The sequence below is a fragment of the Salmo salar genome, chromosome ssa17 (genome assembly GCF_905237065.1).
Source record: "Salmo salar chromosome ssa17, Ssal_v3.1, whole genome shotgun sequence".
In the NCBI taxonomy this organism is placed as follows: domain Eukaryota; kingdom Metazoa; phylum Chordata; class Actinopteri; order Salmoniformes; family Salmonidae; genus Salmo; species Salmo salar.
This window is the reverse complement of record NC_059458.1, coordinates 5,933,574-6,077,752: the sequence shown is the minus strand read 5'-3', so window position 1 is coordinate 6,077,752 and position 144,179 is coordinate 5,933,574. Positions and strand designations below refer to the sequence as shown.

Below are 144,179 nucleotides of genomic sequence, written 5' to 3'. Positions count from 1 at the left end.
GACTACAAGCACCAGATTTCCCACTTCCTGGTTTGATTTTTCTCAGGTTTTTGCCTGCCATATGAGTTCTGTTATACTCACAGACATCATTCAAACAGTTTTAGAAACGTCAGAGGGTTTTCTATAATATGCATATTCTAGTTCCTGGGCCCGAGTAGTAGGCCGTTTAATTTGGGTACGTTTTTCATCTGGCCGTGAAAATACTGCCCCCTACCCTAGAGAAGTTAAGATGTTCCTACAACTTGGAGTCCACCTTTGGTAAATTCAGTCTATTGGACGTGATTTGGAAAGGCACACACCTGTCTATATAAGGTCCCACAGTTGACAGTGCATGTCAGAGCAGAAACCAAATCATGAGGTCGAAGGAATTGTCTGTAGAGCGCCGAGACAGGATTGTGTTGAGGCACAGAGCTGGCGAAAGGTACCGACAAATTTCTACAGTATTGAAGGTCCCCAAGAACACAGTGGCCTCCATTCTTAAATGGAAGAAATTTGCAACCACCAGGACAGCCCAGCCAAGCTAAGCAATTGGTCAGGGAGGTGACCATGAACCTGATGTTCACTCTGACAGAGCTCCAGAGTTCCTCTGTGGAGATGGTTGGCCTTCTGGAAGGTTCTCCCATCTCTGTAGCGCTCCACCAATCAGACCTTTATGGTAGTATGGCCAGATGGAAGCCACTCCTCAGTAAAAGGAATATGAAAGCCTACTTGGAGTTTGCCAAAAGGCCCCTAAATGACTCTGACCATGAGAAACAAGATTATCTTGTCTGATGAAACCAATATTGAACTCTTTGGCCTGAATGCAAAGCGTCACTTCTGAAAGATAAACAGAGCAAAGTACAGAGATCCTTTTTGAAAACCTGCTGCAGAGCACTCAGGACCTCATTATGGTGTATTGTGTGTAGATTGATGAGGGAAAAAAAACTTGAATTCGTTTTATAATAAGGCTGTAACGTAACAAAATATGTAAAGGTGTAGGCTTCTGAATACTTTCTGAATTCACTGTATTTGCAGTATATATATATATTTTTTTACACACATTTAACCCCTTTTTTTTAAATAGGCACAAAACGACCTTCATACTTCCATTAGAGTCCTGTGACACTCTGGGGGTCGAAGAGCAAAATGGAGAACACCATTGTGTTCGTGAGATTCTCCCTTTTCCATAGATTGGTCATAATGTACTGAACAAAAATATAAACGCCACATGCAATTTCAAAGATTTTACTGAGTTTCATTAGGCCCTCACATGGCCGGGCAAGAGTGCAGTCATGGGTGGGCCTTGGAGGGCATAGGCCCACCCACTTGGCAGCCAGGCCCACCTACTTGGCAGCCAGGCCCAGCCAATCAGAATTCGTTTTTTTTTCCACAATAGGGCTTTATTACAGACAGAAATACTCCAACCACCCTGGGTCCTGGGCTGGCATGGTTACACGTGATTTGTGGTTGTGAGACCGGTTGGACGTACTGCTAAATTCTCTAAAACAATGTTTGTGGCAGCTTATGAATATAAAATTGTCTGGCAACGGCTCTACTGGACATTCCTGCAGTCAGCATGCCAATTGCACGCTCCCTCAGAACTTGAGACATCTGTGTCATTGTGTTGTGTGACAAAACTGCACTTTTTAAACTGGGCTTTTATTGTCCCCAGCACAAGGTGCACCTGGGTAATGAGCATGCTGTTTAATCAGCTTCTTCATATGCCACACCTGTCAGGTAGATAGATTATCTTGTCTAAGGAGAAATGCAAATTTGTGCACAACATCTGGGAGAAATAAGCTCTGTTGTGTGAGTGGAACATTTCTGGGAGTTTTTATTTCAGCTCATTAAACATGGGGCCAAGAAGCGGAAGTGTGACACTGGCGGATGCGGTGAATTGAGACTCATCCGATGCAAAAAAAAAATGTATATCCCTATTTTTCCCGTTATTAAAAAAAATTAAAATATTTAACCTTTATTTCACTAGGCAAGTCAGTTAAGAACAAATTCTTATTTGGCCTACCCCGGCCAAACCCGGACGAAGCTGGGCCAATTGTGCGCCGCCCTATGGGACTCCCAATCAAGGCCGGATGTGATATGTAACTTAGATTGACGTGTCAATCTACTTTAGGGGGTTAAACACATGTTGTAGGAGAGACTGTAATATGATGCTAGCTGAAATGGAGAATGGTTTTGATTTGAAATTCAAGGTATTTTGATTGATGTGATGAAACTGTTGTCTGTCTCTCTCGCTCTCTCCAGGCCTACACTAGTGTGTCAAAAGCCTCTCTGGGCATCGCTGATCACCGTGAACTGGGCAAGATGATGAACACCATCATATTCCACACCAAGATGGTGGACTCCCTGGTGGAGATGTTGGTGGAAACCTCAGACATCTCCATCTTCTGGTAATAAATAACCCGACAGACAGAAAATATATACATATTTCATTTTGTTCATACAGGGTAGGTCAGCATTGATACCAGGGTCTCATATAGAAGGGAGCTGTGTAAGCATGTACATACACAATAAAATGTAATATAATGACAATATCTGTACAACAAGATTAATCAAAACAAACACAAGTCTCACATATCACCGTCCTTAAACTTGATCTAATATGTCCAATGCAGACCAGCAATGGCCTCAAGGCTATTCCATGAGCTGGGGGTATAAAAACTGGGACCTCCAGAACCAGCCAGTCCAAGAGCGGGTCTGAAAATTAGCTGGATCTCCAATTATTGCGTGAGGTGGGGGAGTCTCTGAAAAAACGCTTCATATTAAAAAGCATCCAATGCTGGAAACTTCTGGTAGTCAGAGACTCCCAGCCAACAAAACTATACAAAATGCAGTCATGTGTACAGAAATTGTCCCCAGTAATAAAACGCAGTGCTGAATTTAAAGATTTTAAAACAGAGACTGCCGCGTGAATGTAGATTATATCACCATAATCAAGTACTGGGAGAAGAGATGCTTGAACAACCTTCCTCCTACTTTTAAAATTGAGGCAGGATGTATTTCTATAAAAGAAACCAATCTTAATGATCTGCTTTTCAATGTGTGTTTTAAAAAAATAGCTCATTGTCAGTCCAAGTACCTATAATGGGGAACTTGCTCAATTTGGGTTCCCTTCAATGTGCAAATACGCAGGTCCTCAGGGTCAATATTACGAGACCCAGAGAACAACATAAACCTGGTTTTATTAGGATTAAGCACTAGTTTAAGATCAGTAAGCAATTTTTATTGAGTCAATATAAGGTTGAAAGTCATGAATGGCCTGCTGTACTGAGGGGGCAAAGGTGTAAATAACTATCTGCTTATAGAGATGATTTTTACAGGTTTTAAGATATAAATAATATTTGTCTATAAATAGTGAAAAGAACGGATCCCAAAATTGACCCCCGCGGCACTCCTTTCTTAATATTGAGGAAACTACATTTGATAAGCACACATTTTGTCCTGTTATAGATATAAGATTGTATAAAACTGTACCTCAAGCGAGGACATGGAATAAAATAAGTGTTAGTGAAGGTTCTTGCTCGAGTAAGCCTAACAGCTCTTAGTACTGAGCAAATGTTGGTGATAGCAGTCTGGATCCATTTTCATTCGGTGGAAATAGATCTACAATGGTTTCTTAACCAAACATGTAGAGACCACTTACGGCTGAATTTCTCGCAGTTCCAATGCGCAGAAGGAATAGGACCGGAGATTATGGGTTGTTTACCCGGATCCTGTATGGTCTCGATAAGCTGTTTTGAAAATGGATTTGAGCTTTTCTGCTTTCACTCACTTGACATTAATTTTGATGGTTGGGAACAGTTCTTGTAAATCCATCATGCGCACCCCCAGGTAATAAAGAGTACTTGCATCTGGGACGGCAACATGACAAACCATGAAGGTTTCAGCAATGATGCAAGATCAGGGGTCTCCAATCCTGTTCCTGGAGAGCTTACCCTCCTGTAGGTTTTTGCTCCAACCCCAGAGTGAAAACCTATAGGACGGTAGCTCTCCAGGAACAGGTTTGCAGAGCCCTGTGCTTCATGGAGGACGATTCCTTCCAGCTGGAGCAGATGAAGCTCCTCCTGCTGCTCACCCATTTCAAAAATCGCTGGAGTTTGGGGCCGAGGGTGGGGGGCCTTGGACTCACATTGGGTGTTCTCAAAGCCCTCAGCAGACTGGGAGACGTGGACCACTCATTACTTACACTGGGGACTCCGGACTTCCTTTTTGCGAATCCTACTGTGGGAGTGGAATTTCCAGGCTGAAATTGATTGGCCAGGAACAGCCCAGATTGTGCTTGTGGTCAGTGGCTCGTTCTTCTACCTTTCCTTCAGCTTTTACCTTTACCAGTGAATGTCACTGAGTGCTGGGACTGGCTAGATGGCATTGGTGTAGAGCTGGTCGGAACGCCGTTGTGTAGCCGTATGTTTGGGAAGTCGACCTCCATAGTTTTTGTCCCGGTCTATCTCAATGGCAGATCCACCCCAAGGGAGAGTATATTCGTTGCCGCATTCACTCTAGAAGCCTCTTGGTGATAATTCAGTCTACTCTTCAGTCTCCTCTTGAAGTGTGATCATCCTATCCTCCAGCTCATTATTTTGATTGCACTTTAAACAGATGTAGACCTGGGTAAATTCTTCCTCCTTCACACCAGAACTGCCAGGCCTTTTAGCCTATAAGTATCCGCTAGAGAATGTTGTCAGGGGCTCCATTAGCATACGCATACCCTCCAGGCAATGACGGGTTAGCATTCTAACAGTCTAATAAATACAAATCATATATGCAATCGGAAGAATAATTATTTGGTTGTGTTTATGAAGGTGTTAAGGTAACATTAGAATATAATAGCATTTATTAGTTTGTTAATGTAGGCTATAAGTAAAAACGAAAAACCACTAGTTCAAGAACAAAATCCATAAAACAGAAATCATTATAATTTTGTTTTGGCAGGTCTAAAGAAATTGAAAATAATGTATTTAAAAAAACAATTTGACTTTTATATATATACTGCTCAAAAAAATCAAGGGAACACTAAAATAACACATCCTAGATCTGAATGAATGAAATAATCTTTTTCTTTACATAGTTGAATGTGCTGAAAACAAAATCACACAAAAATAATCAATGGAAATCCAATTTATCAACCCATGGAGGTCTGGATTTGGAGTCACACTCAAAATTAAAGTGGAAAGCCACACTACAGGCTGATCCAACTTTGATGTAATGTCCTTAAAACAAGTCAAAATGAGGCTCAGTAGTGTGTGTGGCCTCCACGTGCCTGTATGACCTCCCTACAACGCCTGGGCATGCTCCTGATGAGGTGGCGGATGGTCTCCTGAGGGATCTCCTCCCAGACCTGGACTAAAGCATCCGCCAACTCCTGGACAGTCTGTGGTGCAACGTGGCGTTGGTAGATGGCGCGAGACATGATGTGCTCAATTGGATTCAGGTCTGGGGAACGGGCGGGCCAGTCCATAGCATCAATGCCTTCCTCTTGTAGGAACTGCTGACACACTCCAGCCACATGAGGTCTAGCATTGTCTTGCATTAGGAGGAACCCAGGGCCAACCGCACCAGCATATGGTCTCACAAGGGGTCTGAGGATCTCATCAAGGTACCTAATGGCAGTCAGGCTACCTCTGGCGAGCACATGGAGGGCTGTGCGGCCCCCCAAAGAAATGCCACCCCACACCATGACTGACCCACCGCCAAACCGGTCATGCTGGAGGATGTTGCAGGCAGCAGAACGTTCTCCACGGCGTCTCCAGACTGTCACGTCTGTCACATGTGCTCAGTGTGAACCTGCTTTCATCTGTGAAGAGCACAGGGCGCCAGTGGCGAATTTGTCAATCTTGGTGTTCTCTGGCAAATTCCAAACGTCCTGCACGGTGTTGGGCTGTAAGCACAACCCCCACCTGTGGACGTCGGGCCCTCATACCACCCTCATGGAGTCTGTTTCTGACCGTTTGAGCAGAGACATGCACATTTGTGGCCTGCTGAAGGTCATTTTACAGGGCTCTGGCAGTGCTCCTCCTGCTCCTCCTTGCACAAAGGCGGAGGTAGCGGTCCTGCTGCTGGGTTGTTGCCCTCCTACGGCCTCCTCCACGTCTCCTGATGTACTGGCCTGTCTCCTGGTAGCGCCTCCATGCTCTGGACACTACGCTGACAGACACAGCAAACCTTCTTGCCACAGCTCGCATTGATGTGCCATCCTGGATGAGCTGCACTACCTGAGCTACTTGTGTGGGTTGTAGACTCTGTCTCATGCTACTACTAGAGTGAAAGCACCGCCAGCATTCAAAAGTGACCAAAACATCAGCCAGGAAGCATAGGAACTGAGAAGTGGTCTGTGGTTACCACCTGCAGAACCACTCCTTTATTCGGGGTGTCTTGCTAATTGCCTATAATTTCCACCTGTTGTCTATTCCATTTGCACAACAGCATGTGAAATTTATTGTCAATCAGTGTTGCTTCCTAAGTGGACAGTTTGATTTCACAGAAGTGTGATTGACTTGGAGTTACATTGTGTTGTTTAAGTGTTCCCTTTATTTTTTTGAGCAGTGTGTATATATATATATATATTAGTCTTTTCCTAGTAGCCTGAGCAATGCTGCTGCACGAGTGCTCATCAAATTAAATGTTATTTGTCACATGCGCCGAATACAACAGGTGTAGGTAGACCTTACTGTGAAATGCTTACCTACAAGCCCTTAAAACCTCTTAAGGATCAGACCTTTTTTTCAATTTTCACCTAAAATGGCATACCCAACTCTAACTGCCTGTAGCTCAGGACCTGAAGAAAGGATATGCATATTCTTGATACCATTTGAAAGGAAAAACTGAGGTTTGTGGAAATGTGAAATGAATGTAGGAGAATTTAACCCATTAGATCTGGTAAAAAATAATTAAGAAGAAATATTTTCCATATTTGAAATGCAAGAGAAGCCATTATTAAAAAATGATATGGTAATACAAAATGTAAGTTTACACACTCCCAGGAATGTCATAAATTATGGATAATTAGCTTCCCTACAGAAAAGACACTAACCTTCACACATCTAGATGGCGGTGCAGCAAACACAGCAGGGGTTCCAACTGTAGAACCCAGTTCCTACATTTGAATATAAAAATTGATTTTATCATACAAAACTGTTACAATTTATCTCTGGGACCCTCAGGATGACAAATCAGAGCAAGATCACTGACTGTCAGTACATTATTTTACCTTACATTTACATTTAAGTAATTTAGCAGACGCTCTTATCCAGAGCGACTTACAAATTGGTGCATTCACCTTATGATATCCAGTGGAACAACCACTTTACAATAGTGCATCTAAATCTTTTAAGGGGGGGGGGGGGTTAGAAGGATTACTTTATCCTATCCTAGGTATTCCTTAACCTCTTACATCTAGACGTTCCGCTAGCGGAACACCTGCTCCATTATCCAATGATGGGCGTGGCGCGAAATACAAACTCCTCTAAAATACAAAAACTTCCATTTTTCAAACATATGACTATTTCACAGCATTTTAAAGATAAGACTCTCCTTTATCTAACCACACTGTCCGATTTCAAAAAGGCTTTACAACGAAAGCAAAACATTAGATTATGTCAGCAGAGTACCCAGCCAGAAATAATCAGACACCCATTTTTCAAGCTAGCATATAATGTCACAAAAACCTAGAAGACAGCTAAATGCAACACTAACCTTTGATGATCTTCATCAGATGACAACCCTAGGACATTATGTTATACAATACATGCATGTTTTGTTCAATCAAGTTCATATTTATATCAAAAAACAGCTTTTTACATTAGCATGTGACGTTCAGAACTAGCATACCCCCCGCAAACTTCCGGGGAATTCGCTAACATTTTACTAAATTACTCACAATAAACGTTCACAAAAAGCATAATAATTATTTTAAGAATTATAGATACAGACCTCCTCTATGCACTCGATATGTCCGATTTTAAAATAGCTTTTTGGTGAAAGCACATTTTGCAATATTCTAAGTACATAGCCCAGGCATCACGGGCTAGCTATTTAGACACCCGGCAAGTTTATCACTCACCAATATCAGCTTTACTATTATAAAAGTTTCATTACCTTTTGTTGTCTTCGTCAGAATGCACTCCCAGGACTGCTACTTCAATAACAAATGTTGGTTTGGTCCAAAATAATCCATCGTTATATCCGAATAGCGGCGTTTTGTTCGTGCGTCCCAGACACTATCTGAAATGGTAAATCAGGGTCGCGCGCGTGGCACAATTCGTGACAAAAAAAATCGAAATATTCCATTACCGTACTTCGAAGCATGTCAACCGCTGTTTAAAATCCATTTTTATGCCATTTTTCTCGTCAAAAAGCGATAGTATTCCGACCGGGAATCTCCTTTTAGCTAAACAGAGGAAAGAAAACAAAGCATTCGGTCGACGCGGGCACACGCCTGAGTCTCACAGTACTGTAACCAGCCACTACCCAAACACGCTACTTTGTTTCAGCCAGAGCCTGCAAAGCCACGATTCAGCTTTTTACCGCCTTCTGAGACCCTATGGCAGCCGTAGGAAGTGTCACGGGACAGCTAAGATCCTCACTCTTCAATAAACAGAGACAAGAAGAACGACACCTTGTCAGACAGGCCACTTCCTGCCTGAAACCTTGTCAGGTTTTTGCCTGCCAAATGAGTTCTGTTATACTCACAGACACTATTCAAACAGTTTTAGAAACTTTAGGGTGTTTTCTATCCATATGTAATAAGTATATGCATATTCTAGTTACTGGGTAGGAGTGGTAACCAGATTAAATCGGGCACGTTTTTTATCCAGCCGTGAAAATACTGCCCCCTAGCCATAACAGGTTAAAGAGGTGGGGTTTCAGGTGTCTCCGGAAGGTGGTGATTGACTCCGCTGTCCTGGCGTCGTGAGGGAGCTTGTTCCACCATTGGGGTGCCAGAGCAGCAAACAGTTTTGACTGGGCTGAGCGGGAACTGTGCTTCCGCAGAGGTAGGGGGGCCAGCAGGCCAGAGGTGGATGAACGCAGTGCCCTTGTTTGGGTGTATGGCCTGATCAGAGCCTGAAGGTATGGAGGTGCCGTTCCCTTCACAGCTCCGTAGGCAATCACCATGGTCTTGTAGCGGATGCGTGCTTCAACTGGAAGCCAGTGGAGAGAGCGGAGGAGCGGGGTGACGTGAGAGAACTTGGGAAGGTTGAACACCAGACGGGCTGCGGCGTTCTGGATGAGTTGTAGGGGTTTAATGGCACAGGCAGGGAGCCCAGCCAACAGCGAGTTGCAGTAATCCAGACGGGAGATGACAAGTGCCTGGATTAGGACCTGCGCCGCTTCCTGTGTGAGGCAGGGTCGTACTCTGCGAATGTTGTAGAGCATGAACCTACAGGATCGGGTCACCTCCTTGATGTTAGTGGAGAACGACAGGGTGTTGTCCAGGATCACGCCAAGGTTCTTAGCACTCTGGGAGGAGGGGACAAGGGAGTTGTCAACCGTGATGGCGAGATCATGGAACGGGCAGTCCTTCCCCGGGAGGAAGAGCAGCTCCGTCTTGCCGAGGTTCAGCTTGAGTTGGTGATCCGTCATCCACACTGATATGTCTGACAGACATGCAGAGATGCGACTCGCCGCCTGGTTATCAGAAGGGGGAAAGGAGAAGATTAATTGTGTGTCGTCTGCATAGCAATGATAGGAGAGACCATGTGAGGATATGACAGAGCCAAGTGACTTGGTGTATAGCGAGAATAGGAGAGGGCCTAGAACAGAGCCCTGGGGGACACCAGTGGTGAGAGCGCATGGTGCGGAGACAGATTCTCGCCACGCCACCTGGTAGGAGCGACCTGTCAGGTAGGACGCAATCCAAGCGTGGGCCGCGCCGGAGATGCCCAACTCGGAGAGGGTGGAGAGGAGGATCTGATGGTTCACAGTATCAAAGGCAGCAGATAGGTCTAGAAGGATGAGAGCAGAGGAGAGAGAGTTAGCTTTAGCAGTGCGGAGAGCCTCCGTGCCACAGAGAAGAGCAGTCTCAGTTGAATGCCCAGTCTTGAAACCTGACTGATTAGGATCAAGAAGGTCATTCTGAGAGAGATAGCAGGAGAGCTGGCCAAGGACGGCACGTTCAAGAGTTTTGGAGAGAAAAGAAAGAAGGGATACTGGTCTGTAGTTGTTGACATCGGAGGGATCGAGTGTAGGTTTTTTCAGAAGGGGTGCAACTCTCGCTCTCTTGAAGACGGAAGGGACGTAGCCAGCGGTCAAGGATGAGTTGATGAGCGAGGTGAGGAAGGGGAGAAGGTCTCCGGAAATGGTCTGGAGAAGAGAGGAGGGGATAGGGTCAAGTGGGCAGGTTGTTGGGCGGCCGGCCGTCACAAGACGCGAGATTTCATCTGGAGAGAGAGGGGAGAAAGAGGTCAAAGCACAGGGTAGGGCAGTGTGAGCAGGACCAGCGGTGTCGTTTGACTTAGCAAACGAGGATCGGATATCGTCAACCTTCTTTTCAAAATGGTTGACGAAGTCATCCGCAGAGAGGGAGGAGGGGGGGAGGGGGAGGAGGATTCAGGAAGGAGGAGAATGTAGCAAAGACCTTCAGAGGTGAATGTCACCAAACCAGTTACCGTGAAAAGTTTTGTTGTTGTGCACTCTCCTCAAACAGCATGGTATTTTTTTTGCTGTAATAGCTACTGTAAATTGGACAGTGCAGTTAGATTAACCTCTATGGGCTAGGTGGGACGCAGGCGTCCCCCCCGTGGTGCACTCCATCAACAGCAGGTGCATTTCAAGAGCGGCAAATTTGAATCCAAATAAATGTCAAAATTCAAATTTTTCAAACATACAACTATTTTACACCCTTTGAAAGATAAACATCTCCTTAATCTAACCACGTTTTACGATTTCAAAAAGGTTTTACGGCGAAAGCATAAATTTAGAGTATGTTAGGACAGTACATTTACAAGAGTTGTGTGTAATGTTTTGTCAATTCAAAGACAGGGTCACCAAAACCATAAAACCAGCTAAAATGATGCACTAACCTTTTACAATCTCCATCAGATGACACTCCTAGGACATTATGTTAGACAATGCATGCATTTTTAGTTCTATCAAGTTCATATTTATATACAAAAACAGCGTTTTACTATGGCATTGATGTTGAGGAAATCGTTTCCCTCCAATAACCGGCAGTCAAGTCAGCACCACAAATTAAATAATTAAAATTAGAAAACATTGGTAAAATATTATATTGTCATTTAAAGAATTATAGATTTACATCTCTTGAACGCAATCAACTTGCCAGATTTAAAAATAACCTTACTGGGAAATCACACTTTGCAATAATCTGAGCACTGCGCCCAGAAAAATACGCGTTGCGATACAGACTAGTCGTCATGTTGGGGAGATCTAAAATCGAAAATACTATGTAAATAATCCATTACCTTTGATTCTCTTCATCAGATGTCACTTCCAGGTATCACAGGTCCATAACGAATGTAGTTTTGTTCAAAAAAAAGCTCATCATTTATGTCCAAAAATCTCCGTCTTGTTAGCACATGATCTAAGCCCGCCGGACTTCACTTCATGAACGAGGGGAAAAAATATATTTACGTTCGTTCAAACATGTCAAACGTTGTATAGCATAAATCATTAGGGCCTTTTTAACCAGAACATGAATAATATTCAAGGTGGACGAATGCATACTCTTTTATAACGTATTGGAACGAGGGTACCCAACATGAACTCGCGCGCCAGGTGTCTAATGGGCCATCATCGTTCCATGGCTCTTGTTCGGTCAGATCTCCCTCCAGAAGACTCAAAACACTTTGTAAAGGCTGGTGACATCTAGTGGAAGCAATAGGAAGTGCCAAAATATTCCTCAGCCCCTGTGTTTTTCAATGGCATAGGTTTAAAGGTAATACAACACATCAGGTATCCACTTCCTGTCAGAAAATGTCTCAGGGTTTTGCCTGCCAAATGAGTTCTGTTATACTCACAGACACCATTCAAACAGTTTTAGAAACTTTAGAGTGTTTTCTATCCATATATAATAAGTATATGCATATTCTAGTTACTGGGTAGGATTAGTAACCAGATTAAATCGGGTACATTTTTTTTATCCAGCCGTGCAAATACTGCCCCCTAGCCCTAACAGGTTAATAAGAATTTAAGCTTTCTCCCCATATAAGACATGTCTATGCCCTGGGAAATGTCCTTGTTACTTACAAGTCATGCTAAACACATTAGCGCGTCCGTCCCCTGGATGACCGATCCCGTATAACCAACAATGCATTTTTTAAGAAGAATTATTAAAGAACAAATAATTAAAGAGCAGTGGTAAGAGCAGCAGTAAAATAACAACAGCGAGCAGCAACATTATGTATAAAATAAGTTACAAACAATGCGAAAAAACTAAGAAAATAGCACGGTTGGTTAAGGGTCCATAAAACGGCAGCCATCCCCTCCGGTGCGATTATCATGTGCTGAACGCACGGCACAGCACTGTTATTTTAAAAAGTGATATCTGGAGAGCTATTTGACAAAGCTAAGCATCTTAGAAACTGCAGAATATGCTCATTCTAATAAATCAAAATGTTTTGCCTGCATGTGGCTCAGTTGGTAGAGCATGGTGTTTGCAGCGCCAGCATGGTGTGTGTGTGTGTGTAACGCCAGGGTTGTGGGTTCGATTCCCACGGGGGGCCAGTACAAAAAAAATAAAAAATGAATGAAATGTATGCATTAACTACTGTAAGTCGCTCTGGATAAGAGTGTCTGCTAAATGTCTAAAATGTAAATGTAAAATGTAAGGAGGATTTGATAAAGTGGTGATCCTTTCCCTGCCTCGTTCAATTAATTCCAAGCTGCGCCCATCTCTTCATGTACAATTTTACAACTGATAATATTGTCAGACATCAGATTATTGTCAATTTAATCTTGTCTTTAGGCTAATTTATGTGTGAAATTAGTTTCGGTATAGTTTAGGTGGAGTTCGCTTCCTCTCACTCATCACCTCGGATAGTCAAGGATATGTTTTGCATTATTCTAAAGGCCTACTGCAACACATCGCATGTTTTAATTTACCTTACAATAAATGCAATTAGTAATTGAGTAATAGTAAATGATACAGTCCAGTAAGAGCTTATTTAAAAAAACAAAAAAAACAACAAGTAATGACATCAAGGCCCACGGTCAAATGATTTCCCATAAACATGAGCGCTAACGATAATAAATAGGCATAACACAAATGTAAAGAATAATTGCATAAATAAATATTTGTGAAAATATATGTTAATGACAAGATATGAAAACAAGATTAATTAATTTATTGTTTTGGATATGATTGCTCTAGATGGATTTTGAGTTTGACTTTCTTGGTGTCCTCGTCTCATTGGTGGTGATAGCTTCTACAGCCGAGCATTTGAGAAGATGTTTCAGCAGTGTTTGGAACTGCCCTCACAGTCGCGCCACTCTATCTCATTCCCCCTGCTGTGCACACACTTCATGAGCTGCACCCATGAGCTCTGTCCCGAAGAGGTAAGGCCCCGCAACCAATGGTTGAAAGAAACCCTTATGAAGCATAACATCACATTCATATCTAGAATTCGTTTTGTAAGGCTAAGTCTGCAAAATTCAGGAAGCATTCTTAAAGTTCCTGGGTTTTTCAGAAATCCTGGTTGCAGGATTCCCAGTTGGAGTGTTCCCTCACTGCATGTTCCCTTCTGACTCTGGGAATCCGCCAACTGGGATTTTTTTTTTTACCTGGGAACTTTGGGAAAGTTTCTGGAATTTTGCAACCCAACTTGAGATTCTCATAAAACACTAAGGGCACCATTTTTTGTGGTGCAAAAGAATTGTGCAAAGTGCAAAAATAAATCTCATTATAAACATCTGTGTGATATAATTTCAAACTTTTCTTCAACAATGTGTAAATGTGCATAACAAAATGATTGCATTGATCAGTTTACTAAACTCAAGTAAAAAAAAAGAAGCCTGATTTATAAAGCACATTGTTCAAGAAACATTTCAAGTTAAATCACTGCGAGATTGAGGTTTATTGTCAGTTTTGCACTTTGAATAATTATTTTGCACTACGGAAGTGTTGCCTAAAGATTCCCATCTCACACTGTTCCTGAGTGGTTAACTACCTGTCCCTTCCCTGCGTTCTCCCAGCGGCATCACATTGGCGACCGCAGTCTGTCGCTCTGCAACATGTTCCTGGACGAGATGGCCAAGCAGGCGCGCAACCTCATCACCGACATCTGCACAGAGCAGTGCACGCTCAGTGACCAGGTGAGGGGTCATCGGCATGGAGACCCATGTCCTTGTGGAATAGGGTATATAATGATGCGTTTGTCACTTTAGCGGTCTCTTTTTTCCATAGTGACTTCAGTACAGTGAAAGCATATTTTTAGTATGTGTATGATCCAGAGTAGGACTGCTGATTCTATGATCAGTTTTTCCTTTTATAATGACTGGACAGGGGCCATATTGATGTAAGACTTATTGACAATATATGACAGTTTCATGGAATCCTATTTTATCTTCTTATCAAAGTATAGATAAAATTATTGCACATGGATTTTCATTCAGATTAGATTTTATCTCTTTGCAGCTGCTCCCTAAACACTGTGCGAAAACCATCAGTCAGGCAGTGAACAAGAAGTCCAAAAAGCTGACTGGGAAGAAAGGCGAGCCAGAGCGAGAGAAGCCGGGTGTTGAAAGCATGAGGAAGAACAGGCTCCTGGTCACCAAGTGAGTTGCACGTGTCTGTGTCTCGGTGCATATGTATGTGTGGCTGTTTGTGGGTGCCTGCGTGTGTGTGTGTATGTTAGTAGTTGCTGATGTTAATTTCTATCTTGTTGTGTCTTCCAGCCTGGACAAGCTGCACACGGCGCTGTCGGAGCTGTGCTTCTCCATTAACTACGTGCCCAACATGGTGGTGTGGGAACACACCTTTACCCCCCGCGAATACCTCACCTCACACCTGGAGATCCGCTTCACCAAGTGAGTCCACCCACCTACACATAGAATGCCTCCCAAATGATGCACTTTTCCCTATTTAGTGCTCTACTTTTGACCAGGGCCCTAAGTGCCAACTTAGGTTGGAGTCATTAAAACTCGTTTTTCAACCACTCCACAAATTTCTTGTTAACTTGTTGGGGATAGGGGGCAGTATTTTCACGGCCGGATAAAAAACGTACCCGATTTAAACTGGTTACTACTCTTACCCAGAAACGAGAATATGCATATAATTAGTAGATTTGAATAGAAAACACTCTGAAGTTTCTAAAACTGTTTGAATGGTGTCTGTGAGTATAACAGAACTCATATGGCAGTCAAAACCCTGAGACAAATCCTAACAGGAAGTGGAAATCTGATTTGTGGAATCACTTTCAACACCTTGCCTATGAAACACACCGTGAGTTAGGATTCATTTAGCACTTCCTAAGGCTTCCACTAGATGTCAACAGTCTTTACAAAGTGGTTTGAGTCTTCTCCGGAAAAAACTGACCGAACGAGAGGCCTGGAAATTTTGTCATAGAGGGAGGGCCATTACTACTATGATGCGCGTGCCCGTGGGTACTCTTTCGTTCCGAAACGTTTAGTAAGACAATGCAATCGTCCGCCTTGAATATTATTGAAGTTCTGGTTGAAAAAGGCCCTAAAGATTTATGTTATACAACGTTTGACATGTTTGAACGAACGTAAATACATTTTTTTTGCACATTCGTGAGGACAAGTCCCGCGCGCTTCGTACATTATGAGTAGCCTTCGGAACGCGCTAACAAGAAGGAGCTATTGGGACATAAATTATTAACTTTTTCGAACAAAACTACATTTGTTGTGGACCTGGGATCCCTGGAAGTGCCTTCTGATGAAGATAATCAAAGGTAAGGGAATATTTACAATAGTATATTTGATTTTAGATGAGTCCAAGATGGCGCTAACCTGTATCGCCTAGGCTATTTTTCTGAGCATAGCAACTTGTTTATTGCAAAGTGTGATTTCCCAGTAAAGTTATTTTTAAATCTGGCAATGCGGTTGCATTCACGAGCTGTTATTCTATAATTCTTTGAATGACATTATTATATTTTACCAATGTTTTCGAATAGTAATTTTGTAAATTGTAGCGCTGATTCACAGGAAGCATTTGAAGGAAAATATTGTCTGAACGTCACGCGCCAATGTAAAATGCTGTTTTTATATATAAATATGAACTTTATCGAACAAAAAAATGCATGTATTGTGTAACATGATGTCCTAGGAGTGTCATCTGATGAAGATTGTCAAAGGTTAGTGCTGCATTTAGCTGTGTTTTGGGTATTTGTGATGCATGTTAGTTGCTTTGAAAATGGCAGTGTGGTTATTTTTGGCAGGGTACTCTCCTAACATAATCTAATGTTTTGCTTTTGCTGTAAAGCGTTTTTGAAATCGGACAACATGGTTCGATTCAGGAGAGGTGTATCTATAAAATGGTGTAAAATAGTCATATGTTTGAGAAATTGAAGTTATAGCATTTATGAGGTATTTGTATTTTGCGCGACGCGATTCCACTGGCTGTTGACTACGGTTCCCAGACAGGTTAACAAGCTATAGTTTTGGCAAGTCGGTTAGGAGATCTACTTTGTGCATGACACAAGTAATTTTTCCAACAATTGTTTACAGACAGATCATTTCACTTATAATTTACTGTATCACAATTCTAGTGGGTTAGAAGTTTACTTACACTAAGTTGACTGTGCCTTTTAAACAGCTTGGAAAATTCCTGAAAATTATGTATTGGCTTTAGAAGCTTCTGATAGGCTAATTGACATCATGTGAGTCAATTGGAGGTGTACCTGTGGATGTATTTCAAGGCCTACCTTCAAAGTCAGTGCCTCTTTGCTTGACATCATGGGAAAATCAAAAGAAATCAGCCAAGATCTCAGAAAAACAATTGTAGACCTCCACAAGTCTGGTTCATCCTTGGGAGCAATTTCTAAATGCCTGAAGGTACCACATTCATCTGTACAAACAATCGTACGCAAGTATAAACACCATGGAACCACGCAGCCGTCATACCGCTCAGGAAGGAGACGCGTTCTGTCTCCTAGAGATGAACGTACTTTGGTGCGAAAAGTGCAAATCAATTACAGAACAACAGCAAAGGGCCTTGTGAAGATGGAGGAAACAGGTACAATAGTATCTATTTCCACAGTAAAACGAGTCCTATATCGACATAACATGAAAGGCCTCTCAGCAAGGAAGAAGCCACTGCTTCAAAACCGCCATAAAAAAACAGACTATGGTTTGCAACTGCACATGGGGACAAGATCGTACTTTTTGGAGAAATGTCCTCTGGTCTGATGAAACAAAAATAAAACTGTTTTGCCATAATGACAATCGTGATGTTTGGAGTAAAAAGGGAGACTTGCAAGCCGAAGAAAACCATCCCAACCGTGAAGCACGGGGGTGGCAGCATCATGTTGTGGGGGTGCTTTGCTGCAGGAGGGACTGGTGCACTTCACAAAATAGATGGCATCACGAGGTAGGAAAATTACGTGCATATATTGAAGCAATATCTCAAGACATCAGTCAGGAAGTTAACCTCTGCCTGCTACTCAGGCTCAGAAGGTAGGATATGCATATTATAGATTAGGATAGAAAACCCTCTGATGTTTCTAAAACTGTTTGAATGATGTCTGTGAGTATAACAGAACTCATATGGCAGGCGAAAACCTGAGAAAAATCCAACCAGTAAGTGGGAAATCTGAGGTATGTAGTTTTTCAAGTGATTGCCTTTCCAATACACAGTGTAAATTTGGTGAGATTGCACTTCCTAAGGCTTGCACTAGATGTCAGTCTTTAAAACGTTGTTTCAGGCTTCTAATTTGAAAGGGGAGCGAATAAGAGCTGTTTGAATCAGTGGTCTGGCTGAAAGCCTTTAGTTTAGTCTCACCCGCGGCCGTGAGCACGAGCTCCGTTCCCTTTCATTTCTAAAGACAAAGGAATTGTCCGGTTGGAATATTATTGAAGATTTATGATAAAAACATCCTAAAGAATGATTCTATACATCGTTTGACATGTTTCTACAAACTGTAATGGAACTTTTTTGACTTTTTGTCTGGACTTAGTGCCTGCGCCTTGTGTATTTGGAATAGTGAACTAAACGCGCAAACAAAAAGGATGTATTTGGACAAAAAGATTAACTTTATCAAACAAAACAAACCATTTATTGTGGAACTGGGATTCCTGGGAGTGCATTCCGATGAAGATCAAAGGTAAGTGAATATTTATAACGCTATTTCTGACTTTTACTGACTCCGCAACATGGCGGGTGTCTGTATGGCTTGTTTTGGTGGCTGAGCACTGTACTCAGATTATTGCATGATGTGCTTTCACCGTAAAGCTTTTTTGAAATCTGACACAGCGGTTGCGTTGAGAAGTTTACCTTTAATTCTGTAAATTGATGTGGCTCTCTGCAAAATCACTGGCTGTTTTGGAAGCAAAACATTACTGAACATAACGCTCCAATGTAAACTGAGATTTTTGGATATAAATATGAACTTTATCGAACAAAACATACATGTATTGTGTAACCTGAAGTCCTATGAGTGCCATCTGATGAAGATCATCAAAGGTTAGAGATGAATTTTCTCTATTTCTGCTTTTTGTGACTCCTCTCTTTGGCTGGAAAATGGCTGTATGTTTTTTGTGACTAGGTGCTGACCTAACATAATCGCATGGTATGCTTTCACCGTAAAGCCTTTTTGAAATCGGACACTGTGGTTGGATTAACAAGAAGTTTCTTTAAAATGGTGTATAATACTTGTATGTTTGAGGAATTTTAATTATGAGATTTCTGTTGTTTGAATTTGGCGCCCTGCACTTTCACTGGCCTTTGTCAAATCAATCCCGTTAACCTCTTCACTATAGGGGGCAGTATTTTCACGGTCGGATGAAAAACGTACCCAAATTAAACTGCCTCCTTCTCAGACTCAGAAGGTAGGATATGCATATTATTAGTAGATTTGGATAGAAAAAACACTGAAGTTTCTAAAACTGTTTGAATGATGTCTGTGAGTACAACAGAACTCATATGGCAGGCAAAAACCTGAGAAAAATCCAACCAGGAAGTTTGACCTCACATGGTTGTAGTCATTTCAAATGATGTTCTATCTAAACTACAGTGTCTGTGATGTCATATTGCACTTCCTAAGGCTTCAACTAGATGTCAACAGTCATTAGAACCTTGTTTGAGGCTTCTACAATGCAATTTGATTGAATAATACCCGGAACAGTAAGTGGTCGACCTGGTGTCATTGACTTACCTCGTGCGCACTCACGCAGGGCTAGCCATTTTAATTTTTCTTCTGTAATGAATCTGCTATTGTCCGGTTGGAATATTATCGAAATTCTACGTTAAAAACACCCTAAAGATTGATTGTGAGCATGGTTTGACATGTTTCTACAAACGCTAAGAGAACTTTATAACTTTTCGTTGACGGTGGATAGATGCATTTTGGAATGGTGATCTGGACGCGCCATCAAAACTGATTTATTTCGACATAAATTATGGACTTTATCGGATAAATGAACATTTCTTGTGGAAGTGGGAGACCTTCCGAGTGCATTCAGCTGAAGATCAGCAAAGGTAAGATAATATTTTTAACATATTTCAGCGTTTTGTGGATGCCGTGGCTGGACGGCTAACTGAATAGCTTGGGGCTTCGTACTCAGAATATTGAACAATGTGCTTTCTCCATAAAGTTATTTAGAAATCTGACAAAGCGTTTGCATAAAGGTATAGTTCATCTATACTTCTTTAATTAATTGTTATATATTTTGTCAAAGTTTATGATGAGTATTTCTGTAAAATATGGTGCACATTCACCGGAAATTTTGGGGTGAATACATTTTCTGAACGTCACGCGCCAATGTAAAATGTTTTTTTTTATATATATATAAATATGATGGAACAAAAAATGCATGTATTGTCTAACATAATGTCCTAGGAGTATCATCTGATGAAGATCGTCAAAGGTTAGTGCATAATTTTAGCTGGTTTTGTGCTTTTGGACGGCTACCCTTGCTTGGAAAATGGCTGTGTTGTTTTTTTTGCTGTGGTGGTATCCTAACATAATCTAATGTTTTGCTTTCGCTGTAAAGCCTTTTTGAAATCTGACAACGTGGTTGGATTCAGGATAAGTGTATCTTTAAAATGGTGTAAAATAGTCGTATGTTTGAGAAAATTGAATTGTGGTATTTTAGTTGTTTTTGTATTTCGTGCCATGCGATCCCATTGGCTGTTGGCTAGGGGTTCCGCTGGCGGAACGGGGTTCCGCTAGCGGAACGCCTAGATGTAAGAAGTTAACGGGATTTGATCCCTAAGAAGTTTTTTAAAGCTTGGTCGCAAATGGGTCTTCCAAATGGACAATGACCCCAAGCATACTTCCAAAGTTGTGGCAAAATGGCCTAAGGACAACAAAGTCAAGGTATTGGAGTGGCCATCACAAAGCTCTGACTTCAATCCTATAGAAAATCTGTGGGCAGAACTGAAAAAGCGGGTGTGAGCAAGGAGTCCTACAAACCTGACTCCGTTACACCAAAATTCACCATTGTGGGAAGCTTGTGGAAGGCTACCTGAAACATTTGACCCAAGTTAAACAATTTAAAGGCACCGCTACCAAATACTAATTTAGTGTATGTAAACTTCTGACCCACTGGGAATGTGATATAAAAATATTTTTCTCTATTATTCTGACATTTCACATTCTTAAAATAGTGGTGATCCTATCTAACCTAAGGCAGGGAATTTTTACTTGGAATTAAATTTCAGGAATTGTGAACAACTGAGTGTAAACGTATTTGGCTGAGGTGTATGTAAACTTCTGACTTCAGCTACTTCGCCACCATGGCCTATTTATAGCCTTTACCTCCCTTATCTCACCTCAATTACTCACATTGTATATAGACTTATTTTTCTACTGTATTATTGACTGTATGTTTGTTTTACTCCATGTGTAACTCTGTGTTGTTATTTGTGTCGAACTGCTTTGCTTTATCTTGGCCAGGTCACAGTTGTAAATGAGAACTTGTTCTCAACTTGCCTACCTGGTTAAATAAAGGTGAAATAAAAAAATAAATAGGAAACTGTATGATACATTACCATGGATTGAAACAATGTGGTCGATAGATATAATCTATAGATCGATCCAAGACTCATGATGCTCCATCTTCTCTCAGGTCCATCGTGGGGATGACCATGTACAACCAGGCCACACAAGAGATCGCCAAGCCCTCCGAGCTGCTCACCAGCGTGCGTTCCTACATGACGGTGCTGCAGTCCATCGAGAACTATGTGCAGATTGACATCACGCGGGTGTTCAACAACGTGCTGCTACAGCAGACCCAGCACCTGGACAGCCATGGGGAGCCCACCATCACCAGCCTCTACACCAACTGGTGAGTCCCACCCAACCAACACACCAGTCCTCAGTTCACATACATTGGCTTCCGAAAGTATTCACCCCCTTAGTATTTTTCCTATTTTGTTGCCTTACAACCTGGAATTAAAATTGATTTTTTTGGGGGGGGTTGTATCATTTGATTTACACAACATACACAACAATATTTATTGTGAAACTAACAAAACTTGAGTGTGCATAACTATTCATTCCCCCATTCATTCCCCCATTTCCCTCAAGAATTTCCCTGTATTTAGCACCCTGTATTTAGCACCATTTAGCACCACTCAATTCTGACCAGTTTCCCAGTTCCTGCTGATGAAAAACATCCTCACAGCATGTTGCTGCCACCACCATGCTTCACTGTGGAGTTCTCGGGTTGATGAGATGTTAGGTTTGCGTTAGACATAGCGCTAGACATAGCGTTTTCCTTGATGGCCAAAAAGCTCAATTTTAGCCTCATCTGACCAGAGTACCTTCTTCCATATGTTTGGGGAGTCTCCCACATGCCTTTTTGCGAACACTAAATGTGTCTTTTTTCTGGCCACTCTTCCGTAAAGCCCAGCTCTGTGGAGTGTATGGCTTAAAGTGGTGCTATGGACAGATACTCCAATCTCCGCTGTGGATCTTTGCAGCTCCTTAACCTTTCTAGGGGGTGTGGGACGCTACCGTCCCACCTGGCCAACATCCAGTGAAATTGCAGAGCGCCAAATTCAAAAACAGAAATACTCATTATAGAAATTCATGAAACATACAAGTGTTATACATCGGTTTAAAGATTAACTTCTTATTTATCCAACCACGGTGTCAGATTTCAAAAAGGCTTTACAGCGAAAGCAAACCATGCGATTATCTGAGAACAGTGCCCAGCAGACAAATCATTAAACAGTAACCAGCCAAGTAGACGAGTAACAAAAGTTAGAAATAGCGATAACATTAATCACTTACCTTTGATGATCTTCATATGGTTACACTCACAAAACTCCCAGTTACCCAATAAATGTTTGTTTTGTTCGATAATGTGCCTCTTGATATTCAAAAACCTTCGTTTTGTTAGTGTGTTTTTTTCAGTAATCCATTGGAACAAAGCGCGGTCACAACAGACAGATGGAAAATCCAAAAAGTACCATAAAAGTTCGTAGAAACATGTCAAACGATTTTGTTAGCGTGTTTTGTTCAGTAATCCAGTGTCTCAAACAACATCCGGTGAAATTGCAGAGCGTGAAACTCAACAAACAGAAATTCTCATAAAAAACATACATAAAAGATACAAATGTTATACACCAGCTAAAAGATAAAGTTCTTGTTAATCCAACCGCTGTGTCAGATTTCAAAAAGGCTTTACGGCGAAAGCAAACCATGCGATTATCTGAGAACAGCGCCCAGCAGACAAATCATTTAAACAGTTAGCAGCCAAGAAGAGGAGTAACAAAAGTCAGAAATAGCGATAAAATTTCACTTCTCTTTGATGATCTTAATATGATTGCACTCACAAAACTCCCAGTTACCCAATAAATGTTTGTTTTGTTCGATAATGTCCCTCTTGATATTCAAAAACCTTCGTTTTGTTGGTGTGTTTTTTTCAGTAATCCATTGGAACAAAGCGCGGTCACAACAGACAGATGGAAAATCCAAAAAGTACCATAAAAGTTCGTAGAAACATGTCAAATGATGTTTATAATCAATCCTCAGGTTGTTTTTGTCATAAATAATCGCTCATATTTCAACCGGACAATAGCTTTGTCAATAGAAAAGGAAAAACAAGAAAGGCACGGTCCCGGTCACACGCCGGACTCATGTCTGGAAATTTCCACTGTCCTCTCATTGAAAGTGGTGTTCCTCCCTCATTTTTAGAGTAAAAGCCTGAAACAATGCCTAAAGACTGGCCACATGTAGTGGAAGCCATAGGGATCGCGAACTGCGTCATAAGTCTTTGTATGGTGGATAGGCGTCAATTGAAAAACAGGCATTTCAAAATAAAGGCACTTCCTGGATGGATTTCCCTCAGGTTTTTGCCTGCCATATCAGTTCTGTTATACTCACAGACATTATTTTAACAGTTTTGGAAACTTTAGATTGTTTTCTATCCAAATCTACCAATTATATGCATATCCTAGCTTCTGGACCTGAGTAGCTGGGCATGCTTTTCATCCAGAATTCAGAATCCTACCCTAGTGAGGTTAAAGGTTATCTTTGGGGTCTTTGTTTGCTCTCTGATTAATGCCCTCCTTGCCTGGTCCGTGAGTGTTTGAGGGAAGCCCTCTTTTGGCAGGATTGCTGGGGTGCCATATTCTTTCCAGTTTTTTGTAATGGATTTAATGGTGCTCTGTGGGATGTTCAAAGTTTCTGATATTTTTTTTATAACCCAGCCCTGATCTGTACTTCTCCACAACTTTGTCCCTGACCTGTTTGGAGAGCTTGCATTTGGAGAGCTCCTTGGTCTTCGTGATGCCGCTTGCTTGGTGGTGCCTCTTGCTTAGTGGTGTTGCAGATTCTGGGGCCTTTCAGAACAGATGTATATGTACTGAGATCATGTGACACTTAGATTGCACACAGGTGGACTTTATTTAACTACCGTAATTTCCGGACTATTAAGCGCACCTGAATATAAGCCGCACCCACTGAATTTAAAAAATATATATTATTTTGAACATAAATAAGCCGCACTTGTCTATAAGCCGCAGGTGCCTACCGGTACATTGAAACAAATGAACTTTACACAGGCTTTAACGAAACACGGCTTGTAACAAAAATAAATAGGCTTTAACGAAACACGGCTTGTAACAAAAAATAGAAAATTAGCAGTAAGCTTTAGTTGTCTTTTTGCACTGAGTCAATTCCTCACGCTGCTGTTTCCAACGTCTTATCATCGACTCATTAAGACCAAGCTCCCGTGCAGCAGCTCTATTTCCTTTTCCAACAGCCAGATCAATCGCCTTCAACTTGAAAGCTGCATCATATGCATTTCTCCGTGTCTTTGCCATGATGAGGGTGACAAAATGACTACCGTAATCAGAATGATGGGAAGTTTGAGAGCGCTCGATTTAATCTAAACAGTAAACAAAAAAGTTGTTTGACCTTAACCCGTTCGGCAATTTAATTGGTCTAATGAAAGCTTCATGCCGCCAAAAAACTGAGCACGTCACAGAATGTGTTTTTTTTTATATATATTTTTTTTTAATTGAAAGCGGGAAAAATCCATATATTAGCCGCGTCATTGTTTAAGCCGCGAGGTTCAAAGCCTGGGAAAAAAGTTGTGGCTTATAGTCCGGAATTTACGCTAATTATGTGACTTCTGAAGGTAATTGTTTGCACCAGATCGTATTTAGGGGCTTCATAGCAAAGGGGTGAATACATATGCATGCACCACTTTTCCGTTTAGAATTTTTTTGAAACAAGTACATTTTTTTGCTTCACCAATTTTGACTTTTGTGTATGTCCATTACATGAAATCCAAATAAAGTCTATTTAAATTGCAGGTTGTAGTGCAACAAAATAGGAAAAACACCAAGGGGGATTAATACTTTTGCAAGGCACTGTATTATGTCACCTAGGTGATTCCTCACAAAACCAGGACAAAAAATTGTCCAATGAGTGGATGGAGATTTGGGCCGTATGTATTAAGCATCTGAGTAGAAGTGCTTATTTAGGATCACAGTGAATAAGATAACATGGACTGGGGGGACCTGATCCTAGATCAGCACTTTTGATAGATATCCATTCTATCGTGTCACCCAGTGAGATTGAGTCTGCTTGTGTGTCCATAGGTATCTGGAGACCTTGCTCCGGCAGGTAAGCAACGGCCACATTGCCTACTTCCCTGCCATGAAGGCCTTTGTCAACCTGCCTACGGAGAACGAGCTCACCTTTAATGCTGAGGAGTACTCAGATATATCCGGTGAGACCATCAGAATAATCTATTAGACATAATAGAGGCTTGCAATACTTTGAGCAGGAATTTGTAGCCTGTCCTGAATAGGATAATGTGACGTGATGAGTATAGTGTATGCTGAGGCTGCTGTATAGTGAATATAGTTTTGTGAATATTCCACCACAAGTCATTTTTTGGGGAAAGCCTTGCCTTTATCGGGTTAAATATGTGTACATTTTAATCATGGCCACCTACATACTTAAATCCCAAAAGCATTGGGGATAAGCGAGAGGAGTGTGAATCGTGACACATTGACACAAAGCATTTCTGACATCCCCCTGCTCTCTGTCTTTCCCACAGAGATGAGGTCACTGTCAGAGCTGCTGGGACCCTATGGCATGAAGTTCCTCAGCGAGAGCCTCATGTGGCACATATCCTCCCAGGTGGCAGAACTCAAGGTGTGGTCACTGACTGAATCAGAGGCGTTTGTTTTTGTTTTCCTTCAGAGCTTTTTGTACTGATGTTGATGCCCCTGGGCTTTTTATCTCTGTTGAATCTCATTAATAGTACCTCTCTTTCTTTTATTTTGTCCTTTCTGTTTTTTTTGTCTGGCTCTGTCTTTCTCGCTCTCCCCCTTCCTTCTCACTTCCATAGAAACTGGTGGTGGACAACGTCGAAGTTCTGAACCAGATGAGGACCAGCTTTGATAAGCCAGAGCAGATGGCTGCCCTCTTTAAGAAGCTCTCATGTACATCTCTCTTGCCTTGCCTATGTCTTACTCTTGTAGCCCCAAAACAGAAGAAACAGTGTGTTTGTCAGTGTGCTTGTTGCCATATTAAGCACATCCTGTATATGGTAATGACTCAAGATGTGCTCCCTAAATGGTTTTCCCACAGATCAGCGCTGAGCATTGAACTCTCTTTAGTTATATGTTTTTCATTTTGAAACACTTTTACAGGAGGTTAAAGCCTTGTTTGTGTCTTTGTCTGTGTTCTGTAGCTGTTGACAGCGTCCTGAAAAGGATGACCATTATTGGAGTCATCTTGTCATTCCGATCACTGGCCCAGGAAGCACTCCGCGACGTAAGTCCAGTCACAACACTTATCCTGGCCAATACTGTATCACTCACTCACTAGGCCTCTGTATCATCACTGAAGTCCTCTGCTGTATATCTGGGTACAAATAAGATCAAGTCAAAATTGCCATTAATGTAGCTTGGGTGGTATAGCAGTTAGTGCCACCGCTTACAGCACTTCTACACCAGTGTCGACATGGGTTTGAAAACACACTCTCGTCCTATTATTCCCGACTTTCTCTGTCCAATAAAATGTATAAAAATATGAAAGATGTGAAAGAAAGATGCCAGTAACTAGATTTAACATGACAACATACCGGCACTCAAATGTGACCCATTTTTCTGTCCCATCACCCGTCGTCAGGTGCTGTCCCTCCACATTCCTTTCCTGGTGAGCTCCGTCGAGGATTTCAAGGACCACATTCCCAGAGAGACTGACATGAAGGTAGGAGGCAACGTGTGTATATAGGACCTTTCTCAGTGGGTTACAATGGAGACAACATTCTAGATCAGTCTTTCCCAAACCTCTCTTGAGTACCCCCTATACAGTTTGACTTATTAGATGTATTCCAGTATGAGCACACCTCATTAACCAATCACCAAGTCCTGCATTAGTTGAATCAGGTGTGCTAGTTCTGGAATACATAAAATAGGTGAAACTGGTGTTCCCCTGTACTGGAGGATAGATTTTGGAAACACTTTTGAAGATGATGATCTGATGTTTTTATGGCTGAGTACTCTTCCTGTCAGGTGGCCATGAATGTGTATGAGCTGTCGTCTGCAGCAGGCCTGCCCTGTGAGATAGACCCAGCCTTAGTGGTGGCCCTTTCTTCACAGAAATCAGGTGAGTGCCACAACTAGGCCCCTGCAAAGGGCTGACAGTGTTTGCCAATGGAAATAAACACATTTGAGGAAGATGTTCATTTTATGTGTATGTTCAAAATTCTAAAGGCACTCGCACATCTGAGCTATCTTTTTTGCAGGTGCATGGTAACAGGCGAATAAGATGAGAAAAAAAGAAGAAACCCGCACAGTGTGCAGGTTTCTCATGTGTATCTTCAGTTCATTATAAAAGGAAAGCCTGGCTGTACTGAATACTGCTACCTGGAAAAACATAAACATGATTATCGTGTAGTTTACAGAGCTTTGACATTGTTTTCTAAGAGCAACTGTTTGATTGTCATCCAGTTATTAACTGTACATAATACCACTGTTTCCAGAAAACATAAGCCCAGAGGAGGAGTATAAGATCGCCTGTCTGCTCATGGTCTTCGTTGCCGTTTCCATGCCAACTCTGGCCAGCAACGTCATGTCTCAATATAGCCCTGCAATCGAAGGTATTTTAATAATTTCTGTGTCAATGGCCGTTTGGGTAATAGTGGCCATATCTGATTAACCATAGAACCCACCAGGCGCAGATATAGATCTGTCTGAGTACTTTTTAGAACACAAGTATGGGTATTCGGACAGGCCCTATATCCTTAATAGTATGTAGGGATGCACGATATATCGGTGAACATATCAGAATTGGCCGATATTAGCTAAAAATGCCAACATCGGTATCGGTCCGATGTCTAGTTTAACACCGATGTTAAAAACTGATGTCTAAACTGCCGTGCATATAATGACGCCACATAAAATTCTGCGCTACACATGCAACACAGCATTCCTAACCTAGGCCAAAATGTCTGCTGTGTGGATCGAGCAGTCAACAAGTCGAGCAGTCATTTGAAAGAGTAAGAAAATTTCAGCGAGACAACTCAAAGGCAACATCCATTAAAGCCAAGATAATGGAATTCATTCCCCTTGACAATCAACCGTTCTCTGTTGTGGGTGATGTTGGCTTTCGCCAACTGGTTGAGCAACGGTACACACTACCAAGGGTGCTATTTTTCAGATGTTACATACATACTATGGAACGCTGTTTGGGTCTTTGTGTGTCAAAAAAGATACAGTAGCACTGTCAAAGCTGTACAAAAGTCTACAGACACCGGCCACGAACGATGTGTTTACAATAGCGCGTTGGTAATAGCATCATTTGTTTGACCAAAGCTTCTGGGGTACCTAGCTAGCACCAATACAACCAGCCTGAAAACAATGACCAGTAGAAACTGCAGTCATTTTTATTATTCTTAGCAATGATTTAGGAATCATTGTAAGTATTAGCTAGGTTGCCACTTGTTGTTCGCTTATTGAAATTGAACTTCAGTTCATGAAAATAAATAGCGAGCCAGTAACTTAACCCTGTTGCCCAAAGCTAACGTTGTAAGCAGCCAGCTAGCTTCATCTTGCTAGTGATGCTCGACTGGACCGGTTATGTGTTGTGAAGCTAGCCACAATAAGGATTAGGCACAATAGTGGAATTTGCGGTTTGCCTTCAAAATAAAAGTATTTAATTGACAGTGATGCAAATTAATACAAATAGTAGAATTATGCCATAATTCTATTTTGAAGGCTAACCGCCATTAATCAAAAAAAGAACTGCCTTATAAATTAGGGTTATTTTAGATGATGACACCTAGCTATATAGTTAGCTAGCTAACTATAGCTACTGAAAGCTATAGCTACCGTTTTGCTATGTTTTTGGGGAAGAACATTGTTTGCATCCATGAGCTAGCTAGCTTTTTTTTATGACCAGCACTGACAACTTTACCAGCATCATAGCATACATATCGATGAATCGTTGTGACATGAAATACGAGTGATAGTGTAATAACTACGTAAAAAAATTTATGAACACATTCATTTATTATGTGTAGTCATATTCAGGTCCTGATTGGTCAACAAGCTTATTTGACACGTAAAGACCCAAACAGCATTCCATAGAAATCCTGGTTGAGAATGAAACGCCTGAACAAATGAACAACGAAACAGCACAGCGAGTAAGTGAAAGAAATAGGTTTTGATTGTTTTTACTCGTAATGGGGACATACGTAAATGCCAACAAAATAACTTTTGTGTGTGTGTGTGTGTGTGTGTGTATGTGTGTGTGTGTATGTGTGTGTGTATGTGTGTGTGTGTGTGTGTGTGTGTGTGTGTGTGTGTGTGTGTGTGTGTGTGTGTGTGTGTGTGACCGACCTTTTATTTAACTAGGCAAGTCAGTTAAGAACAAATTCTTATTTACAGTAACGGCCCGGATGACGCTGGGCCAATTGTGCGCCGCCCTATGGGACTCCTAATCACAGCCGGATGTGATACAGCCTGGATTCGAACCAGGGACTGTAGTGACGCCTCTTGCACAGAGATGCAGTCCCTTAGACCGCTGTGTGTGTGTTAACTATTTAACTGTACTAGAATGCTTAAAAGGCCACTAAAAATGTAAATATCGGATATCGGTATCGGGCAAAAATGTCATACCGGTGCATCACTAGTAGTATGGTTAGTACACAGTGGCCATGTCCGAATACCCTTTCTAAATAGTAAGTACTCTGATCGGGTATGCGAAAATATAATACTTTTTAGTAGGTCTATGTGAAATATGGAACATTTGGTATGCTTTATATGCCAGTATGGTGTGCTCATTTCAGCTTTTCATCTAGTACGAATGCTATTGAACAAGAGAAAAGTATTTTCAGACCCATGTGTGTTCGAAAACAGCTGATCATCAGATAATGAGACATGCACTTCCAAAATAAATGAATGACGGGGAACAGGCGCGATTGCACATTATGTGATGCTTTCTCAGTATGAATGAGCCTAGTATATTGACATGTGTTGCTTACTGCATATTTTTTATTAAAACAGTATGTTCCATAGTTGTACGTATTATGATTAGTACACAGTATGTAGTTTTAGTAAGTAGTAACCAATAACTATTTGGCTACTACTTTCTTTTGATTTTGCATATAACTATAGAGAGATTGAGGTAGCCAAGGTAAACAGTCGAGCAATTGTTGTTGGACTGTGATAACTGAGAAGTAAATGTTTTCTTCAATCTTTCTAAGGACACTGCAACAATATTCACTGTCTGGCGAAAGCTGTCAACCAGATAGCTGCTGCCTTGTTCACCATTCACAAGGGAAGCATTGAAGATCGTCTCAAAGAATTTCTGGCTGTAAGTGCAACATGTCGCTCTTATGACTATTGCTTTGAATTGTCAACATTTATATATTATTTGCATATTTTCCTTTCCCTCACTGTGATTTATCACATTGGATTGGTGCATCCATTTTTGTACTTTTACATTTAATTATATTTAGCCATTGATTCTTGGATATAACTTATAAATAAATACCTCTTGAGTTTAGTTCAACTTTCTTACCCCATCTAAACCCAAAATGTGAGCTTGTTTTACTTCATTGTTTGTAAGCAAAGTAATTGTAAACAAACACTGTATAGCTTCAGAACATAGTTAAAACTATAATGTTGATCTCATGGAGGGCCAGTCCATGTATCATGGCTCTGTCCAGCCCCATCCCTCAGCTGTTGGTCAAAAAAGTGGCAAGGTGACCGCTTTGTTGTTGTTTGAATCCCAGATTCACTTTAACAATACAAATGGATTTGTCACTTTTTTTTTTCCCCACTACTGAGCTGTTTCTGAAATGCATTATCTTTGAAAACTTCAAAATCATTTTTTAAATTGATGAGCAACTTTAAAATAAATCAGTGTTGCTGCAGACCTTTAATCCTCTGCTGTTTTGGTATTTACAGCTGGCATCTTCCAGCTTGCTGAAGATCGGCCAGGAGACCGACAAAATGACGACACGAAACAGGGAGTCTGTGTACCTGCTGCTGGACATGGTGAGTATTTGTGCTTATTCAATATATTTGGGATGGCACAATACGGTATGGCACATCACCCAAGGAGATTTCCGAATACTGCAACTAGTGATTTATTTAGCTACTTTTATTATGTGATGTTCGTGGGAAGTAGACAATTATTTAAAACAGCAAATTGCATAAATAATGTCCCATCCCATCTATGAATGTCACCCATTATCATTATGCTTATGTATGATAAATAAAAGTTCACTCCCACACATTTTCTCTAAGAATCTTTTTTATACATACTGTATTTTTTTTATTCATATTTTCTTTTTGAGATAGAAAGTCATAAATGAGTGGGGAAGACAGATAAAGAAATACACAAGGTACAGGTGGGCTTTAAACTTATGCTGTACGGGGCAATGTTTAGTCTGGAGTCGGAAGCGCTACAACTAGGTTTCGGCACAAAATACATGTATTTGGTTTGGTTTCAGATTGTCCAAGAGTCTCCATTCCTCACCATGGACCTCCTGGAGTCATGCTTCCCCTACGTGCTACTGAGAAACGCTTACCACGCCGTCTACAAGCAGAGCATCAGCTCATCTGCATAAGTCTCCTCTTCAGAACATAAGTCCCTCACATGGGACATCAAGTGGACCACAGGAGCCTTGCTAACATAAACTGCCATGTGCTCATTTCACTTGGTCTTAAAACTACACTATGAAATTGTGGGATACAATTTTTTCTCCTTGTGAAATTGCATTAATGACCTGTCGTTTCCTAAAAGAGTCATACAGTAGTAACCTATGAGTTTTACTTGATACAAAAAAAAAATATGATTTACACTACTGAATTCAATTTTTTTATGAAAAGCATCAGTTTTTCAACATGAAAAAAAGGTGTAATGGAAAAATAACAATCTCTGATGTTTGGGGGCTGAATTTTAAATATCTTTATTATTAATAATGCAAACATGTTGCCTGTTTATTGAACGGAGCTTTAATGATGAACAGTGATTTTATTTAGGTGGTTGTTCTAGATTTTTATGGGTTATTCTGTGTGTTTTTTTTACAGTTTGGTTTTTATATTTGCCAAATTATTGACAGAAATGCGTCTAATTTGGTTTGATACTTAACATTGTTGCCGGTAGCTATATAATAAGACGAACAGATGGTGTTTGTACAAAGCATAGTATAATTTTTTTACTAACTCATGATGCCTCAGTGTCATTAACTCACCATTGTACCTGCCCATATGGTATGATAAAAATTATTGCATATTTATGGAATGTTTATAAATTGTTCTACCTTAACCACTTTATGTTTTACATTTTTGAAAATTACACTAACTTCCATAACATAAATAAACAATAGGTTATATCAAACTGCTCTGTTAGTCCAAATATAGCAGCATCCAGTTGGCGGACCATTGTACCAGAGTGAGTTCCATCCCAACTGTGACACAAACTCTCAACCTTTTGTGCACATCGCTCACCACTCAACGTCAACTGTGCAAACTGACTCCATGAGCAACAGTTCATTTAGTTTTACTAACTTCAAGTTGTCAGGGAGGGGGTTCATCGATGGCCACTCAGATGCTTATCTACCCAGCTAGTTTCACGTCTGACAGACCAGAGGGATCTACTACAAAGCAGGATCAACGAGTTAGTCAGCTAAAATTGATAAACAACCTGAAATAACTATTGATTTTTCTGGTTCATAGGTGTTTTTGGTTGATGAGTCAGTTAGACCATGCCCATGTTATGCTTATCTTCTTTAAAAATGCATAGTTATTTCAGAATATGATTGTAAGTTAGCTGGCTAAGTCATTGATCTTGCTTTCTAGGATACCCCTCAGACATGTACTAAGAAAGGGAAAATCGGATTCATACCCCCAACTTCAGAAAATGTGCAGTCAGAGCAGTGCCACCAACCAAGTCAATCTGAACACCATTGAGAGAGAAACAAGGCCAAATAGTCAAGTCTTTGACCTAGGAGGGGGGGAATTGTTTTTCCTTCATTATCTGTGAATATTTGTATGTCTTTTTGGATCTCCATTAGCTGCTGCCACTCTTCCTGGGGTCCAGCAAAATGAAGGCAGTTCCACATTTTTTAAAACATTACAATACATTTACAACAGATTTCACAACATCTTATGTGTGTGCTCTCTGGCCCCTACTCTGCGTGTGTATAATGCGCATGTGCCTATGTTTGTGTTGTTTCACAGTCCCGTTCTCCCATAAGGTGTATTTGTATCTGTTTTTTAAGTCTAATTTTACAACTTGCATCAGTTACTTGATTTGGAATAGCATTCCATGTAGTCATGGCTCTATGTAGTACTGTACGCCTCCCATAGTCTGTTCTGGTCTTGGGGACTGTGAAGAGACCTATTGCGGCAATGTCTTGTGGGGTATGCATGGGTGTCTGAGCTGTCTGCCAGTAGTTCAAACAGACAGCTCGGTGCATTCAACATGTCAATACTTCTCACAAATACAAGTAGTGATGAAGTCAATCTCTCCTCCACTTTGAGCAAAGAGAGATTGACATGCATATTATTAATGTTAGCTCTCTGTGTACTTGCGAGGGCCAGCCGTGCTGCCCTGTTCTGCGCTAATTGCAATTTTCCTTTGTGGCGCCTGACCACACGACTGAACACTAGCCCAGGTGCGACAAAACTAGGGCCTGTAGGACCTGCCTTGTTTATAGTGCTGTTAACAATACGAAGCAACACTTTTTATTATGGACAGACTTCACCCCACCTTAGCTACTATTGTATGAATATGTTATGACCATGACAGTTTACAGTCCAGGGTTACTCCAAGCAGTTCAGTCTCCTCAACTTGCTCAGTTATGACATTATTCATTGCAAAATTTAGTTGAGGTTTAGTGAATTATTTGTCCCAAATACAATGCGTTTCGTTTTTTTTTATATTTAGGACTCTTATTCCTTGCGACCCATTCTGAAACTAACTGCAGCTCTTTGTTAAGTGTTGCAGTCATTTCAGTCGCTGTAGTAGCTGACGTGTATAGTGTTGAGTCATCCGCATACATAGATACACTGACTTTACTCAGTCACTAGCACGTCGTTAGTAAAAATTTTAAAAAGCAAGGGTCGTTAGTAATGATTGAAAGAAGTAAGGGGCCTAGCCAGCTGCCCTGGGGAATTCCTGATATGACCTGGATTTTGTTGGAGATTAAAGAACACTTCCATTAAAGAACACCCACAATATAGCAGGGGGTGTAGAGCCATAACACAAGTTTTTCCAGCAACAAACTATGATCGATAATGTCAACCACACTGAATAACAACACAGCCCCCACAATCTTTTTAAATGTCAATTTCTCTGTTATTTGTGTAAGATTGTTGAATGCCCTTCCCTATAAGCGTGCTGAAAGTTTGTTGTGAATTTGTTTACTTTAAAATAGCATTGTGTCTGGTCAAATGTTTTTCCAAAAGTTTGTAACAGGCTGATTGGTTGGCTATTTGAGCCAGTAAAGGGGGCTTAACTATCCTTAGGTAGGGGAATAACTTTTGCTTCCATCCAGGCCTCAGGGCACACACTTTCTAGTATGCTTAAATTAAAGATATGGCAAATAAACTCAGCAAAAAAAGAAACGTCCTCTCACTGTCAACTGCATTTATTTTCAGCAAACTTAACATGTGTAAATATTTGTATGACATAACAAGATTCAACAACTGAGACACAAACTGAACAAGTTCCACAGACATGTGACTAACAGAAATTGAATAATGTGTCCCTCAACAAAGGGGGGGGGGTCAAAATCAAAAGTCAGTCAGTATCTGGTGTGGCCACCAGCTGCATTAAGTACTGCAGTGCATCTCCTCCTTATGGACTGCACCAGATTTGCAAGTTCTTGCTGTGAGATGTTACCCCACTCTTCCACCAAGGCACCTGCAAGTTCCCGGGCATTTCTGGGGGGGATGGCCCTAGCCCTCACCATCCGATCCAACAGGTCCCAGACATGCTCAATGGGATTGAGATCCAGTCTCTTCGCTGGCCATGGCAGAACACTGACATTCCTGTCTTGCAGGAAATGACGCACAGAACGAGCAGTATGGCTGGTGGCATTGTCATGCTGGAAGGTCATGTCAGGATGACCCTACAGGAAGGGTACCACATGAGGGTGGAGGATGTCTTCCCTGTAAACGCACAGCATTGAGATTGCCTGCAATGACATCCGATGATGCTGTGACACACCGCCCCAGACCATGACCAAATCGATCCCGCTCCAGAGTACAGGCCTCGGTGTAACGCTCATTCCTTCGCCGATAAACGCAATTCCGACCATCACTCCTGGTGAGACAAAACTGCGACTCGTCAGTGAAGAGCACTTTTTCTCAGTCCTGTCTAGTCCAGCGAAGGTGGGTTTGTGCCCATAGGTGACATTGTTGCCGGTGATGATCTACCCCCCTACCCCGGTCAACAGCACTGCACCCCCCACAGCAACTCGCCCAAGCCTTCCCCATTTCTCCTCCCAAATCCAGTCAGCTGATGTTCTGAAAGAGCTGCAAAATCTGGACCCCTACAAATCAGCCGAGCTAGACAATCTGGACCCTTTCTAAAATAATCTGCCGAAATGTTTGCAACCCCTATTACTAGCCTGTTCAACCCCTCTTTTGTGTCGTCTGAGTTTCCCAAAGATTGGAAAGCACCTGCGGTCATCCCCTCTTCAAAGGGGGGGACACTCTTGACCCAAACTGCTACAGACCTATATCTATCCTACCCTGCCTTTCTAAGGTCTTCGAAAGCCAGGTCAACAAACAGATTACCGACCATTTCGAATCCCACTGCACCTTCTCCGCTTTGCTATCTGGTTTCAGAGCTGGTCATGGGTGCACCTCAGCCACGCTCAAGGTCCTAAACGATATCTTAACTGCCATCGATAAGAAACACTACTGTGCAGCCGTATTCATTGACCTGGCCAAGGCTTTCGACTCTGTCAATCACCACATCCTCATCGGCAGACTCAATTGTCTTGGATTCTCAAATGATTGCCTCGCCTGGCTCACCAACTACTTCTCTGATATAGTTCAGTGTGTCAAATCGGAGGGCCTGTTGTCCGGACATCTGGTAGTCTATGGGGGTGCCACAGGGTTCAATTCTTGGCCGACTCTCTTCTCTGTGTACATCAATGATGTCGCTCTTGCTGCTGGTGAGTCTCTGATCCACCTCTACGCAGACGACACCATTCTGTATACTTCTGGCCCTTCTTTGGACACTGTGTTTACAACCCTCCAGACGAGCTTCAATGCCATACAACTCTCCTTCCGTGGCCTCCAACTGCTCTTAAATACAAGTAAAACTAAATGCATGCTCTTCAACCAATTGCTGCCTGCACCTGCCCGCCCGTCCAGCATCACTACTCTGGACAGTTCTGACTTAGAATATGTGGACAACTACAAATACCTAGGTGTCTGGTTTGACTGTAAACTCTCCTTCCAGACTCACATCAAACATCTCCAATCCAAAGTTAAATCTAGAATTGGCTTCCTATTTCGCAACAAAGCATCCTTCACTCATGCTGCCAAACATACCCTCGTAAAACTGACCATCCTTTCCGATCCTCGACTTCGGCGATGTAATTTACTCCAATACCCTACTCAATAAATTGGATGCAGTCTATCACAGTGCCATCCGTTTTGTCACCAAAGCCCCATATATTACCCACCACTGCGACCTGTATGCTCTCGTTGGCTGGCCCTAGCTTCATACTCGTCGCCAAACCCACTGGCTCCAGGTCATCTACAAGACCCTGCTTGGTAAAGTCCCCCCTTATCTCAGCTCGCTGGTCACCATAGCAGCACCCACCTGTAGCACGCGCTCCAGCAGGTATATCTCGCTGGTCACCCCCAAAGCCAATTTCTCCTTCGGCCGCCTCTCCTTCCAGTTCTCTGCTGCCAATGACTGGAACGAACTACAAAAATCTCTGAAACTGGAAACACTTATCTCCCTCACTAGCTTTAAGCACCAGCTGTCAGAGCAGCACACAGATTCCTGCACCTGTACATAGCCCATCTATAATTTAGCCCAAACAACTACCCCTACTGTATTTATTTATTTATTTATTTTGCTCCTTTGCACCCCATTATTTCTATTTCTACTTTGCACCTTCTTCCACTGCAAATCTACCATTCCAGTGTTTTACTTGCTATATTGTATGTACTTCGCCACCATGGCCTTTTTTTGCCTTTACCTCACTTATCTCACCTCATTTGCTCACATTGTATATAGACTTATTTTTCTACTGTATTATTGACTATGTTTGTTTTACTCCATGTGTAACTCTGTGTTGTATGTGTCAAACTGCTTTGCTTTATCTTGGCCAGGTCACAATTGTAAATGAGAACTTGTTCTCAACTTGCCTACCTGGTTAAATAAAGGTGAAATAAATAAAATAATAGAAGCCCTCTGTCCAGCCTCTCTCAGCCTATTGTGGACAGTCTGAGCACTGATGGAGGGATTGTGCATTCCTGGTGTAACTCGGGCAGTTGTTGCCATCCTGTACCTGTCCCGCAGGTGTTGTGTTCGGATGTACCGATCCTGTGCAGGTGTTGTTACACGTGGCCTGCCACTGCGAGGACGATCAGCTGTCAGTCCTGTCTCCCTGTAGCGCTGTCTTAGATGTCTCACAATACGGACAATGCAATTTATTTCCCTGGCCACATCTGCAGTCCTCATGCTTCCTTGCAGCATGCCTAAGGCACGTTCAAGCAGATGAGCAGGGACCCTGGGTATCTTTCTTTTGGTGTTTTTCAGAGTCAGTAGAAAGGCCTCCTTAGTGTCCTAAGTTTTCATAACTGACCTTAATTGCCTACCGTCTGTAAGCTGTTTGTGTCTTATTGACCGTTCCACAGGTGCATGTTCATTAATTGTTTATGGTTCATTGAAAAAGCAATGGAAAAAGTGTTTAAACCCTTTACAATGTTATTTGGATTTTTACGAAATATCTTTGAAAGACGGGGTCCTGAAAAAGGGCCATTTATTTTTTTGCTGAGTTTATGAGTGGCAATATCATCCGCTATTATCCTCAGTAATTTTCCATCTTGCATATCTTAAAGTAGTTGGCAATATCAGTGGGTTTTGTGTTGAGTGAGCCGTCTGATTCAATGAATGATGGTGCAGGGTTGGTCTTTTTGCCCAAAATTTAATTTAAGGTGCCCCAAAGCTTTTTACTATGCTTCTTTATTTCATAGTGTAGTTTCTTATTTTTTTTATTTAGTTTAGTCACATGATTTCTTAATTTGCAGTACGTTTGCCAATCTGTTGTGCAGCCAGACCTATTTGCCATTTATTTAGCCTCATCCCTCTCAACCATACATTTTTTAAATTCCTCATCAATCCACTGGGATTTAACAGTTTGTACAGTCATTTTCTTAATGGGTGCATAAATGTGTCAGTGCAGCGCCTGGTTTCTTCTCATTACACACCACAGACCAACAAATATTCTTCACATCAACAGCATAGGAAACACTACAAAACTTATTGTATGACTTCTTATACACTATATTAGGCCCATCCTTTGGAACTTTGGTTTTATGGCTACTATATTGTGATCACTACATCTGATGGATTTGGATACTGCTTTCAAACAAATTTCTGCAGCATTAGTAAAGATGTGATCAATACATGTTGAAGATTTCTACGAGCCAGAATTGACCTAATTTGGGGATGGACCTATTGTTTTTCATTTCTTGGCCACAAGATGGCCCCCCTCATCATTCCTTTGTACAGTCAAGCGCACACTGGTAACATTTACCACCACATACACTATATCACCAAAAGTATGTGGACACCTGCTGGTCGAACATCTCATTTCAAAATCATGGACACTTGTATGGAGTTGCTAGTGAGGTCAGGCACTGATGTTGGGCGATTAGACCTGGCTCGCAGTCGGCATTCCAATTCATCTCAAAGGTGTTCAATGGAGTTAAGATCAGGGCTCTGTGCAGGCCAGTCAAGTTCTTCCACACTGATCTTGACAAATGGGGGTGAAACAGGAAAGACCCTTCGCCAAACTGTTGCCACAAAGTTGGAAGCACAGACTAGTCTAGAATGTCATTGTATGCTGTAATGTAAAAATTTCACTGGAACTAAGGGTCTAGCCCGAACCATTATTTATCCTCCACCAAACTTTACAGTTGACACTATGCATTCGGGAAGGTAGCTTTCTCCTGGCATCTGCCAAACCCAGATTCATCTGTCGGACTGCCAGACGTCAGCACAAGAACAGAGAATGCGTTTCCGCTGCTCCAGAGTCCAATGAGCTTTACACCACTCTAGCCGACACTTGGCATTGCGCATGGTGATCTTAGGCTTGTGTGCAGCTGCTCGGCCATGGAAACCCATTTTATGAAGCTCCCGACGAACAGTTATTGTGCTGACTTTGCTTCCGGAGGCAGTTTGGAACTCGGTAGTGAGTGTTGCAACTGAGGACAGATGATTTTTACGTGCTCTGTCATTCGCTACATACTTTAGTCTGAGATAGGATTGTCTCTAACCAATCAGAGTATCATTTTTGAATTGCTGTTTTACCCACGTGTGTTCTGGCTCTTGCCCAACCCATCGGTTTCTGGACCAATCAGGCGGTCCCGAATGTGTTCGCATTCGGTGAAGGGTCGGGAGGTACCAGGGATACTTTTGAGGAGATGGGAAACTCCATTGGAATCGTATTAACGCATATTATGTACGTTGCCCATTTCGTCAATTGGGCGCGCTCTGCATTCTGGACCATTCTGGGACAAGGAAAGCTCTCCTTCAAGGAGTGAATGGGAGTCAATTGGGCGGAGAAGAAACTATGTCTGGGCGGTGTGTAGCGTTTGGCTGGAGCAAGGAGTCTGGGTAGCCAGAAAACATAAATTGGGCATGCCTACTAGGCAATTGAAGGAATCTAGGGCTTAATGAATGTAATTGAACACCACTTTGATTGTGTTCAATGAAAAGTATAGACCTTTCAAATGTTGTATGCAGCGTTGAATGCAACATTATCGGCAAGTGACTTGATGCCTACTGTGCCAAAGTGATTTAAAGTTTGGGGCAACTTGACCATGTCAGGCTAATTTCATCAAACATTTTACCATTGTAACATTTGATGTACAGTCACATTCACTTTGGTTGTCTGAAGGGTGCTATAGAGTTCACAGCTGGCGATGCCTCATCACGATTGGATATTCCCAATGATGTATATAAACCCTGGATTGCTGATGCTATGTTTTGGCCATTGAGAGGCTTTGAAGTCACCGGTCAGCCATATTGGCACTCCCCAGAAGAAGCAGTCCTCCATAGGAATGAAAGGAATTCTACAGTATTTCAATTAAATGTTTCAAAGACAAAGTTACATGTATTTACAGTAACATTTGAACTTTCCCAATTATTCCCAAAGATTTTTCTTGTTATATGTTTTTATTATTTTAAAAACTGTTTAGCTCACATAAATGCATACCTTAAAATTATTTTAAGGTCGATATTTGGCTACAGAAGTGCCACTTACCGATCTCTACAGCTTCCTTCCTAAATTAAATCCTCTGAAATAGCGTGAACAAATATTGGAGGAGTCGGCACGGCAGACTCTGAAAAGTGGGAGATGCAAATCTATCTTTTACTTCTCACTCTCTGCCCAGATACTATAGTGGAATCAGCTAAAGTACAGTAAGCTCATCTTCGTAGTACTAGTGCTATGTTACGTAAGCTAACTGTAGCTACAGTGGCTAGCTACGATAGAAACCCTCCGCTGTCAACTGATACAGTTACTTCCACTCGTCACAAAAAAGTTACTTATTGTCATCATTGATCAACCACCAAAGGCACACCCCCATTTCTATTTAAAAATAGAGAAAGAGGCCGTTTTTCATACCCAAAGTTGACATTTAATAGAGTGAATAGAGTGAAAGTGAGAGAAAAAAAACACGTGTAGACATTAATAAATGTATTTCTAAAGCTTACAAAATATATTTTTCAAAGGTGGGGGAGTGCCAAGCTGGAGGCGAGGTGGTTTCAAGCAGTGCCCGCTGTAAGTTATCTACTGTACATATAAATAATTGGTTATTCCCGATCATTTGCAACAATGTAAATGAATGTCATCGCTTTCTTTCCTTTGCGGTACATCAAACTGTCATGATTACCAGCTGAGATAAAACTTTAAGTTACATTTTCTCCTGGTTCAGAGTTTGTCTGGGCAGTGTCTTAACATCATCCTAAAACCTACTCTGACCTGAGTTGGGAGTTTTTTCTGAGATGCTTTGTGGATATGGGCCCTGGACTAGTTCAAATAAAATGTTATTGGTCACATACACATGGTTAGCAGATGTTAATGCGAGTGTAGCGAAATGCTTGTGCTTCTAGTTCTGACAATGCAGTAATATCTAACAAGTAATCTAACAAATTCACAACAACTACCTTATAGTAAGGTATGAATAAGAATATGTACATATAAATATCTGGATGAGCGATGGCTGTGCGGCATAGGCAATTATGCAGTAGATGGTATAGAGCAGTATATACATATGAGATGGTTGATGTAGGATATGTAAACATTATTAAAGTGGCGTTATTTAAAGTCACTAATGATAGGCATAGGCAAGATGCAGGAGATGGTATAGAACAATATATACATATGAGATGAGTAATGTAGGATATGTAAACATTCTTAAAGTGCCGTTATTTAAGGTGACTAGTGTTACCTTTATTAAGTCCATTTATTAACCTGTCTGGGCGAGGTGGGACCCTAGTCAACAGCCAGTGGAATCGTGTGGCGCGAAATACAAATACCTAAAAAATGCTATAACTTCAATTTCTCAAACATATGACTATTTTACAACATTTTAAAGACAAGACTGTCGTTAATCTAACCACATTGTCCGATTTCAAAAAGGCTTTACAGCGAAAGCAAAACATTAGATTATGTCAGGAGAGTACCCTGCCAAAAATAATCACACAGCCATTTTCAAAGCAAGCATATATGTCACAAAAACCAAAACCACAGCTAAATGCAGCACTAACCTTTGATGATCTTCATCAGATGACACTCCTAGGACATTATGTTATACAATACATGCATGTTTTGTTCAATCAAGTTCATATTTATATCAAAAACCAGCTTTTTACATTAGCATGTGATGTTCAGAACTAGCATACCCACCACAAACTTCCGGTGAATTCACTAAATTACTCATGATTAACGTTCACAAAATACATAACAATTATTTTAAGAATTATAGATACAGAACTCCTTTATGAAATCGCGGTGTCAGATTTTAAAATAGCTTTTCGGCGAAAGCACATTTTGCAATATTCTGAGTACATAGCCCGGCCATCATGGCTAGCTATTTTGACACCCACCAAGTTTGGGGCTCACCACACTCATAATTACTATTAGAAAAATTGGATTACCTTTGCTGTTCTTCGTCAGAATGCACTCCCAGGACTTCTACTTCAACAACAAATGTTGTTTTGGTTCCAAATAATCCATAATTATATTCAAATAGCTCCGTTTTGTTCGTGCGTTCAGGTCACTATCCGAAGGGTGACGCGCGAGCGCATTCGGTGTCAAAAAAAATCAAAATATTCCATTACCGTACTTCGAAGCATGTCAAACGCTGTTGAAAATCAATTTTTATGCTATTTTTCTCGTAAAATAGCGATAATATTCCAACCGGGCGACGTTGTATTCATTCAAAGGCTGAAAGAAAAAAATTGAGAGTTCTCATTAATGCGCATCTCCAGTGTCACTGTCCCCAGGCTGACCACTTACAAATTCTCCTGCTGTTCTTCGCCCAGAGACAACAGACACCCCATTCCACTTTCTGGCGCCTTCTGAGAGCCAATGGAAGCCTTAGAAAATGTCACGTTACAGCAGAGATGCTGTATTTTCGATAGAGAAGCATCAGAAGGACAACAAATTGTTAGACTGGGCACTTCCTGTATGGAATCTTCTCAGGTTTTGGCCTGCCATATGAGTTCTGTTATACTCACAGACACCATTCAAACAGTTTTAGAAACTTTAGGGTGTTTTCTATCCAAAGCCAATAATTATATGCATATTCTAGTTACTGGGCAGGAGTAATAATCAGATTAAATCGGGTACGTTTTTTATCCGGCTGTGAAAATACTGCCCCCTAGCCATAACAGGTTAACGAGAGTCTTGTCTTTAAAATGGTGTAAAATAGTCAAATGTTTGAGAAATTGAAGTAATAGCATTTCTAAGGTATTTGAATAACGCACCACAGGATTCCACTGGCTGTTACGTAGGTGGGACGATTTGGTGCCACCTACCCTAGAGAGGTTAACGTTCTCGGAGCCTGGTCTGTAGGAAAGGGTGAACACAAAACGGGTGAAAAACATAGCCCACCTTGCCTGGCGAGGGTTCAGTTTCCTCGCCACCCGGATGTACTCCAGATTGCGGTGGTCAGTCCAGATGAGAAAAGGATGTCTAGCCCCTTCAAGCCAATGTCGCCATGCCTTCAAGGTCTTTTCGACAGCCAACAGCTCCCGGTCCCCCATATCATAGTTTCGCTCCGCCGGGCTGAGCTTCTTCTAGAAGAAGGCACAGGTGGGAGCTTCGGTGGCGTATACGAGCGCTGAGAGAGCACAGATCCTATCCCAGCCTTGGACGCATCCACCTCCACTATGAACGCCAAAGAGGGATCCGGATGGGCAAACACAGGAGCTGAGGTAAACAGAGCCCTCAGGTGACTAAAAGCTCTGTCCGCCTCAGCTGACCACTGCAAGCGCACCGGGCCCCCCTTCAGCAGTTAGGTAATGGGAGCCGCTACCTGACCAAAACCCCGGATAAACCTCCGGTAGTAGTTGGCAAACCCTAAGAACCGCTGCACCTCCTTTACCGTGGTGGGAGTCGGCCAATTACGCACGGTTGCAATACGGTCACTCTCCATCTCCACCCCTGAAGTGGAAATGCGATACCCTAGGAAGGAGACGGACTGTTGGAAGAACAGGAATTTCTCAGCCTTGACGTACAAGTCATGCTCCAACAGGTGACCAAGCACTCTGTGCACCAGGGAGTATATCAAAATGTCATCAATATACACCACTACACCCTGCCTGTGCAGTTCCCTGAAAATCTAATCTACAAAGGCTTGGAAGACTTATGGCGCATTCATCAACCCGTACGGCATGACGAGGTACTCATAGTGCCCAGAGGTGGCACTGAAAGCCATCTTCCACTCGTCTCCCTCTCGGATACGCACCAGGTTGTAAGCGCTCCTGAGATCTAGTTTGGTGAAGAAGCATTGACTCTATCGCTGTGCCTATGAGCGGTAGCGGGTAACTATACCTCACAGTGATCTGATTCAGACCCCGATAGTCAATACACGGGCGCAGACCTCCCTCCTTCTTCACAAAAAATAAACTCGAGGAGGCGGGTGAAGTGGAGGACCGAATGTAACCCTGACGCAGGGATTCGGAGACATATGTTTCCATAGCCTCCATCTCCGCTTGTGAGAGGGGGTACACGTGACTCCTGGGAAGTGCAGCATCTACCACGAGATCTACCGCACAATCGCCCTTGTCGATGAGGTGGTAATTGAGTCGCCTTCTTTTTGGAGATGGCGAGAGCCAAATCGGCATATTCAGGGGGAATGCGCACGGTGGAGACCTGGTCTAGACTTTCCACCATAGTAGCACCAACGGAAACACCTATCTGAGCTCTCTTGCGACCACCCTGTGAGAGCCCTCTGTGGCCAAGAAACAGTGGGGTTATGACAAGCTAACCAGGGTAGGCCCAGCACCACAGGAAACGCAGGAGAGTAAATAAGGAAGAGACTAATTCTCTCCGTATGAACCCCCTGCGTCACCATGCCTAAAGGCATGGTGACCTCCCTAATTAACCCTGACCCTAATGGTCGACTATCTAAGGCATGAACGAGGAAGGGCACATCCACGGGAACGATGGGGATCCCTAAACTATGGGCTAAAGCACTATCAATAAAATTCCCAGCCGCACCTGAATCGACGAGCGCCTTATGCTGGGAATGCGTGCAAAACTCGGGGAACGTGACAAACACAAACATCTTTGCAACAGAGAACTATGGGTGAGAATGGTGCTGGCTCACCTGGGGTGACGCCAGAGCGCCCTGCCTGCTGCCGCAGGGCCACAGATGGTGCACGAGCGGGAACCCCCTCCGGTTTCCCTGTGCACCGCCCCTCCCAGCTCCATGGGTATCGGAGAGGGGGTGCGGGAGGATGGAACTACCAGACCCCGATCTGAATGTCCGTGAGTAGCCAGCAGGTTGTCCAGCCGGATGGACAGGTCCACCAGCCGGTCCAACGTGAGGGTGGTGTCTCTGCAGGCCAGCTCCTGATGGACGTCCTCGTGCAAACTGCAGCGGTAATGGTCGATCAGGACCCTGTTGTTCCATCCCGCACCAGCAGCCAGGGTCCTAAACTCCAGGGCGAACTCCTGGGCGCTCCTCGTCCCCTGCCTCAGATGGTAGAGGTGTTCACCCGCCACTCTACCCTTGGGCAGGTGGTCGAAGACTGCCCGGAAACGGCCGGTGAACTCCTCAAACTTGTCCAAGGCCACATCTCCCTCTCTCCACACGGTGTTGGCCCACTCCAGGGCTCTCCCGGTGAGGCACGAGACGAGGGCGGACACCCTCTCACGGCCCGATGGAGCCGGGTGAACGGTGGCCAGATGGAGGTCTAATTGTAATAGGAACCCCTGGCAGTTCTCAGCCCCCTCCGTCGTACTCCTAGGGCAAGGAGAGACAGATCCCACTAGGTTCAGGCGGGAAAGGGGTGCTCAAGAGAGACCCGGTTGTGCTGGTGGAGGCGCTGGAAGAACTCTCTGTCTCTCCCAGCGGTCCATTGTCCGGACAACGCGATCCATGGCGGTACCAAAATGGTGAAGTAGTACTGCATGCTCCTGGACGCGCTCCTCCATGGCCGGGGTACCTTCTCCTGCTGACTCCATAGTGCCGGTCGGTGATTCTGTAATGGGTGCGTGCTGGTGCCAGGGAAGTCAGGCGCCGGAGAATGAACTTGGTAAAAACGGAGTAATTTGATAAGTGCTCACAAAACTCTGAAAACCAAAATATACAAAATAATAAAAGTGGGTACAAAACCCGTCGCGCACCAGAATATAGCTTGCACATCAAAAAGAAACAAACAATCACCGACAAGGACATGAGGGGAAACAGAGGGTTAAATACATAACATGTAATTGATGAGATTGGAACCAGGTGTGATGTAAGACAAAACAAAACCAATGGAAAATGAAAAATGGATCAGCGATGGCTAGAAGGTCGGTGACGTCGACCGCCGAACACCGCCCGAACAAGGAGAGGGACCGACTCCGGCGGAAGACGTGACACCTTGTTTCTGGAAAACTGTTTAACCACTCTGGGGTATGTGGGACACTAGCCGCGGGACACACTATTCAACAGCCAGTGAAATAGGAGGGCGGCAAATTCAAAACAACAAAAATCTCATAATTCTAATTTCTCAAACACAACTATTATATCCCATTTTAAAGATACACTTCTCGTTAACCTCTCTAGGGTAGGTGGCACCAAATCGTCCCACCTACGCAACAGCCAGTCTAATCCCGTGGCGCGATATTTAAATACCTTAACCTGTTAGGGCTAGGGGGCAGTATTGACACGGCTGGATAAAAAACATACCCGATTTAATCTGGTTACCACTCTTACCCAGTAACTAGAATATGCATATACTTATTACATATGGATAGAAAACACCCTACATTTTCTAAAACTGTTTGAATGGTGTCTGTGAGTATAACAGAACTCATATGGCAGGTCAAAACCTGAGAGATTCCTTTACAGGAAGTGGCCTGTCTGACCATTTCTTGAACTTCTTTTCCATCTCTATCATTTACTAAGGATCTCTGCTCTAACGTGACACTTCCCACGTCGTCCATAGGCGCTCAGAGCCCGGGAAAAAACAGAATGTCGTCATTCCAGCCCCAGGCTGAAACACATTATCGCCTTTCTCAAGTGGCCGATCAAGGGACACTGGGCTTAGGCGCGTGACCCGACCGCCCCCGCCTTTGGGATTTTTTCCTCTGTTTGCCGAAAAGGAGATTCCCTGTCGGAATATTATCGCTTTTCTACGAGAAAAATGTCGTAAAAATTGATTTTAAACAGCGGTTGACATGCTTCGAAGTACGGTAATGGAATATTTAGAATTTTATTGTCACGAATTGCGCCATGCGCGTGACACTTCTTTACTATTTCGGATAGTGTCTGGAACGCAAGAACAAAACGCCGCTATTCGGATATAACGATGGATTATTTTGGACCAAACCAACATTTGTTATTGAAGTAGCAGTCCTGGGAGTGCATTCTGACGAAGACAACAAAAGGTAATCAATCTTTTATAATAGTAAATCTGATATTGGTGAGTGCTAAACTTACCGGGTGTCTAAAAAGCTGGCCAGTGATGCCTGGGCTATGTACTTAGAATATTGCAAAATGTGCTTTCACCAAAAACCTATTTTAAAATCGGACATATCGAGTGCATAGAGGAGTTCTGTATCTATAATTCTTAAAATAATTGTTATGCTTTTTGTGAACGTTTATCGTGAGTAATTTAGTAAATTCACCGGCAGTGTTCGGTGGAAATGCTAGTCACATGCTAGTCACATGCTAATGTAAAAAGCTGGTTTTTGATATAAATATGAACTTGATTGAACAAAACATGCATGTATTGTATAACATAATGTCCTAGGGTTGTCATCTGATGAAGATCATCAAAGGTTAGTGCTGCATTTAGCTGTCTTCTGGGTTTTTGTGACATTATATGCTAGCTTGAAAAATGGGTGTCTGATTATTTCTGGCTTCGTACTCTGCTGACATAAACTAATGTTTTGCTTTCGTTGTAAAGCCTTTTTGAAATCGGACAGTGTGGTTAGATAAAGGAGAGTCTTATCTTTAAAATGCTGTGAAATAGTCATATGTTTGAAAAATTGAAGTTTTTGTGTTTTTGAGGAATTTGTAATTCGCGCCACGCCTATCATTGGATATTGGAGCAGGTTTCCGCTAGCGGAACGTCTAGATGTAAGAGGTTAAGGCAAGGGCTGATTTCAAGGTTTTACTGCTAACCTACAAAGCATTACATGGGCTTGCTCCTACCTATCTTTCCGATTTGGTCCTGCCGTACATACCTACACGTACGCTACGGTCACAAGACGCAGGCCTCCTAATTGTCCCTAGAATTTCCAAGCAAACGGCTGGAGGTAGGGCTTTCTCCTATAGAGCTCCATTTTTATGGAATGGTCTGCCTACCAATGTGAGAGACGCAGACTCAGTCTCAACCTTTAAGTCTTTACTGAAGACTTATCTCTTCAGTAGGTCCTATGATTAAGTATAGTCTGGCCCAGGAGTGTGAAGGTGAACGGAAAGGCTGGAGCAACGAACCGCCCTTGCTGTCTCTGCCTTGCCGGTTCCCCTCTTTCCACTGGGATTCTCTGCCTCTAACCCTTTTACAGGGGCTGAGTCACTGGCTTACTGGTGTTCTTCCATGCCGTCCATGGGAGGGGTGCGTCACTTGAGTGGGTTGAGTCACTGACGTGGTCTTCCTGTCTGGGTTGGCGCCCCCCCTTGGGTTGTGCCATTGCGGAGATCGTTGTGGGCTATACTCGGCCTTGTCTTAGGACGGTAAGTTGGTGGTTGGAGACATCCCTCTAGTGGTGTGGGGGCTGTGCTTTGGCAAAGTGGGTGGGGTTATATCCTGCCTGTTTGGCCCTGTCCGGGGGTATCATCGGATGGGGCCACAGTGTCTTCTGATCCCTCCTGTCTCAGCCTCCAGTATTTATGCTGCAGTAGTTTATGTGTCGGGGGGCTAGGGTCAGTCTGTTACATCTGGAGTATTTCTCTTGTCTCATCCGGTGTCCTGTGTGAATTTAAATATGCTCTCTCTAATTCTCTCTTTCTCTCCTTCTGTCTTTCTCTCGGAGGACCTGAGCCCTAGGACCATGCCTCAGGACTACCTGGTATGATGACTCCTTGCTGTCCCCAGTCCACCTGGCCGTGCTGCTGCTCCAGTTTCAACTGTTCTGCCTGCGGCTATGGAACCCTGACCTGTTCACCGGACGTGCTTGTTGCACCCTTGACAACTACTATGATTATTATTATTTGACCATGCTGGTCATTTATGAACATTTTAACATTTTAACATCTTGACCATGTTCTGTTATAATATCCACCCTGCACAGCCAGAAGAGGACTGGCCACCCCTCATAGCCTGGTTCCTCTCTAGGTTTCTTCCTAGGTTTTTGGCCTTTCTAGGGAGTTTTTCCTAGGGAGTTTTTCCTAGCCACTGTGCTTCTTTCACATGCTTTGCTTGCTGTTTGGGGTTTTAGGCTGGGTTTCTGTACAGCACTTTGAGATATCAGCTGATGTACGAAGGGCTATATAAAAATAAATTTGATTTGATTTGATTGACTCAAACGCATTAAGAAGGAAAGAAATTCCACAAATTAACTTTTAAGAAGGCACACCTGTTAATTGAAATGCATTCCAGGTGACTACCTAATGAAGCTGGTTGAGAGAATGCCGAGATTGTACAAAGCTGTTACCAAGGCAAATGTGGCTACTTTGAAGAATCTCAAATGTAAAATATATTTGGATTCATTTAAGTGGTGATTGAGGGGAGATATCTGTCAGTCTGTTGGCTCCACCCCCAAGCTTTATATGGACTTCCTGCCCCAACGAGGCAAGACCGTAACTCGTTAAGCCAGTGAGTGTTTTAGGATAAAAGAGGGAAGCAGCCTGCACAACAGGGCAGAGGAGGTAAGATGAGAGCAAAATCAGTGTGAGTGCCTGTTGTGACCTGGACTGTTGGACTGCAAATTACAGCTACTGATAGGTGTGATTTGTAGTCAGCCACTTGCATGAACACATTGGTTTATAGAACAGCACATGAATAGAACACTGAAATGAGTTATAAGAAAAGCACAAACATTAAAATTCCCATTACTGTCTGCCTGCTGATTTGTGTGGTGCTGATGGCCCTATACCGTGGAGGAGGGTGGAGACCATGTAAGCAAGCGTTAGCTTTATCATATGACCACACCTAATTTCTGTTCGGTGGCAAGCGCTAGTGCTGATAAATTACGAGTCAGCAATATCTCTGCATACATGAGGAATGCTCTGCTCTCCTTATGAATACAGAGTGCAGTATTGTGAACAAATCCTAGCTCTGTCAAGAGGAACCGAACTCTGCAATCCTTAGGCCCAATTTGGCTGTATGCATAAGAGCAATGTATACTTGTCAAACATTTGTAGTAGTTAAAAAAAAGCATAGGCATGCTATTTGTATTCTCCAACTACATGTTATGTAATGTTATTGGGAGAAAATTCAGCCAGCTGTACTAATCTTTTAGTGTACGGAAAAAAACATGCACCATTCATGTTTCCTTCATTCTCTAGCACTGCTGTTTACCCGCTCTGTTTCAGTGATTCTTATCCAGAGCTATCGCTTATGACAGGGCTGCATGATTTATGCAGTTCACCACCAAGGTCTTGTGTTTTTCTCTGCCCTTTCTTTCTTTAGAGAGAGAGATGGGAATACAGTAGGCTAGCCAGTCTGGGTACACTCAGAATCTCAATCATGGCCAGTTACAGCTTGAGGATGAGGGGGATGGGCTGCCAATCTGCATGGACCTGAGAAAGGGCCAATCGATTTCAAGAGTGATGAGCGTGTTCAGCGGACTGGAATCCCCCAGCACCCCTTTTTATTCAGGCTTGTTTGAAGAAGTTTATTCAACTCAGAAAGTGAGGCGAGAGTTAGTCCAGTGGGGTTTGGATGTTCTGATGAAGAGTAGGTTGTTTAGTAGCTAACTGCTAAATGGTGTACATTAATTATGATTTTATACTACTTTTACATAAAAGAAGGTCTCTAACAACAACCATTTTTTTTTTTAAAGAGACCTTTGCATGGCAATCAAATAATAGTAATCTCTCCTTCTCACTCACTTGCTTTTTTTATATTCCTCCCCCCACCCCATTCAATTGCTACACCTGTCAGGAGTCTGCACAAATGCCCAACAGTTCAACAAAACCAGAAATTCCAGAGTACATTATCCCTTCAATATCTATTCCTCCTTATTCAGCATTTCTACTGCACATTTAGCAAGCTGGCAGAATACTGTATGGTCCTATTCAGAAAGAGTTAATTGATTTAATGTCATTACAACTAAAGCAGTATCAAGGAGGATTTTTTGTACAATGGATAGTTATTGCCATGCATTATGATTGATGAACACATGATATCAGCTAATCCAATCAATGTAAAATTAAAAGGAAGTATTTTACCCACCGACTAGTCAATGTCAAATAATCATACTGAAGTTACTCTAGTAGCCTACAACAGCACTCAATTATTATTTTTACCCATTTCCGTCGAGCATCCTTTTCACTTTTTCTCTGTGTTAAACCTACACTATTTTGTAGGCCCAGGCAATTGATTCTCTGAGCATATTGTGGGTGTAATTTGCTGTCTGAGGGAAACAATTGTTTCTTTACCACATTGACAAATGTGAATTCTATTGTGTTTCAGGAAAAATGTGAATTGAAAAAAACAAACAATTGGGAAGAAAGTGGAATAATACGGGTAGACAATTGTCACAGAGAACCAAGGTTTTTTATTTCATAGAAAGGCATCAATGTTATTTAATCAAATCTGAATAATGACTTTCTTCAGGCATGCGACGATTGTGTAAATAAAGCAGATATTGCTTCTATGTAAGCTTGAAGTCATGTTATGATTGGTATGTGAAAAATTAGGCACATATACACTACCGTTCAAAAGTTTGGGGTCACTTAGAAATGTCCTTGTTTTTGAAAGAAAAACTTTTTTTTTTGTCCATTTAAAATAACATAAAATTGATCAGAAATATAGTGTAGACATTGTCAATGTTGTAAATTACTATTGTAGCTGGATTTTTTTATGGAATATCTACATAGGCGTACAGCGGCCCAGTATCAGCAACGATCACTCCTGTGTTCCAATGGCACGTTGTGTTAGCTAATCCAAGTTTATCATTTTAAAAGGCTAATTTAACATTAGAAAACCCTTTTGCAATTATATTAGCACAGCTGAAAACTGTGGTTCTGATTAAAAAGCAATAAAACTGGCCTTCTTTAGACTAGTTGAGTATCTGGAGCATCGGCATTTGTGGGTTCGATAATAGGCTCAAAATGAACAGAAACAAAGAACTTAATTCTGAAACTGTTCAATCTATTCTTGTTCTGAGAAATGAAGGCTATTCCATGTGAGAAATTGCCAAGAAACTAAAGATCTCGTACGACGCTATGTACTACTCCCTACACAGAACGGCACAAACTGTCTCTAAAAAGTTGCACAACTGATCAAGAGGACAAGTACATTAGAGTGTCTAGTTTGAAAAACAGACGCCTCAAAAGTCCTCAACTGGTAGCTTCATTAAATAGTACCTGCAAAACACAAATCTCAAAGTCAACAGTGAAGAGGTGACTCTGGGATGCTGGCCTTCTAGGCAGAGTTGCAAAGAAAAAGCCATATCTCAGACTGGCCAATAAAAAGAAAAGATTAACTTGTTATGGATAGGGGGCAGTATTTTCACGGCCGGATAAAAAACGTACCCGATTTAAGTATCCTCTGGAATCTATTTTTTTCACAGCTGTAGTGGCAAAAAAAAATCCTGCCCCATACACTACCGGTCAAAAGTTTTAGAACACCTACTCATTCAAGGGATTTTCTTTATTTTTACTATTTTCTACATTGTAGAATAATAGTGAAGACATAAAAACTAGAAAATAACACATATGGAATCATGTAGTAACCAATTTTTTTTTAAACGAATCCAAATATATTTTATATTTGAGATTCTTCAAAGTAGCCACTCTTTCCCTTTGACAGCTTTGCACACTCTTGGCATTCTCTTAACCAGCTTCATGAGGTAGCCATCTGGAATGCATATCAGTTAATTAACAGGTGTACCTTCTTAAAAGTTAATTTGTGGAATTGCTTTCCCTCTTAATGCGCTTGAGTCAATCAGTTGTGTTGTGACAAGGTAGGGGTGGTATACAGAATAAAGCCCTATTTGGTAAAAGACCAATTCCATATTATTTCAAGAACAGCTCAAATAAGCAAATAGAAACAACAGTCCATCATTACTTTAAGACATGAAGGTTAGCCAATCTGGAAAATTTCAAGAACTTTGAAAGTTTCTTCAAGTGCAGTTGCAAAAACCATCAACCGCTATGATGAAACTGGCTCCCATGAGGACCGCCACAGGAATGGGAGACCCAGCGGTACCTCTGCTGCAGAGGATAAGTTCATTAGAGTTACCAGCCTCAGAAATTGCAGACCAAATAAATGCTTCACAGAGTTCAAGTAACAGACATATCTCAACATTAACTGTTCAGAGGAGACTGTGTGAATCAGGCCTTTGTGGTTGAATTGCTGCAAAGAAACCACGAAGGACACCAATAATCTATGGATTAGGTGACAAAGCAAAAACAGGTTGTTAGAAATGTTAGCAAATTTATAAAAAAATAAACTGAAATACCTTATTTACCTAAGTATTCCGACCCTTTGCTATGAGATTCAAAATTGAGCTCAGGTGCATCCTGTTTCCATGGATCATGTTGAGATGTTTCTACAACTTCATTGGAGTCCACCTGTGGTAAATTCAATTGATTTCACATGATTTGGAAAGGCACACTCCTGTCTCTATAAGGTTGCACAGTTGACATTGAATGTCAGACGAAAAACCAAGCCATGAGGTCGAAGGAATTGTCCATTGAGCTCCGAGACAGGATTGTGTCAAGGCACAATCTGGGGAAGGGTACCAAAACATTTCTGCAGCATTGAAGGTCCCCAAGAACACTGTCCTCCATCATTCTTAAATGGATGAAGTTTGGAACCACCAAGACTCTTCCTAGAGCTGGCCGCCCGGCCAAACTGAGCAACTGGGGAGAAGGGCCTTGGTCACGGATGTGAAGAAGAACCAGATGGTCACTCTGACAGAGCTCCAGTTCCTCTGTGAAGATGGGAGAACCTTCCAGAAGGACAACCATCTCAGCAGCACTTCACCAATCAGAATTTTATGTTAGAGTGGCCAGACGGAAGCCACTCATCTGTAAAAGGAACATGATAGCCCCTTGGAGTTTGCCCCTTGGAGTTTGCCAGGACAGAATGGCACTGGAGGGGATGGCTGCCGTTTTACATGCTCCTAACCAACTGTGCTATTTTATAAACATTTTTGCATTGTTTGTAACTTATTTTTTTACTTATTTAGTACATAATGTTGCTGCTACCATCTCTTATGACCGAAAATAACTTCTGGACATCAGAACAGCGATTACTCATCTCAAACTATAAGAATTTTTTATTTTAACGAGTCTGACGCGAAGGATATACTGCTTTCTCGGGAACGGGCCCAAATCCCCGTCATTTACATTGAAGAAAAGACAGAGAAAAATCGCAATCATTGGAAAATAAAATGGATGACCTACGATCAAGATTATACTACCAAAGGGACATTAAATCTCGACCTTGTCTCAGGATGGTAAGTTGTGGGTTGAAGATATCCCTCTAGTGGTATGGGAGCTGTGCTTTGGCAAAGTGGGTGGGGTTATATACTGCCTGTTTGGCCCTGTCCGGGGGTATCGTCGGACTGGGCCACAGTGTCTCCCGACCCCTGCTGTCTCAGCCTCCAGTATTTATGCTGCAGTAGTTCATGTGTCGGGGGGCTAGGTCAGTCTGTTATATCTGGAGTATTCATCCTGTCTTATCTGGTGTCCTGTGTGTATTTAAGTATGCTCTCTCTAATTCTCTCTTTCTTTCTTTCTCTCTCTTTCTCTCTCTCTTTCTCTCCCTCTTTCTCTCTCTCTTTCTCTTTCTTTTTTTTCTCTTTCTCTCTTTTCTCTCTCTCTCTCGGAGGACCTGAGCCCTAGGACCATGCCTCAGGACTACCTGGCATGATGACTCCTTGCTGTCCCCAGTCCAGCTGGCTGCTGCTGCTCCAGTTTCAACTGTTCTGTCTGCGGCTATAGAACCCTGACCTGTTCACCGGACGTGCTACCTGTCCCAGACCTGCTGTTTTCAACTCTCTAGAGACAGCAGGAGCGGTAGAGATACTCTCAATGATCGGCTATGAAAAGCCAACTGACATTTACTCCTGAGGTGCTGACTTGTTGCACCCTCGACAACTACTGTGATTATTATTATTTGACCATGCTGGTCATTTATGAACATTTGAACATCTTGGCCATGTTCTGTTATAATCTCCACCTGGCACAGCCAGAAGAGGACTGGCCACCCCTCATAGCCTGGTTCCTCTCTAGGTTTCTTCATAGGCTTTGGCCTTTCTAAGGAGTTTTTCCTAGCCACCGTGCTTCTACCCCTGCATTACTTGCTGTTTGGGGTTTTAGGCTGGGTTTCTGTACAGCCCTTTGAGATATCAGCTGATGTAAGAAGGGCTATATAAATTAACTTGATTTGATTGGGGTGAAGGTTCACCTTCCAACAGGACGACCACCCTAAGCACACAGCCAAAACAATGCAGGAGTGGCTTCGGGACATGTCCTTGGGTGGCCTAGCCAGAGCCTGGACTTGAACCCGATCAATCATCTCTGAATACCTGAAAATAGCTGTGCAGCAACGCTCCCCATCCAACCTGACAGAGCTTGAGAAGAATAGGAAAAACTCCCCAAATACAGGTGTGCCAAGCTTGTAGAGGCATACCCAAGAAGACTCAAGGCTGTAGTCGATGCCAAAGGTACTTCAACAAAGTACAGAGTAAAGGGTCTGAATACTTATGTAAATGTGATATTTCAGATTTTTTTAATACATTTTCTAACAAACAGTTTTTGCTTTGTCATTATGGGGTATTGTGTGTAGTTTGATGGTGACATGTTTACGCCATAACGAGCAGCCTGGTGACCAAGAGGCCAGAGAGGGAGCACACGTGACAGTATGTTTTATCAACAGAGAGGTATATTTTCTAGGTGATTTAAATGTTGACTGGCTATCATCAGGCTTCAAACTGTAATTAATACCTGCAACCTGGTTCAAGTTATCAGTCAACCTACCAGGGTAGTTACAAACAGCACAGGAATTAAATCATCAACATGTATTGATCACATATTTACCAATGCTGCAGAAAATGTATTTAGATCAGTATCCAAATCCATCGGATGTGATTGATCACAATATAGTAGCCATATCAAGGAAAACCAAAGTTATAGTGCACAGCACAGGAATGATATGTAGTGGTGCAGCACCTAAATAATGTTATGATGTACTGATTTATGTTTTGTTGTATATAAAATGCAAGTGCCATAATGAATTTGGACCCCAGGAAGAGTAGCTGCTGCAAGGCAGCACCTAAATACAAATACAAAAATAAGAGGTCATGCAATAAGTTTTGTAGGGATTTGTAGTAAAATTGAGCAAGTTGAGGTGACTAAACTGCTTGGAGTAACCCTGGATTGTAAACTGTCATGGTCAAAACATATTGATACAACAGTAGCTAAAATGGGGAGAAGTCTGTCCCATAATAAAACACTGCTCTGTCTTCTTAACAACACTATCAACAAGGCAGGTCCTGCAGGCCCTAATTTTGTCACACCTGGACTACTGTTCAGTCGTGTGGTCAGGTACCACAAAGAGGGACTTAGGAAAATTGCAATTGGCTCATAACGGGGCAGGACGGCTGGCCCTTAGATGTACACAGAGAGTTAACATTAATCATATACATGTCTATCTCCTGGCTCAAAGTGGAGGAGAGATTGACTTCATCACTACTTGTATTTGTGAGAGGTGACATGTTGAATGCACCGAGCTGTCTGTTATGCACTACTGGCACACAGCTCGAAAACCCATGTATACCCCACAAAACATGCCACCAGAGGTCTTTTCAGTCCCCCAGACTATGGGAGGTGCACAATAGTACATAGAGCCATGATTACATGGAACTCTATTCCACATTAAGTAACTCATGCAAGCTGTAGAATTAGATTATAAAAACGAATACAAATTCACCTTATAGAACAATGGTTACTGTTAAGCAACACAAACTTAGGCACAGACATGCATACACACACGGTAACACTATACACACACACGTACATATGGATTTGGGTTATAGATATGTGGTAGTAGAGTAGGGACTTGAGGGCGCACACTTAATGTGTTGTGAAATCTGTCGTGAATGTATTGTAATGTAATGTTTTTAAAATTGTATGTCTGCGTTAATTTTGCTGGACACTAGGAAGAGTAGCTGCTACCTTGGCAGCAGGTAATGGGGATCCATAATAAATACAAATACATCTTGAACGCCACTTGATGCTGCTTATTAGCATCTTTACAGCTAATTCACATTTTTAAGCAACTAGCTGTCCGGCTGTTGTTGTGTACACAACTTCTTGAATTACGTTTGGTTGTCATTTGTGAGGTTGACAACAGTAGCAAAAAACATTAGCAATAGAAAACTTATTTTTGTCCTTGAAACTACTGTATTTTGGATTATGATATGGTAAGAAGCAGTACTAAGCCAGTCTAGGTTTTCTAAGTAGTGTTTTAAAAAAATGTGAACAAATCAAATATGATTAAATATTACATTTAAAACATAAACCAACCACTCTGCTGTCCTTCTAAAGTTGCCAAATTAAGTTGGCTGTAGAGTTTTGCAATTTTTTATTACCACCCACATGTTCAACAATAACAACCAAGTTATTATTACTAATATGTATATCGGTATGTGAGACTGACTGAATATGACAGTTCTAAACGCCAAAGCAGGGACTCTAATGTAGAGAGCTGTGCTGGGAGAATCAGAAGAGAAAAATATAATTTGAACAAACACCCATGTTGGCTCTGCTCCGAGGCACAGAGGGGCAGCACAATATATATGCTAATATGGTTTGTATCTGCAGATGAGAATGAGAAAGTTTGGATGAAAGTGGGCTAAAATGGGCACAGGAACTGTTTTAGGGATGCTGATATGGCACTTAAAAAAAGCTATCTAGAACCTTAAAGGGTTCTTCGGCTGTCCCCACAGGAGATCCCTTTGAATAACTTTTTTTGGTTGGATGTAGAACCCTTTCTACAGAGGGTTCTAGATGGAACCCAAAAGAGTTTTACCCTGAAAAAAAAAGGTTATCCTATGGGGACAGCCGTTGAACCCTTTTGCAACACTTTTTTCTAAGACTGTACCTTTTGGAATCACGTGTTTAGAATCATACTTTGAAAGCCTGCAGGAGGCTGTGTTTTCTCATTACTTTGCCCTTGCCCTTTCCTCGGTCATGTCATACAGAACCAGAATTGTAGATAATCTCAGCATGCATCAATCGCCTTTCTTTCACACCAGTCATCTCTCTTACAGTGCAAATGTAGACAGGGGAATAATGACTGAAAGGATCCAATGATCAGATCTGAGGTGAAGCGGTCTGTCAGAAACACCAGTGACCAGATGGGAATAAGGGTTTATCATTGTCCAAACGTGTACGCGTAGGCACAGCAGTGTTTTAAAATATTGGACAGTTGGCTTTCTGTCACGTTCTGACCAGTAAAGGGGTTATTTGTTATTGTAGTTTGGTCAGGACGTGGCAGGGGGGTATTTGTTTTATGTGGTTCGGGGTTTGTTAGTGTATGTGTTTATGTAGAGGGGTGTTTGGTTAGTGTATTCCGGGGTTTTTGGGTTATGTTCTATATTTCGTATTTCTATGCTCTGTCTATGTTGTGTATTTTATTGTTGGCCTGGTATGGCTCTCAATCAGGAACAGCTGTACTTCATTGTTGCTGATTGAAGTCATACTTAGGTAGCCTATTTTTACCTGTCCCTTTGTGGGAAGTTGTGGTTGCATAGCTGTGTGTTTTAGCCTGCAATCCTGTTCGTTCGATCATTTTCTTGTTTTGTTTGTGTTCAATAAAAGTAATTATGAGCACTCAACCCGCTGCGCCTTGGTCCACTACGTATTACGGCCGTTACACTTTCAAGTCTTACTGCTGGCAATGTCATAATCTATGGCCCGTTGCACAAGCCCTGCACTTTTAAAATGGCTGTGTACTGTACCAATGGGAATTTGTGTATGTTTAGAGTGCAACCATAAGATGAAAGATCTGACAAAAATTGGTGACCATATTTTATCTCAAAACCAGATGTTCAAATCTCTTATTCCCCAACATGGGGACAATTGGGGTTTGTCACAGTTTTTTTCAGAGGCTTTTTGGTTTGGTGTCCAACCTGAGATTTGGAAGGTTGGGGTTTCGATCCCGGGTTGAGTAATACTGAAGACTCCAAGAATGGGACCTGATGTCTCTGCTTGGCACACAGCATTAAAGAGATGAATTAGGGGGAAAGGCTCTGTGATAGACTAGCATCCTGTCCAGGCAGTGTACTTGTACATCAAGCTGCCTCACGCTACAGACGTGACTGGTCTGGCACTGACAAAGCTAACTTGTCCAAGGCTTACTTACTTACCCGGTTTTGTGTTTAGACATAATTTTTGTGTCCAGAAATATATCTTTACCTGGGTGTAATCTATCTGGTTATCTGACATAATTTTGCATCAACAATAACAACACATCAACCAGAACTTTTGTTTTACCTGCTTGCCTGCTACCTCTAAATCAAGAGATTCATGTCAACATGGATCGGGAATGACTTGTACTGTCTGAGGATAATATATAATATCCCCCCCAAATGTCTTACAGGTGTATGATGTCCATGCTATTTGAGCATGACTGAAGTAGCAGATTTGATTTAGGGAGCTGATTGAGATGGCAAGCTGAACTGGAGGGCATCCATATGACACTTTTCCCTCCTCTCCTCCCACTGTACACCACGCCTCTGAGACATCCTTGAAAGGGGTTTTAGAGGTAAGGAATATTCTTTATGAAATGTGTGACCCTGCATGATGGAGTCTGTAAGATACACAGTGAAACTCACAGTGGAGGCCCTACATATTTTTGTGGGAGTGCAAAATGCATAGCCTATTTGCAGGGAGTAGTTTGAGTCAAGGTGTTTCTCGTCTTTGCTTTCACACAGATAATAGCAGGGAATATACTAGTAGGCATATTATCTTTTTGTTAAAATGACTTTTTGAAACAAAGTTACCTATTCACAACCAATATAAATTACATTTCAGCTAATTAAAAAAATACAATTACAATACTTTGTATGTGCATTTGTAGAGACATTCTGAAAAACTGTTGGTTTCTGTCAATTGCTCTGTGACATCATTGGGGGGACAACTCGCTAAACTGGTGGCATAGGAATCGATGCGACTGAGTGCACTGGAACTGCAAACCTTGCACACATGGTTAGCATTTTAGATCATTCTATGAAATCCTTTACCAGGCACCACAGTATTGTTCTAAAAAAATATCCCAGTAGCCAATTACATCACAACATTTTGGATAATTTACAGATGTCCTACGATAGCGTGATAAATAGATGACGAGGTGATTTGCAAGGTACAGGCGTATTCATCACTGAAATGTGCCGATCATAACAGCTGTAATATCATAATAATAAGTCATTTTGTAATATAATATATGAGACGCAGGGATGGATTGATCAGGAGATGTTCATTCAACAAACAACCCGTTCACTGTCCAACTCAAGGCCTATCCAGGGGAGTAGCGTAGCCTACCCATATGGCTACTGACTGAGAGTGTACAGTCAGTATGTTTGAATGACACTGAGGGGCAGTGTTTTTACAACTAATGCCAGTTTGCCTGAGGCTGATGCCGTGCAGGTGTTTGTACACGCACATACATGTAATAGTGCCAGACATGCACACAAACATATACAGTTGGCATTGCTGTTATGATTTTAGTTGTCCTTGATGTCCTTGTTTTAAATGTATTTTATTTTTATTTTGCATTGTTGTTTGCTGTTTTCTTCTGTCTTTTTTTCTCTTCAGTTCATTCTGTTGGTGCATTGGAGGGTTCTTGAGGGTGGGGAATGGAATTAATTGTATTTAAAATTTTTCTTCTTGGCTGTGGGAGGGGTCTCGAATGGTTGAGGGACAGCCATTCCTGAACTGTGGGGGGATCTTGGAGGGTTCGGATTCACGTCTTTTGGCCTGATGGGAGATCTGTCAACGTGCCCTTGAGCAGGGCATTGACCCTGGATGCTTCTGTGTGTTGCTCTGAATGGGAGTCTGTTGGATGACAGGTATGATGTAGTTGTTGAGCGGCTTCACTGCAAGTATATTGTATGTTTCGGATATTCAATCAAAATTAAAATACAAATAAAAAAGGTGAGAAGAAATTGTCAGGGTGAGAAGAAATTGTTGTTTTAACAATGTTTTGAAGCTATAACGTTTTTTGATTACATTTTTTACAAGCAATGGAGTAAAGCAAGGTTATAGTTAGGGGTCTGATGGGGTAAGACAGTGGAACTCAGCTCATGACACATTAATAAGCTATATTCTTCATTATAAACCGGGTGGTTCGAGCCCTGAATGCTGATTGGCTGAAATATGTGTTATATCAGAACGTATACCACAGGTATGACAAAAAAAATACTTTTTACTGTTCTAATTACATTGATAACCAGTTTATAATAGCAATAAAGCACCTTGCGTTGCGTTGCGCTTAAGAACAGCCCTTAGCCGTGGTTTATTGGCCATATACGAACACCTTCTCGGGCCTTATTGCTTAAATAATATATAGCTATCATAAGTCCCAAAATGTATATATCAATCCCAGATTTCCCCTTTAATTGAATCCGGTTTATATGTTGCGACTTTCTCCATACCAATATAATTTCAAGTTCAGTGTTATCTGCCAGAGTCTGGTCGAGCGTATTCTGTCAATGCCCTTACTTTTTGTCTCCCTCTCTACTGTCTAAAATGAGACTCTTAACACAGATGCTTTTGTTCCCATTGCTGAGTGCTTTGATTTCCAATTGTCATCTTTGACATTTAAATGCTCCAGCCGGGTCCTGCTGTGCTCATCAGTCTGCTCTATTAGAAGGAAGGTTATATCACTATCAATAAGTCAATTTTGTTGTTGTCTAACAGACGACTGAGTGCTTTTTATATGTCACTTAGAACATACTATAATTAGTGGAACTTTTTCATTTCAAAGGTCTTAGTTGTTGAACAGTGTGTTTTTTTTAGCTCTCCTTGAATTACCTATGTCATGACCTCATAGGTTTTTAGTATGTTTATTGGATAGAGAGATACAGAGGTGAAAGGTAGGAGAGTGCAAAAAAAACTTTTATTGGTGGAATCAGGTGAACAGAAAAAAAACTTCACACCTTTGGGTCTCTAGGACCAGGATAAAGAAACACTGTGGTGAAAAGTAAGGTGCATACCCTCTGGACTGTGCACAGGGTCATCAGGAACCCCAGAAATCTGAGGGGGCACAAAGTAAGATTAGAATGGCTGGGGGGTAGTCCAGAGTGGAGCTAGGACCCCCGTCTAGAAGTTGGTTAATTTTACATTTTTTAAACACCTGAAACAGATTTTTACTGCAATCTAGTGCCATAATCATTATACTTAATTCTATGTAAAAAAATATTGATATTTTTCTGCATATCTTAGCATACCTCTAGCTGTCTGTATCTATCTAACTGAAGGTTAAAGTTTGAAATAAACTTAACATTCTTCTCTGCATCTCTGCTAAAATCTGGGTAAAATATTGTATTTATTCAGTTAATGTCATAATTGCTTGCTAATTCTACCAACCTACCAGAACTTTATGACCATGGTTTTTTATAAACCCTCCATATTGCACCAAAACGGGTTCAGCTATGGTTACAAGTCAAATAACCCTTATTTGGCACTATATACAACCAATTGTTTTAGTGTATAGCCTGAAATTGATTATTGTAGCTAGTTGAGGTTGGGAGATAGGTTCCCAATCTGGGCTAGCTAAAGCCAACTTCATAAAATTGCTAGGTGGCTATTAGTATTACAGTGAAACATCAACAAATACTTTTTTTTAAACAGGACTAATCTGAGGGGGAATGTGTCCCTGTGCTACCTACACTCTTAAAGAAAGGTGTTCCAAAAGGATTATTTGGCTGTCCCGATAGGATAACTATTTTTGGTTCCGCGTAGCAGTCTCTGGGGAAAAGTTTCTACATGGAATCCAATAGGGTCATACCTGGAACCAAAAGGGTTCTTCAAAGGGTTATCCTATGTGGACAACCGAAGGACCCTTTAAGTTCTAGATAGCACCTTTTTTTCTAAGAGTGACGCGTGATGTGAGGCATAACGCCTCTGAGCACATACAGTAGCTGTTCAAGCATTAACGACCTCAGTGTCTTGAACACATCAGCCTGTGGTAAAATCAATCATTTCCAGGCCCAGAGACATGTACTAGTCTGTGGTGACCTAAATGCCAGAACCGGACAAGAACTTGACACCCTCAGGTTCTGACACCCTCCACAGTAATTGTGAAAGTTTAAACTTGGCAGTAGAAAATCTAAACAGTATATTTGACATCTCAGCTTCCCTATCAAATCTAAACATTTCAAACATAAATTTGCTTAAATAATATATAGCTATCATAAGTCCAAAAATGTATATATCAATCCCAGATTTCCCCTTTAATTGAATCCGGTTTATATGTTGTGAAGAAAATGAACAACAATGACAAATGGTTTGATGAAGAATGCAAAAATCTAAGAAAGAAATTGAGAAACCTGTCCAACCAAAAATGTTGAGACCCAGAAAACCTGAGTCTATGCATTCACTATTGTGAATCACTAAAACAATACAGAAATACACTATGGAAAAAGAAGGAACAGCACGTTAGAAATCAGCTCAATGTAATTGAAGAATCCATAGACTCTAACCACTTCTGAGAATTTGGGAAACACTAAACAAACAACACAAAGAATTATCTATCTGAAATGGACAACAAACAGCAAAGAACAAAGAGCAAAAACATATACATGATCAATATTAACTATTAAAGACGACCAGAACCCACTGGATTATCCAATTACATTGAATGAACTACAGGACAAAATAAAAACCCTCCAACCCAAAAAGGCCTGTGGTGTTGATGGTATCCTCAATGAAATTATAAAATATACAGACAACAAATTCCAATTGCCTATACTTAAACTCCTTAACATCATCCTTAGCTCTGGCATCTTACCCAATCTTTGGAACCAAGGACTGATCACCCCAATCCGAAAAGTGGAGACAAATGTGACATCAATAACTACTGTGAGATATTAGTCAACTGCAACCTTGGGAAAATCCTCTGCATTATCATTAACAGCAGACTAATACATTGTCTCAGTGAAAACAATGTCCTGAGCATATGTAAAATTGGCTTTTTACCAAATTATCATACAACAGACCACATATTCACCCTGCACACCCTAATTGACAAAAAAACAAACCAAAACAAAGGCAAAGTCTTCTCATGCTTTGTTGATTTAAAAATAATCCTTCAACTCAAATTGGCATGAGGGTCTGCTATACAAATTGTGGGTGGTGTTGGGGGAAAAACATCCAACATTATAAAATCCATGTACACAAACAACAAGTGTGTGGTTAAAATTGGCAAAAAACACACATTTCTTCCCACATGGCCGTGGGGTGAGACAGGGATGCAGCTTAAGCCCCACCCTCTTAAACATATATATCAACGAATTGGCGAGAGCACTAGAACAGTCTGCAGCACCCGACCACACCCTACTAGAATCTAAAGTCAAATGTCTACTGTTTGCTGATGATCTGGTGCTTCTGTCACCAACCAAGGAGGGCCTACAGCAGCATCTAAATCTTCTGCACAGATTCTAGGGTTGTCATCTGATGAAGATCATCAAAGGTTAGTGCTGCATTTAGCTGTGGTTTTGTTTTTTGTGACATTATATGCTAGCTTGAAAAATGGGTGTCTGATTATTTCTGGCTGGGTACTCTGCTGACATAATCTAATGTTTTGCTTTCGCTGTAAAAATTGGACAGTGTGGTAACCTCTTACATCTAGACGTTCCGCTAGCGGAACACCTGCTCCAATATCCAATGATGGGCGTGGCGCGAAATACAAATTCCTCTAAAATCCGAAAAACTTCAATTTTTCAAACATATGACTATTTTACAGCATTTTAAAGACAAGACTCTCGTTAATCTAACCACACTGTCCGATTTCAAAAAGGCTTTACAACGAAAGCAAAACATTAGATTATGTCAGCAGAGTACCCAGCCAGAAATAATCAGACACCCATTTTTCAAGCTAGCATATAATGTCACAAAAAACAAAACCACAGCTAAATGCAGCACTAACCTTTGATGATCTTCATCAGATGACACTCCTAGGACATTATGTTATACAATACATGCATATTCTGTTCAATCAAGTTCATATGTATATCAAAAACCAGCTTTTTACATTGGCATGTGACGTTCAGAACTAGCATTCCCACCGAACACTTCCGGTGAATTTACTAAATTACTCACTATAAACGTTCACAAAAAACATAACAATTATTTTAAGAATTATAGATACAGAACTCCTTTATGCAATCGCGGTGTCTGATTTTGAAATAGCTTTTCGGTGAAAGCACATTTTGCAATATTCTGAGTAGATAGCCCGGCCATCACGGCTAGCTATTTTGACACCCAGCAAGTTTGGTACTCACCAAACTCAGATTTACTATAAGAAAAATTGGATTACCTTTGCTGTTCTTCGTTAGAATGCACTCCCAGGACTTCTACTTCAACAACAAATGTTGGTTTGGTTCCAAATAATCCATAGTTATATCCAAATAGCGGCGTTTTGTTGTGCGTTCAAGACACTATCCGAAGGGTAACGAGGGTGACGCGCCCGGCGCGTTTCGTGACAAAAAAATTCAAAATATTCCATTACCGTACTTCGAAGCATGTCAAACGCTGTTTAAAATCAATTTTTATGTGATTTTTCTCGTAAAATAGCGATAATATTCCAACCGGGCGACGTTGTATTCATTCAAAGGCTGAAAGAAAAAAATGGAGAAGTCTCGTGAATGCGCATCTTAGTCTCACTGTCCCCAGGCTGACCACTTACAAATTCTGCTGCTGTTCTTTGCCCAGAGACAGCAGACACCCCATTCCACTTTCTGGCGGCTTTAGAGAGCCAATGGAAGCCTTATAAAATGTCACGTTACAGCACAGATGCTGTATTTTCGATAGAGATGCAACAGAAGGACAACAAATTGTCAGACAGGGCACTTCCTGTATGGAATCTTCTCAGGTTTTGGCCTGCCATATGAGTTCTGTTATACTCACAGACACCATTCAAACAGTTTTAGAAATTTTAGAGTGTTTTCTATCCAAATCTACAAATTATATGCATATTCTCGTTTCTGGGCAAGAGTAGTAACCAGTTTAAATCGGGTACGTTTTTTATCCGGCCATGAAAATACTGCCCCCTAGCCCCATCAGGTTAACCTTTACATCACCAGAGGAGCAGAGGAGGAGTAGGATAAGGGTATGGCTGAAAGCTATAAGAACTGGTTGTCTCGTACTTTCAGAACAGAGAATAAAAGGAGCAGGTTTCTGGGTGCGGTAGAATAGATTCAATGCATAATGTACAGATAAAGGTATGGTAGGATGTGAATACAGTGGAGGTAAAGCTAGGCATTGAGTGACGATGAGAGAGGTATTGTCTCTAGAGACATCAATTAAACCAGGAGAGGTCACCGCATGTGTGGGAGGTGGGACAAGAGGGTTAGCTGAGGCATATTGAGCAGGGCTGGAGGCTCTACAGTGAAATAAGACAATAATCACTAACCAAAACAGCAATGGACAAAGCATATTGACATTCGGGAGAGGCATGCATAGCCAAGTGATCATAGGGTTCAGTGAGTAGCTGGGCGGGCTGGAGACACGGCGATTCAGACAGCTAGCAGGCCGGGGCTAGCAGGCTAGCAGAAGGGCCTTAGAGTAACGTCACGACGGAAGTCTGTTGTAGCCCCCTCGTGCGGTTACGAACGGCAGACCAGTCGTAATGGATCAGCAGGGTTCCGTGTAGTAAAAGGGTCCAGGCCAATTGGCAAAATAGGTATAGTAGCCCAAGAAATTGGCTGATAGACCTCTTCGTCTAACAGTCCGGTATGCTCTAGACAGCTAGCGAGCCGTGGCTAACATTCTGGATTATATGCAAATTGCCATCATACGAACTGAGGCAGCAGACTTTGTGAAAATTAATATTTGTGTCATTCTCAAAACTTTTGGTCACTACTGTACAATGTAAAACACCAAATAATCCATGCAGAGCAGAATTAGGCCGATACCCGCAAATTATCAAAATCCAGAAAAGAGCCGCTAAATCCTACAACCACCGAAAAGGAAGCGAACAGAGAGTACACAGTGGCAGAATTCCTGACCACTGTGACTGACCCAAACTTTAGGAATGCTTTGACTATGTACAGACTCAGTGAGCATAGCCTTGCTATTGAGAAAGGCTGCCATAGGCAGACCTGGCTCTCAAGAGAAGACAAGCTACTGCCCACAAAACGAGGTTAAAATTGAGCTGCACTTCCTAACCTCCTGCCAAACGTATGACCTTATTAGAGACTTATATTTCCCTCAGATTACACAGATTCACAAAGAATTTGAAAACAAACCCAATTTGATAAACTCCCATATCTATTGGGTGAAATACCACAGTATGCCATCACAGCAGAAAGGTTTGTGACCTGTTGCCACAAGAAAAGGGCAACCAGTGAAGAACAAACACCATTGTAAATACAACCCATATTTATGTTTATTTAATTCACCTTTTGTACTTTAAAACCTTTAAACATTTGCACACCCTTACAACACTGTGTATATACATAATGCCATTTAAAATGTCTTTATTCTCTTGGAACTTCTGTGAGTGTAATGTTTACTGTTCATTTTTGTTTATTTCACTTTTCTATATTATCTACTTCATTTTGCTTTGGCAATGTTAACATTTGTTTCCCATGCCAATCAAGCGCCTTGAATTGATTTGAGAGATAGCCGCTGATTGGCCGGAAAGCGCAGCCTGAGCTGGGAATGTAGGAGAGGTAGCTAGAGTGTGCGACAGCCCCTTCTCCTCCCAGCCCTGGCCATTAGCGTAGAGGGCTCTCAGCCATTGGCTCAGCTCAGCAACACCAAATGCTGTATAAAGGCATGCCTGTCGCCACGGTTTGTGGAAACATCCTCTCCCCAGCAGATGCTTGCCGACCGAGCCGGAGCATGAGCACCTCCACAAGAGATGAATGAGGAAACGAGAGCACGCTGCCGTAGAGAACGTGAGAGAACAGAGAAATAAAGAGATAGTGTATGAGAGGAACACAGAAGCCCAGAGTGTCTGAGCCTTCTGTTTTGATGGGCTGCAGAGTTTGGAGAGTCTCCCCTTGCTGTGAGGAGAGAATCTGAAAAAGCCCTCCCACCCTCTCCATCCGCGTCTGGACAGCCCTGACTCACGCCTTACTGAGTCCATCCTATGTGTTCTGTGATTAGTAAAGTTGTTTACATCCGCACACTTTACTTGACTTTTTTTCTCTCGCTTGGCCAGACAGTGTGCTTTTTGCACATGGAAGCCACTGGTCTCCGATGGCTTGTTACTACATTGTCATCAGCTCCACACACCTCAGCAATGGACACTTAAGGAACATCAAGGGAGTTTTCCGGGGTCCCCTCAATAAGAATGGCAGCAAGAACTTGGTAAGACCTGCACCATCTCATAAACCTCTGAACAAGACAAAATTCTACATTTAACTAATGTTGCATTTTGTACCATGTATGCATTCACTACTGTAAGTTGCTCTGGATAAGAGCGTCTGCTAAATGACTAAAATGTAATGTAAATGTACCATATGGATGCATTTATGAAAATATGTGCTATATAGATTCCTGTTTGATTGTGTACTGAGGAAGCCGGCTATTAGTAATTACAACAGTGATAAAGCGTTACAGATCTGGGACTGTGTGATATTACAGAATATCAGCTCTGTAAAAGAGATCATACACACACACACGACCAGTCCTTTGAACTTAAAGCTTCAAAGGAAGCCTCCCTGTGTCCAAACCACGGGCCACTTCATTATCACAAATGACATTATACATGATTATATATTATCCATACTCTGAACAGGGCTCTAGAATTAAAAAATCGGAATAATGCATTAGAACTGCAATGTCTATTGTCTGATGATTTTGGTGAAAAGTATGCAGAAAACAATGATACGGCAGCAGCCCTGCAGTGTAATTTAATTACAGTACATTTCTGGATTCCTGGAAGGAAAATCCTTGCAAAGCTTTCAAAGCACTAATGAAAATGCACACATTCCCTTGTTCCGTTTCTTTCTCTCTCTAGTCCGTATTTACACCTCGCTAAGGCACTCCGGGGGCTTTCCCGGCGGAGGAGCCTCCGCTCTAAAGAAGTGGAATCATATCAGATGAGATATTGATGCACTCACTGTGAGGCTATGAAAGATCACCGCTTAGTAGGAACCCTGTTCCCAGGGTTTAATAGACTATTGCAGCTGGTGTGTTGTGCCTCGTCGCCATCAAACAGCAACAGATTGTCTCCAGTCAACTGGAAAGCAAAATGGTACCCAATCCTCCCTCAGCAGTCTCACTCTATCCAGTTGACAGTTGATTTCTCACTACAGTCAACACACTTGCAGACACCTTGTCCATATAACAGTAAGGATCCCACATTTACCATATGCCAGTGGTTTCATTCTAAACATGTGGAATCAATGTGACTGCTAAGAAGCCACCTCAATGCGGTGGATAAGGACTCTGATTCTGAGGCACTCAGTAAGACTTAGTGAGATCTCCTGTAATTAGAGCTATGCTACTCTCACTATGCTACCCTCGCTAAGAGTCATCTCACTTACACTTCACTAGATTATCTATTTAGATATGCACAGCAATAACTTCACTTGTTACTCTAGTTGTGAATTATATTTTATCCGGGCTATTTATTTTACGGCCTGATTTGCAGAGTATTTACCTTGTATTTACCTTATGTTTCATGCTACATTATAGTACATGTACGCTACATTATTTGAGTAGTGACATGTTAGTGACATGAATGCAATTCGGGTCAGGTCCCAAGTCCATCCGGATCCAGCTGTATATAGAGTTGAAGTCGGAAGTTTACATACTTAGGTTGGAGTCATTAAAACTCGTTTTTAAACCACTCTACAAATGTATTGTTAACCTGTTGGGGATAGGGGGCAGTATTTGCACGGCCGGATAAAAAAACGTACCCGATTTAATCTGGTTACTATCCTGCCCAGTAACTAGAATATCCATATAATTGTTTGATTTGGACAGAAAACACCCTAAAGTTTCTAAAACTGTTTGAATGGTGTCTGTGAGTATAACAGAACTAATTTGGAAGGCCAAAACCTGAGAAGATTCCAAACAGGAAGCGCACTCTCTGAATATTTCTTGGCCTTCTTGATCATCACTATCAAAAACAGGGGATCTCTGGCATTACGTGACATTTTCTAAAGCTCCCATAGGCTCTCAGAAGGCGCCAGAACATTGAATGATGACTTTGCAGGCCATGGCTGAAAAACAGTAGCGCATTTGGATAGTGGTCGATCTGAGAACAATGAGACTGGTGCGCGCATGTGCACGAGCCGACACCATGTTTTTATCTTTTCGTCTTTGAACGAAAATAGGGTTTCCCGGTCGGAATATTATCGCTTTTTTACGAGAAAAATCGCATAAAAAATGATTTTAAACAGCGTTTGACATGCTTCGAAGTACGGTAATGGAATATTTTGAATTTTTTTGTCACGAAACGCGCCGGGCGCATCACCCTTCTTTACCCTTCGGATAGTGTCTTGAACGCATGAACAAAACGCCGCTATTTAGATATAACAATGGATTATTTGGAACCAAACCAACATTTGTTATTGAAGTAGAAGTCCTGGGAGTGCATTCTGATGAAGAACAGCAAAGGTAATCCAATTTTTATTATAGTAAATCTGAGTTTGGTGAGTACCACACTTGGTGGGTGTCAAAATAGCTAGCCTGTGATGGCCGGGCTATCTACTCAGAATATTGCAAAATGTGCTTTCACCAAAAAGCTATTTTAAAATCGGACATAGCGATTGCATAAAGGAGTTCTGTATCTATAATTCTTAAAATAATTGTTATGTTTTTTGTGAACGTTTATCGTGAGTAATTTAGTGAATTCACCGGAAGTGTTCGGTGGGAATGCTAGTCACATGCTAGTCACATGCTAATGTAAAAAGCTGGTTTTTGATATAAATATGAACTTGATTGAACAAAACATGCATGTATTGTATAACATAATGTCCTAGGAGTGTCATCTGATGAAGATCATCAAAGGTTAGTGCTGCATTTAGCTGTGGTTTTGGTTTTTGTGACATTATATGCTAGCTTGAAAAATGGGTGTGATTATTTCTGGCTGGGTATTCGGCTGACATAATCTAATGTTTTGCTTTCGTTGTAAAGCCTTTTTGAAATCGGACAGTGTGAGTCTTGTCTTTAAAATGGTGTAAAATAGTCTTATGTTTGAGAAATTGAAGTAATAGCATTTCTAAGGTATTTGAATATCGCGCCACGGGATTCCACTGGCTGTTGAGTAGGTGGGACGCAAGCGCTGTCTATCAGCAGACAGCGCTCTGGCTGATGTGTAACTACTTTTCTAGGTGTAGCCCTACTTTTCTCAGGTAAGACCACCTGGAATGAGGAGGCCCTTCAGCGATCATTCCGGAACGCTCTCGCCGAGACCATCAAGGATGAGTTGGTGTCCAGGGATGAGCCTGACGGACTCGAGGAGCTCATCTCTCTCGCCATCCGCATTGACAACCGTCTCCGTGAGCGTCGGAGAGAGAGGTCAGAACCCGAACCCACATGTCTCGACCGGGCCCGTCTCTCTCTTGAGGAGAGGCAGCTTTGAGTCAGCACTAGGAGCTGCCTAATCCTTGGCAAAGTTGGTCACTTTATCTCCACTTGTTCACTGCGGGCAGCTAAAGGAGGTGGCTCGACAGTTGTGGGGGATATCCTGTTGAGTCAAAGAGCCGGTCCATCTTCCCCCAGACCCTTGCTAGATGGCACTCTTATTTGGCAAAGTCAGGCTTTTTCTCTACCTGCCCTCTTCAACTCGGTGGTTGACGAGAATTTCCTGGACAGAGGTGTTGTTACCCAGTTGGGTCTGGACAGTGAGAGAACCATTTCGGTCATTCTGCGTCTCTCTGGGAATCACCAGGAAAGGATTAGTCTCCACATAATCTGCTGCCCTCACTCTCCCCTGGTTCTTGGCCATCCTTGGTTAAAGCTGCACAACTCAGATTGACTGGACTGCTGGAAGGGTAACCACTTGGAGTACATTTTGTCTAGCTCCTGTGTGCAGCAAGCACCACACCCTGTCTCTCCCGCCTCATCGGCCGTACGACTGCGCTATTGACCTCCAGCCTGGAGCTCCTCTCCCCTGTAGCCGGTTGTAAAACCCCTCTCGTCCCGAGCAAGAGGCTATGGAGGGGTACATCTAGGATTCCCTGGCTGCAGGACATGTCAGGCCTTCTTCCTCTCCAGTAGGGGCTGTTTTTTCTTTGTCAAGAAAAAATATGGGTCACTGAGGCCATGCATAGACTTCCGTGGGCTGAATAGTATCACTGTTAGGAAAAAGTATCCCTGTCACTGATCAGTTCTGCTTTTGCCCCTTTCCATGGTGCCACGATGTTCACTAAACTTGACCACCGGAATGCCTACCACCTTGTTCGCATCAGAGAGGGGGATGAGTGCAAAACGGCGTTCAACACACCATTTGGACACTGAGTGTTTGGTCTCACTAACGCTTTTGCTGTTTTCCAGAGCCTGGTTAATGACGTTCTGAGGGATGTGATTGGACACGTCGTTTTTGTCTATGGGGATGACATTCACATTTTTTCTAAGGACTTTGAGGCTCACCAGCAACATGTTCGCCAAGTTCTCCAATGGCTGAAGGTGAATAAGATTTTTGATAAGGCTGAGAAATGTGAGTTTCATGCTTCCTCTGTGTCCTTCCTGGGTTACAACATTGCACAAGGACAGTGGTGTCAGGGCAGTCACAGAGTGGCCTGTGCCCTCGAATCTGAAACAATTACAGCGTTTCCTGGGGTTTGCCAATTTTTACAGACATTTCATCTGTAACTAAAGCCGTTTGGCAGCCCCTCTCACCTCCACTCCATTCCACTGGACCACTGAGGCAGAGGCAGCATTCCGGGAACTCAAGCGCTGCTTCGCTTCCACTCTGATCCTCACCCAGCCAGACCCAGAACTCCAGTTTGTTGTTGAGGTGGATGCATCCAACACTGTGGCAGGTGCTGTTCTTTCTCAATGTCTTTCTCAATGTTCTTTCTTGTCTCACAAGCTCTCACCTGCAGAAAGAAATTTCGACATAGGTAACCGGGAACATCTTGCTGTGAAGCTTTTGGTGGCCCACCATGGAGAGAGACGTCCAGGACCTCGTCTCAGCCTGCTCGGTCTGTGCCCGGAACAAGACCTCCACCAAACCCACTTCCGGTCTGCTTCACCTTCTTTCCTTACCCAGTCGCCCCTGGTCACACATAGCTCTGGACTTCGTCACTGGCCTTCCCCCATCTAATGGTAACTCTGTCATCCTCACCATTGTCAACAGATTTTCCAAAGCGGCTCACTTCCTTCCCCTCTCCAAGCTTCCATCCTCCAGGGAGACTGCGGACCTGCTGGTATCCCATGTGTTTCGGCTGCATGGCATTCCCACTGACATGGTTTCTGACAGGGGACCCGAGTTTACATCCCAGGTATGGAGATCCTTCTGTTCAGCACTTGGTGTTAATGTTAGTCTTTCATCTGGATATCACCCCCAGACCAACAGCCAGACCAAACAGGCCAACCAGGAGATGGAGACGGCCCTACGCTGTGTGACTTCGGCTAACCCTTCCTCCTGGAGTGCTCAGCTACCCTGGGTGGAATATTCCCACAACACCATCAATGCCTCATCAGGTATGTCACCCTTCGAGTGTGCTCTGGGCTATCAACCCACCCTTGTTCCCTGCCCAAGACGTCGAGGTAGTGGTGCCTTCAGTCCATGACCACATGCGCCATTGTCATCACACCTGGAGGAGGGCCTGGACTGCCCTTCACCGTGCCTCCGCCAGGACCCAATCCCAAGCTAACCTTTACCTTTGCCTCAGCTACAGTCTACACTCCAGGCAAAAAGGTATGGCTCTAGTCGAAAGACTTGCCTTTGAAAGTGGCTTCCAGGAAACTTGCCCCCCGATTCATTGATCCCTTTGAGATTGATTGTGTCATTAACCTCTCTAGGCTAGGCGGGACGAATTCGTCCCACCTACGTAACAGCCACTTGCAGCCTGTGGCGCGATTTTCAAAACCTTAAAAATCCTATTACTTCAATTTCTCAAACATATGACTATTTTACAGCCATTTAAAGATAAGACTCTCGTTAATCTAACCACACTGTCCGATTTCAAAAAGGCTTTACAACGAAAGCAAAACATTAGATTATGTCAGCAGAGTACCAAGCCAGAAATAATCAGACACCCATTTTTCAAGCCAGCATATAATGTCACCAAAACCCAGAAGACAGCTAAATGCAGCACTCACCTTTGATGATCTTCATCAGATGACAACCCTAGGACATTATGTTATACAATACATGCATGTTTTGTTCAATCAAGTTCATATTTATATCAAAAACCAGCTTTTTACATTAGCATGTGACGTTCAGAACTAGCATACTCCCCGCAAACTTCCGGGGAATTCGCTAACATTTTACTAAATTACTCACGATAAACGTTCACAAAAAGCATAACAATTATTTTAAGAATTATAGATACAGACCTCCTCTATGCACTCGATATGTCCGATTTTAAAATAGCTTTTGGTGAAAGCACATTTTGCAATATTCTAAGTACATAGCCCAGGCATCACGGGCTCGCTATTTAGACACCCGGCAAGTTTAGCACTCACCATAATCATATTTACTATTATAAAAATGTCATTACCTTTTGTTGTCTTCGTCAGAATGCACACCCAGGACAGCTACTTCAATAACAAATGTTGGTTTGGTCCAAAATAATCCATCGTTATATCCGAATAGCGGCGTTTTGTTCGTATGCGTTCCAGACACTATCCGAAATAGTAAAGAAGTGTCACGCGCTTGGCGCAATTCCTGACAATAAAATTCAAAGTATTCCATTACCGTACGTCGAAGCATGTCAACCGCTGTTTAAAATCAATTTTTACGTCATTTTTCTCGTAGAAAAGCGATAATATTCCGACAGGGAATCTCCTTTTCGGCAAACAGAGGAAAAAATCCCAAAGGCGGGGGCGGTCGGGGTCACGCGCATAAGCTAGTGTCTCTTGATGGGCCACTTGAGAAAGGCGATAATGTGTTTCAGCCTGGGGCTGGAATGACGACATTCTGTTTTTTCCCGGGCTCTGAGAGCCTATGGAAGACGTGGGAAGTGTCACGTTAGAGCAGAGATCCTTAGTAAATGATAGAGATGGAAAAGAAGTTCAACAAATGGTCAGACAGGCCACTTCCTGTAAAGGAATCTCTCAGGTTTTGACCTGCCATTTGAGTTCTGTTATACTCACAGACACCATTCAAACAGTTTTAGAAAATTTAGGGTGTTTTCTATCCATATGTAATAAGTATATGCATATTCTAGTTACTGAGTAGGAGTGGTAACCAGATTAAATCGGGTATGTTTTTTATCCAGCCGTGTCAATGCTGCCCCCTAGCCCTAACAGGTTAACCCCTCTGCTATGCGCCTGAAACTCCCAAACTCTCTTAACCTCTTACATCTAGACGTTCCGCTAGCGGAACACCTGCTCCAATATCCAATGATAGGCGTGGCGCGAATTACAAATTCCTCAAAAATACAAAAACTTCAATTTTTCAAACATATGACTATTTCACAGCATTTTAAAGACAAGACTCTCCTTTAACTAACCACACTGTCCGATTTCAAAAAGGCTTTACAGCGAAAGCAAAACATTAGATTATGTCAGCAGAGTACCAAGCCAGAAATAATCAGACACCCATTTTTCAAGCTAGCATATAATGTCACAAAAACCCAGAAGACAGCTAAATGCAGCACTAACCTTTGATGATCTTCATCAGATGACACACCTAGGACATTATGTTACACAATACATGCATGTTTTGTTCAATCAAGTTCATATTTATATCAAAAAACAGCTTTTTACATTAGCATGTGACGTTCAGAACTAGCATACCCCCCGCAAACTTCCGGGGAATTTGCTAACAATTTACTAAATTACTCACGATAAACGTTCACAAAAAGCACAACAATTATTTTAAGAATTATAGATACAGAACTCCTCTATGCACTCGATATGTCCGATTTTAAAATAGTTTTTTGGTGAAAGCACATTTTGCAATATTCTAAGTACATAGCCCAGCCATCACGGGCTAGCTATTTAGACACCCGGCAAGTTTAGCACTCACCAATATCAGATTTACTATTATAAAAGTTTGATTACCTTTTGTTGTCTTCGTCAGAATACACTCCCAGGACTGCTACTTCAATAACAAATGTTGGTTTGGTCCAAAATAATCCATCGTTATATCCGAATAGCGGCGTTTTGTTCGTGCGTCCCAGACACTATCCGAATGGTAAAGAAGGGTCGTGCGCATGGCGCAATTCGTGACAAAAAAAATCTAAATATTCCATTACCGTACTTCGAAGCATGTCAACCGCTGTTTTAAATCCATTTTTATGCCATTTTTCTCGTAAAAAAGCGATAATATTCCGACCGGGAATGTCCATTTAGCTAAACAGAGGAAAGAAAACAAAGCTTTCGGTCTACGCGGGCACGAGCCTGAGTCTCACAGTACTGTAACCAGCCACTACCCAAACGTGCTACTTTGTTTCAGCCAGAGCCTGCAAAGCCACGATCCAGCATTTTGCCGCCTTCTGAGAACCTATGGCAGCCGTAGGAAGTGTCACGGGACAGCTAAGATCCTCACTCTTCAATAAACAGAGACAAGAAGAACGACACCTTGTCAGACAGGCCACTTCCTGCATGAAATCTTCTCAGGTTTTTTCCTGCCATATGAGTTCTGTTATACTCACAGACACCATTCAAACAGTTTTAGAAACTTTAGGGTGTTTTCTATCCAAAGCCAATAATTATATGCATATTCTAGTTACTGGGCAGGAGTAGTAACCAGATTAAATCGGGTTTTTTATCCAGCCGTGAAAATACTGCCCCCTAGCCATAACAGGTTAACAGGATAGATTTGACAACATCCGGTGAAATTGCAGAGCGCCAAACACAGTATTATAAATATTTAACTTTCATAAAATCACCAGTGCAATACATCAAAATAAAGCTTAACTTCTTGTTAATCCAGCCAAGGTGTCAGAATTCAAAAAGGCTTTACAGCGAAAGCAGACCATGCGATTATCTGAGGACAGCGCCTCGCATACAAAATGACAACATTCATCTTTCAACCAGGCAGGTGCGACACAAAAGTCAGAAATAGCCATATAATTAATGCCTTACCTTTTTAAGTTCTTCTTCTGTTGGCACTCCAAAATGTACGCGCAATAAAAGACTTCAGCCCTTCAGAGTGACACGAACAAAGAACAGCCATACTTCTTCATTCCTCTAAAGAGGAATGAAAGACTGTTGACATCTAGTGGAAGCCATAGGAACTGCAACCAGGGCCCTTATAAATCAGGATTCCCAATGAAAACTAGTGGAAAACACAATGAGCTCAAAACATTTTTTCCCTGGATGGATTGTGCTCGGGGTTTTGCCTGCCAAATCAGTTCTGTTATACTCACAGACATTATTCTAACAGTTTTAGAAACTGAGTGTTTTCTATCCAAATCTACCAATTATATGCATATCCTAGCTTCTGGGCCTGAGAAACAGGCAGTTTACTTTGGGCACACTTTTCATCCAGACGTGAAAATACCACCCCCTATCCTGAAGAAGTTTTAACCTGTGGTGAGTTATTCACAATTTTTGATGAACAAATAAGGTTTTATATGTAAGATGGCTAAAGAAAGAGCAACATTATTGATCATTATTATTTGTGCCCTGGTCCTATAAGTGCTCTTTGTCACTTGCCACGAGCCGGGTTGTGGCAAAAACTCACACTCATTCTTATGTTTAATACATGTATCGTATAGTTTGTGCATGGCAGGCTTACAATGATGGATAAAAACAGAGTGCGCTGACCCTGGTGCGAGAGGGGGTACGCAGCTGAAACATTTGAAGGGGTATGGGACTATAAAAAGTTTGGGAACCACCGCCCTCTGTGTTCTAATGGTCAGGGGATTAGAACTGTAATTTGTTGAGGAAACAGGACTGATTTTAGACACTTTCAATTTCTCTCTACAACTCCAGGGTTGTGTTAATTAAGCACCGAACAGAAGAAAACCGACTGAAACAGGGAGGGACTAATTGGATTTGTCCAATAAGAAACAATAATCCTTATTTTCTGTTGCAATATGTTTTTAAACGTTTTAAACAATTTCACACCCCTAATTTAGAAAAAACTCAATTCAGCATCTTCAAGATGCAGTACCCCACCACAGACATGTGCTTTGGCTTTCCCTCTAGTCTAGAGCAACACAAAGTATAGCTACTGTAAGTATGTGTGTCCCGAGTGGTGCAGGGGTCTAGGGGACTGCATCTCAGTGCTAGAGGTGTCACTACAGACCCTGGTTTGATTCCAGGCTGTATCACAACTCGCTGTGTTTGGGAGTCCCATAGGGCGGTGCACAATTTGCCCAGCGCCGTCATTGTAAATAAGATTTAGTTCTTAACTGACTTGCCTAGTTAAATAAAAGTTAAATAAAAAATAAAAATATATATACTGGGGAACACTGCCTTGACATGCTGTCACGTTACCGAGGAAACTGAAGGAATGTGCGAGGTGCACGTGGGCGTTCACACATCTCTCACCTCTGTCAAACCCCGGGAATATTGTAGGAGGATGGCAAGCGAGCCACCATTGCTGCACAAGTCAATTAGCCTCCTCTCTCTTTCTCTTCCCCATCATTTCTGTGCTTCAGAGCCCTTGATTGCCACACTAATGAGCTAGGTCTGAGGAGCACATTCAGCTTCACACTTTTTGAAGAGAGCGAGAACTCCCCTCTCCTCTCCAGAGAGGTGTTTGAAGTCTATATTGGCAGTGGTTAGTTATTCAACTGTCCTCGCCTTCATTTTCTGGGCAATATGCGACAGGTGGAGTTCTTCTTCCACACATAATTACAGTTTTGATGTACCTTCATTAGAGGTGGGACTAGCCTTTATTTAGCTCTCAGCATCACTAGAGTGAAAACTAAATTCTATATGTTTGGCCTTGTGTAATGGAACACGCATTGGGATATAGGAGCTCATGATTGGTAATGGTTTAATTGAAGACACTACATATAATGTATACCAGAGTAAATGTGTGTACAGTTGAAGTCAGAAGTTTACATACAATTAGGTTGGAGTCATTAAAACTCGTTTTTCAACCACTCCACAAATTTGTTGTTAACAAACTATAGTTTTGGCAAGTCGGTTAGGACATCTACTTTGTGCATGACACAAGCAATTTTTCCAACAATTGTTTACAGACAAATTAATTCACTGTATCACAATTCCATTGGGCCAGAAGTTAACATACACTAAGTTGACTGTGCCTTTAAAAAGCTTGGACAATTCCAGAAAATGATGTCATGGATTTAGAAGCTTCTGATAGGCTAATTGACATCATTTGAGTCAATTGGAGGTGTACCTGTGGATGTATTTCAAGGTCTACCTTTAAACTCAGTGCCTCTGCTTGACATCATGGGAAAATCAAAAGAAATCAGCCAAGACCTCAGAAATGTCTAGTTCACCTTGGAAGCAATTTCCAAACACCTGAAGGTACCACATTCATCTGTACAAACAATAGTACGCAAGTAAAAACACCATGGGATCACGCAGCCATCATTCTGCTCAGGAAGGAGATGCGTTCTGTCTCCTAAAGATGAATGTACCTTGGTGCGAAAAATGCAAATCAATCCCAGAACAACAGCATAGGACCTTGTGAAGATGCTGGAGGAAACAGGTACAAAAGTATCTACATCCACAGTAAAACGAGTCCTATATCGATATAACCTGAAAGGCCGCTCAGCAAGGAAGAAGCCACTGCTCCAAAACCGCCATTATAAAGCCAGACTACGGTTTTCAACTGCACATTTTTGGAAAAATGTCTTCTGGTCTGATGAAACAAGAATAGAACAGTTTGGTCATAATGACCATCGTTATGTTTGGAGGAAAAAGGGGGAGGCTTGCAAGCCGAAGAACACCATCCCAACCGTGAAGCACGGGGTGGCAGCATCATGTTGTGGGGGTGCTTTGCTGCAGGAGGGACTGGTGCACTTCACAAAATAGATGGCTTCATGAGGGAGGAAAATTATGTGGCTATGTTGAAGCAACATCTCAAGACATCAGTCAGGAAGGTAAAGCTTGGTCACAAATGGGTCTTCCAAATGGACAATGGCCCTAAGCATACTTACAAAGTTGTGGCAAAATGGCTTAAGGACAACAAAATCAAGGTATTGGAGTGGCCATCACAAAGCCCTGACCTCAATCCCATAGAAAACTTGTGGGCAGAACTGAAAAGGTGTGTGCGAGCAAGGAGGCCTACAAACCTGACTCAGTTACACCAGCTCTTCCAGGAGGAATGGGCCAAAATTCACTCAACTTATTGTGGGAAGCTTGTGGAAGGCTATCTGAAACATTTAACCTAAGTTAAGCAATTTAAAGGCAATGCTACCAAATACTAATTGAGTGTATGTAAACTTCTGACCCACTGGGAATGTGATGAAATAAATAAAAGCTGAAATAAACCACTCTGTACTATTTTTCTGACATTTCACATTCTTAAAATAAAGTGATGATCCTAACTGAGCTAAGGCAGGTAATTTTTACTAGGATTAAATATCAGGAATTGTGAAAATCTAAGTTTAAATTTATTTGGCTAAGGTGTATGTAAACTTCTGACTTCAACTATATATATATATATATATATATATATATATATATATATATATATATATATATATATATTTTGTCATGTAAATGCTGTATATAAAAGTACCACATATACTATTCAAAATGTATGTATCAAAAGCAAAAATGTGGGGTTAATATGTATTTAATAAAATAAATACAAATTACTGCATTTACTGGCACTGGCTAATGATTGGGAAAAAACTGACTGCTTTATACAGTATTGCACCACATTGTGTGGGTGCCTGCGTAGGTGTGTGCTTGTGTGTGTGTACATGTGTCTTTGTTTGTAATGATTATTTTATCGTTATGATCATTGGAGCAGTAATCATGAAATTATTTCTAGTGAAAAAAATTTGTTGAATGGTTAGGTGGTATGCAGATGTTTTTTACACCAGTTTTTAGCAACCAGAAAAATATATTTTCCTTGGTGTAATGTGTTTTAACGTTGCTTCAACCAATATAAAATATTTGCCAGGCATGAAAAAGGCATGATGCTGTTAGGAAAGTGATAACTTCACTTGTTTTAAATCTGATAATTTTATGTTACTTGAAACAGATTCCAACAGCAAAGTTCTATCCTTTGACATCCCATTATCATGACACAAGACGAGACCCAGATGCAGACACAGGAGGCAGATGGTTGGAGTCTTACAATATTTGTTAATCCGATAGGGGAATGCAAGAGAATGGTTGTGGATAGGCAAAAGGGTCAAAACCAGTTCAGAGTCCAAAAGGTACCGAAGGGCAGGCAGAATCAAGGCCAGGCCAGACAGGATGATCAGGCAGGCGGGAACGAAGTGCAGAGTCAGGCAGGGATCAAAACCAGGAAGACTATCAAAAAGAGAATAGAAAAAGGATTACGGTAAAAACACGCTGGTGGACTTGACTAACGTACAATACGAACTGGCACAGAGAGACAGGAAACACAGGGATAAATACACTGGGGAAAACAAGCGACACCTGGAGGGGGTGGAGACAATAACGAGGACAGGTGAAACTGATAGGGGTGTGACACCCATGGCAAATTCTGTGCTGCTGTGGTATGTCCCTTGCCTTTATAGGTAGGATGCATCCCAAATGGCACCCTATTCCCTACATAATGCATATTTCTGCACTATAAAGGCAATAGCATGCCATTTGGGATGCAACCGTATGTAGGGCATTGAGGAGTGATAACAGATCCTGAGCTGTTTATGGGGGTTAACCTCTTGGGGCTAGGTGGGACGCTAGCGTGCCACCCGTGGTGCACTCCATCAACAGCAGGTGCATTTCAAGAGCGGCAAATTTGAATCCAAATAAATGTCAAAATTCAAATTTTTCAAAAATACAACTATGTTACACCATTTGAAAGATAAACATCTCCTTAATCTAACCACGTTTTACGATTTCAAAAAGGTTTTACGGCGAAAGCATAAATTTAGAGTATGTTAGGACAGTACATTTACAAGAGTTGTGTGTAATGTTTTGTCAAGTCAAAGACAGGGTCACCAAAACCATAAAACCAGCTAAAATGATACACTAACCTTTTACAATCTCCATCAGATGACACTCCTAGGACATTATGTTAGACAATGCATGCATTTTTAGTTCTATCAAGTTCATATTTATATACAAAAACAGCGTTTTACTATGGCATTGATGTTGAGGAAATCGTTTCCCTCCAATAACCGGCAGTCAAGTCAGCGTCACAAATTAAATAATTAAAATTAGAAAACATTGGTAAAATATTATATTGTCATTTAAAGAATTATAGATTTACATCTTTTGAACGCAATCAACTTGCCAGATTTAAAAATAACCTTACTGGGAAATCACACTTTGCAATAATCTGAGCACTGTGCCCAGAAAAATACGCGTTGCGATACAGACTAGACGTCATGTTGGGGAGATCTAAAATCGAAAATACTATGTAAATAATCCATTACCTTTGATTCTCTTCATCAGATGTCACTTCCAGGTATCACAGGTCCATAACGAATGTAGTTTTGTTCAAAAAAGCTCATCATTTATGTCCAAAAATCTCCGTCTCGTTAGCACATGATGTAAGCCAGCCGGACTTCTCGTCATGAACGAGGGGAAAAAATATATTTCCGTTCGTTCAAACATGTCAAACGTTGTATAGCATAAATCATTAGGGCCTTTTTAACCAGAACATGAATAATATTCAAGGTGGACGAATGCATAGCCTTTTATAACGTATTGGAACGAGGGTACCCAACATGAAGTAGCGCGCCAGGTGTCTAATGGGACATCACCGTTCCATGGCTCTTGTTCGGTCAGATCTCCCTCCAGAAGACTCAAAACACTTTGTAAAGGCTGGTGACATCTAGTGGAAGCAATAGGAAGTGCCAAAATATTCCTAAACCCCTGTGTTTTTCAATGGGATAGGTTTAAAGTCAATACAACACATCAGGTATCCACTTCCTGTCAGAAAATGTCTCAGGGTTTTGCCTGCCAAATGAGTTCTGTTATACTCACAGACACCATTCAAACAGTTTTGGAAACTTTAGAGTGTTTTCTATCCATATATAATAAGTATATGCATATTCTAGTTACTGGGTAGGATTAGTAACCAGATTAAATCGGGTACAGTTTTTTTATCCAGACGTGCAAATGCTGCCCCCTAGACCCAACAGGTTAATGGTGTCATGACGTTGGCCTGTGGGTAAGGTTTATGACCACCCCCCCATAAATACCTTTCTCCCTTCCCCTCTCTTACTGACCCTACTGAAGGACTGCTGTCCTGTTAAATATAGAGAGTCTGGGAACATCAAACAAATGGGGAAAGGAACCATATTTTGGTAATAAAACCAGTTGGAAATATGCTTGATAACGTAATAAGTATGGATGTCAGTTTGTTGTTATCTGGGACATTATGATTGATGACAGGACGACATAAACTGTACCTGAGAAAGTATACACCCTCTAGTTATCAGAGTCACATGGAATTGTTATGCAATTGAAATGTTTGATATTTGAATTGTTTGTTAGGAGATTAAATGTAATTTTAGCTTCCAAATGAGAGAATTGGGTTTTCATAAGGAAAGTGCCCTGCTTGATCAGTGGCCCACCCCTGTGAAGAGACAGGGGTTATAAACGATGAAACACATCCCTCCCCCTCTCCACTATATAAGCCTTTGACGAAAAGATAACCAGGTTGTTCCAGTACGGGAGGTCTGCAGCCTCTACGTTAGAAGGACACACATGTCAACTAAGCCAACCTCGGCGTGAGCTATGGTATGAACTGGTATGAACTTTGAGCTTATTCACTACAGAAGTGATACTTCCTAGCCGTTGAGTTAGCAGCGGCCGCTGTGGACGTGGGCTAGGAAAGGACGGACGACGGATCCAGTCTAACAGACGGACGAAGATACCACCACGTATCTAATTTACCACCAGAGACATTCTTAAGAGTTTACAGGAAGATCTGTTGGCCAACCCGGCCAGCATCTACGACCAATCTACCGAAGCGCAGCTCAGAGTAAATATTTATTGCATTTTCCTTTTCCAAATGGGCGGTAATTTAGAATGCATAAGATAATGTATTTACGATAGCCTAGCTGCTGTTTCTCTGTTCCTAAATCTTCCCGCTCTTTCATTCAAGCCCAACCCCCTTTCCTTTGTGTAACCAGCCATGATACAGGTTCCGTCCACCAGGACGTTTTCTGTATGACATCATTTGTATTCTGTGTATATGTAATTCTGTGTGATTAGTTTAGGTATTTAGTAAATAAATAATTAAACCCAATTTTGTATTGCTAATTCAACTTGTTAGCCAGGGTTCGTGAAGATAGCCAAGAATTTACAACTTTCATTATGAGACTGAAAATAAGACAAGGGTTAATATTGACTGCTATCGATGTAAAATATTACAAAGTATTTTAAGAGTTTATTCGGAAGATAACGGCTCTATAATCGTTCTTCCGTGGTGCCCCGACTTTCTAGTTAATTACATTTACATGATTAGCTTAATCAGGTAATATTAATTACAGAGAAATCATTTTATAAGTTAGCATGTCATATCACTTAATCCGGCATAGCCAAAGACACGACAATGGTCTTCACTCCTTAGGCTTACAGGGTGACTCTCTTGGGTTCATGTCCCTCTCTAGAATAGTGAGAGATATGCTACACCTCCAACATTTACCTGACCCCTGTACATGCTTCATACACACTTACATTTCTGTTTCTCTCAAAGAAAGATTCCTGGGGTGCTATATTCCCCAGGTGTCTGGAGTTCTAAGATGATTTTCAGATCAACCTAGGGTCATACTATTGGCTTCTTGCATACACACACTCTGAGAAAAACGTCCCCTATTAGAGCTCCTTGCTGAAATAACTTGAATCACTTGATTCAGCAGCAGTAATAGTAATATGGCCTCCATTGAATTTATTATTTGCAAGATCCCAACGTTAACAATACATGGGTATAAAAACATACTATTTACTCAGAGATTTCTTTCTCATGTAATTTATTTTCCAGTTTCAGAAACAAACCAGCACTTTGCAACACACCAGACATTACAGTGACTCTTTGCTTGCGATTGCAGAGAGAGCTAGATTGGGAGGCATACATCAGTTCATCAGCCTCAATCAAAAGTGTATATAGTATATTTATTAGTCTGAAGAATGGCTTGAATAAGTATTAGTCAGGAATGGAGGATAGGCAGGAGCACCAACATACGGGGTGATATGAATATGACCCAGTGTGTACGGGGTACAACACCAGTATGATTCACAGCCTACATGAGTAGGCAACGTCCAACTGTTGTGTTTCTGTCACATTAGTACAAATGAGTTTGATTGCAACAAATTCATGCTGATTTAAGCATGTGACTCAAAGCTAGCGTCTATTCCCAGCAGGCAAAACTGGTTGTAATGATGTCTTTCATGACGTCATGGTGAAAATACTGGTTTTATAGGAGGTTTTGTTTATGTCATTTTAGCAAGCAGAAAAAACATTTACCATAATCTGGTTATTTGACCAGATAGCAACCAAAGTATGACATCTGTCACAAGACATCTTGTTCTTGTCAAGTAAAATATGTTTACCTGGTTGTGAAAGAGTACAGTTGGTTGTAATCTGTTGAAATTATGTTTAGAACTCAAAAATAATGAGTGCATTGCAAGCAACGGGCAGAATGTAGCACTGTGCTACATATTACCGCTAGATTTCTTAACATACGACACCAATCTCGTCAGCGGGACTGAGTTTGACAATAGCCAGTGAAAAATCAGAGCGCCAGATTCACAACCACAAATCTAATAATTTCAATTTCTCAAACATAGGACTATTTTACATCATTTTATAGATACACTTCTCCTGAATCGAACCACGTTGTCCGATTTCAAAAAGGCTTTACAGCGAAAGCAAAACATTAGATTATGTTAGGAGAGTACATAGACAAATAACCACACAGCCATTTAGATACATCACAAATACCCAAAACACAGCTAAATGAAGCACTAACCTTTGACGATCTTCATCAGATGACACTCCTAGGACATCATGTTACACAATACATGCATTTTTTGTTCGATAAAGTTCATATTTATATCTAAAAAACAGCATTTTTCATTGGCGCGTGACATTCAGAAAAATGTTCCCTCAAATACTGCCGGTGGATCAGCACAAAAATTTACAAAAATACTCATCATAAACGTTGATAAAATATCAAACTGTCATTCAAATAATTATAGATGATCATCTCCTTTATGCAAACGCTGTGAAAGATTTCAAAATAACTTTACTGGGAAAGCACACTGCAATAATCTGAGTACTGCACTCAGAAAAATACACTAGGCAATACAGATAGCCGCCATTTTGGAGTGATCTAAAATATTAAATAGCATTAGAAATATTCACTTACCTCTGATGATCTTCATCAGAAGGCACTTCCAGGAATCCCAGGTCCACAATAAATGTTGTTTTGTTCGACAAACTCCATAATTTATGTCCAAATAGCTCCTTGTTGTTCGCGTGTTCAGTTAGCTACTCCAAATGTAGGAAGCGCCCGGAAAATGTCACGACGAAAAGTAAAAAAAGTTATATTACATTCGTTCAAACATGTCAAACGTTGTAAAGCATCAATCTTTAGGGCCTTTATAACGTGAAACTTCAGTAATATTCCAACTGGACAATTCCAGTGTCTTGAAAAACGTTTTGGAACACAGCTACCTCTCACGTGAACGTGCGCCAATGAATTGGTGTCCTTCCCTGGGTCAACAACTTCCCAGCCATCTCGTTCGGTCTCTGTTCATCATAGACGCCTCAAACAACTTTCTAAAGACTGTTGACATCTAGTGGAAGCCTTAGGAAGTGCACAATGATTACTACGTCACTGTGTGTTCGATAGGCAATGACTTCAAGAGTCCACACACCAGATTTCCACTTCCTGGTAGGATGTTTCTCAGGATTTTGCCTACCATATGAGTTCTGTTATACTCACAGACATCATTCAAACAGTTTTAGAAACTTCAGAGGGTTTTCTGTCCACATCTACTAATAATATGCATATCCTAGTTTCTGAGTTTGAGTAGGAGGCAGTTTAATATGGGGACGTATTTAATCCGAAAGTGACAATACTTCCCCTAAAATAAATGGAATTAAATTAGTCAAAATTAGCTAAATAATTACTTGTGGCTACACATAAATAAATTAAATAATTCAAAGTACTACACAAGAGAGCATGATTTGGCCACAGAGGATCATTAGCTTATTTTAAGAGTGCAAATAGCCTACCAAATAGCTGATTGTTGAGTTGCAATAGTCAGTGAAAAGTAGATAGGCCTAGGCCTATTGGAATATTTCAAAATACGATCATAGGAAAAACACAGCCATTTGATTTCTAAACTATTGCTGAAAAGAGAAGACAGAGAAAATACTCTACCTGTCTATAACAATTCTCAACTCCCAATTGAGTGAAGTAGTATCTTGGCACCAGCGGAGAGCATCAACCATATCCCCAGTGAGTGCATGCATATTCACTGTCTTTACCATTGAATCAGTAGACCTATCACTGGAACGTTTTTTGAAGGACAATCATTTCCTCCTCCAGGCTAGATAAACGTCAAATTGTAAAATTTGTGTCTCCACATTTCGTAGGTCTAGATGAGATGGTTGCATTCAAGACAAGGTCGTTTTCACTGATCTGTTTGTCAGTAACCATGTTTCCATCCACAGTTTTTATGCGAGAAGTCATACTGAATTAAAAAAAATCACGACAGCTCTGATGGAAACAGGAAGTTCGCAGTACAATTTTATAAATGCCAACAGATAATCTGTTTGTGTCGTTTACATGGTGGGATCATTTTGTGTCTGTAAAATTAATTATGCGACAAATGGTGGTGGAAACGTCTTTATGCGCAAAATTGGATGTAAAAGCCATCATATCGAACTAAACTTGGGAGTCGTGATGCTATGGTGTGTGGTCCTCTATACAGTTTATTAGACTAAGATTAAATAATTTATGATGAGCTTCACAGGGTGGTGAAAGTGCAGGGTGATCTTGAAGCTCTTTTCCAATAAATATTGAAGGTCTGATTCTGGTGACATAATGATTGATGCTTGATCGACACAACAAATGTTCTTACTCTTATCCATAATAATCTCATTATGTAGACTAGCCTACACGCACAGCCTTCCTGCACTGTATCTGCAAGCTGTTGGCTAGAGCGCTTGTGCCAAGACCAGAGTAGGCACATTTGCTATTTAATTTCAACAGTTTTTGTGACAAAACCTTAAGCAGAGTTGAAAATGTGATGGAAACGCACTGAACTTTAGATTTTTTTTACATTAATCCTTTTTCGCTTAAGTTGGTTTTGTGTGCACTACGTCATCACACACTGATTTTTATCTGCAAAAAGTCAATTTGGTGGAAAAACCGCTTGAGGGAAAATGCACATATTTTCTTCACGCATATTTTTGAATATTCGCATCAAAATCTGTTGCCAATTGGATGGAAACCTAACTAGTGTAAGCAGAGTAGGCTATTCATTTGTGTCCTATGTCTCCAGTCATATAAAGTGTAATAGAATTGCATGAAATGTGTTTATAATGGTTTATGGTGAAACAGCTGATTGACTGATTTTTAGGCAATTGAGAAGTAAATGGACCGGAGGAATAAAAAAGGCAAAATCTAGGTATTTTCTTCGTGCTATGACAAAGTCTGCTGGTGATCCCTCTAAATTCTGTAAAACTGTTAACTCACTTAAACAAGGAAACTCCTTGACTTCCCTGCCGAAGCAAATTACATCAGAATCTGGGATCACCAGTGACTGAATTGAAATTTGTGATGTTTTTAATAAGCACTTTATTTCTGCTGGTTTTCTTTTTGAAAGAAAAAATGGCAAAATGATCCTGACCGGTCTATTGTTTCAGCCCTTCGGCCTTCAGCTGATGTGGAAAAGAGTAAGCCGGTTTTTAATTTCCAAAAAGTCACAGAAGATGAGGTCTTATCTGTACTATCTACTATAGATTCTAAGAAATCTTTAGGCGCTGACAATCAGATCCATATTTACTCAAGTGTGCGGCACCTATCATTGCAAAGGCAGTGACCCATATTTTTAATCAAACATTAGTCGTAGGAAACATTCCTAAAGCTTGGAAAACAGCTTTTGTTTTACTTCTCCTAAAGGGAGGTGATGGTAGTGAATTGGATAATTATCGGCCCATCTCTAAGCTCTCCTGTTTGGCTAAAATTCTAGAGTCATTGGTCTGTAGGCAACTACAATCATTTTTAACTGTTAACAATCCTCTTTCTAGCAATCAATCTGGCTTCAGACATAAACACAGTACCACTACGGCCACTGTACATGTTGTAAAGATATTACTAATACCATACAGTGAGGGAAAAAAGTATTTGATCCCCTGCTGATTTTGTACGTTTGCCCACTGACAAAGAAATGATCAGTCTATAATTGTAATGGTTGGTCCTTCCCTGTGGCTCAGTTGGTAGAACATGGTGTGTGCAATGCCTGTGTTGTGGGTTCGATTCCCACGGGGGGCCAGTACAATTTTTATTTTTTTAAATGCATAAAATGAAATGTATGTATTCACTACTGTAAGTCACTCTGGATAAGAGCATCTGCTAAATGACTAAAATGTAAATGTAACAGTGAGAGACAGAATAACAACAAAAAAATCCAGAAAAATGCATGTTATAAAATTATTTGCATTTTAATGAGGGAAATAAGTATTTGACCCCTCTGCAAAACATGACTTAGTACTTGGTGGCAAAACCCTTGTTGGCAATCACAGAGGTCAGACGTTTCTTGTAGTTGGCCACCAAGTTTGCACACATCTCAGGAGGGATTTTGTCCCACTCCTCTTTGCAGATCTTCTCCAAGTCATTAAGGTTTCGAGGCTGACGTTTGGCAACTCGAACCTTCAGCTCCCTCCACAGATTTTCTATGGGACTAAGGTCTGGAGATCTATGGGACTAAGGTCTGGAGACTCCAGGACCTTAACCTGTTGGGGCTAGGGGGCAGTATTTGCACGGCTGGATAAAAAAATTTACCCGATTTAATCTGGTTACTAATCCTACCCAGTAACTAGAATATGCATATACTTATTATATATGGATAGAAAACACCCTAAAGTTTCTAAAACTGTTTGAATGGTGTCTGTGAGTATAACAGAACTCATTTGGCAGGCAAAACCCTGAGACATTTTCTGACAGGAAGTGGATACCTGATGTGTTGTATTACCTTTAAACCTATGCCATTGAAAAACACAGGGGCTGAGGAATATTTTGGCACTTCCTATTGCTTCCACTAGATGTCACCAGCCTTTACAAAGTGTTTTGAGTCTTCTGGAGGGAGATCTGACCGAACAAGAGCCATGGAACGATGATGGCCCATTAGACACCTGGCGCGCGAGTTCATGTTGGGTACCCTCGTTCCAATACGTTATAAAAGAGAATGAATTCGTCCACCTTGAATATTATTCATGTTCTGGTTAAAAAAGGCCCTAATGATTTATGCTATACAACGTTTGACATGTTTGAACGAACGTAAATATATTTTTTCCCCTCGTTCATGAAGTGAAGTCCGGCGGGCTTAGATCATGTGCTAACAAGACGGAGATTTTTGGACATAAATGATGAGCTTTTTTGAACAAAACTACATTCGTTATGGACCTGTGATACCTGGAAGTGACATCTGATGAAGAGAATCAAAGGTAATGGATTATTTACATAGTATTTTCGATTTTAGATCTCCCCAACATGGCGGCTAGTCTGTATCGCAACGCGTATTTTTCTGGGCGCAGTGCTCAGATTATTGCAAAGTGTGATTTCCCAGTAAGGTTATTTTTAAATCTGGCAAGTTGATTGCGTTCAAGAGATGTAAATCTATAATTCTTTAAATGACAATATAATATTTTACCAATGTTTTCTAATTTTAATTATTTAATTTGTGGTGCTGACTTGAATGCCGGTTATTGGAGGGAAACGATTTCCTGAACATCAACGCCACAGTAAAACGCTGTTTTTGGATATAAATATGAACTTGATAGAACTAAAAATGCATGCATTGTCTAACACAATGTCCTAGGAGTGTCATCTGTTGGAGATTGTAAAAGGTTAGTGCATAATTTTAGCTGATTTTATGGTTTTGGTGACGCCTGTCTTTGAATTGGCACAACATTACACACAACTCTTGTAAATGTACTGTCCTAACATACTCTAAATTTATGCTTTCGCCGTAAAACCTTTTTGAAATCGTAAAACGTGGTTAGATGAAGGAGATGTTTATCTTTCAAAGGGTGTAAAATAGTTGTATGTTTAAAAAATTTGAATTTTGACATTTATTTGGATTCAAATTTGCCGCTCTTGAAATGCACCTGCTGTTGATGGAGTGCACCACGGGTGGGACGCTTGCTTAGTAAATCTGATTTTGGTGAAGGCTAAACTTGCCGGGTGTCTAAATAGCTAGCCCGGGATGGCTGGGCTATGTACTTAGAATATTGCAAAATGTGCTTTCACCAAAAAGCTATTTTAAAATCGGACATATCGAGTGCATAGAGGAGTTCTGTATCTATAATTCTTAAAATAATTGTTATGCTTTTTGTGAACGTTTATCGTGAGTAATTTAGTAAATTGTTAGTAAATTCCCCGGAAGTTTGCGGGGGGTATGCTAGTTCTGAACGTCACATGCTAATGTAAAAAGCTGTTTTTTGATATGAATATGAACTTGATTGAACAAAACATGCATGTATTGTATAACATAATGTCCTAGGTCTGTCATCTGATGAAGATCATCAAATGTTAGTGCTGCATTTAGCTGTCTTCTGCGTTTTTGTGACATTATATGCTAGCTTGAAAAATGGGTGTCGGATTATTTCTGGCTGGGTACTCTGCTGACATAATCTAATGTTTTGCTTTCGCTGTAAAGCCTTTTTGAAATCGGACAGTGTGGTTAGATTAACGAGAGTCTTGTCTTTAAAATGCTGTAAAATAGTCATATGTTTGAAAAATGGAAGTTTTCGGATTTTAGAGGAATTTGTATTTCGCGCCACGCCCATCATTGGATATTGGAGCAGGTGTTCCGCTAGCGGAACGTCTAGATGTAAGAGGTTAATGTGCTTCTTCTTGAGCCACTTCTTTGTTGCCTTGGTCGTGTGTTTTGGGTCATTGTCATGCTGGAATACCCATCCACGACCCATTTTCAATGCCCTGGCTGAGGGAAGGAGGTTCTCACCCAAGATTTGACGGTACGTGGCCCCGTCCATCGTCCCTTTGATGCGATGAAGTTGTCCTGTCCCCTTAGCAGAAAAACACCCCCAAAGCATAATGTCTCCACCTCCACGTTTGACGGTGTGGATGGTGTTCTTGGGGTCATAGGCAGCATTCCTCCTCCTCCAAACACGGCGAGTTGAGTTGATGCCAAAGAGCTCCATTTTGGTCTCATCTGACCACAACACTTTCACCCAGTTGTCCTCTGAATCATTCAGATGTTCATTGGCAAACTTCAGACGGGCATGTATATGTGCTTTCTTGAGCCGGGGGACCTTGCTGGCGCTGCAGGATTTCAGTCCTTCACGGCGTAGTGTGTTACCAATTGTTTTCTTGATGACTATGGTCCCAGCTGCCTTGAGATCATTGACAAGATCCTCCCGTGTAGTTCTGGGCTGATTCCTCACCGTTCTCATGATCATTGCAACTCCACGAGGTGAGATCTTGCATGGAGCCCCAGGCCGAGGGAGATTGACAGTTCTTTTGTGTTTCTTCCATTTGCGAATAATCACACCAACTGTTGTCACCTTCTCACCAAGCTGCTTGGCGATGGTCTTGTAGCCCATTCCAGCCTTGTGTAGGTCTACAATCTTGTCCCTGACATCCTTGCAGAGCTCTTTGGTCTTGGCCATGGTGGAGAGTTTGGAATCTGATTGATTTTATCTGTGGACAGGTGTCTTTTATACAGGTAACAAACTGAGATTAGGAGCACTCCCTTTAAGAGTGTGCTCTTAGTCTCAGCTCGTTACCTGTATAAAAGACACCTGGGAGACAGAAATCTTTCTGATTGAGAGGGGGTCAAATACTTATTTCCCTCATTAAAACGCAAATCAATTTATAACATTTTTGACATGCGTTTTTCTGGATTTTTTGTTGTTGTTATTCTGTCTCTCACTGTTCAAATAAACCTACCATTAAAAGTAATCTAGGCAATAACCTGCTGCCAAAGAGAAAAATCTCTGTACTCCCCCAGGTTTTGATACCAGCTGATGCAAATAGTGCACAAATGAAAGCCCTCATCTCTTGTAACGGGTTGTCAGTCGTGGTGAAGGAATGAGGCACAGGAAGCAGCGAGCACAGGGTAGTGGCGTATTTAATTGACACTCACTCATAAAACAAATACTCCCAAACACGGGAGAAAATACACACGGTGTAAAATAGCGCCGACACGAACATGAGCCGTCACAATCGAAATAATCCCGCACAACACGGAAGCGGACCAGCTGACATAAATAGCCCTGCTAATTAACCAAACTAACACAGGTGCACAAAACCAAAAAGAAGGGAAAACCAAAAAGGGAATCAGTGGTAGCTAATAGGCCGGTGACGACGACCGCCGAGCGCCACCCGAGCAGGAGGGGGCGCCACCGTCGGTGGGAATCGTGACAGTACCCCCCTCCTGACGCGCGGCTCCCGCAGCGCGCCGACACCGGAATCAAGGACGACCCGGAGGGCGAGGCGCAGGGCGATCCGGACGGAGGCGATGGAAATCCTTCAACATGGATGGGTCCAAGACGTCCTCCGCCGGCACCCAGCACCTCTCCTCCGGGCCGTACCCCTCCCAGTCCACGAGGTACTGCAGGCCGCTCGCCCGGCGTCTCGAGTCCAGAATGGCCCGTATGCTCTACGCCGGGGACCCCCCAATCTCCAGAAGGGGTGGAGGGACCTCCGGCACCTCACCTTCCTGCAGGGGACCAGCTACCACCGGCCTGGGGAGAGACACATGAAACGAGGGGTTAATACGGTAATTGGAAGGGAGTTGTTACCGAAAACACACCTCGTTTATCCTCCTCAGGACTATAAAGGGCCCCACACACTGCGGCCCCAGCTTCCGGCAGGGCACGCGGAGGGGCAGGTTCCGGGTCGAGAGCCAGACCCTGTCTCCCAGTACGAACACGGGTGACTCACTGCGGTGGCGGTCAGCACTCCTCTTCTGCCGTCCACTGGCCTCCTTCAGGGAGTCCTGGACGGCTCTCCAGGTCTCCTTGGAGTGCTGTACCCAGTCCTCCACCGCAGGAGCCTCGGTCTGGCTCCGGTGCCATGGTGCCAGGACCGGCTGGTAACCCAAAACACACTGAAAGGGTGACATGTTAGTAGAGGAGTGGCGAAGTGAGTTCTGGGCTAACTCAGCCCAGGGAATGTACCTCGCCCACTCCCCTGGCCGGTCCTGGCAATACGACCTCAGAAACCTGCCCACCTCCTGGTTCACCCTCTCCGCCTGCCCATTGCTCTCGGGGTGATAACCAGAGGTCAAACTGACCGAGACCCCCAGCCGTTCCATAAACGCCTTCCAGACCCTGGATGTGAACTGGGAACCTCGATCAGAGACAATGTCCTCCAGCACCCCGTAGTGCCGGAAGACGTGGGTAAATAGGGCCTCCGCAGTCTGCAGGGCCATAGGGAGACCGGGCAACGGGAGGAGACGGCAGGACTTAGAGAACCGATCCACAACCACCAAAATCGCAGTGTTTCCCTAAGACGGGGGAAGATCTGTCAAGAAATCTATAGACAGGTGTGACCATGGCCGTTGTCGAACTTTGTAAATGGCTAAAAATCAAGCTAGGCTTCCTCTATAGAAACAGGACATGTTCGTCCTCTACAAATAGAAGACAAACTGCATGCTACTTTTATGTCTGTTTTAGATTATGGGGATATTATCTACATGCATGCTACAGCATCCACACTTATATCGCTGGATACTTTTTATCATTGCGCACCTAGGTTTATTACGGGTGCTAGCTATAGAACTCACCACTGTGTTTTATATCAAAATGTGCGTTGGAATTCGCTGTCCATGAGACGAGAACAACATGCTCTCCTGTTTGTCTATAAAGCACTTCTGAATAAACTTCCTTCTTATTATCATCACTCATCAACATTAGAATTATAATTCCAAAAACCAGGTCTCAAGCATGGATTACACTTGAGGCCCATGAAATCTCTACAGAGTGGGTATGGCTGCCTTTTCCTGTTACGCTCCTTGCTTATGGAATAGCCTGCAGACCAAACTTAAACTTGAGACTCTTGTCCCCCTTTCCCCTTTTAAACATTTATTGGAGGATTTTTTTTTTGTATTGCTTGTAACTGCTTCGGGTAATGCAAGTTCTTGTGCTGTTAGGAGAATAACCTATGTGTAAATGTAACAATCTGCTGCTATATTTTTTGTGTTATCTGTGATTGTTTTGTTTGTCTTGTGTAGTTTCTTAATCATTGTACCTAAACTGTATGTGTAAACATGTATACGCAGGGCCCAGCTGTAAAAGAGACCTTGGTCTCAGTCTGTGTTCCTTGTTGAAATAAAGGTACAATAATAAAAGGGCCACATTTTTCCTGTGCAAAGAAAGGAGAAGAAATGTCTCTGATTGATTTATATTATTAGACAAAATGATGACTATGCAATCTACTCATCATATTAGTATAGTAGCATATTTTACATTAATCTGCAAATGCGATGATAGATGCATGCAATACCTTATTATAAAGGTGCAATTTTATGGTAAATAAATTGCTTCCCCAAACTTGAAACTCACAAGCCTATGGATGTCTGCATTTGAAGTCGGCCTTGCTGTGACTTGATAGCTATATAACGCATCAATTTCACATTGCACTGTATGTAAATTTGTCAATTTATGATGAGGTTGAGTAGTGGTTGACATTGTATATGCTGTTCCACAGACCTTTAAACCAAATATTGCGACAATATTTAATGGCTGGGGTCTTTTAAAAAATGTGGGTGTAAAAATGCAGTAAATGAGCTTCAACTTCCAACCCCCTCCTCCACACACACTAACTTTGCTGTTCACCGTTTTCACAAGAATGTATAGACACAATAAGCTTGAAGTAAGTGATGTCTTGGACGTCCTCATGTGAATTGATGTAATTGTCATGTTAAAACAGTAAGTCATATCATGTGATGAGCTCAAATATCCAAATGTAAATAGGTGCATATGGGTACAAAATGGTGTACTTTTAAGGCATATCCCCCCAATTAGCTCCTTGCTTAGCATTATACAGCCAGGCTCAGATCCAACAGGCGGCATTTGACAGGATTAGCCTGCCATGATTTGTAAGGGCCAGACCTTCATTAAAATTCTCCCATAGTAAAGCATAGATTTTTCCTCTGTCTCCTGGCAGATCCCACAGAATGTACTGTATCTGTGGCTTGACTCACTTCATCTCAGCTTGAAACAGCTGAATAGCTAATAGCAGTGGAAGGAACCATGGGAAATGTGCATGGTCAGCTTGGCCGTGCTTTTGCTGGCTGGCTGTGTGTATTAAAGAATTCAATCTAGCTGAAAGATACATTAGATTAAAGAAGGGTTCTCTGGTTTTGTGTGTGTGGGTGTACTACAGTATTTTAGATTTCATCATCAATGACACCTCAATTGACCATTCTTCGCCACTTGCTTCTTTTACATTCTTACATGACCTTTACCCTCCTAATGTAGTTCCTCGACATAGCTGTTTGATATAAGCTAAGCTAACATACATTTTTGCCAAGCGGGTGAATGTTCTGAAGATTTTTTGTACGGCTAGGGGAAATGTATGGGAATCATATGTGATAAACTATGATCTCTACCTCCTGCCGTAAGCTTGATGGCTTATTATACTGTAACTCTCTGCCTGCTTAATGGTCTGTCTGGTGCTCCCAGCGCTGAGTCACTGCTGTAATGAGGGGTAATGCTGTTCAGACAACCTCCTCCCAGCTCTGCCATCATCTGCCATCTAAAGTGATCAGACTGTAAGGGAAAAGGGAGGATGGAAAAGTTGGACAAGGAAAAGGGAGGATGAAGCATTTGGTCAGAACTTCTTGCGGCACTAACCCTTGGTGACTGACACCAACTCCTTGTGATGCTGAGGCTTTCCTAATAAGGACACTGTACAGGGGGAAAGGATGGAGAGATTGGACAGGGGAGAAGGCAGGGTGGAGAAAATAGTATAGAAAGGTTGGACAGAGGAGGATGGAGAGATTGGACAGGTGTGTGGGAAAATGGAGATAGGGAAGACTATCTGAGTGGGGTCTCAATATATGGGACAGAGGGATCAATGAGTCTGCATCTTGATCAATGAGTCTGGACCTAAACTATAAAGAGAAGGGTTTGACTCCACACAATGCAGTAGACTGTCATGCATCCAGCACCCAAACACAAGCAGGTCCTAAAACAAGTCCTCAGATATGACTTTATCAGAGCTTACCATCAGGGTTGGGGTCTAGTCTTTTTCAAGTCAGTCAAAACTGAAATTCTCCTATTTTCCTCAATGCTTCTCTGAGAAGAAATTGGAATTGAAATGTAAATGTACTTGCTTAAAATGGAATTGACCGCAAACGAGATGGTTACAGAGATGACGATACAGTCCAACATGTAATCAAATCTTATCTTATCCAACTCAATCTCTCTCTCTCTCTCATCCTTAATGAACAGGAACCCATAGGTTCATGTTACTATCGATCATCTCCTCCATTCTCCACCTTAGTCATTATGGCTGAAGGAGCCAGATCACTATGCATGATGATGCTTAAACTATCTTCAGAGGGCATTGATGTTTTGCGAGACAAAGGCCTAATTAAGCAGGTGCTTGTCAGTTTGGGTTTATCAAGGCAGAGGGTTGTGGGGGGAGGCATGTGGGCTGGTTGAGTTCAGGTCAGTGACTTGGCACCAAGGCCATGAGCACTTCAGCCCTCCTGTCAGCCTCTGGTCAGTCATTATACATTTACCCTAGAGCAGAATAGAGAGAGGGAGGAAGAGGGGGAGAGATGCAAGATTAAAATCCCCTTGCCCGCTGTATATTACTGCTGTTCATTCATCACAGCATTATGAAGTCAGAAAACACCAAAACACTTTGCAACATTCAATATCCCATCTTAGCTTTAGAAGAGCTTACCCAACTTTGAGATGCAGTGGATGGATGATTAGATTTTTGGGTCAGTCTCAATCAGGTGTGAGTAGTATTTGGGCAATCTTACACTAATACGTGCGTGTGCATGTCTGCCAGCCTGTCACGTGTGTGTGTGTGTCTCTGTATGTGTACACACATGTGCATGTGTGTATGTGCTTTAGTGTGTGGGAAAGCCTTAGGGATTCAGTGCAGCACCTGGCTCTCTTCCAGGCCACGCTCTGATGTCCTAATGGATAAGTGCTGAGTGGTTTATTGCAGAGACAGCGCTAGCCCAATCCATCTTGTAGGAATGGTACAAGAAACATCAGCAAGCCTATAAACTGGTATCAGGCTTAAGTTCGCAGATAAAAAGACATTCGATAATTTAGAGGAGACTTCCACAGATTTTGTGCTTTTTCCTACGCCAGGCTTTGGGGGCACCCTTGGAAGAAAATAACAATGTTTTCTCTCTTCAGATAAGACCGACAATACCAAGTAAATAATAAAGTGCTATCAACAAGATTTCTTGCTCGAGATAAAAATCGGCTACGTCTCCTAAACTCTCACAGCCCCCATATTTTTCATTGGCAATTACAGTGCCTTGAACAAGATTCCTCTCAGAGGGTAAGCACAATGTCTGGTTATCAAGAGGGTGAGCACAATGTCTTTTGTCTAGAATATACCCTGCAAAAAAATGTCAGCTTACAAAATGTATTTTTAATGAATGTGCACAGACAATGTCCCCTGCTTTGTTTTGATGATGCAGTCAAACTCTGAAACAAACGTGCAGAGCAGTAGAGTGCGTTGTGCACAGTGCTTCAGATGCTCTGCTGATAGAGGAGGCAGTACCAATTATAGCCCAACCACCTCACATCTCTTATATTTCTCTGATGTCAAGCTCCTTTCTGTCTCGCAAACATCGGCTGATCCAGTCCCCCATGCTCCCTCACACACACACACACACACACACACACACACACACACACACACACACACACACACACACACACACACACACACACACACACACACACACACAGAGCCCCGGAACTCTGAGTGCAGAGGTGTACACCCAGATGAGTTTCACCCTCTGGAGATAATTAATGCAGAGAGTGCCTGTACCTGACAGCACCATACTGGATTTATCACACTACATATTACAACTGATTTGTGCATGGTTGGTATTTACAGTGCTATTCCTTTCCTAGAGCTGAATGTATGGATTGAGACACTTTTCAGCTCACAACAGTGTATTTCAAACCATGGCCGTAGGGTCATAACACAAAACATAAACACACCGTTGCTGGTTGAATCAGCAGATGTTCAATCAGTGCTATATACCTAAGGAACAAAAGTATTAATAATAAGAGACTGTTTATAGTGCTTTTGTGAAAAATACGATCTGAAATTATAAGTTTCAAGTAAAGAGTACATGCTTGACCCAGCTGGAATGAGCATACTTCTTCATATCCATTTGCTGAATTGCTTGGGGTATTGTTCATGCTGTCAAACCTTCACACGCTCAGCTCTCCCAAGATGCAATTGTGTGGGCTTGCAATTGTTAATGTACCCAGAGCGCTCCCTTTCTCACTATCAGAGGCAAAAGGGTGGATATCAGGAAAGTGGAAATAGCTTTTCCAGTGACCAGCTTGGCACCCAAAGTCTATCAATTCAGCCCTATCACTTTGTGCTTGCTGGAATGTTTCTAAATAATGTGTCTTATGTTCTTCCATCTTGGGAGAGAGAGGAAAAGCAATCCAGAAATCCTCCTACAGTTGATCGATTTTTTTGGCGGGACAATGTTATCGCTCCCCCTTTTTCCTGGGATAGAGGGAGCTGTAATGGACCACTTAAGCAGAACTAAGAGTGGTGCCATATGGGGACTGTGTTTAATAACAGCATGTTTCTGGGTCTCTCTCGGCATTCCCTTGCTCAAATGACAAATTAGTGTATGAGGGAAAGAGAAGGCTTTGTGGGTATTGATTTATTTTGTGACGTCAATTAATTTTGCCACAACTGGCCATAGATTGGATATTGTCTCAGCGTGTTGGGTTTCCTTTAAGAGTCACCATTTGTCCTTTGGTCTTCTCTTCCTTTAAGTGCTTTTACAGATGGTTTTATGCCAGCCATTTCTTTAGGCCCCCACCAGCTAGACACCTGGTTAATGCAGCCTTGTTAGTTTGACTTATACATAGGTACTGTACATAGCATTAAGATCATTGTTAGAACCATCATGCCATTTTTAAACGGAGTTGTTTCCCAAGTTCTAGTGTTCCAAACCATTCGCAAAGCTGGCAATCACAAAGACAGTTTATACCGTGATTTTTTTTGTAGCAATCATTGCAGGGAAGCACATTAAGAAGTGAAGCAATGACAAAGAAACGTTAATAGCAGACTTAACTTTTTTATACAAATGCCTATTTTTTTTTTTTTTTACTGTGGTGAATACCTACATGTACAGCAGTAACAATAGCAGTTTCAAGATGAATTTCAGTTGCCTAAATAACACAAACACCTTAAAGTTGTCCAAATCTGCAATTTTTGTATAAACTGTTTGCTGGTGTCGTATCGAACATGTGTTCTCCCTTTGGCATGGGTTGTGTTCATGGTACAGTATGTTAAGCAATAAAGCATGAGAACTCGTGGATCATTGTGAATAACCCATGACGAAAAGGGCTGTTTTTATGTATGAGAAGTGGAGTGCTGGGAAACAGCCCTTAAGAGTGCCTTTTGATCTTATAAAACACTTACCAACATATTTAAAAAAAGATTAACATGTTTTCATTAAAAACTTTATATTGAGTAATCCTAGTCATTCGTTCTATCTCTGAGGTTGCAAGCCAAAAGCACTGGTTATTCATTCTATTGGCAAGGTATTTGTATTTATTAAGGATTCCCATTAGCATGTGTGTGTAGAGTGCATGTGGTAGCATGTGTATGCGTGTGCCTGTGTGTGTCTCTTCATAGTCCCCTCTGTTCCATGGTTTAAAAAAAATATCTGATTCTACTGCTTGCGTCAGTTACCTGATGTGGAATAGAGTTCCATTTAGCCATGTGCACCTCCCATAGTCTTTTCTGGACTTGCGGATTGTGAGGAGACCTCTGGTGGTATGTCTTGCGGGGCATGAATGGGTGTCCGAGCTGTGTGTCAGTAGCTAAACAGACAGCTCGGTGTATTCAGCATGTCAATACTTCTTACAAAAACAAGTAGTGATGAAGTCAATCATGAGAGAGTGACATGCATATTATTAATGTTAGCTCTCCGTGTACATTTAAAGGCCAGCCGTGCTGCCCTGTTCTGAGCCAATTGCAAATTTCCTAAGTTCCTCTTTGTGGCACCTGACCGGAAAATAGTCCAGGTGCGACAAAACTAGGGCCTGTAGGACCTGCCTTTTTGATAGTGTTGTTAGAAGGCAGAGCAGGGCTTTTTTAATGGACAGTCTTCTCCCCATTTTAGCTACTGTTCTATCAACATGTTTGACCATGACAGTTTATAATCCATAATTATTCCAAGTAGTTTATTATTTTATTTGTTTATTTCACCTTTATTTAACCAGGTAGGCAAGTTGAGAACAAGTTCTCATTTACAATTGCGACCTGGCCAAGATAAAGCAAAGCAATTCGACACATACAACAACACAGAGTTACACATGGAGTAGTCAGCTCAACCTGCTGAATTTCCACATTATTCATTACAAGATTCAGTTGAGGTGTAGGGTTTAGTGAATGATTTGTCCCAAATACAATGCTTTTAGTTTTTGAAATATTTAGAACTAACTTATTTCTTTCTACCCATTCTGAAACTGACTGCAACTTGTTGTTAAGTGTTGCGGTGATTTCACTTGCTGTAGTAGCTGACGTGTTGAGTCCTCTCTCAGCCAATCATCAGTCATTTGTGTAAGTGCCGTACATGTTGAATGCCCTTCCCTATAAGTGTGCTGAAAGTCTGTTTACTGTAAAATTGCATTGTATCTGGTCATACACAATTATTTCCAAAAGTTTACAAAGGGTTGGTTATTGGCTGATTGGTCAGCTATGTAACTTGTACACTGGGAGTCGGGAAGCAAGTTCAGGGAGTGTAATTAATAACTAAATGAACATGGATCAAAACAAGAAACATGGGTAGCATACCGACATGAATACTGGATCAGAAACAATAACGCCTGGGGAAGGAACCAAAGGGAGTGACAGATATCAGGAAGGTGATGAAGTCTAGGTGAGTCTGAGGAGGCGCTGGTGCACGTAACAATGGGGACAGGTGTGCGTAATGCCACACGATGCCGACCAAAGGGACCAGGAGCGGACCGTTCGCCTCTGCTGAGAGGTGGGAACATGCTGAGAGGTGGGAACTTAACGAGCCGGCTGAGGCACTGGAACCTGACGAACCGGCTGAGGCGCGGGAACCTGACGAGCCGGCTGAGGCATGGAACTGTTAACAGGCGTTACCCATGGATAATCGTGAATAACTTACGGATATCAACCAATCAGCATCCTGGATCAGACTTGACCATTAAAACATTCCTTGAGCACTACAGTATATCATATTAATCAAGTGCTATTTGCATGTGAAAATGGGAAAGCGTTAGCTTCATTGTTTTCATTTTGTTGATTGGTCAAATCTTTGATGGTAGCCTATGCAGATCTTGCAAACCATGAGCCTAATCCTTACTTGAAATAGCATTTAAGAGATTTGCATGCCACTTTATGCTGGCCATACATTACATGATTTTAAACAGCGACTTTGTCATGATTTGGGATCCATGGCAAATCCTATCGTTGTAGGCTCCGACCAAAACGTTGTTGATCGCATAATGTGAGCGGGTGAAAGACGTGCGATTATGGGTCTTGCACTCTACCGATTCGCATCTTAAGTCCCGATTATTTTTCTGACATTTTTGGTCATATCTTGTGTAGTGAGGGGGGTGCTACGATGCGAATTGCAATTTGTTCTCCGTTGCTTGGCTACAGCCACAGAGTAGGAGGCGGGCCATGACACATCTGGAAATCGCAGTACATGGAGGGGTCTAGACAGGTTGCAACGTGTAATGTGAACACACCGGTCGCAGACTTCAGGATGACAAGATTATGCAAACAATGTGCATAATGTAAGTGTTCCAACGATAAAAATATTTTTATCGTCGTCTGATGTATGCCTAGCTTTAGTTGTGCATGCAGATCTCAAGTGGGGAATGCGTCCTCAGAGAGGTGGATTCTCGCTCCTTGTCTATGCCTAATTACTGTACCTTAATGATGTAAACTTATTTTGAGCAGTTTGTATCGGTGGAATTAGTCAAGTGTCTTCATAAGCTTTATTTGGCAGTCATCAATAAAGAACTAGAATAACAGAGACCACTGTGACTCATTGCAATTATCCATAATGAACCTCCCTTTTTGGTTAATGTAAGCACATTTCAGAGCACTTCCTCCAATATGGGTATAATTAACACTTCTAAATTTGGTACCCTATAGAGTCAGGGATTCTGTAGAATCAATGAATGTTTCATCCTTCATTAGCTGCCGTTATATAAGATTCATTCTCAAGTTCTCCCATGGAGGCCCCTATGCATCCTTTTCATCTTCCAATCCTTATAATGCTGAATGAGAAATAATTAAAAGGCTCTTGAAATTTCCTGGTTAATACGATCACAATGCCTGCAATATACATCTTCCATCACGCTGAAAGATGATGATGTTGTTGATGATGGTGGATTTCACTGTCAATTTTTATTATGAATTACATGCACAGTGCATAATACAGTATGTTTTCCAGTGAAATACATATTTATTATAGTGTATGACACTGCCATAAGATTCATAGCATGATTTGATGAAAAGAGACAGGATGCTTCCAAGCACTTAAAAACTGTAAAAATAGTAGCCTACCTAAATATGAAGTACAAACATACACATGGTAATCAGGAAGTATTAATAAAATATGTACCAGACAGCAGCGTAAACATAAACACAGCCAGAGGGAGAGATGGCGGGTCAGATAAGACATCAGGTGCTTAGAACTAGCACAATACTTTTGTGCACAAGCTTTTATGATTTACATCACAGGTTTTAGTCTTTTAGGAGTCACTCTTGTTAGTGCAGACAGGGCATGAACAACATTTTAAATCATCCAAAATATAAGAGGCTTTATTAGCTGCTTAAGTTCGTAAGTGTGTGAATTGTACAAACATACTCAGTTAAAGCATGTACACAAATACCCTAATAGTTTGATTTCCTGCTCATCTCATTTACCTTCTACCTATCTATAAAACATCAGAGTTCCTTATCTTTCACAATATAACTTTATAAAAAAGCTTCTGTAATCAGACGCGTAATGCTGCATATCTTACCATCAGCTTGGTGAGCTTCAATCCAATGGGTCAGTGATCCAGATCCTAGAGGCAAATCACAGCCCAGGCCCCTGCTCCCATCCCTGGGGCTGTGTGGCTGGCTGCAGTGCCCCATGTGCTGGCTATGGAGCCCAGCTGTCCCTGGTGGTGTCCTGAGCAGATGTGTCCCCCATGCCTGCCTTCCTCGCTCCACTGCCTTTGGGCTTCATCATTCACACAAAGGGTCCCTGCTGCTAATGTCACCTGACAGGGTCCTGATCACTGTACACGTTTTTATTTTATTTATTTAACTTTTATTTAACTAGGCAAGTCAGTTAAGAACTAATGTTTATTTACAATGAAGGCCTACCACGGCCAAACCCAGATGACGCAGGCCAATTGTGCACCGCCCTATGGGACTTCCAATCACAGCCAGTTGTGATTCAGCCTGGAATCGAACCAGGGTCTGTAGTGATGCCTCTAGCACTGAGTTGCATTTGCCTCAGACCGCTGTGCCACTCGGTCGCTTAAAAGAAATCCTGCCATGCCCTCAGACGAACCATCAAACAAGCAAAGCGTCAATACAGGATTAAGATTGAATCCTACTATGCTCGTCAGATGTGGCAGGGCTTGAAAACTATTACAGACTACAAAGGGAAACCCAGAAGCGAGCCTACCAGACAAGCTAAATACCTTTTAAGCTCGCTATGAGGCAAGCAACACTAAAGCATGCACAAGAGCACCAGCTGTTCTGGATGACTGTGTGATAACGCTCTCGGTAGCCGATGTGAACAAAACCTTTAAACAGGTCAACATTCACAAAGCCGCTGGACCAGACAGATTACCAGGACATGTACTCAAAGCATGCGTGGACCAACTGTCAGGTGTCTTCACTGATATTTCCCTGACCGAGTCTGTAACCTCTCCCTGACCGAGTCTGTAATACCTACATGTTTCAAGCAGACCACCATAGTCCCTGTGCCCAAGGAAGCGAAGGTAACCTGCCTAAATGATTACCGCCCTGTGGCACTCATGTCGGTAGCCATGAAGTGCTTTGAAAGGCTGGTCATGGCTCACATCAACAGCATCCTCCTGGACACCCTAGACCCACTCCAATTCGTATACCTCCCCAACAGATCCACAGATGATGCAATCTCAATCGCACTCCACACCTATGTGAGAATGCTGTTCATCGACTACAGTGTTCAATACCATAGTGCTCATCACTAAGCTAAGGACTCTGGGACTAAACACCTCCCTTTGCAACTGGATCTTGGACTTTCTGATGGGCCACCCCCAGATGGTAAGAGTAGGCAACAACACGTCTGCCACGCTTATCCTTAACACTGGGGCCCCTCAGGGGTATGTACTTAGTCGCCTCCTGTATTCCCTGTTCACCCACAACTGCTTGGCCAAACACGACTCCAACACTATCATTTAGTTTGCTGACGAAACCACAGTGGTTGGCCTGATCACCGATAACGAGGAGACAGCCTATAGGGAGGAGGTCAGAAAACTGACAGTGTGTTGTCAGGACAACAACCACTCCCTCAATGTGAGCAAGACAAAGGAGCTGATCGTGGACTACAGGAAAAGGCTGGCCGAACAGGCCCCCATTACCATCAACAGATCTGTAGTGGAGCGGGTCGAGCGTTTCAAGTTCCTTGGTATCCACATCACCAACGAACTATCATGGTCCAAACATACCAAGACAGGCGTGAAGAGGGCACGACAAAACCTTTTCCCCCTCAGGAGACTGAAAAGATTTGGCATGGGCCCCCAGATCCTCAAAAGGTTCTACAGCTGCACCATAGAAAGCATCCTGACTGGTTGCATAACCGCCTGGTATGGCAACTGCTTGGCATCTGACTGTCAGGCGCTACAGAGTGCGTACGACCCAGTACATCACTGGGCCAAGCTTCCTGCCATCCAGGACCTACATAATAGGCGGTGTCAGAGGAAAGCCCATAAAATTGTCAGAGACTCCAGTCACCCAAGTTAAAGACTGTTTTCTCTGCTACCGCACGGCAAGCGGTACCAGAGCGTCAAGTCTAGGACCAAAAGGCTCCTCAACAGCTACTACCCCCAAGCCATTAGACTGCTGAACAATTCATTAAAATCACCACTGGATAATTTACATTGACACCCACCCTTGTACACTTCTGCTACTCGCTGTTTGTTTGTTTCTTATGCATAGTCACTTCGCCCACCTACATGTACAGATTACCTCAACTAGCCTGTACCCCTGCACACTGACTCGGTACCGGTGCCCCCTGTATATAGCCTTGTTATTGTTATTGTTATTGTGTTACTTTTAATTATTACCTTTTATTTCAGCCTACATAGCAAATATTTTCTTCTTCTTGAACTGCACTGTTGGTTAAGGGCTTGTAAGTAAGCATTTCACGGTAAAGTCTACACTTTGTAAAGTCTTTAAAGTTTGATTTGATTTGCCCATGCACACACCTCTGGAACATCATCACTTGTGACAGTCATTTAAAATCCAACAACTGCTGTCGGGGCCCACCAGGCATGTCCTATTGGCCAGATATTTCCTTTGATGTGGGGATATAAAAAGTCTGTCACCATAATTGAATTTCCACAAGGGGTGTTCAATCTGGATGAAAGGGTTGCTAATGAAGGCCATTTTCATTGTAATGGATTGTAAGAGAGCATTTGGGGACTGTCCCAGCATCTCTTTGGGTGTGTGTGCCAGAAGGCAGGTTGTTCTTTCACATTGGTTTTGTTTGTAATTATAGTATGGACATTATTTTTAATGACCCTTAACTGCAGGTGAGAGAGATAATCTCCCGCAGACATCAACATATGTCTCTGTAGCTCGTTAACGGTTTCTACAGAAGCCTGTCTGCCCTGGGCTTCAATGAGGTATGCTACATGGCTGTATCCATCTTACTTTATGTCCAACAAACTCATCTATATGTCTTTCTTGCCTCAGATGTCCAATTTTGACTTGAATTATGTCACTTGACTCGTCAACATTATGACACTAACTCGTCAAACTGATGTATTCAGTGACACAATGAAACTGAATTGGTAAAGTTTAGTAAAGAACACCAACATGTTTCATGTTGGGGCTATGGTTAGGAGAGAGGTTAAAACTGAAGAAAAAAAACATGCTCTCAAACAAAAATGTGTTAGCTAGCTAACAGTCGGCTAAAACTAGCAATATAAATGTATTTCTGATTCGAATAATATTACTACACAGATCATACACGTAACGTTAGCTAGCGAGCCAGCAAGCCAACGTTTGTTAGCTAACTAACTGTATGCTTTAACTTGCAATAAAAACAACTTTCTGACAAAATTAGAAACTCAAAATGTAGCTAGACTCTTACCCATATACAGTACATGGATGAACGCTTCACGGCAGACTCAAACCATTTAACTACATGTGGTTTGTAGCTACATCTTGTTTGGCCAGTGTTGTGTGAAGTCACTCCGGTTCACACTGACCATGGCGTGTGCAGAAAGTAGTGGATGGATGGAAATTACAAGTGTAATGGCTGTGCTCAATGCAATGGCACTTATAAATGTAGATCCTTCAAACACCCCCAAACAGGGAAATCTATCCCAATTAAAGGTGTTATTACGTGTTCCACTAAGGCAGTTATTTATCTTATAACTTGTCCTTGTGGTAAAAATTATGTGGGTAAAACAAAGCGTGAATTAAAAGTACGTATCTCAGAGCACCGTAGCACCATTAGGTGCAAAAACTTAACTTACCCAGTTGCGGCCCACTTTTTGGAAGCAAACCATCCGATTTCGTCTCTGCGTTATATTGGCATCGAACATGTCACCCTCCCGAGGAGAGGGGGTGACCTTGATAATTTATTGTTAAAATGAGAGGCTGCCTGGATCTTTAATTTAAAGACCCTTGCTCCCTTCGGTCTCAACATAGACTTTGATCTGAAGCCATTCTTGTGATAATTGTGATTTTGCCATTGTAACTGTTTGTTAGATACATTTTAGACTACAAATGCTATGATCGTATGCTATCCATTTGTTTGTCTTTTTGTATGTTCTTTGTATGCCATTTTTTTTAAATATTTGAGTTAACCAATGATATTAGGCCATACTTGGGCATGATTACAAACACCTGTGTGTCTCTTGACACTATATAAATGACTCATCTTGCAGTGTTTGTGATGATACCCTGATGAAGACAGCTTCGCTGTCGAAACGTTGGTTATTTAATTTTTGCATCTGAGCTCTTAGAGTGTGCGGCTTTCCTTTATTTTCTAGTGTGCAGAAAGTAGCCCATAACTTTTTCCAACTGATTTGTCGATAGTGCCTGTTAACCTCTCTGGGCTCGGTGGGACGACTATTTTACAGCATTTTAAAGACAAGACTCTCGTTAATCTAACCACACTGTCCGATTTCAAAAAGGCTTTACAACGAAAGCAAAACATTAGATTATGTCAGCAGAGTACCCAGCCAGAAATAATCAGACACCCAAAAGCTGGTTTTTGATATAAATATGAACTTGATTGAACAAAACATGCATGTATTGTATAACAATGTCCTAGGGTTGTCATCTGATGAAGATCATAAAAGGTTAGTGCTGCATTTAGCTGTCTTCTGGGTTTTTGTGACATTATATGCTAGCTTGAAAAATGGGTGTCTGATTATTTCTGGCTTGGTACTCTGCTGACATAATCTAATGTTTTGCTTTCGTTGTAAAGCCTTTTTTGAAATCGGACAGTGTGGTTAGATAAAGGAGAGTCTTATCTTTAAAATGCTGTGAAATAGTCATATGTTTGAAAAATTGAAGTTTTTGTATTTTAGAGGAGTTTGTATTTCGCGCCACGCCCATCATTGGATATTGGAGCAGGTGTTCCGCTAGCGGAACGTCTAGATGTAAGAGGTTAAAATACATTTTTATGCCATTTTTCTCGTAAAAAAGCGATAATATTCCGACCGGGAATCTGTGTTTTAGTACAAAGAGAGAGAAAATAAAAACATGGGGTCGCCTCGTGCACGCGCCTCAGTCAGATTGTCCTCTGATAGACCACTTACCAAAGGCGCTAATGTTTTTCAGCCAGGGGCTGCAAAGACGTCATTCAGCTTTTTCCCGGGTTCTGAGAGCCTATGGGAGCCATAGGAAGTGTCACGTTACAGCAAAGATCCTAAGTTTTCAATAAAAAGAGTCAAGAAGCCCAAGGAATGGTCAGAGAGGGCACTTCCTGTACAGAATCTTCTCAGGTTTTTGCCTGCCATATGAGTTCTGTTATACTCACAGACACCATTCAAACAGTTTTAGAAACTTTAGGGTGTTTTCTATCCAAAGCCAATAATTATATGCATATTCTAGTTTCTGGGCAGTAGTAATAACCAGATTAAATCGGGTACATTTTTTATCCGGCCGTGTAAATACTGCCCCCTAGCCCTAACAGGTTAAATTCAGGGCATCAATGTGGTTGAGAAAACTAGCAAAACTTTTGTAGTTCTCGATGACTAACAATACATCTTTCAAAAATGCTGCGGTAGAAAGGACTGTCAGCACATACTGAACAGCTCACATTATAGACAGAAGCATGCTAAATGGCAGTACTATCTAAACTAATCTCCAGGCCTGTCCAGCCCATCTATCTCAGCCAATCATAGCTAGTGGGAAGGCTTTTCCGTGGCTAAACCAACTAGGCTCGTAATCTAACAAATGTATTTGTATTTATTAAAGTTTCGAGAAGGCATTTCTGCCGAAAAAAAAGTATTTTGATAAAAAATAAATGTTTACATTCAAATGACGCTCCTGTGAAGTAGTGACATGTGACATATGCCTAGTTTCCTGAAGCGAGTCACATTTCAATGGCATAATTGTCCTGTGATGATCGGTAGGGGACTTGATCATTGTCCATTGATGTAAAACAATAGGTTCTGAAGTGCGCGCTCCAAGCCACACTCCGAGGTAATAACTATAAACAATAACTGATGGCCCACTCTCCCGAGCGCAACAGATAGCTCAGATGAAAGATAACAGATACGGTGGATTTACGTTGATTCATGGACACACACAATGTCTGGATTAGACGGAATTGGGGGAGAGAAAGCAGCAAGGTCGGGGGGTGGCGATTTCCTCCTTTTAATGAGTTGAGATCTGTTGGACATTTCCACCTGACCTAATTAAATCACTCTGGCCTAGCTGCACAAGTGGTCATGAATTAAAGGGCAAGGCCCAGAAATGGTCAGCAGAGATCTGGCTGTGCCGCTATCGGCATCTGTCAATGAGGTTGGCATCAGCATACATGGCTTAAGGAAATGAGGCGTCACAGCTCCGCATAAAGAGCAGATTCGGTGTGACTGGATCTGGATCAGTGATCTCTGTAAAGACATATTCCAAAGGTTTGGAGTTCAGTATTCCTTCCACGTCTGTCAGGACGGTCCGCAAGATAGTTTCAGTGACAGTTTGGTCCCACAGGACGACTTGTAAGGCCGTATTCACCGATTTCATCTCTCGCTCAGAGTTCCAATGTAGCAATTGTTTGCTTGCAGACGATTATAGGCTTGAAGTGGCTTCCTTGATAACGCAGGTTGCCAGCCTACGTATGAAACTCGGGAAAACGCAGAGTTGAACCTTTACCTTTTCTACGCCGGTGGCTGGATGGCGTTCGCGCATGTTGGATGCATGTCTTGCCGTTGTAATCTCCTACCTCTCCTACCCCATCTGGTAGCGGAGTCGAAAGAGCACAGCAAGAGCAGGGTAGCCTAGTGGTTAGAGTGTTGGACTAGTAACCGAAAGGTTGCAAGTTCAAATCCCCGAGCTGACAAGGTACAAATCTGTCGTTCTGCCCCTGAACAAGGCAGTTAACCCACTGTTCCTAGGCCGTCATTGAAAATAAGAATTTGTTCTTAACTGACTTGCCTAGTTAAATGAAGGTTTAAAAAAAAAAAAAAAATGGCCATGGAAGCTGAAGACAGCAGTCTCCTGCAAAGCAGTCTACACTCTCAATGAGTGGCCTGGAGTGGATACAAACAACAAATAAGTTCATTTCCCTGGAGCCTGATCTTCCAACACCTTTGTTGCTGTAGCTACCTGTGTCTGTGGCCACTGTGCCTACTCCTTCCCCGAAGTCGATGTCGGCAACTCTCCGTCCCTGCTCTGGATCAAGTGGGGCTTCTCCATCTGTCGGAGGCCTGCACCATCCTGTGAAGCGTGGGAGTGGCTGGATTTCCTAGGTCTTCTTGCCACCTGTGATTTTGGGCAGCTCCATGGTAAGAAATGTGACTGTTCTTGGTGCAAAAAATGTGTCTTATCCTGGAGCTCAAGTAAATGACATTACTAAGCTGCTCTCTAACTTACTACACCAGGACATGGACATCAATTCCCATGTGGGATTTAATGACACTATGAAAGGCAGCTCTGAACAGTTGAAACTGGATTTCAAAGAGCTTATTGACTCTATGCTAGATACTAATAAAATACCCATCAGATCTGGCCCTGTGTCCTTCCTGAATCGTGGCATTGAAAGCTTTAGCAGGATTTTTTTCTCTTCACAACAGGCTACGTGATTATTGCAGCTCAATGGGTGTAACTTTTGGAAACAAAACACATTTTATTAGGAGGACGGGATCCACCCTAATAATTTGGGTTTCTGGATCCTTTCAAAGCATTATAAGAATGCATTGAGAAAATGACTTATCAATGACCTAAGCCTAGCTCAGTTAATCTCGACCATTGTGTCACTGAGTCATCATAAGGCTTCAACAAATGTACATTTTACCAGGGGCATTGACAGACACAATGTAAGTAATCTAATATACAGTTGAAGTCGGAGGGTTAACATACACCTTAGCCACATACATTTAAACTCAGTTTTTCACAATTCCTGACATTTAATCCTAGTAAAAATTAGGATCAGTTAGGATCATCACTTTATTTTAAGAATGTGAAATGTCAGAATAATTGTAGAGAGAATTATTTATTTCAGCTTTTATTTCTTTCATCACATTCCCAGTGGGTGAGAAGTTTACATACACTCAATTAATATTTGGCAGCATTGTCTTTAAATGGTTTAACTTAGGTTAACACTTTTTTAGTCCCCATGAGTGACAGAACACTGAGCCAATCACAGCGCAACTAGAGAACATTACCAACCCCTACGCTCCATATATTCCGCTGGCTGCCCCACCACCACAGAAAGCACTGAGCTAGGTTGAAACACCTGCATTTTGAAGCTGTCATACTCAAGAAAACAAAAGAGAGACCATGTTTGTATGTGGCTTCATTGACTCAAATAACATTTAGCATTTTTACAATGTTTGCAAACTGATATGTGATATCTGCCCCACTTGCCCTGAATGAGGGGTTGCCACGGGTTATGACATGGTTAAGTAAAGTGTTACCTGTCAACATAAGTGAGTCAGATAACAATAAAAGGACTTGGTTCTGACATTGATCTTCATTATGAAGATGGACTGAGTTTCCCAGATCTCTGTTTGCTACATTCACCCCCCCATCACACTCCACAGTGACCCTAGCAGTTGAGCTGAGCACAACTGTAGATCCAAGTCCACGTGCACAATTGTAAAGAACGTTACGCTGCTTGCTTAGCGAGGACCACTTCCCCATGATCTGGCACCTACAGTAACTGGCTCGAATTTGAGACATCTGCCTTGAAAACATGTGATACCCCTCCTGAAGATTTTCAACCCATCACGCCATCAAAAATTCATTATTTAGTGGTGCAATCAGCAATAATTCAGGCTGAGGTTTCAGTTTCACAGATCCCCATCTACTACACTAACATTGGTAACAGTCTCTCCACTACAAATAACTAAACACCAAAAAGAGAAACTAGGCCTAACTGTTGTGTAGTAATTGTCCAGTAAAAACTTTTTTTTAAACTTTAAAATCAATGAGACATCTTTTCATTGCTGTTTTCAATATGTTAATAAATAAGAATTAGCTCTTAGTATTATACACAGATGGTGGAATCAGCCCAAACTTCAGTGGAATATGGGCTGTCCAGCCATTTTTGGAATGGTGAAGTTATGGCATGTAGTGGCATTTTCTTTACATGGCAATTTCCAACCATCCACTAGGGACAACATTTTACCATCTAGTCGAGCTAGGGCCTTGGGGATGGGTTTGGGGTTACGCTTAAAATCATGAGCTACAGCTACTAGCATTGCAGGTTCAATCCCAATGCTTGGCTCTGTTTTAAGCCTATCCCTAACCATATCCTCTCTGAATGAATGCCTAACCTTAAGTTTAACCCCCCCAAAAAATAGTCTGGATTGACCGAGAAAGTGTACCGGAGAAACGTAGTTACACATCAGTCAGAGCACTGTCTGCCGGTTTCTGGTTCTTTATTAATCTGGAATGGATGAAATAAATGCAATACAGTGCATACATCTCCTCAATAGAATCAAAACAGATACTATACATTCAAGGGATCTAAAAAAATGTATTTGAAATAATACCATTACTCCAAAGTAATTCAGCTCTGCATTATACAAATAAATACATTTGTGTGTTGTACACTTCACATTACAAAAGACCACCGGCTGTACTATAAACAGTGACAAAGCCACATATAAATGCAATACACATTACAATACCACTGTAGACCTACATACTTGGATTGGATGAAATAAATGCAATACAATGAGGGGTAGCTTCTCAATGCTGCACACAGTGCACACAAGGGAAGCTATGTTACAGACAGCATACTAGTATGTACTGTAGCTAACTATTGCACCACGCGGTAGAAAACTCTTTCAGTAGAATAATATTTCATCCCAAATGTTTAGCTAGCAACACAACAATGTTAGAATACAGTGGCTTGCGAATGTATTCACCTCCCTTGGCATTTTTCCTAATTTGTTGCCTTACAACCTGGAATTAAAATAGATTTTTTTGGAGGGTTTGCATCATTTGATTTACACAACATGCCTACCACTTTGAAGATGTAAAATATTTTTTCTTGTGACACAAACAAGAAATAAGACAAAAAAACTGAAAACTTGAGTGTGCATAACTATTTGTCTTCCCACACACCTGGTTTCAATTCCATCATTACATTTTGTGTATTTAACCCTCTGTTCCCCCCATGTCCTTGTCCGGAATTGTTTATTGTAAGTGCTTGTGCACGTTATTCTGGTGTGCGACGGGTTTTGTACCCATTGATTGATTGTTCTGTTTCCGGTGGTTTTTATTATTAAACACAGTTTTTTGCTCTCCTGCGCCTGACTTCTCTGCCGCCAGTACGCACCCCTTACAGGGATGAATACCTTTGCAAGGCACTGTACCTTCTATCAAAATTAAATGACATTTTACTTGTTAAAAATGTTTATACCATATGTACTTTTGCACTCACGTGAACACATACCTCTCCTCAGTAGAATCAAAATAGACTGAGGGGAAACTCCCACAGCTGACTTGAAGATACTGCAGGCCAGAACACTATACCAAAAAGCAATCGATACACTCACAATCCATGGATATGGTAAATAAAAAACAAATGAAAAGATTTAGATGAAATATATATAAGACAATATTAATACTCGTTACATAGGCATTAATGCAATCTTTGGTTAGCAATAACTTTGAGTTAACGGAATCTAGCTGTAGGCCCACAGTAAAATCAATCATTTCAGTCATCTTTGAAATACAAGAGTCAAACATAATCACAGATGTCTTCATAACATTCAACATATGGAAATCATTAACTACTTCAAAAAGAGACAATATGATTACAACCACAAATTAAATCATGAATAAATAATGAATAGAATATAATTATCTTTTCACAGTGAATACTACAAGGTTAAACTCCTCTAGTCTAAATTCCCTGATGGCAGAGAATAGATGAAAAGCAACCTGACATTTAAAATATTCTCCCGCCCAGAATTAAACATCCATACTTGAGTGACTTGTGATCTTATAAAATTCAAATGTTGTTTTTTCCGTCAGTACCACAACCACTTAAAATATTTACCTTCTTATGCATTGCTTTACTTCTCTTTTACTGAGATTATTTGTGAATCAAAATCATTCACTGATGATTCACTTTGATTCACTCTGAAACACTGATGTTTCAGAGTCATGTAAGATCATTCTTGAACTCTCCAAACTTTCTAAATGTAGTGGTCCCACATGACCTTTTGTGAGTGACCTACTGCTAGAGCAATGCTGGTCTATATATTGGTTTATCACAGCGTGAGAGTGTGGGTGGGTTGATGTACAGTAAGTGGTGTGGCTGGAGAAAGCTGATTGATCTACTGTTTGGTGCTGGCAGAGCAGACATGTTGTTTTCCTAAATGACCAGGTCATTACCAGGTCCTCAACGAACAGAACATTGACCCATTCAGCAAAGGTCTTAATCATGGCTGACCAAGCTGGTCTCAGAGCATTTTGTATTATTCTGTACGTAAACCAGCGACACACCATTCAGTATGTTATGTCTTGTATGGTATGTATTAATTTGTGGATGTCCATCATCCATTTTGTACGATATGTTACGAATTGCAATTTGTACAATATGTTATGAATTTGCAAAACATATTATATGTTACGAATTACAATTTGTTGTGGCTAACATTGGCTAGGTGGCTAACGTTAGGTAACTGGCTAACGTTAGCTAGGCAAGGGGTTAGGGTTAAGGTTAGGAGTTAGGTTAAAGAGTTAAGGTTAGAGGAAGGGTTGGCTAACATGCGAAGTAGTTGCAAAGTAGCTATATAACTTTGTAGGCTGCAAGTCCTGCACCAGCATCCCATGTTCTCTCCCAGCGTCATGGTTTGAACAAGGTGCTTAATTCCAGCCCATATAATACAATACAGTACAGTACTACAGTCCACACTCAAAAAGATTAGCCTACTGGAGTTAGTTTAATTTCTTTTCTCAAGAGAGCATAGCTACATCAATGGGCTTTTATGTTTTTCTGTAGTGCGTAATGTGTGTTAGCCTACATATCACAGGCTATGTATTGGATAAGGGAACAATTGTTTAGGCTTTTTTGGGCTTGGCCTCATAAAATGTCTTTAATGTAGAGCTCATAAAACATATTTAATGTAAAGCTTATCAGGCTCAGGTAGCATGAGGGTTGAATTTTTATGCCGATCAAAGCTCTAATCAAATCCAGACGTATTTATATGCGTTTGAATGACACTTCCAGTTTTCTGTGGGAAATACCAGGTTACCCGGGAGAAAAGTGATTTGTTCTCTGAATGGAACATTAATGACCAAATCTATGGCTGACTTTGTCTGTCAAACAGTTAGGCCTACTGCTTATTTTTTTATAGGAATAAATAGGCTCCAACACAAAGACCTCGTTGTTAGTAGCCTAAAGTCAAATTAAAATGGAGACTGTTTAAATGAATTAGGCCCTCTCGAATTAGCCTACTTTTAGCACGTTACACTTTCCATCTCCGCGGCTGCCACTTCACAGTAATGTACATTATGTAAATTACTCGAAATATGGCTTATTGTGAGATCAATAACTCTGATAAATAGCTTCATTATGGGCAACAAAACATACTGTTTTTATCCAAATTAATTATAGCCATAGCAAGCTTTTAAATTTTATTTTTTTATTTAACCTTTATTTAACTAGGCAAGTCAGTTAAAAACAAATTCTTATTTACAATGACGGCCTACCCCGGCCAAACCCGGACGACACTTGGCCAATTGTGCACCGCCCTATGGGACTCCCAATCATGGCTGGATGTGAAACAGCCTCGATTCGAACCAGGTACTGCAGTGACGTCTCTTGCACTGAGGTGCAGTGTCTTAGACCTCCGGTCTCCTTCTCATCTTCATGCTCTCCCTCTCAAACTGAACAGGACATCAGTAGGCCTTGTCCACACGCACAGATATTGCATTTTCTTTCAAATGGATTCGCCTCCTGAAGTGTCACTGTACACAGTCATTGGTTAGGCACAACATAAGGGTTCACATCAGCAAGCGCAGGGCGGGTCAGGGCTCATAATTGGGAATGCCTCTCCATTGCAGTGTAATGCAATGTAGCCTAGTTTTGTATACACACCATCCCAGCAGTGCAAAAACTCAGGAAACAAAACTTTTCCATGAGCCTCTCCGAGCATGCTCTTCATATAGCCTATAATATAGGCTATGGATCATTTTATTGAGACCACATTAGGCACAATTATATTGAGTGCCCAGCAGAGAATCAAGGATGGGGGGCATCATCGGGCACACATGAGATACTTAAATAAGCAACTGATTTTCAAACCCTGAGTAATATGACATGTAATCGATTACAAACTACATGATCCTCCCCTGGACAAAAAAATAAATACTAAACCCTCCCCCTGACTGAAATTGAAAAAGCAGGACCCTCCTCCATTTTTCTCCGGGTAACTATTGTATAAATGTATATCTTTCCTTAATTATCTCATAATGTAGGTAACCTACATGTATCTGCGAGCTGTTGGCTAGAGCGCACGTGCCAAGGCCAGAGTGTGCACATTTGCTATATAACGCAACATTTTTTGTGACAAAACCATCAGCAGAGTTGAATGCGATGGAAACCCATTTAACTTATATTTTTCATTTGGCACATTGGAAGTTAACCGCAAACATTATTGTCATGTGTACTACGTCATCACGTACAGACTTTTTTCCCCAATAAGTCAGTTTGATGGAAACACATCTCTGGTGGAAAAAGGTGCATATTAGTTAATGCACATTTTTGAATATTCACTTGAAATTGGATGGAAACTTAGCTAGTGATACATAATTGAGTTTCGCATTTTTTTCTACATTTTCCTTGACCAGGATTACTCACAGAAGGAGAGGACGATGGCCGAGGCACTTGAGGACCTGAAGGCTAACTTCTACTGTGAGCTGTGTGACAAGCAGTACTACAAGCATCAGGAGTTTGACAACCACATCAACTCTTACGACCACGCTCACAAACAGGTATTGTGCACCTAATACCTCATACCATGCAATTCATTCAGACTAGTTACATTTCAACGTTGCCAAATGCCAAAAAAATCTAATCAACGAATGACAAAGAAAACACAGTCAACATAGCAATCTCCAACAAAAGGGCATATTTGATTTCAAAGTACATATCAGAAGAATATGAGGGGATAAAAAGGTGTTTGTTCTTCCATACTACAGTATTTGCATGACTTGCTTAACCTGAGAAAAATATTTGACCTGTGCCCTGAATGAGCATATCCCCCATTTACTACAGTGTACACATTTATCTCCCCCGTTACCTACAGCAGCTTTACTCAAACTCTGTCCTGGGGACCCCAAGGGGTGCATGTTTTGGTTTTTGCCCTAGCACTACACAGCTGATTCAAATAATGAACTCATCATCAAGCTTTGATTATTTGAATCAGCTGTGTAGTGCTAGGGCAAAAAACGAAATGTGCATCCCTTGGGGTCCCCAGGACCGAGTTTGGGAAACACTGAACTACAGTGAACACATTATTCCACTAAAGGGGATTCTTGTTCATGCCTTCAACAAAGTTTGTGGTCCTTTGAAGCTCAGTTGGTAGAGCACGGCACTTGAAATGTCAGGGAAGAGACCTGTGGGATGCAAAAACTGGCAGAGAACTTTTCTGTGCAACAATGTCTCTGGAAAACGTCCACATTATTTCAAGGATTAGCAACTTCGATATCCGAGACACCAGACCAGCTCGGCGGCAGAGAGACAAGCTAGCTGCAATCAGGTCAGTGTGGCACAAGTGGGTGGACCACCTTCCACAGTTTTACAACCCTGGACCAATGTTACTGTTGATGAGCAGTTTAAGCCATTTTGGGGCCGCTGCCCCTTCAGGCAGGACATACCGTCTAAACCCGCTAAATACGGAATCAAGTCCGCAAAATATGTAATCAAGATCTGGGCTGCCTGTGACGATGCTTCATCATATGCGTGGAACTTGCAAGTGTACAGTTGAAGTCGGAAGTTTACATACACTTATGTTGGAATCATTAAAACTCGTTTTTCAACCACTCCACAAATCTCTAGTTAACAAACCATAGTTTTGGCAAGTCGGTAAGGACATCTACTTTGTGCATAACAAAAGTAATTTTTCCAACAATTGTTTCCAGACAGATTATTTCACTTAAAATTCACTGCATCCCAATTCCAGTGGGTCAGAAGTTTACATACACTAAATTGACTGTGTCTTTAAACAGCTTGCAAAATTCCAGAAAATGATATCATGGCTTTAGAAGCTTCTGATTGGCTAATTGACAACATTTGAGTCAATTGGAGGTGTACCTGTGGATGTATTTCAAGGTCTACCTTCAAACTCAGTGCCTCTTTGCTTGACATCATGGGAAAATCAAAAGAAATCTGCCAAGACGTCAGAAAAAAATGGATAGACGTCCACCAGTCTGGTTCATCCATGGGAGCAATTTCCAAATGCCTGAAGGTACCACGTTCATCTGCACAAACAATAGTACGCAAGTATAAACACCATGGGACCACTCAGCCGTCATACCGCTCAGGAAGGACACTGTCTCCTAGAGATGAACGTATTTGGTGCGAGAAGTGCAAATCAATCCCAGAACAACTACAAAGGACCTTGTGAAGAAGCTGGAGGAAACAGGTACAAAAGTATCTATATCCACAGTAAAACGAGTCCTGTATCGACATAACCTGAAAAACCAGTCAGCAAGGAAGAAGCCACTGCTCCAAAACAGCCATGAATAAGCCAGACCATGGTTTGCAACTGCACATGGGGACAAAGATTGTATTTTTCGTACAAAAATAGAACTGTTTGACCATAATGACCATCGTTATGTTTGGAGGAAAAAGGGGGAGGCTTGCAAGCCGAAGAACACCATCCCAATCGTGAAGCACGGGGGTGGCAGCATCATGTTGTGGGGGTGCTTTGCTGCAGGAGGGACTGGTGCACTTCACAAAATAGATGGCATCATGAGGTAGGAAAATGATGTGGATATATTGAAGCAACATCTCAAGACATCAGTCAGGACATTAAAGCTTGGTCACAAATGGGTCTTCCAAATGGACATTGATTCCAAGCATACTTCCAAAGTTGTAGCAAAATGGCATAAGGACAACAAAGTCAAGGTGTTGGAGTGTGCCATCACAAAGCCCTGACCTCAACCTATAGAAAATCTGTGGGCAGAACTGAAAAAGCGTGTGCGAGCAAGGAGACCTACAATCCTGACTCAGTTACACCAGCTCTGTTAGGAGAAATGGGACAAAATTCACCCAAATTATTGTGAGAAGCTTGTGGAACGCTACCCAAAACATTTGACCCAAGTTAAACAATTTAAAGGCAATGCTACCAAATACTAATTGAGTGTATGTACACATCTGACCCACTGGGAATGTGATGAAATAAATAAAAGCTGAAATAAATCATCTACTATTATTCTGACATGTCACATTCTTAAAATAAAGTGGTGATCCTAACTGACCAAAGACAGACAGGGAAATTTTACTAGGATTATATGTAAGGGATTGTGAAAAACTGAGTTTAAATGTATTTGCTAAGGTGTATGTAAACTTCTGACTTCAACTGTATATGGGAAAGCCAGATGGAGGAGCCCCTGAGAAGAGCCAAGGGCTGCAGGTTGTCCTTGGATGTGACACAGGGACTCCGTGGCCACAACATCACATGCAATAACTTTTTAACTTCGCACAAGCTGGGCCAGGAGTTCCTCAAGAGGAAGACATTGGTAAGACCTCAAATCGAGAGGAGGCAATATATTCCAAGGACCCCAGCTTCTGCAGCCATCGTGAGGAGGATGCTGGTTCCCCGTCCACCTGACCCACAGAACCAACAACTCTAGTACCGGAAGTAAGTGTTAATGATGTTGTTGCATGTGTGTGTGTCTGTCTCTCCTACCTTGGCCTGCTGTAACTATATATGTGAGTTAGATGTTAGTAAAATTCCTGAACTAAGTGTTTTCATCATTCTAGATTGCAGCCGTTAGCAACAAGAAGAAGCGCTGTGATATGTGTGGACCCAAGAAGGACAGGAAGACACAGTACACATGCATCAAGTGCAAGAAATACATTTGCAACACACAGACAGTAAAACTCTGTCCCTCATGTGGTGTGTAGACCGACCTTAATTTGTGTTCAATGGGGCTCATTTATCATTTCCATAAAATACTGTATGTAAAATGTGTCCTTCCAAGTTGTTCAGGTCAAAGCAATAAACATCAATAGTGATGAAAACCTTGTTTCATTTATATTTGTTCAAGATAAACATGATTTATTCCGCCCATGTCTTGATTTTGTTTGCAAAATGTTTTTTTTTTACCAATACCTCTTTTATTGATAAATGTGATCTAGCAGAGGTAAATAGCAAATATAAAAGAAGGACTTTTAAGTCTTGAGACATGGACTGTGTATGTATGCCATTTGAAGGGTGAATGGGCAAGACATAAGATTTAAGTGCCTTTCAATGGGCTATGGTAGTAGGTGCCAGGCTGCTGGGTTTTTCACACTCAACAGTTTCCTGTGTGTATCAAGAATGGTCCACCACCCAAAGGACATCCAGCCAACTTGACACAACTGTGGGAAAAATTGGCGTCAACATGGGCCAGCATCCCTGTGGAACGCTTTCGACACATTGTTAGAATCCATTCCCGACAAATTGAGTCTGTCCTCTGAGCAAAATAGGGTGCAACTCAATATTAGGAAGGTTTTCCCAATGTTTTGTACACTCCGTGTATATTAAGGTTTTTGAGATTTGATCAAATGTGACCAGATATCTCTATGAAAAGTCAAATTTAAGTGGTTCACTTAATTTTTTATTTGATAAAAGTACAGACTCAGAGCTTCACTGTAGTTGGAGGAAACATGGGAAAGTTATGCTGCTTTGAAAGTTGATAAACTTGATAACCCACTTAGGAGACAAGCAGAAAATACCATTGAAAGATTTTGATTAGGTTTTCACACTTGCTAAAGAGCTCTTCTTTGTTTACTCCCATTCAGCATTGTTCACAACATCTTAAGCATTAGTCACCCATCTATTTAAGAATTCACATGCAAATGCATGGCCAACTGTCACATGCAAATGCTTGGCCAGCCTCTCCATTATCTCAGCCAGTCTTCGTTAGCCAGGAAGTATCCTGTCTTTCTCCACATAAAGCTCAGCGCTTCTCCTTGGCTAAACTAGGCTCATAATCATATTTACGGATCACATACAGGTTTGTAATTAAGGCCTAGAAAGTCACATATTCAAGAAGGCATTTCTGGAGAAGAAAAAAAAAAGTTTACTTTCTTTCTTTCAAATGGCATTACTGTGAGGTAGGAACTATTGTCAAACGTCCCTGATTCTGTAACCAGTCACAAATGTAATTAATATTTGTTTAAAGATCACATGCTAACCTAAGCTGAACTGTATCTGCATTATTGATTTAGCATTAACATCCATTCTCACTTAACAAGCACAGGTCAATGAATAAACCGGTTTTCAGACATATACATAACATTGACAGAGTTAATTCATCTAGCTGGCTGTGTTATCCTACACACAAGGAGTTTCCCTTAGATCTTGTGTCAGAATTGCATTGTCAGTATTGGAAGGTTAATATTTGGGGAGGGGAAGCTGATCCTAGACCTGTGCCTAGTGTAAACTTCATCCCGGAGCAGCCTACAACAGCATCAAATCAAATCAAATCAAATGTATTTACATAGCCCTTCTTACATCAGCTGATATCTCAAAGTGCTGTACAGAAACCCAGCCTAAAACCCCAAACAGCAAGCAATGCAGGTGTAGAAGCACGGTGGCTAGGAAAAACTCCCTAGAAAGGCCAAAACCTAGGAAGAAACCTAGAGAGGAACCAGGCTATGAGGGGTGGCCAGTCCTCTTCTGGCTGTGCCGGGTGGAGATTATAACAGCACATGGCCAAGATGTTCAAATGTTCATAAATGACCAGCATGGTCAAATAATAATAATCATAGTAGTTGTCGAGGGTGCAACAAGTCAGTAACACAAGAGTAAGTCTCAGTTGGCTTTTTCATAGCCGATCTTTGAGAGTATCTCTACCGCTCCTGCTGTCTCTAGAGAGTTGAAAAGAGCAGGTCTGGGACAGGTAGCACGTCCGGTGAACAGGTCAGGGTTCCAGCAGGTCTGGGACAGCAGAGCTGGGACAGGTAGCACGTCCGGTGAACAGGTTAATCTGTTAGGGCTAGGGGGCAGCATTGACACGGCTGGATAAAAAACATACCCGATTTAATCTGGTTACCACTCCTACTCAGTAACTAGAATATGCATATACTTATTACATATGGATAGAAAACACCCTAAATTTTCTAAAACTGTTTGAATGGTGTCTGTGAGTATAACAGAACTCAAATGGCAGGTCAAAACCTGAGAGATTCCTTTACAGGAAGTGGCCTGTCTGATCATTTGTTGAACTTCTTTTCCATCTCTATCATTTACTAAGGATCTCTGCTCTAACGTGACACTTCCCACGTCGTCCATAGGCGCTCAGAGCGCGGGAAAAAACAGAATGTCGTCATTCCAGCCCCAGGCTGAAACACATTATCGCCTTTCTCAAGTGGCCCATCAAGAGACACTAGCTTATGCGCGTGACCCCGACCGCCCCCGCCTTTGGGATTTTTTCCTCTGTTTGCCGAAAAGGAGATTCCCTGTCGGAATATTATCGCTTTTCTACGAGAAAAATGTCGTAAAAATTGATTTTAAACAGCGGTTGACATGCTTCGAAGTACGGTCATGGAATACTTAGAATTTTATTGTCACGAATTGCGCCAAGCGCGTGACACTTCTTTACTATTTCGGATAGTGTCTGGAACGCATCGAACAAAACGCCGCTATTCGGATATAACGATGGATTATTTTGGACCAAACCAACATTTGTTATTGAAGTAGCTGTCCTGGGTGTGTATTCTGACGAAGACAACAAAAGGTAATGAAATTTTTATAATAGTAAATATGATTATGGTGAGTGCTAAACTTGCCGGGTGTCTAAATAAGCGAGCCCGTGATGCCTGGGCTATGTACTTAGAATATTGCAAAATGTGCTTTCACCAAAAAGCTATTTTAAAATCGGACATATCGAGTGAATAGAGGAGGTCTGTATCTATAATTCTTAAAATAATTGTTATGCTTTTTGTGAACGTTTATCGTGAGTAATTTAGTAAAATGTTAGCGAATTCCCGGAAGTTTGCTAGTTCTGAACGTCACATGCTAATGTAAAAAGCTGGTTTTTGATATAAATATGAACTTGATTGAACAAAACATGCATGTATTGTATAACATAATGTCCTAGGGTTGTCATCTGATGAAGATCATCAAAGGTGAGTGCTGCATTTAGCTGTCTTCTGGGTTTTGGTGACATTATATGCTGGCTTGAAAAATGGGTGTCTGATTATTTCTGGCTTGGTACTCTGCTGACATAATCTAATGTTTTGCTTTCGTTGTAAAGCCTTTTTGAAATCGGACAGTGTGGTTAGATTAACGAGAGTCTTATCTTTAAATGGCTGTAAAATAGTCATATGTTTGAGAAATTGAAGTAATAGGATTTTTAAGGTTTTGAAAATCGCGCCACAGGATAGCCGTGGCTGTTACGTAGGTGGGACGAATTCGTCCCGCCTAGCCTAGAGAGGTTAAGGTTCCATAGCCGCAGGCAGAACAGTTGGAACTGGAGCAGCAGCACGGCCAGGTGAACTGGGGACCGCAAGGAGTCATCATGCCAGGTAGTCCTGAGGCATGGTCCTAGGGCTCAAGTCCTCCGAGAGAGAGAGAAAGAGAGAATTAGAGAGAGCATATTTAACCTGTTTAGGATAAGGGGCAGTATTTTCACGGCCGGATAAAACACGTACCCGATTTAATCTGGTTATTACTCCTGCCCAGAAACTAGAATATGTATATAATTATTTGATTTGGATAGAAAACACCCTAAAGTTTCTAAAACTGTTTGAATGGTGTCTGTGAGTATAACAGAACTCATATGGCAGGCCAAAACCTGAGAAGATTCTATATGGGAAGTGCCCTGTCTGACCATTCCTTGAGCTTCTTGACTCTGTTTATTGAAGACTGAGGATCTTTGCTGTAACGTGACACTTCCTACGGCTCCCATAGGCTCTCAGAAGGCGGGAAAAAGCTGAATGATGTAATTCCAGCCACTGGCTGAAAAACATTAGCGCTTTTGGCAAGTGCTCTATCAGAGGACAATGGGCTGAGGCGCGTGCACGAGTCGACCCCATGTTTTTATTTTCTTTTGTCTTTGAACCTAAAAACAGATTCCCGGTCGGAATATTATCGCTTTTTTACGAGAAAAATGGCATATAAATTGATTTTAAACAGCGGTTGACATGCTTCGAAGTACGGTAATGGAATATTTAGAATTTTTTGTCACGAAATGCGTCGTGCGCGTCACCCTTCTTTACCATTCGGATAGTGTCTTGAACGCACGAACAAAACAGAGGATATTTGAACATAACTATGGATTATTTTGAACCAAACCAACATTTGTTATTGAAGTAGAAGTCCTGGGAGTGCATTCTGACGAAGAACAGCAAAGGTAATAACATTTTTCTTATAGTAAATCTGATTTTGGTGAGTGCTAAACTTGGTGGGTGTCTAAATAGCTAGCCCTGTGATGCCGGGCTATCTACTGAGAATATTGCAAAATGTGCTTTCACCGAAAAGCTATTTTAAAATCGGACATATCGAGTGCGTAGAGGAGGTCTGTATCTATAATTCTTAAAATAATTGTTATGTTTTTTGTGAACGTTTATCGTGAGTAATTTAGTAAATTCACCGGAAGTTTGCTAGTTCTGAACGTCGCATGCTAATGTAAAAAGCTGGTTTTTGATATAAATATGAACTTGATTGAACAAACCATGCATGTATTGTATAACAATGTCCTAGGGTTGTCATCTGATGAAGATCATCAAAGGTTAGTGCTGCATTTAGCTGTGGTTTGGGTTTATGTGACATTATATGCTAGCTTGAAAAATGGGTGTCTGATTATTTCTGGCTGGGTACTCTGCTGACATAATCTAATGTTTTGCTTTCGTTGTAAAGCCTTTTTGAAATCGGACAGTGTGGTTAGATTAACGAGAGTCTTGTCTTTAAAATGGTGTAAAATAGTCATATGTTTGAGAAATTGAAGTAATAGCATTTCTAAGGTATTTGAGTAACGCGCCACGGAATTCAACTGGCTGTTGAGTAGGTGGGACGATTTCGTCCCGCCGACCCTAGAGAGGTTAGTTCAATTAGTTTGGCTGGAGTAAGTTCCTCAATGGCTGACTCAGTACAGTAGATAATGAGTCTGGTGATATTTCTTCTCTCTGTCAGAGACTGAAAGAGCTGAAGCAGCGGGAGTTTGCCCGGAACGTGTCCTCCAAATCCAAGAAGGATGGCAGAAAGCAAGAGAGAGCACTACGACGTTTACATGAGCTGGCCGAACAGCGGCGGGAGGTCCAATGGTGGGTGGAACAGCCAATGGACTCGTATGTGTCCCTATATGACATAATTGCAACAGGCTGTAAATTAATTTTAGAACGAGTTGCAATTGTAGTTTACGTAAGTTAAAATACTTATCAAAACTAATGTTAGATGTATTTATTTTTGGGATGAATAAGACGATGAGCACGGTTACATGCATACAATGTGATTATTGTGGATAGTCAAGTTAATATAATAGTTAATTTAAAACATGTCCATGCTTTGCAAGAAGAACAATTTCCCTAACAATTATGTTTACATGGACACATCTCAAATCTGGCTGCTGATGGGACTTTTGATAGATGCAGAAAATCAGCAATCAAAATAAACGTTCTACCACAGTGACCATGTTATTGTGTTATAATAACAATAACACTATTTGATTCTGAGTTCAGACATATAGAGTTCGTATGAAAACCAGGTGTTTTAAATCAGTGTATGCTTACTTTGATTATGACCTTACGCCGATTACGATAAGCAGAGTAAGGTGTATGCATGACTAATGCCATACTCTGCCTTCTGCTGTAATCAGTTTAATATATAATTATTAGTGTACATGTAAACATACTCATTGTCACCAGTTGTTTTTTGGTGTTGATTTTTTGATGTTGGCTGCTGTCATACTGATTCTAGTGTCAACTCCTTTCTGTGCAGCGCACCTGGTAGTGGACCCATGTTCCGATCTACCACTGTGGCCGTGGAGGGAGGCTACAGGGGAGCCCGTGGTGACAGAGCCAGCAGCCAGGCACAGAACAGCACCCAGGAACACACAATGTGCCCAAACATCACCTTAGACACACTTACAGATAACACCAGCACCATTCAGGCCCAGCAAACTTCGAGCAGTGTGGCCGGAAAGTGTGGCCAAAAAATATCTTTCTCCTTCCCTAAAAAGGCCTCTGTGAAGCTGGAGTCTTCGGCGGCGGTGTTCTGCCAGGCTGGGGAGGACGGGTCAAGCAGGCATGCATGTAGACAGAGGCTCAGTGTGCAGCTCAACTCCCCACGTACTCCCGCTGGCCTCGACTCCCCCAGCCCCCCTGCCAGCGAGAAGGCTCTGCATAACAAGGAGAAGATTCACATTGCAGGCTCACAGGGTCAGGGATTAACCAATGCACCATCGGGGTCAGACAGCTCGATGCCGCCGGCTGATTTGTGCGCTATCCTCGTTTACTCTGAGGATGTGGCTTTTCCCTGCACAGTCCAATCCTCCATGTTTCTCTCTCATTCAAACACATTAGATGACTGTGAACTGGACATGGTGCAGGGAAGTCTAAAAAGCAACTTGGCTGAACAAAGACAGGAAACTGAGGTGGAACAAGGACAGGGGACAGAGCCTGACAAAATCATGTTAGCAGATAATGTCTCCCATAAGGGAGGACACCCATTGTCGAACTGCACTAATCATTCGAATGAAGCAATTTACACTCAAACCCAAGACAAAGACCTAAGTGTGTCAGAGGATGAGAAATGGACAGTTGCAAGGCCATGTAAACCTTTCTGCTCTATCCTCAGTAGAAATGGGAAAACGGTGCTCCAGTGGCCCTCTGAGGTGTTGACATTCACCAGGACAAGCCCATCCATTTCCTTCAGCTGCAACCCCCTTCACTTTGACTTCAGAGCCTCTACTAAAAATGCTGGCTGCAGAGTGGTGGAAAGAGATGTCGAGAAATCAGCTGAATTAGCTAAGAAGTCCTGCAGCAATGAAGCAACCCTGGAAACATGTGAGCTGTTTAAGAGCTTGCCAAGCCCAGAGCGCAGCCTTGTTCAGGAGGATTGCGAGAGGCCTAAAAGTCGTGGATGCGAGGAGCCAAGCAACACACTCATCAGAAAGGATGAGCAGTGTTGCAATTATTCAGCACAGTTGGCAACCACAAGCTTGACACACACAGCTATGGCGGTGGACACACGCAGGTGTTGTAGCACAAGCCAGAGGAGGAGAAGGCGGCGGGGGCACAGACGGATGACTCACCGGGGGGGAGACAGATATGAAGGGGCAACAGAAATATTTGGTAATTGCCTGACTCTTCCCAATCATTGTGAAAGACTTGATAACCAAATAAGTGATAGCAGTGCAAAACAATTTCAGCCAGACGAGCCCAAGCAATCACCCTCAATTGAGGGCAACGAGGGGCGAATTGAAGCTTACAGAGACACAGCAGGTGTTGAGAGGCAGGCATTGGCAGAGTGTGTGAATGGCCCAGCAGCTAGTCTGGCCCACTCTGATGAGGCTCTCCAGGGTCCAGGACAGATCAACGAGGGCAATATGCGCCATCAGCCGTCCAAACACGTAAATGCCATAGAACACACATCTCTCAACTGTGGATCTCTCCAGACCAACCCGGCCATCACAAGCGCAGACCAGATGAATAAAAGAGATCCCACACCTTTAAAACACCAGCCACTCCCTGAATCATTGTTAAAGGAAGGTGGAAGATGTCGAAAAAGGACTATGGATGACCAAACTGTCAGTAGTACTTGTGTGAACTCTTTGCATAAACCAAACAAGAGACGAAGAAGGAGGAGAAGGGCATGTGGAGCTCATCAGAGTTCAGTGGCTGACATGAGCAGTGGAGAGAGATATGAGCAGAGTCGAGGAGCAAATGGCCTTTGCCCATGCACTGGCTCCGACTCCCCTGGACCTGAGGATAAATTGAACCTTGATGCACTTGAGAAGAATATTGACAGTGTAAATGGCAGATCCAGCTGCAAAGGCCAGATCAATGGGTCAGATCTCAAGAGGTATATTTTTGATTCCGGAGTTAAGGGCTCAGATGTTATTGTTGCACATAAGTCTGTGATGAGCCCAGATCAGCCAAACTTTCACAGTAAGAGTGATGGCTCCTGTAAAGTATTTCTACCAATAGTCAATGGGAAAATGTCAGAGACCTTTAATGCTAGCTACACAGAATTAGAGGAGGAATCATTTAACTCAAAGGACTGTTACAGGTCCACACTGGACAGACTGGAGAAGCATTGCCTCCAACATCTCCAAGCTCACAGGAAGGCTATGGACTATCAAGCGTTCCCTGACAAACTGAAACCAGTTCTAGCCAGCCCGCACATCCCTATGTCCTCCCCCATAGTACTACACCCTGTACAACTCCCTCTACCCTTATCCACCTCCATTACCATCCACCAGACTTTCCTGCAGCACCACGCAGATTTCCTCCAGCCACAGCCCCCACTCATGTCACCTATCCTCCCCTTCACTCACCTGCCACTGGGGGCAGAGGTTTTCCCACACGGTCACCCTCCCTTTATTTACCCAGCCCCAATTTCTGTCATGGCACGACCGAGCCTGCACCCCATGACTATGTCCTTTCACCCCCTGCCTCGCACTATGTTTCCTCGTATGTTCCCACCTCACCACACTGTCATCCCCCTACAACCTCTGTTTTAAGACTCCATTGTCCTCCATAGAATTATAATTACTAGTGTAGCCCTCTTTGCTTTGTAAAGTCTGGTTTTGACTACATAGTATATACACTATATATACAAAAGTATGTGGACACCCCTTCAATTTGTGGATTCGGCTATTTCAGCCACACCCGTTGCTGACAGGTGTATAAAAATAAGCACACAGCCATGCAATCTCCATAGACAAACTTTGGCAGTAGAATGGCCTTACTGAAGAGCTCAGTGACTTTCAACTTTCACCTTTACAACAAGTCAGTTTGTCAAATGTATGCACTGCTAGAGCTGCCCTGGTCAATTGTAAGTGCTGTTATTGTAAAGTGGAAACATCTAGGAGCAACAACGGCTCAGCCGAGAAGTGGCCACACAAGCTCACAGAACGGGACCGCCAAGTGCTAAAGCCCGTAAAAATCATCTGTCTTCGGTTGAAACACTTAATACCGAGTTCCAAACTGCCTCAGGATGCAACAGCACAATAACTGTTTGTCAGGAGCTTCATGAAATGGGTTTCCATGGCCGAGCAGCAGCACACAAGCATAAGATCACCATGCGCAATGCCAGGCGTCGGCTGGAGTGGTGTAAAACTCGCCACCATTGGACACTGGAGCAGTGGAAATACGTTCTCTGGATAATGAATCACGCTTCACCATCTGGCAGTCCGATGGACGAATCTGGTTTTGACGGATGCCAGAAGAACGCTACCTGCCCGAATGATTAGTGCCAACTGTAAAGTTTGGTGGAAGAGAATAATCGTCTGGGGCTGTTTTTCATGGTTTGGGCTAGTTCCAGTGAAGGGAAATCTTAACGCTACAGCATACAATGACATTCTAAATGATTCTGTGCTTCCAACTTTGTGGCAACAGTTTGAGGAAGGTCCTTTCCTGTTTCAGTGCCCCATGACAATGCCCCAGTGCACAAAGCGAGGTCCATACAGAAATGGTTTGTCGAGATCAGTGTGGAAGAACTTGACTGGCCTGCACAGAGCCCTGACCTCAACTCTATCAAACACCTTTGGGATGAATTGGAATGCCGACTGCGAGCCTAATCACCCAACATCACTGCCCGACCTCACTAATGCTCATGGCTGAGTGGAAGCAAATCCCAGCAGCAATGTACCAACATCTAGTGGAAAGCCTTCCCAGATGAGTGGAGGCTGTTATAGCAACAAAGGGGAGACCAACTCCATATTAATGCCCATGATTTTGGAATGAGATGTTCGACGAGCATATTGGTCATATAGTGTACTTGCACTGGAAGTCCTTTGTTAGAGCGTTAGAACGTTTATCTGTTATTTTAGGGCAGCTCTCATTGTATTTATTTATCTATTGTATATCAGCCAGCATAGCGTTTTGTGTGAAAATGTGTGAAGACAGCTTGTCTGTCGAAACATTGGTTACTAAATTATTGCATATGAGCTCCTAGAGGATGCGGCTCTCCTTTTCTTTTCAAGTGTTCTACTCCGCTAGCCAGCCTCTGGAAAATGTGTGGTGACATTTCTTTCCAGAATGGTTTATCGAACACCCAAGTATTTGATAGAGGTTTCCAAAACATCTCCACAGTGAGGGTGTTCTCTTGTTTTACTGTTTTGCATCATTCTAGAGAAACTTGAATAATATTTTAAATACAGACCATTCCATTTTAAGGTTTTATCAGCATCTGCTTTATCAGTCATTGAGGGTTGAGTTTTTATTAATTCACAATGGATTTTAATAGTGTTTACCATTGTGTAAAGGGAATATGTTTTAGAATGAATATATTGAGCTTAAATGTTATCTTTTGAATGATTGCATTAAAATAGTTGAAATATAATTCCACTTGTGTGGAGGAAAGACATTCCAATGTGTCATCCATTATGTAGGTACAGTTGAAGTCGGAAGTTTACATACACCTTAGCCAAATACATTTAAACTTTTCACAATTCCTGACTTTTAATCCTAATAAAAATTCCCTGTTTTAGGTCAGTTAGGATCACCACTTTATTTTAAGAATGGCAAATGTCAGAATAATAGTAGAGAGAATTCATTATTTAAGTTTTTATTGCTTTCATCACATTCACAGTGGGTCAGAAGTGTACATACATTCAATTAGTATTTGGTAGCATTGCCTTTAAATTGTTTAACTTGGGTCAAACATTTTGGGAAGCCTTCCACATGCTTCCCACAATAAGTTGGGTGAATTTTGGCCCATTCCTCCTGACAGAGCTGTTCTGAGTTAGATTTGTAGGCCTCCTTGCTCGCACAAGCTTTTTCAGTTCTGCCCACAAATTTTGTATAGGATTGAGGTCAGGGCTTTGTGATGGCCACTCCAATACCTTAACTTTGTTGTCCTTAAGCCATTTTGCCACAACTTTGGAAGTATGTTTGGGGTCATTGTCCATTTGGAAGACCAAATTGCGACCAAGCTTTAACGTCCTGACTGATGTCTTGAGATGTTGCTTCAATATATCCACATCATTTTCCTACCTCATGATGCTATCTATTTTGTGAAGTGCACCAGTCCCTCCTGCAGCAAAGCACCCCCACAAGATGATGCTGCCACCCCCGTGCTTCACAGTTGGGATGGTGTTCTTCAACTTGCAAGCCTCCCCCTTTTTCCTCCAAACATAACAATGGTTATTATGGCAAACAGTTTTATTTTTGTTTCATCAGACCAGAGGACATTTCTCCAAAAAGTACGATCTTTGTCCCCATGTGCAGTTGCAAACTGTAGTCTTGCTTTTTAATGGTGGTTTTGGAGCAGTGGCTTCTTCCTTGCTGAGCGGCCTTTCAGGTTATGTCGATAAAGAACTCGTTTTACTGTGGATATAGATAATTTTGTACCTGTTTAATCCAGCATCTTCACAAGGTCCATTGCTGTTGTTCTGGGATTGATTAGCACTTTTCACACCAAAGTACGTTCATCTCTAGGAGACAGAACGTGTCTCCTTCCTGAGCGGTATGACGGCTGAGTGGTCCCATGGTGTTTATACTTGCACACTATTGTTTGTACAGATGAACGTGGTACCTTCAGGCATTTGGAAATTGTTCCCAAGGATGAACCAGACTTGTGGAGGTCTACAATTTTTTTCTGAGGTCTTGGCTGATTTCTTTTGATTTTCCCCTGATGCCAAGCAAAGAGGCACTGAGTTTGAAGTTAGGTCTTGAAATACATCCACAGGTACACCTCCAATTGACTCAAATTATGTAAATTAGCCTATCAGAAGCTTCTAAAGCCATGACATAATTTTCTGGAATTTTCGAAGCTGTTTAAAGGCACAGTCAACTTAGTATAAGTAAACTTCTGACCCACTAGAATTGTGATACAGTGAATGATAAGTGAAATAATCTGTCTGTAAACAATTGTTGGAAAAATTACTTGTCATGCACAAAGTAGATGTCCTAACCGACTTGCCAAAACTAGAGTACGTTAAAAAGACATTTGTGGAGTGGTTGAAAAACGAGTTTTAATGACTCCAACCTAAGTGTATGTAAACTTCCGACTTCAACTGTATGCGGATGACTCAACACTATACACGTCAGCTTCTACAGCGACTGAAATGAATCCAACACTCAACAAAGAGCTGCAGTTGGTTTCAGAGTGGTTGGCAAGGAATAAGTTAGCCATAAATATTTCTAAAACTAAGAGTATTGTATTTGAAACAAAATACTCAATAAACCCTAAACCTCAACTAAATCTTCTAATAAATCTTGTGGAAATTGAGATGACTAAACTGCTTGGAGCAACCCTAGATTGTAAACGGTCATGGTCAAAACTGTCATGGTCAAAACATATTGATACAGTAGTAACAACATTGTCAACAAGGCAGGTCCAACAGGCCCTAGTTTTGTCGCACCTTGACTACTGTTCAGTCGTGTGGTCAGATGCCACAAAAAAGGACTTAGGAAAATTGCAATTGGCTCAGAACAGGGCAGCACGGTTGGCCCTTGGATGTACACAGAGAGCTAATATTAATAATATGCATGTCAATCTCTCCTGGCTGAAAGTGGAGGAGAGATTGACTTCATCACTACTTGTATTTATGAGAGGTATTGACATGTTGAATGCACTGAGCTGTCTGTCTAAACTACTGGCACACAGCTCAAACACGCATGCATACCCCACAAGACATGCCACAAGAGGTCTCTTCACAGTCCAAGTCCAGAACAGACAACGGGAGGCACATAGTACTACATAGAGCCATGACTACATGGAACTCTATTCCACATCAAGTAACTGACGCAAGCAGTAAAATTTGATTAATAAAAAAATTAAAAAAACACTTTAACCTCTCTAGGGTCGGCGGGACGAAATCGTCCCACCTACGTAACAGCCAGTGGAATCCCGTGGCGCGTTATTCAAATACCTTAGAAATGCTATTACTTCAATTTCTCAAACATATGACTATTTTACACCATTTTAAAGACAAGACTCTCGTTAATCTAACCACACTGTCCGATTTCAAAAAGGCTTTCCAACGAAAGCAAAACATTAGATTATGTCAGCAGAGTACCCAGCCAGAAATAATCAGACACCCATTTTTCAAGCTAGCATATAATGTCACAAAAACCCAGAAGACAGCTAAATGCAGCACTAACCTTTGATGATCTTAAAAAGACGAAAGAAAATAAAGCATGGGGTCGATACTCACAGACACCATTCAAACAGTTTTAGAAACTTTAGGGTGTTTTCTATCCAAAGCCAATAATTATATGCATATTCTAGTTACTGGGCAGGAGTAGTAACCAGATTAAATCTGGTACGTATTTTATCCTGCCGTGTCAATACTGCCCCCTACCCCCAACAGGTTAAACACCTTCACAGCGGGGACTGTGAAGCAACACAAACATTGGCACAGACACATGCATACACAGACACACACACGATAACATACGCACTATACATACACATGGATTTAGTACTTTAGATATGTGGTATTGGTGGAGTAGGGGCCTGAGGGTACACAGTGCGAAATCTGTGAATGTTTTGTAATGTTTTTAAAATTGTATAACTGTCTTAATTTTGCTGGCCCCCTGAAGAGTAGCTGCTGCTTTGGCATCAGCTAATGGGGATCCATAATAAATACAAATACAATGGTAGGGACTAACTGAGCTGGTCTTGGGTCATTGATAAGTGATTGTTTCAACGCAGCCTTGAAATGCGTGGACAGAGCCCAGGAGCAAAGATGATTTTGATGGACTGCCTCATTCCTGTAGAGTATCTTTAGAATTCAAGGCACACTTAACCAGCATGGCTACCACAGCATTCTGCAGCGATACGTCATCCCATCTAGTTTGCGCTTAGTTTGACTGTCAATTTGTTTTCAACAGGACATTGACCAAAACACACCTCCAGGCTGGTAAGGGCTATTTGATCAAAAAGGAGAGTGATGGTGCTGCATCAGGTGACCTGGCCTTCACAATCACCTGACCTCAACCCAATGGAGATGGTTTGGGATGAGTTGGACAGCAGAGGGAAGGAAAAGCAGCCAACAAGTGCTCTGCATATGTGGGAACTCCTTTAAGACTGTTTGGAAAGCATTCCAGGTGAAGCTGGTTGAGAGAATGCCAAGAGTATGCAAAGCTGTCATCAAGGCAAAGGGTGGCTATTTTGAAGAATATAAAATATATTTTGATTTGTTAAACACTTTTTTGGTTACTACATGATTCCATATGTGATATTTCATAGTTTTGATGTCTTCAATATTATTCTACTATGTAAAACATTTTAAAAATAAAGAAAAAACCCTTGAATGAGTAGGTGTGTCCAAACTTTTGACTGGTATTGTACATATTTCATAAACAGACAGATGGGGAGGTGCCAACGTCTGTTTGGAGATAAACTGTAAATGGAAGGATTCAGGACCTTCTTCATGCTCTATGATGATTTGTAAGGACTCTATAATAGTGTTTTGGTAAATCACTAATTTCATTTTGTACATTCATGGAAATGAGGTTGCATTGTTTTTAAAGATGTATTATATTTGTCTTATGTGACATTGATTGGAATCGGATGCTTTTACTGGTTCAGTCTGCAGCTACGCCCTAAGTCTGACTCAGAGAGCAATAAAGTCACAATGACGGAGGTCTGGGGGCTGTAATATGTCTGCACCAGCAAATTCCAGAAAGTTGAATTAGTAGATAGAAAATCATTTTTGCAGAAATACTGTAAATGTTAGTTTTTTTTGGATAAAAAGAGTATTCTAACATAAATTGTTTAAAGCCACAATCCTTCATTTGTTTTTCAGTCAACACCTACCTATCAAAATAAAATAAAATATTTTGTCAATGCACCGAATACAGCAAGTGTAGACTTTACTGTGAAACACTTACTTACAATCCTTTTCCCAAAAGCAGAGTTAAAAAGTAACAAAATTAACAAATAGATACAATTTAAATAGTAACACAATAAAATAACAATAACGAGGCTATATACAGGCTATATACAAGGAGTAACGGTACCGAGTCAGTGTACTGGGGTACAAGGTAGTTAGGGTGATATTTACGTGTAGGTTTGGTTAGGTGATTGATTGAAGTATATATGGTATAGATCAATAAAAACAAAGGCTGTATGTAATTGGTGTTACCACCTTAAAAATCACTGATTACAAAAGGCATACAAGGACCTTGAGCATTCTCACCAGTTGGGAAAATTATCGGGGGACTGGTCTATATTAAAGAAAATTATTGGCTAATCTCACCCTTATAGTATGTCGTAAATTTCAGGATTCCATTGATAATTTGGTGTGTCTAAAACCAAAGTATCACATGGTGTTAGTGAATTTAAATGAAGGGAAATAACATTGTGAGCAAAATAATTAAAGGATGGATGACCTTAGATTTGAGCATTTGTGGCCTCAATTTCAGAAAATCCAAATTTTGCAGATTTCTCCTGACTTTCTCCTCAGTCTGGACACAATCAGGCTACCGAAAGCATATACAGTGCAATGGCCGACATCATCAGCATTCCACCCACTAGTCTCCAGAAAACATGTGTTTTGGGAGAGAGTGGCACCTTATTATTATAAAGTTGGAGGAAATACGTTCCTAGCGTGTGAGGAAAGTTTTTGTTGGCCTCATACAGTAAATGCTAGCCAGCTAACTAATATTTGGAAAAACGTTTATTTTTATTTTTACATACATCTAAACCTTTTAGTTTTGCTAGCTAGCTTTGCAGGGTAGCTGCAAAGGTTAGCTGGATAGTTACAGTAGTTAGGTAATGCCATAGATTTTTTTTACAGATGATAATAATACAAAAACAAAGGCCGTCCCACTCAATCTTATTGGCCTCACCCACCGATACCACCTGATCAGGAACCTAGACGCACTCCAGGGCCCTGCCTCCTACACCTCAAAAAGAGTGTGCTTGCATGCCATTGGGAGAGGAAATGTTGTGCTGACAGACTTTGTACATGCTGCCTTTCTACTTGAGATAATGTGTGTCCATTTGGCATGTAAGTGTGGGAATATTATCAGGTTGATATTCGGTGTGTTTATACCTGTCCTGCGTTAAGTTTTTAAGATAAGTCACAGTGTTGTTTGCTAGCCTACAGCTCTACTGTCTGTTTGGATTGTAGGGGAATGTTGTATGTACCCCTTACGTTCTATTTTCTATCAGTGTGGTTACCATTGCTACATGCGTTTATAGAATACCACTAGGCCTACTCCTGATTAGGCCATAAGCAAACAATAAAATGCTCATCCACAGCCGGGGACTTCAATGCAGGGAAACTTAAAACCGTTTTACCTCATCTCTACCAGCATGTTACATGTGCAAACAGAGGGAAAAAAACCTCTAGACCATCTTTACTCCACAAACAGAAACGCATAAAAAGCTCTCCCTCACCCTCCATTTGGCAAATCTGACAATAACCTCCTGATTCCTACTTATAAGCAAAACGTAAAGCAGGAAGTATGAGGGACTCACTCAATATGGAAGTGGTCAGATGACGCAGATGCTAAGCTACAGGACTGTTTTGCTAGCACTGTGACGCTCGTCGTAAGGAGAAGACCAAGGTGCAGCGTGGTAAGTGCTCAAGATGATATTTATTATAACTCAGAACACAAAATCAAAATAACAAACAACGGAAAACGACCGTCACGTTCTGCAGGCTATACTGGGCTGTACAAAAACAAGATCCCACACTGAAGGAGGGAAAACGGGCTGCCTAAGTATGATTCCCAATCAGAGACAACGATAGACAGCTGCCTCTGATTAGGAACCATACTGGCCAAACAACAAAGAAATAGAAAACATAGAATGGAACATAGAACTACAAAAACTAGAATGCCCACCCAAATCACACCCTGACCTAAACAAAATAGAGAAATAAAAGGGTTCTCTATGGTCAGGGCGTGACAAGCAGAGACTGGAATATGTTCTGGGATTCTTCCAATGCCATTGAGGAGTATACCACATAATCAATAAGTGAAATTGATGATGTCGTCCCCACAGTGACCGTACATACATACGCCAACCAGAAGCCATGCATTCTCTAATCTGGACGCTTATAAGAAATCCCGCTCTGCCCTCCGACGAACCATCAACTGGCAAAGTGTCAATACAGGACTAAGATTGTATCCTACTACACCGGCTCCAACGCTCGTCGGATATGGCAGGGCTTGCAATCTATTGCAGACTACAAAGGGAAGCACAGCCGTGAGTTGCCTATTGACATAAGCCTACCAGACAAGCAAAATGACTTCTATGCGCGCATCGAGACAAGCAACACTGAAGCATGCATGAGAGAACCAGCTGTTCCGGACAACTGTGTGATCACGGTTTCCATAGCCGATGTGAGTAGGACCTTTAAACATGTCAACATTCACAAGGCCGCAGGGCCAGTCAGATTACCAGTACACCGAGCATGTGCTGACCAACTAGCAAGTGTCTTCACTGACATTTTCAACCTCTCCCTGACCAAGTCTGTAAAACCAACATGTTTCAAGCAGACCACCATAGTCCTTGTGCTCAAGAACAGCAAGGTACCCTGCCTAAACGCCTAGAACTCACGTCTGTAGCCATGAAGTGCTTTGAAAGGCTGGTCATGGCTCACATCAATACCATTGTCCCAGAAACCCTAGATCCACTCCAATTTGCATACCGCCTCAACAGATTCACAGATGACGCAATCTCTATTGCCCTCCACACTGCACTTTCCCATCTGGACAAAAGGAACACCTACGTGACAATACTATTCATTGACTACAGCTCAGTGTTCAACACCATAGTGCCCTCAAAGCTCATTACTAAGCCAAGGACCCTGGGGCTAAACACCTCCCTCTGCAACTGGATCTTGGACTTCCTGACGAGCCGCCCCCAGGTGGTAAGGGTAGGTAACAACACATCTGCCATGCTGATCCTCAACACGTGGGTCCCTCAGGTGCATGCTCAGTCCCCCCCCTCCTGTACTCCCTGTTCACCCATGACTGCATGGCAGGCACCACTTCAACACCATTATTTCAGCGACGTGGCAGTGTGGTGCCAGGATAACAACCTCTCCCTTAACGTGATCAAGACAAAGGAGATGATCGTGGACTACAGGAAAAGGAGGGCCGAGCATGCCCCCATTCTCATCGATGGGGCTGTAGTGGAGCAGGTTGAGAGTTTCAAGTTCCTTGGTGTCCACATCACCAACAAATGATCATGGTCCACACACCAAGACAGTTGTGAAGAAGGCACGACAATGCCTATTCAGGAGACTTGATTTGGCACCAAAAAAAAGATTGGCATGGGTCCTCAGATCCTCAAAAAGTTCTACAGTTGCACCATTGAGAGCATCCTGAACGGTTGCATCACTGCCAGGTATGGCAACTGCTCGGCCTCCGACTGCAAGGCACTACAGAGGGTAGTGCGTATGGCCCAGTACGTCACTGGGGCCAAGCTTCCTGCCATCCAGGACCTCTATACCAGGCGGTGTCAGAGGAAGGCCCTAAAAATTGCCAAAGACTCCTGCCACCCTAGTCATAGACTGTTCTCTTTACTACCGCACGGCAAGCGGTACCGGAGCGCCAAGTCTAGGTATAAAAAGCTGAAATATATCCACAGATTCCTGAACATTTAATCAAATGGCTACCTGGACTATATAATTGACCCCCCCCCCCCCATTTTTATGCTGCTGCTACCCTCTGTTATCTATGCATACTCAATTTACCTCTACCTACATGTACATATTAGCTCAATTACTTCGACTAACCTGTGGCCCACACATTGACTCTGTACCGGTAACACTGTATATTGCCTTGCTGCTGTTATTTTGTTGTTGCTTTTTAATTATTTGTTATTTTTATATTTTTAAATGTTTTTAATCTAATATTTAATACCCTTTATTATATTTATACAGTTAAAGTCAGACGTTTACATACACTTAGGTTAGAGTCATTAAAACTCGTTTTTCAACCAATCAATTAGCCTATCAGAAGCTTCTAAAGCCATAACATCATATTCTGGAATTTTCCAACCTGTTTAAAGGCACAGTTTACTTAGTGTATGTAAACTTCTGACCTACTGGAATTGTGATACAGTGAATTTAATCTGTCTGTAAATAATTGTTGGAAAAATTACTTGTGTCATGCACAAAGTAGATGTCCTAACCGACTTGCCAAAACTATAGTTGCTATCAAGAAATTTGTGGAGTGGTTGAAAAATGAGTTTTAATGACTCCAACCTAAGTGTATGTAAACTTCCGACTTCAACTGTATATATATATATATATATATATATATATATTTGTTGTTGTTGTGTTACTTCAGTTCATTTTAGTAAATACTTAACACTTTTTCTTAAAACTACATGGTTGGTTAAGGGCTTGTAAGTAAGCAATGCACTATACTGTATACAATTTGATTTGACATTTTATTTGATTGTATTAACAATGTGTATTTTTGCATGCTGTTGATGCAATGTTTACAGCCTCAATACTTCATAGTGATTTGCATGTCAATATAAAGATTCTGGAAGCATCTAAAAGGTTTGCACTTAGCGAAATTGCTAACTAGCATTAGCGCAATGACTGGAAGTCTATGGGTATCTGCTAGCATAGACTTCCAGTCATTGGGCTAAATGTAGTTAACATTGGCTCTCGAAACTATCTCTAACTTCTTTCATAATGGACAGAGAGACATAAGAGTGGTATCGACGAGTTCATCTGACTGGGGAAGTAGATAAAGGGCCTCATTGGCTGCTCATTCACGCTGTTTGTTCACACTGCTTGTTCCGTTGGCAAGCGAATAATCCTACTACTGTATCTCCCAAGAATCTTTGGCCTGTGTTTTGTCTTACTGCTCCCGAGTGGCGCAGCAGTCTAAGGCACTGCATCTCAGTGCAAGAGGAGTCACTACAGTCCCTGGTTCGATTCTAGGCTGTATCAAATCTGGCTGTGATTGGGAGTCCCAATTGGCCCAGCGTCATCGGGTTTTGGCTGGGGTAGGCCGTCATTGTAAATAAGAATTTGTTCTACTTCTTAGGGATAGGGGGCAGTATTTTCACGTCCGGATGAAAAGCGTGCCCAAAGTAAACTGCCTGTTACTCAGGCCCAGAAGCTAATTATATGCATATAATTGGTAGATTTGGAACGGAAAACACTCTAAAGTTTATAAAACTGTTAAAATAATGTCTGTGAGTATAACAGAACTGATTTGGCAGGCGAAACCCCGAGGACAAACCATCCAGGGAAAAGAAAATTGATGTCATAGTATTTCCCATTGGATTTCTATGGGAAGCCCTATTTAATAGGAACCTGGTTGCAGTTCCTATGGCTTCCACTAGATGTCAACAGTCTTTAGAAATTGGTTGATGTTTTTCTTTTGAGAAATGAAGAAGTATGGCTGTTCTTTGTAAGTGTCACTCCATGTGGACTCTACTGTTTGGTGCGCGTGAACTGGAACGTGCTTCACGTTGTTTTTATCCGGTATTGGAAACAGTTTATCCCGTCTTAAGTTTTTTATAGATTATTTACATTTTAGGATACCTGCGGTTGGATTAGGAATGTTGTTTAAAATGTTTGGACCAGGTTTACAGGTAACTTATTAGATACTTTGTGGGCGAGTTGAAACTGGTGTATTTCTGAATCAAACGTGCCAAATAAATGGACATTTTGGGGATATAAAGAAGGACATTATCAAACAAAACGACCATTTGTGATGTTTCTGGGACATTTTGGAGTGCCAACAGAAGAAGATCTTCAAAGGTAAGACATTTATTATATAGTTAGTTCTGACTTTTGTGTCGCCACCTGCCTGGTTGAAAATGATTTTCATGTGTTTGTATGCGGGGCACTGTCCTCAGATAATCGCATGGTCTGCTTTCGCCGTAAAGCCTTTTTGAAATCTGACACTGCGGCTGGATTAACAATAAGTTAAGCTTTATTTTGATTTACACTTATATTTTCGGTTATCTTGAATATTGATATTTCTGTAGTTTGAATTTGGTGCTCTGCAATTTCACTGGATGTTGTCAAATTGATCCCGCTAAAGGGTTAACTGACTTGCCTAGTTAAATATAGGTTAAATAAATAAATAAATAAATACTGCTTGTATCCACAGCACTAACTTGCTAGTCCCGCTCGGTTAGTAAAGTGCAGCCAGGATCCATACAGGGAGCAAGTTTTCCGCTTTCTCTCTGTTTATCATACTGGTGCGTGTGTGATGAAGTGTGTTTTGTTTGTGTGTGTTTGTCATTTCACTGGCGGAGCTTGTTTTCGGGAAGCGGTCTGTGGGTGGTGTTTGAGTACTCATTTTAGCTCACAATAAGCTTGTAGCATGGTGAATACTAGACAGAAAACTTTGCAAAGCTCAATGTGGAAGAGGAATAGTATCAAGCACTACACTCATGAACTACTCGATCGACAAAAAAGTTCTATAAAGATCTAATAGATCTGCAGGAAAATTGCTTGAACTCTTTCCAGCAAACGTTTATGGATTCTACCAACAAAAAGGTTGATCTGTTTAAGGATGTAATGGAATTTAAACATAGTTTGGAATTTAGGCAGTTGGAGGTGGAGGAGCTAAAGGGCGCGAATGTCAAAAGCCAGACTGCATTCTGAGGATTTTGCAATTTTCCAAACACTTGACAAGAACTCTTCCAAAAGGAGACTTCCTCGAAAATCAATCGAGGCACAATAGCATTTTAATATATGGTTTTGAAGACAAAGACTGAAACTTGGCATAACACAGAAGTCAAGGCCAAGAATCTCCTGGCAGATCAACTCGAACTGGACACCAAACTCATCGAGGGTGCACAGGAATGGCACTTTGTTCTCTGATGAACGGCCCAAATCTATACTGGTGAAACTGCTCAGGTTCAAAGACAAGGAGGAAATTCTCAGGAGAGCGACGTGCCAGAAGGGAACCAAAATCTTCATCAATTAGGATTTGTCCGAAAAGGTATGCCTCAAAAGAAAGG

The 144,179-nt window shown here is 41.8% G+C and overlaps 1 protein-coding gene across 1 annotated transcript; it reads left to right on the top strand.

Annotated features, from left to right (window-relative positions):
• The first annotated feature begins 68,130 nt into the window (after nucleotides 1-68,130).
• Nucleotides 68,131-130,897, top strand: LOC106575137 (zinc finger protein 804A). Its single transcript, XM_014151371.2, has 4 exons — nucleotides 68,131-68,704; nucleotides 118,741-118,884; nucleotides 127,239-127,369; nucleotides 128,043-130,897. The coding sequence occupies exons 1-4, from the start codon at nucleotides 68,594-68,596 to the stop codon at nucleotides 130,786-130,788; spliced, it is 3,132 nt and encodes a 1,043-aa protein (XP_014006846.2). The 5' UTR covers nucleotides 68,131-68,593; the 3' UTR covers nucleotides 130,789-130,897.
• The last annotated feature ends 13,282 nt before the right edge of the window (nucleotides 130,898-144,179 follow it).

Excerpts from the sequence above, each read along its gene's own strand:
- LOC106575137 (XM_014151371.2), top strand. The coding sequence starts at position 68,594 with ATGGCTTGTTACTACATTGTCATCAGCTCCACACACCTCAGCAATGGA. Across the intron at positions 118,885-127,238 it reads ACGACCACGCTCACAAACAG|AGACTGAAAGAGCTGAAGCA; the intron begins GTATTGTGCACC and ends TCTCTCTGTCAG. Across the intron at positions 127,370-128,042 it reads CAGCGGCGGGAGGTCCAATG|CGCACCTGGTAGTGGACCCA; the intron begins GTGGGTGGAACA and ends CTTTCTGTGCAG.